This window comes from Meriones unguiculatus, chromosome 8 (genome assembly GCF_030254825.1).
Source record: "Meriones unguiculatus strain TT.TT164.6M chromosome 8, Bangor_MerUng_6.1, whole genome shotgun sequence".
NCBI classification, from domain to species: Eukaryota; Metazoa; Chordata; class Mammalia; order Rodentia; family Muridae; genus Meriones; species Meriones unguiculatus.
Window position 1 is genome coordinate 40468347 of NC_083356.1, and position 144179 is coordinate 40612525.

Consider the following 144179-nt stretch of genomic DNA (forward strand, 5'->3'; position numbering starts at 1 on the left):
GAAGGAAGTAGGTCATCAGAGGCAGGCTTTGAGACTTTATAGTTTTTTTCCCATTTCTAATTTGCTCTCTCTACTTTCTGCATATGGTTCAAAGTGAGTTTGAAATTGGACCCATGGACCAAAATAAACTCATCCCCAAGTCTTCTTTAGTCATGGTAGTTTATTGAAGCAATAAAGTGGAATTAATATGGTGGGTTTATCATATAGAATTCTCTGTGTTCTATATGGTGCACACTCTTTATAATTTTCTTTGTATCTTCAAAACGTGGTCTATCTTTGTGATCATGATGATTCTGATGTGAGAAATAATCTTTGTTAAACACACTGCAGAGCCTAACACCCATAAATCCATTCACGGAGAATGATACAATCCACAACAATTTAACCATCTTTGCTGAAAATTTGTATACAACAATGTTAAGCCTCAGTGGAAGAAAAATTGGAATGTCTTTGGCTAAAATAATAAAATTACAGTTGAAAAAGAAAAAAAAGTTTCCTGTGTGCTGTGTGTTTATTTTATTAATTTTAATCCTCACACCCAACTCAAGAAGCATTCGACTCTGCCCAGCTGGCCCCCGGCAGACCAGAAAAGAAAATCCTCCTGCCACATGATAATCAAAGTAGTAAGTATACAGAACAAAGAAAAAATACTAAAAGCTGCAAAAGGAAAAGGCCAAGTAACATATAATGGCAAACCCAACAGAATCACACCTGACTTCTCAACAGAGACTATAAAAGCCAGAAGGACCTGGATAGATATCATGCAGACCCTAAGAGAACACAGAAGTCATCCCAGGCTTCTATACCCAGCATAACTCTCAGTCCTCATAGACAGAGAAAACAATATATTCAACGACAAAAACAAATTTCAACAATACCTACACACAAATCCAGCATTACAGAAGATACTAGAAAGAAAAATACAACCCAAGAAAACTAACCACTTTCCAGAAAATACAGGAGATGCATAACCTCACTACAGGTAAACAAAAAGAAGTCAAGCACACAAACATAATACCACAGCCAACATCAATATCAAAAGATCTAACAGTCACTGGTCATTAATCTCTCTCAATGTCAATGGACTCAATTCTTCACTCCAATTAAAAGATACAGACTAACAGAATGTATGCATAAACAAGACCCAACAATCTGTTGAATACAAGAAACACACCTAAGTCACAAAGATAGACATTACCTGAGAGTAAAGGGCTGGAAGATGGTTTTCCAAGCAAATGTACGCAAGAAGCAAGCAGGAATAGCCATTCGAAATATCTAATAAATTAGACTTTCAACCAAAATTAATCAAAAGATATGGGGAAGGACACTTCATACTCATCAAAGGAAAATTCCACCAGGAAGACATCATAATCCTGAATATCTATGCCCCAAATACAAGGGCACCCACATTTATAAAAGAAACATTAATAAAACTTAAACCATACATAGATCCCCACACATTAATATTGGGAGACTTCAACACTCCACTCTCAACAAAGGACAAGTCAACAAAACAGAAATCAAACAAAGAAGCAATAACTCTAACAGAGGTCATGAATCAAATGGACCTAACAGACATCTACAGAACCTTTCACCCAAACACAAAAGAATTTACCTTCTTCTCAGCACCTCATGGACCTTCTCCAAAACAGACCATACAGCTGGTCACAAAGCAAACCTCAACAGTTACAAGAAGATTGAAATAATCCCTTTTGTCCTATCTGATCACCATGGACTAAAGCTGGACCTCAACAACAGAAATATCAAAAAACCCTACATACACATGGAAACTGAACAACTCTCTACACATAGACAGCTGGGTCAGGGAAGAAATAAAGAAAGAAATTAAAGTCTTTTGAGAATTCAATGAAAATGAAGGCACAACATACCCAAACTTATGGGACACAATGAAAACTGTGCTAAGAGGAAAATTAATAGCACTAAGTGTCTTCAAGGAGAAATTCGAAACATCTCATCCAAGCAACTTAATGGCTCACTTAAAAGCCCTAGAAAAAAAAGAAGCAGACACACCAAACAGGAGTAGGTGGCTGGAAATAATCAAATGCAGGGATGAAGTCAATCAACTAGAAACAAATAAAACAATTCAAAGAATCAATGAAACCAAGAGTTGGTTCTTTGAGAAAATCAACAAGATAGACAAAACTTTAGCCAAACTAACTAAAAGGCAGAAAGACACTATCCAAATCAACAAAATCAGAAACAAAAAGGGGGACATAACTACAGACACTGAGGAAATCCAAACAATATTAGGTCTTACTTCAAAAGCCTATATGCCACAATATTTGAAAATCTAAATGATATGAACAATTTTCTTGATCATTTCCACTTGCCAAAGCTGAATCAAGACCAGGTAAATAAATTAAATATTCCTATATCCCCTAAAGAAATAGAAGCGGTCATCAAAAGTCTCCCGTGTAAACAAAAGTCCAGGGCCAGATGGTTTCAGTGCAGAATTCTACCAGACCTTCAAGAAGAGCTAGCTCCAATACTCTTCAAATGATTCCACAAAAGAGAAACAGAAGGAACACTATCAAACTCATTCTCTGAAGCCACAGTCATCTTGGTACACAGACCCAACAAAGAAAGAGAATTTCAGCCCCATCTCCCTTATGAACATTGATGCAAAAAATACTCAACAAAATACTTGCAAACTGAATACAAGAACACATCAAAGATATCATCCTCTACGACCAAGTAGGCTTCATTCCAGGCATGCAGAAGTGTTTCAATATACAGAAACCCTCAATGTAATCCACCATATAAAAAAAACACAGAAAAAAAAAAACACGATAATCTTAGATATAGAAAAAACATTTGATAAAATCCAATGCTGCTTCACGTTTAAAGTCTTGGAGATACCAGGGATACAAGGCACATACCTAAACATAGTAAAGAAAATATACAGCAAGCCTATAGCCAATATCAACCTAAACAGAAAGAAACTGAAATCAGGGACACTGAAATCAGGGCAAGGCTGCCCACTCTCTCCATATCTCGTCAACATAGTTCTTGCTAGAGCAATAAGACAATTAAAGGAGATCAAGGGGATACAATTTGGAAAGGAAGAAGTATCACTATTTGCAGATGATATGATAGTATACCTGAGTAACCCCAAAAATTCTACCAGGAAACTCCTACAGCTCATAAACACCTTCACCAAAGTGGCTGGATACAAAATTAACTCAAAAAAATCACTAGCCCTCCTGTGTACATAAGACAAAAGGGCTGAGAAAGAAATTATTGAAACAACACCCCTCACAATAGCCACAAAGGACATAAAGTACCTTACTGTGACCCTAATCAAGCAAGTCAAAGACTTGTATGAAAAAAATTTCCAGTCTCTGAAGAAAGAATTAGAAGAAGATATCAGAAGATGGAAAGATCTCCCATGCTCAAGGCTTGGCAGGATTAACATAGTAAAAATGGCTATCTTACCAAAAGCAATCTATAGATTCAATGCAATTCCCATCAAATTACCAACACAATTCTTTACAGACCTGGAAAGAAAAATTCTCAACTTCATATGGAATAACAAGAAACCCAGAATTGCTAAAACAATCCTCTACAATAAAAGATCTTCTGGAGGCATCTCCATCCCTGATCTCAAGCTGTACTGTAGAACAACAGTAATAAAAACTGCATGGTACTGCATAGAAACAGAATGGTGGATCAATGGAATTGGATAGACGACCCTGAAATAAACCCACACACTTATGGACACCTGACTTTGACCAAGATGCCAAAACCATACAATGAAAAAAAGCTAGCATCTTCAACAAATGGTGCTGGTCTAACTGGCTATCTACATGTAGAAAAATGCAAATAGATCCATACTTATCACCCTGCAGAAAACTAAAGTCCAAGTGGATCAAAGACCTCAATATAAAACCAGACATACTAAACCTGTTAGAAGAAAAAGTGGGAAAGAGCCTGGTACTCATTGGTACAGGACACAATTTCCTGAACAGAACACCAACAGTACAGGCTCTAAGATCAACAATCAACAAATGGGACCTCATAAAACTAAAAAGCTTCTGTAAAGCAAAGGACACTCGTCAAAACACAATGACTGCCTACAGATTGGGAAAGGATCTTCACCAACCCTTTATCTGACAAAGGGGCAATGTCCAGAATATATAAAGAACTCAAGGAGTTAAACAGGAACAAATCAAGTAATGCAGTTTTCCTTTTTTAAACTTATGCTTTTGACATCATGAATATTTGCATGTTTTCTTCTGTCTGTGCTTAAATTTATATATTTGATTCATTTTGTATTGTGAATAAAAATTTAACTTTAATTTTTACCAACATCTACATATTTGTCCTAGAATCATTTCTATAAAAAGTGTTATTTTCTAATTACTAATCATGATAGCACTGTCAAAAATCAGTAGACTTTCTCCAATATAGATTGTAGATATCTTTGTCAAAAATGAGATGTAATTGCATAGGCTAATACCTAAGCCTTCTATTCTATTTTATTGATCTATTTGTCTGGTTCTATGCTAGTACTGTGTTATTTTAATCATCCTGACTCTTTACTATAACTTGATATTGGGTATAATACTACATCTACATTATCATCATTATCATCATCATTTACTTATAAATGCTTCACTTATTGGGATCTTTAGTGCTTCTATATTAATTTTGCTTATTGGAAATAGATTCTTCTCTTATACAATATATCCTGACCACAATTTCTCCTCCCTCCACTCCTCCCAGCATCCCTCTCCTCAAACTTCACTCCCTCTTCAAAAAGGAGCAGGCCTCCAAGAGGCAATAATCAAACATGACAAAATAAGGTAAACCATGTTATGAATGAATGCTTTCATATTAATTTTAAGGTTATGTTCTATTTCTTTGATTAATGGCAGGGAGATTTTTATTGGAATTATATTGAATCTATAAATTGCTTTTGGAAGAGTGACCATTAATGTAAAAATTAATTAAAAATTAATTTTTTCCAATCTGTGGCCATCAGTGATTTTCCAATTTTCAATTGTCTTCCCTGATTCAGTTCTCAGAATCTTAAAGTTTGCATTGAAGAGGTCCTTTGCCTCCCTAGTTGAGTTGCTATAAAGTCTTTTTATTTAATTTTGAAATTATTGAAAATAGTATTATTTCCCTGCTTTTCCTCAGTGTGTTGATACTGACATATAGAAAAGATACTGCTTTTTGTATGTTAGTTTGTTTTCCTCCCAGTTTGCTAAAAGTATTTATCATAATGTGTTTAGGGGTTACAGTAGGTTTTCTTTCTTTCTTTCTTTCTTTTTGTTATTGTTTGGTTTGGTTTTGGTTTTGGTTTTGGTTAGGGTTTGGGTTTGGATTTTGGTTTTGGTTTTCAAGACAGGGTTGTTCTGTGTAGCCCTGGCTGTCCTGGAACTTGCTCTGTAGTCCGGGCTTGCCTTGATCTCAGAGATCCATCTCCCTCTGCCTCCTCAGTGCTGAATTAAAGGTGTGTGCCACCTCTGGTCAGCTAAAGTTGAGTCTCTTATGTATTGAATTATTTTATCTCAAAACAGGTATGCTTTAACTTATTTTCCTATTTGTATTCCTTATCAGTTCCTTCCTTTTTTTTTTTTTTTTCTTCCTAGGACTTGGGCCACAAGATTGAATAGGAATGAATAGAATGAGCAACCCTGCCTCATTCTTGCCTTTGAATATTTCCAAAGTAGTCTACATTCAGTAGTGTATTGGCTATGAATTTGTCATATAAAATCTTTATTGAGTTGAGGTGTGTTCCCTCCAGCCCTATTCTCCTCAGGACTCGTTATAAATGGATGTTGGCTTTTCTTATAAACCTTTATTACATCTAACATTTTAAGATGTTAATGTGATTTATTTAAGTCAATATAATATCATTTATTTATTTGCATATTCTGAGCCATCCCAGTATCACTAGAATAAAGCTAATTTTGATGATGGTGTGAGCAGACCTTTTGGAATATTCCTGTATTCGGTTTCCAGGTATTTTAATAAGAATTTTTCCAAATATGTTCAACATGGATATCTGGTTTGGGTATTGATGTAATACAGTCTTTTCAAATGAATATTGGAAGTGTTTCTTTTATTTTAAATTTATTATGTATTTTGAAAAGCATTGGTTATAATAACATGCTTAAAACTCTGATAGAATTCTGCTATGAATCCAACTGGATATGAGCTATAATTTTTGGTAGAGGGATGGTATTTTAGTCAACTTTGCTTCAGTCTTCTTACTTGTTATATTTCTGTTCAAACTATTATCTCAGTTTAACTTTGATGGGTCAGATGCAACTATAAATTCACTTTTTTTTCTTTTGAGCTTTCCAACTTATTGTTATGCTGGTTTTTAAGTATGTTCTTATGTTTTTCTGAATTCATTTTATAATCTTTGCAATATTTCCTTTTCATCTATAATTTTATTGATACCCTCTCTTTTGGTTAATTTGGCAAAGAGTTCACCCAGATAGGCTATCTTTTCAAAGAACCAACTCCTTTTTTCACTGACTTTTTTTTTTGTATTTTTATTTGTTTTCATTTCATAACTTCTGCCTTTTATCATTTCTTTTAGTTCATTGCTTTGGAATTTGTGGTGTTGTTTTTTTATAGGTTTGAGGGATATCAGCCAGTGACTTATTACCACACCTGACAACCAAAGTTCAGTTCCTGAAAATCACATAGTGGAAGGAGAAAACTGGCTCTTACAAGTTGTCCTCTAACCTCCATACATGTACCCCAGTACTCATGCAATCAGAGCCCCCCTCCAACATACATACACATACACACACATTCATACACATAATAAATGAGTATAATAGCTGAACTTCAAAAAAAATGGTTGACCAAGGCCATTTACATAAAGTCAGGAGGAAACAGTGGACAAGAAGTCTTAACTAAAATTTTATAGCATAGGTGGCTAATATGAAATCTTTTCTTAACATGAATTAATAAATGTATTTCTTATGAATCAGTGTTTTCCTTGAACACAGAATTCAGAAAAAGTTCATATTATACTTTCTTTTAATATGAGTGAACTCAGTTGTTGCTGAGCAACTTAAAGACACTCATAAATCTCCTTCACAATATAAAAACAGTTCTAATAAATAGCCACTCTAATGAAAGCTGCTCCTACAAAATGAATCATCTGATGAGAGGTGATAGCAAAGGTCTCTTTTTAGAATTTTGAACAGATATAGGTGTCTTCGAAAATGCTGACGTGCAAAATAAATAGTAAGGTAAAAAAAAAATAATTGAGACAAATAGCCAGACATTGTATCCCGTTAACCACAAGCATAGGGAATTTCAAGAGGATGGTGGATGAAACCCACAGATGTTAAGAAGCATTGCTGTAGAATTATGTTCCCTAGCTAGATAACTTATTTGTATCTCTATTAATCTCTTCCAGATGGCAAATATATGGCCCATTGCTCTAAAAGTTATTAAATTCAAATTTTAAATTGCATAGTCCCTGTTCAACATACTAGAATAATTAATTTCTTCCAGGAAAATAGACAACTACTTAAGTCACAGGATTTGTTGAAGGTCACTTTACATATGGGCTCCAATGGAAACATTATCTACTATAATTCCTGTAGTCTTATTTGATGAGACTAGAAATGATGAAAGGTCTATAGAAAATTAAAAGAAATAGTAAGTAGGTTTTTAAAAAAACAAAATCAAACATAAAATTCTCAGTAGAACATTTTTAAAGAAAGCGCCTCACTTTCCAAAGTTATAAGTTGCTACAAAAGTCTTGGGTTAGCATTTACATTTAAAATAGCTCTATCTCCTGGCTCAAAGGTCCTCTAGTAGAAGGTCCCGATCACAGTAGTCTTCCAACTGCATAGAATTCTTATTTGCCCCAAGCATTGACTCACTGGAATTTTACTACTGGATTTATTGGTAACAGTTCTTAGTAAGGTCTCTTCCATCATATGAAATATTCTTGTTGAAGGTCATAAAAAGCTAGTTCACAGAAACTATGTAAACAGGTATACTTAACTCACCATGGTATGAGAAGAAACATTTTACAATATTTTGTCATGTCATGATGCAGTAAGACAGGGCAGCAGAAGAGGTGAATGTCAGGAATTATACTCACCTTGTTCCAACAGATGTCACCACACCTTGCCTATGCTGGCAGCACAAGGTGAACTTACTAAGTTTTAGAAAGATTATGTGGAATTAATATTGAATAACCAATCAGTATTTCTTCCCTGGGGAAGATTACTTCTCCAACTCTCAGAATTCTTTATTTTCTGGGTTTTTTGTGTAGAGTTGAGGCCTCATTGGCATTCCCTCATCCACTTTGGCATGTCTATTAGTGTCATCCTTGTTCAGCTCAGGTTTAGGCATTCATGCTGGTAATAGTCTGAAAGTGGAGCTTCTGACATTACTAAAAGACAGAATCTCACAGCAAACTCTCTGGTCCTCTGCCCCTTACAATCTTTTCACCTCTCCTATATAATATTTTCTGACGTTTTGGTGCAATAGTGTTTTGTAGATGTATCCTTGAGCTCAGCTCCACCATCTGAATTTTGACTGGTTGGTTTTTCTGCAGGGGTTTTCATCTGTTGCAAATCTGGTAGGGAAAGTGGTAGAAGGTATGACAGCAGTTGGATGGAAGAAAGATGGGACAGACTTGATCAAGACACATGTATGAAATTGTCCAACATTTCTTTAAGGTTAGGCTTTTAATACCTGCTTCTCAATGTGTAACCAAACCAATGTATCCTTGAGTGAGTTGACTGAAAAACTGTGGGGCTACTCGGAGCACTTTTGGCATATTAATCCCAAATGTCTTTGCAAGTTTTACTTACTTAGTGAAAAGATTGCATTGGTCTATCCAGAAGAATGTGGTTGATAAATATAATAGTTTTCTTTTTTTAATTTTTTTAAAATTTTATTTTATTTTAATAGTTTTCTTTTTAAGGAGTAATATTTTACAGCAATCTTTCATAGGTGTTTCTGCTATGTATGGTCTCATCACTTGGTACAAAATATAGGATGTCTAAATTTAAAAATAAAATAAAGCATCTAATTACAGTAACTCCAATACTTGCAGGAAAATGATACGTCAGGTCCTGATATACAATAATACATATTCAAAGCCTATGGATGTTGGAATCTGGATAAAATCTATCTGACGGCTTTCAAAGTGCCATTGAGAATTTTGATACCAGGCATGTACCACTTTTATAGTTTTCACAGAATTATGTTGTTGGCAGTTGACATGTGTCCTGAAAATAATCAGCTATCCTGTGGCAGTCGCTGCATTGGTGGCAATCCATTCCAGAAATACCTTTATGGACAAATTATATTAATACTTCTTTGAGATGATCTGGAATCACAAAAGGCTATCTTGATAGTACCAAGGCTTATGTCAGTAAAGCATAAAAACAAAAGGTTGTTTTCTTCATTTTCAATGTGTCACCATAATTAACCTTTGAGAGTTAAGATTACATCATGACCTTCATTGCAGCATCTTGTTTGGTTTTATGTCCTGCTCTAACTTTAAGTTTACTGTGGGAGAATCTCAAACTTTATGACAGCTGTCCTTTAAGGCAATAGGAAGGAAGCTGAAGTTTCTCAAGTTACCACCTTTTCTTTTTAGAGAGGTAAGAAATCCTCTCATTCAGTATGTGAAGGTTTAAAGCTGCTCCAAAACTATATCTGTTCTTAATATATATTCATTCTACATTATTTGGTTGGTTAGCAAACTGTAAGTTCAGTAGTGATGCTACCTGAACCAGTTTTTCTTAGTAAAGAATCATGTACTACTGACCTATTTTAACTGATAAGGGTATAGATCCCACTTCATAACCGCAGGTGTCAGTTTTGAGATCAGATCCATCAACACAATGTTAGGTCATGTTCCCCAGTGAGATTGCTAACCCATGTGAGTGAGGTATACAAAGTTCCTCACTCAAGTAAGACAGTCACACTGATGCTGGTATTTCAGGAGAGCACAGGATTCAGTGGATTGCTGTGAGAAGAGAATGTGCTGAGGTTAGGGGGATGGAAATTGTTATATGCCCTCATCTAATTAGTGCCTGATGAGAAACCGTGAGGTCTGGAAAAGAGTCTAGAATTTGATAAATATCAAGACATGTAGCTTCACTTATCTTTCGTGTCCAGGAAACTAAGGCTTTAGAATATGGTCAAGGTTGAGGTACAGTAAGCAACAAGTTTGTGATGGCTCTCAGGGAACTAAATTTAGACCCCCAAATGCATGTCCACAACACCCCTGCACAAATTGATAAAATGCTTGTTAATAATTAAGAATTCTTAGAGGCAAAGCATATTGAGATGAGAAGACTTCTTCAGAATATGGAAGTCCTGTTGAATTTGGTAAAAAAAAAAAAAATTAATTGAAACAAAAAAATAATTGAGACAACTAGCCAGACATTGTATCTTGGTAACCGCAAGCATAGGGAATTTTAAGAGGTTGGTGGATGAAACCCACAGATGTTAAGAAGCATTGCTGTAGAGACTCCAGAAACCGACTCTCATTTGATCAATCTAAAAAAGATATTAAGATCACAGAAAAATTGGTCTTCTTTGACTACAACATGCAAATATCCTAAGAAAAGTTTGATAAAATTTAAACCATCATAGATGAAGGGTAGTACAAACCAAATCTTGGTGTAATCTCCAAAAAAACTGCAAATAAATGAAGGTCATTAGACTATAAACAAATGCTATTTATAGTGATTGCTAAACAAAAGATTTACCCAGCATGCATCATGCAAGTTTTTCAGAAACTCCAATATAGAAAGTGTTGTGAAAGCTCTATTAGTGAAAGAAAGGATTTCACATAAATCTTAATTAAGATTATTAGAGACCAACAAAGCCAAAACTATATGGGCCCAGGAGGGCCTACAGAGACTGATGCATAAACCAAGGACCATGCATGGAGAGGACCTAGAACCCCTGCTCAGATGTAGACAGCTCAGTTTCCATGTGGGTTTTCTAGTAAGGAGAGCAGGATCAGTCTCTGGCATGAACTCAGTTGCCTGCGCTTTGATCACTTTCCCCTGTCAGGCTACCTAGCCAGCCCACAAAGGAAGAAGATCCAGACAGTCCCGATGAGACCTGATAGGCTAGCTAGGGTCAGATAGTAGGGGAGGAGGACTCCCCTATCAGTGGACTAGGGAAGAGGGGTTGGCGTAGGAGAGAAGGAGGATGGGACTGGGAGGAAGTGAGGGAGGGGCTGCAAAGTGAATAAGTTGTAAAAAAAACAATTATTATTATTATTAAAGACTATTAGTGTGGGAAAGTTAGACATAAGTCACGGCCATCTGAAAGAAAAGCTAGATTGAGAAATTGTCTAGATCAGATTGATTTGTGACAGTGTAGTATTTAGAAGATTATTTTGATTATTTATTGATGCAGAAAGGCCCAGACAATTGGATGATGGCCCTGGACTGTATAAGAAAGCCAGCTAAGCATAAACAAGGGGGAAAAGCCAGAAAACTGTGTTCCTCTGTGGTTTCTACCTTTGAGTTCTATCCCTGGCTTCCCTTAATGATAGACTATGACATAAAAGTGTAGGTCAAATAAGTTCTTTTTTTTTTTGACCTACTGAAATAGAAAGGAAATTAGAATATTAGCATTGAATATAGTTAGATAAGAGTACATTTTTTTGGGGGGCCATAAAATGAAAGTAAGGCAAAAACAGTGGAGTCTGGCAATAAAGTTCTGATGAATTTAGAATCCAAAATAAGAAACTTCTAGGTGTGCCTTTTGACTAATTATTACAAAAGTTTGTGATTAGAATTATATATGGACTGCCCATTGTCTCTTAGTCCATTTTTTAACACTGTACCAAAATATCAGATGCTTGCTAATATAAATAGTATAAAACTTGTAGTTTTGGTGTTCCAAGAGAATGAACCTGGCATCTGCCTGACTTTTGTGGTGGTCTTCTATCAATATCACAAATGATGGACAGCATCATAGTGGGATTATGTGCCAGAGAAAAAGGGAGAGCACATAGTGAGACAGCAAGCAAGATACATAGGCCAACGCAACAGAACTGCCTTAATAATAATTTGCTCAATCTGGGCACAGGGGTCTTTTCTGAGACTGATACTCCAACAAAGGACCATGCATGGAGATAACCTAGAACCCCTGCATAGATGTATCCCATGGCAGCTCAGTGGTCAAGTGGGTTCTCTAGTAAGGGGAACAGGGGCTGTCTCTGACATGAACTCAGTAGCTGGCTCTTTGATCAACTCCTTCTCAGAGGAGAACAGCCTTACCAAGCCACAGAGGAAGACAATGCAGCCAGTCCTAATGAGACCTGATAGGCTAGGATCAGATAGAGGATCTCCCCTAACAGTGGACTGGGGGTGGGGTATGGGAGGAGAAGAGGGAGATAGGGAAGAATTGGGAGGGGATGAGGGAGAGGGTTACAGCTGGGATACAAAGTGAATAAATTATAATTAATAAAAAATTTAGAAATAATAATCTGCTCAAGAACTGCTGTACTCATCAAATCTTGTCTTAATCTCTTCTGAAGATGGTATGCAAGACATATGCTTCTTCCATTAGAACACATCTTCTTAATGTTCTACCACCTCAGCCTACTAAAATGGGAGTACGCCATCAGCATATGAAACTTTGCTGCACGAGCTCAAAACATATACAAATCAAAATACTTTGCATAATTTATCTAATCATGCAGAGATTCTCTCTCTCTCTCTTTCTCTCTGTGTGTGTGTGTGTGTGTGTCTGTCTGTCTGTCTGTCTGTATGTATGTATGTATGTATGTATGTGTGTGGTGTTCATTAAGCCCACAGTGTTGGTTACTTCTTCAATAAGGAATGTGCAACCCAAAATTTTCACTAGATTTTCTTAGTGGTTCCAACAGCTGCCTCTCCATGTTGAGAGCAGTTGAAGACTAATCCAATGAGATGACATATCCTTATAGTCTTATAATAAGTCCTCAGCCTTGAGTTTATAGTAATCCATGAAACCCTTGAAGAAAAGACTACCCAGCAGGAAACTTAAGAGTTGCAATAACTGTCAATAGCAATGTTTAGTTCTTAGAAAATTAACAAGAGAAGAAAAATTAAATTTTAGCTTGTAAGTCTTTACTCTGTAGCCAGATATATAAGGAAACTAGAAAAATGAATAACCTAGTAAGACTCAACAACCTATGAAAGATGAAAGTCAATTTCGACCTTATTAAAGTCAAAGGAAGCACATGGGGGCTTGCATATCTAATAGCCACATGCAGTTTACAAAAGGTACAAATTGGTTCACACACAAGTGCACAGGAATAGAATCTGACATCATCTCTGCTGAAACACAAGTCTCATGCCTGCCTTCTCAAGTCTCAGGAACATTTTGATCAAAGACAATCTCAAGAAAGCTTATTCTTGGTCACTCAATCAGAGATCCAACTGAACTCATTACAATTTTCTGCCTATTCACACAAATGTAATGGGGTGGGGAGGGTCTTCTTACATTTTCTCTGCTGTAAGATACCACAGAGAATCTCAAACTGTTATACTACTGGGAATATATAGCCCATGGTATAAGACATGATCCTTCTCTGCCAGGCTTACCATCAATTCTTCCTTGTTGAAGATGTAGCTCTCCAGCCTGCAGCTTATTATAAGGGTGTCATGGAGCAACAAAGCAAAACAAACCAGCTGAAAAAACTTATCTACCCAACAAAATGAAACTATTAGTCACATGTTGACATTTTCATAAAGGGTGACCTGAACAGTTTTTAATCCAGCTGTCAGGCACATTTCGTTGTTCTAATGCCTTACAAAATAAAGTCTGACCAAAATAAAAGATTTATACAATATATTTATAAAAACAATGTTTAAAGCTTATTTCAAAAGTATACTTAGTGTATCTAATTTATGAAAATAAATATATATAATTATCACAAAGAAAGCACTTTAGACATAATACAAACTTTCTATGACAATACTCGTCATTTATACACACAATATCACTAAAATCTGTCCCCCAAATGTATCACCATTCCAAGGTAAATAGGTTCCTATATCAGGAGTAGGTTCTAAGCATCAATGTAATATCAAGACTTCAGAGATCAGGGGCATGAATCCTGAAGAGAAGACAACCAACCTAAGATGTACAAGGTTCAAGTTCAAAAATTAACCTACAACCATGCTAATGTTCAAAAGTAACTAAAATGACATAACGCTACACTGTCATAGAAAGAGAAAAAGCAGCACTAGGAGTCTGGTGCAGAAAGCTCTACCATGGGCACCAGAAACACTCACCATCATCTTCATCCTTCCCATGAAGAATAAAAAATTTAAAACATTCACATTATTAGCGTTTACTCATACAAGTGTGACATAGGGGAGCCTGTGAGCCTCTGGATTTGACATTACTTCCCGTGTGTCTCATTGTACCACTTCAAATAACTGGCATCATTCCTAACCCCCTTTCCAGTGAAAAGGGAAAAAAAAAAACACTTCATGGTTTTTCAGGGGCCTTTTCGAGATGTCACTAGTTTTAGGGGCTAGTGAAGCTAATCAAAATGTACTTGCCACATATCAGTTGGTTTGCTAAGGGTTCCTGACTCCCACCCCTCATCTCTTTGTGCCTTTCCCATGCTTTAAGTTGTTTGCCCAGCTAAAGTGAAGCTGCTTCCTGTGTGCTCTTAACCACAAACCAAGACTTCCTGCCCTTATGTTCCTGTGATCTCAGAATTAGATGGTGTTTGCTAGGCATTGAGAACTCCCTCAACTCCACCTCTCACTTCCCTACTTTACACAAACAAGAGTCTGCGTATAAAATTTTGCTCACCCATTCTTTCCATGAGACATTTGTGATTTAAGCTTTAAGAGTCTTTGTGTGATAACTCCCTCCTCTTCCTATTGCAATACCCTTCTTAATATAATGTTTCCATGTTCATGTCCAGACTGGATCTTTTTCTACAGCAATAATGATACCGTGACTTGAATAGAATTCTGACTGTGCCTCAGCTGTTGGTTTGTTTTTATTCTTTCTACAACATGCCAGGACTTGGACAGAAAATGTTGACTTCCATCCTGCTCTCACCCAAGTGACAAGGCCATCATTGAACTCATTCATCATCATTTGAACCCATTGAAACCTGTCGTGGAAAGCAGAGTCCACAACGGTGAGTCTCTACCCTCCCAGTTCCAATTTCCCAAAGTTACAGATGTTTTCATAGCTCTTCAAGTCTACTTTAGTTTTTCCTCAACTTTGTCTCTTTCTGTTGTTTCTCTAAATTTGCTACCTTTTTAAAAATATGATTAAACTTCATGAATCCTTCCTAAGAAACTATACCCCAGTTTCAGAAACAAGGCCTCTAGAACTGGCAGGCATTTCTTTCACTGTCAAGGTGGACTGTCAGTCATATAGTACCACTCACACCCCCAAACTATGGAATACATGCTCTTGAGAAAACTTGGAATCTTCCCAAACTGTCCCATTCTGTGAGGGGCTGTTTGATTTCATACCTCTGAGATACCATCCAAGTAGCACATAATCTTTCTCCATCTCCTTATTTGTTTTAGATAGAAACAAGTCCATTCAGTTTTTTTTTTTTCATTTTATGAATTAATTTATTTATTTACTTTATATCCCAATAGAAACTTCCCTTCCCTTCCCTCCTTTCCTCTCAGGCCTTCCATCTCCCTTAGCCCCGGACCCTTTCTTCTCAGAAAAGAGAGCTCTCTAAGGAGCAGCCAGGGATGGACCCAGGCCCCCCACACATATGTAACAGATCTACAGCTTCATTCTCATGTGGAACCTCTAACATCAGGAGCAGGGGCTGTCTCTTACTCTGTTGCCTGCCTTTGGATACCTTCCCCCTAACTAGGATGCCTTGTCTATACTCAATAAAAGAAGATATTTCCCAGTGTCTTTTATCATAAGACATTCTTATTACCTACTCCAACTTTGATCTTTCTACTTCCTCTGTCTTACAGGACTAGAGTCCTAGAATCTTCCCAACTTCTATACCTCTATTCACTCTGCTCCTTTGCCTGCCTCTACCAGACCTTAGTTTGTCCTCTAATTTCTTATGGTTTGTTGTGTTGTAAGTACCTCTGCCCTTACTGGTAGCTCTGTGCGAACTTAGGGACACCAACAGCAACAGTCTAAGGCTAAAAAATCTAGGTAAAAATGAAGTAACTGTTTATCTACAAGAGCAGGATTAAGAGACACCAGATGGCAGCCATTGTCTCTCCTCTCTCCCTCCTTGCATTAGCCCACAGCCTTCACAGTATTATACATCAGGTCAAAGAACAACATAAAGGTGAACTACACCAATAATGGTGAAGAAACTTCAGCTCTTAAATTAAGCTTGTTGCTCCAATTTGCCCATCTGCTAAAACCATAATCTTTGTAAAAATTTAAAAGGCAGGCAATGAGACTGCATTCTTTTCTATAAACAAATGAGCTTTAATTTCTGTGATAATGCCTCAAATGTGGCTACAATTTAAAGTTGGAAGATGTTAAGCTATTTATGTTTTTGACAGTATATATATGTATACATGCATGCATGTGTGTGCCTGTAAATCTGTGTTTGTGCAATATTTTCTTCCATCCAGATGGTATTACAACATTTGATTCTAAAATCCCTTAAAGGAGCTCATTTTGGTTTGGCTTTGAGCTAAATAAAAGCCTATAAAAATTAAGAAATTAAAATTTTCACATGACCAATGTAAAAGTAAGTGCTATTATAAAAACTCTATGAAAATGTCTTAAAAACTCAAGTTTATGTATTTTAGGTGAACCTTTGGCTAATTAGAGTAATTTGATATAATGACTTGATAAATACAAGGAAGCCTTCTGAATTGTCATCAAGGCAAGCACAGACATTTCATTTGGGTGTCTCTCCCTTTACAGAGATACTTAATATATTTGCCTGATATACATATTCTTGTTACATTCTAAATATGCACTTGATATTCATGACATGATCGCTCATGACTATTACATCTGAAATCTTTTTCTGTAAAAATTATGCTTATCTATTTCATAAGTTAGATGCCATATGCACTCCTCTTTGAAAATAGAATTAATCTTTTCATGTATGTATATTTAGCCTAAACCTTTTGAATTGACTTTAAGTGCCAGATAAATAATCAAATCCCCCTGTCAATTGCATTGTTTTGTAGTTAACTTTCATTAGGTCTTTCACTTTTCAAACTTTTGAAGTAATGTTAACCACAGCCATTTTAACTCCACCATCTACAGTGGATTGTGTTATACTGTGATATTTCCTTAGCTAATTAGCTACATCACTAGTGAATTAGCTACAGAGCTGAGAGCTTTATCAGCAACAAAACAGAACTATATCCACAGAAAAGAAACATGTCAGGTCCTCTCAGATAGAATCCTCTGATGGCACTTTGTAAATAATCATGGAGCCATATCAGAATACGAGTTGAGGTGAGGTTTCCATAACTCAACAGTTAAGAAGATATGGTGGGTCCATAACTGCTTATACAGGTTGAAGTAAAACAAGGATTAATTTACGTAGGACAGATTGACTGCAAGTTTTGAAGGTTGAAATAAAACAAGGATTAAGTTATGTAGGACAGATTGGCTGCAAGTTTTTCTGCAATGGTGTTCATGTTTCAATGCTCTACTTTCTGGGTGTAAGAAGTATCTTTTGCTTTAGCTATTTGTCACTCAAAATGTTTCCATAGACTGGACTCATATCTTATAAACAGAAATGAAAATTATATCTCTTCCTCCTCGACTCATCCTTGCGAAGTTCAGAAATTCTTACTGAGTTTTCTCATTTCCATGACTACGAAGTTGTTTGCACAGACTCAATAGAAGTGTGTCATGTCCTTGTTAAAAGGACACAGTTGGAAACACAGACAGTTTAACCAAATATTTGAGTATGAGTCTTAATTTGTAGCATTTTACTATATATCTTTAAGAACTGTGGTTGGCTATTTGGGGGAATCTTACATAGTTCTCAACTTCCAGGGTCTCCAGCCTTATATTCGAGGAAGGAATTGGCTTTCCATCAGGCTCTGAAATCAGAATCTCTTTGGAGTCGTGAGGAAAATAGAATCTCTGCCATATCAACATGGTCTGCAAGCCAAATATGGTAGTAAGCTTTTAACCTGGCTTCTTACTCACAAAGGCTTTGAGAAGTGCAATTTGAGATTCTATGTGGCTTCCAACAGAGTAAATGTGAGAAAAGCCACCTTAAAATTGCCATTCTTGCTATATCTGTGTAGATAGCCAAGACAAATCCAACAAGGTCAACCAGATCCCCTACGCAGTGGTCAAGAAAACGCATCCTTGTCTCTGATCAAAAAGTGAAAGAGACTTCAGGAAGACATTCATGTTTCAGAGGTGCAATGGCCCAGTCTTCTGAATTATCAGAGTCTAGTTCTGTGCATTGTGTCCAAGCTACTGTGTATCTCCTTTAAACTGCATATGACTGTTTGATGTGCATCTTCCCTTGTGGGCATGTTAATTTGGGCATCAAGTTACAAAATAGACCCAGTTCTTATGCCTTGTATGCATTGTCAGCCTTCCTCAAATTTTCTGTACCTTCACAAATTACCAGCCTTCAACCAAGTTTTCTCATCTCCTGATTTCTTTCTATACTTGATTATTTCTCAAAGAATCTCCGTATCTATAAATTAACCCTTTACTTTGTCTCTCTGCTCTTTACTGTGAGATTTGAACTTCTTTGTACAGATTTTTGTTGTAGTCCTGGGTTTTCTGCTTCTTTCTAGCACATAAATCTTAGTGTCTTGTTATGCATTTGTAAAGAATCTTTGCTGTTGCAGGCTATGACTGGGCGCTATTTTCTTCTAGACTTGCCACTGTTCTTACCACTAAACATATCCACTGAAGTGCTAAGTTACAAATATCTTTCTAGGAAAGGTTGCCCGGATACTTTAGAACATCACCAAGAGCATTAGAACACTAGCATTAGTACTAGCTGTGCTAGTACCCTGAAAGCAGAAAAGTCTATCCACCACACCTAGACTTCCCTGAAATGGACATTTTTGGTTTCAGCTTCTAATTCTTCAGTTACTACATCATTTTTCCTTAATATCTCCCTTTCTTTTCTTTTTTTTTTTTTTTTGTATGCAGTGACTAACAGGACACTTTCCTGATTTTGTCAGCATGCCAAGAAGTCCTTCTATAGTGAAAACTCTGAAACTGGAGACTATTCCATTCTCCCATAACCTAATTGAAAGTCTCCTCATCACTGTCCCAAAAAAGTGCACACCAGCTTATATTACCTTACTCCATCACTTTCCTAGTCACTTAGTCCAGGACTTTTGCTCACCAAAGTTTCTTTTACATTCTCCTTACCAGAAATCTCTGAATTAGACTTTGTCGATTTCTTACTACAGTAGTCTACTTTCATAGTATTTGCCTTACTCTACTTCAGATGTGCATTTATTTCCTTGGCAAAGCCAAGAGATCTCATTTGAGATTTGATTTGAGGAATTTAAAACTACATAAAGTTATCAGATAATGTGAACACAAATTGAATAAGACAGTATAGTGCTCCAAAACAAAGCTTCATTCCCTACTTAACCAAAATGGCATTAAAAGAGGTTTAAGGGCTAAAGATTAATTCAACAGCAGTGCTTGCTTACCATATGCAGAGTCCTTAGTTTAATTTCTCAAAGGGGACAGAGCAAAATCAAAGAAGGCATAGGTGATAACTCACTCGAGGAACTTTCCAGATATTTTAAGTGAAGATTTTTGTTTCCTTAATAATCAAGCACATGGTAAAAATGAAACATGGAAAACATGAAACTACTCTGATAAGAACCTGAATATTTAACTTCTTAAGTGATTACTCATCAGATAAAGGAAAGTCTTTTACAACATCTTAAAAACATGACTAAGAGAATGTCATTTCAGTAGAGAAAAACGAATAACAGTATTGCATCAACATAATATTTGAAACTAAAGTTTTATTTAAAATTTTATAGACAAACTCATTTATACTTTCTCTTTTCATATCTTAGAAAAAATATCATTTTACTGAATTTTTTTAAAAACTCTTTCTTTTCCTTAACAAACCTTAACAAACAATCCTTCATGATTTTCCACCAATTTTCTCTCTGCCACTATGTTTTTTCCTGTCTCACTGCACAGTTCGATTATAACCTCTTACTACATATATTTCTGCAGAAAAAAACTTCGTGGTTGAATAAAGAAAAGTTACAAATACGGCACTTGGTAACTTATGAGGCAGGTAGAAGAAGGAGATGAGAAGGTAAACAGAGACCAACGTCCAACAAAAAGCACACAGTTTGGGAATTATACAAAATGAGAGACAGAAAAATGCTGAGGAAGGGGAAACTGTGGTTGAGGTTTATGAGAAAAGAACCTGTTTCCAATAAAAATGTATAAAAGAAGAAAATGTCTCGTTAGATGTTACATCTTACAGCCACTAAGACAATTTTACTTTATATTTTGTTGTAAAGTAGAATTGGGTTTGTTTGTTTCTCTCTTCTTTCTGTATTTAATCACTTTATAGCCTGATCCCAGCGACCCCCCTCTCCCTGCTGTTCTGTCCTCAGTACCCCCTGTCCCCCTCCTTCTTCTCAGAGAAAGGGGTGCCCTAAGAGGTGCCAACCCACCTGGCACCTCAAGTCACAGCAAGACTAAGTGTATCCTCTTCCACTGAGGCCTGACAAGGCAGCCTTCCTCCATTCCTTCCACCTCCACCACTTCCCCTCTCGCTGAAATCCACTCCCCCTCCATTTCCCTTTAGAAAAAAAAAAAACATATCTCCAAAAGACAACAACCAAACACAACAAAATAAGATGCATACAATACAACAAGGCAAAAGCCTTCAATATCTAGACAGGACCAGGCAACCCAACAGAAGGAAAAACAGTCTCAAGAAAAGGGTAAGGTACAAACTGAGTCCCACAATTAGGAGCCCCACAAAAAAAAAAAAAGGAAAAGAAAAAGAAAAAGAAAAAAAAAAACAACAACACCAAACTAACAAGCGTAACATACCTGCACTGGTCCAGACCATGCAAGCACCATGCTTGCTGATTCAGTCTCTGTTAACCCACATGAGCCCTGCTTAATGGGCTCTGTTGTCCCAGTGTCCTCCATCCCCTCTGACCCCTACAGTCTTTTCTCCCCCTCTGCTGTGAGTTTCCCAGCGAAGCCATCCAATGCAGACAAGGTGCTTTGGACCAGCTTCCTGCCAGGTACAAATAAACAGAATACACTAGACCCGTGCTAATTGCTGCTAGCTTAGCTGTTTCTAACATACAAACTCTGTGAAGTCACCTCCCTACTCAGTCTAGAAGTTGAGTAGAAAATTACTAACAGTCAAGGTTATCTACAAGGTCATACATCTGATTAGCTTTAAGTAGAGTGTAGGAAGAAATGATTAACCCATATGTGGTTTTCATTGGGGAAAAGCCTAATGTAAGTAACAAGCAAGGGCAAAATCCAGATGGTTTATAAGATTGTGCCATCTAATTTCTCAGTAAGAAGAAAAGAAGGAAGGATCGTGACTTAGGGTTTATGAAGCGTTCCTTGTACTCAGGGCACACACCTGGCATTCTGACATCAGACTTTGCAAAATTATTATAAAATTTCACTTTTACCATCAAAAAAGGAAAAGGGAAATGCTGAGAGTAATTCGATCTATAGAGAAGGGATGAATTCCTGTTGACTTGGCTTAAAAAGTTGTTTGCTGAGAGAGAATTGGAACTGGGGGAGGGGAGCAATCTCTGGGGCAGAGGTAGAAACCTAAGACATGGAAACTCCCAGGAATCTCTGAGGGTGACCATAACTAAGGCTCCTAAGTGAGGGATATGGAAGCTGAAAATGTTGTCTCCAACAGCCAGGTGGGACTTATGGCAGAGAGATTGGGCACTAGGCCTGCCACAGTGCAATTTGTCCTGCCTGCGGGATGTGCCAGGGTGGAGGTGGAGGAGGGATTAGGGGAGCAGCTGGCTAGAGACTCGTGCCATAGGAGGGAGCCCACTCCTGACACTACTAATGATATGCGGCTGTACTTGCAGACAGGAGCCTAGCATAACTAGCATCCTTGAGACTTCACCCAGACACTAACGGGGGCCGAAGTAGAGACCCATAACCAAACATTAGGAGCTTGGTGAATTATGTTGAAGAGGGGGAGGAAGGATTGGGGGAGCCAGGGAAGTGAAAGACATCACAGGAAGACCTACAGAATCAACTAACCTGGGCTCCTAGGGGCTCACAGAGACTGAACCACCAACCAAAGAGCATGCATGGGATGGACCTGGGCCTGCCACACATATGTAACAATTGTGCAGCTGGGCCTGTATGTGGGACTCCTAACAGTGGGAACAGGGACAATCTCTGAGTCTATTGCCTGCCTTTGGATTCCTTTTCCCTAACTGGACTACCTTGCCTAGCCTCCACAGGAAGGATGCATCTGGTCCTACAGCAACTTGGTATGCCAAGACAGGTTGATACCCGTGGGAGGCCTCCCCTTTTCTGAGTAGAAGGAGAGAGAGGAGGGGGAGGACCTGGGAGGCTATGTGGGAGGGGAAGTTGCAATCAGTATGCAAAGTTAATTAATTAATTTAAAAAGTTGTTTACTAAGGGAATGCTGAAACCTAAATATCAGGGGAGGAGACTGAGGAGGCTAATAAAGCATCAAGATTCAAGAGTGGTTGTTTATCATGATCAGTGACTGTTTCAACTGGGTTCATTGCTAACACTGACTGGATAGAGCAAGGCTAAAGTCCAGTATGAAGAAGGCCCAAAAGAGGCTAATGGAAATTTGAAAGTTAGTCAAGATGAGATCCTTTTTGTTTGTTTGATAGTTCATTTATGTTTTTTTATTAAATAAATTAGTTCTTAGATAGCCCCCCACACACACACACAGGCCCTCCTCACCAGTCACTTTATGACATTTTGTTTATCATCCCCTTGGTTTAGTCAAAATATCTGCATGATAACTGAGTTAAGACTGTCCATGGGAATCTGATTAAATCACTAGAGGGTACAAACTGAAAGTAACAGCTGTTTCTCCCTGAATCAAGCTATAGAAAATAACTCAGTGGTGAGGGGTGAGGCCTTCTGAGTTCTCTCCTCCATTTTGTCTATTGTGGAAAGGTTAATTCCCAGGCAGATCAAGTACAGTCACTCTTATTTGTTGAGAGTTCTGATTGAAATGGCTGTATATGTTGTCCACAAGATTGAATTCTACAGCCCTTCTCCCTAACTTTGATTACTATGGTCTTTCTCCCTGTGATGCAATGTCACCAAAGCCTTGCAAGAGACAATGTAAGTGCTTTAATTTTGGCTGAGCACTCAACTACCACATTCTGGGAATCCGGTGTAGCCATAAGATCTTGCTTGAATCACTGTTCACTGGAAACAGAGTTTCCCTCCTTAAGGCTAGAGTGGCAATTGTCTTGCTGTCTTGCTTAGGCCGCCCTCAGGCTGTTAATTCTTGTGCCTCCCCCTCTTCACCGCTGGAACTACAGGTGTGCAACACTGTGCCTAGTTCAGGAGTAGGTAATTATCACCTCTCTTCCCTATATTACTATTTTGTAGAAAACCAGCAGAGTTTCTGAATATGTGTCTCACTTATAGCCATAAATATGATTTATATAGAGATTCTCATGATAGCAAAAATAAATCATATGGAAAAAAGCAAAGGTATATAAATAAATTATGTTTAGCAATTAATGCTCTGTTGTTTTATATAATTTAAATGTGATCTGGCTATCTAGTGAATATTAATTACTTCAATTGGGCAACATCGTAAAATCTTAAAGTTATCAAAAATCTAAAAAGCAGTCTTCAATCTAACATACTGCAGAGAGTGCTGCAGAAACTGATGCGCCAAGGACCACACATGGAGAAGACCTAAATCCCCTGCTCAGATGTAGCCCATAGCAGCTCAGATGCCATGTGGGTTCTCTAGCAAGGGGAGCAGGAGCTGTCTCTGACAAAGAGTCTGTTGCCTGCTCCTTGATCATTTCCCCCTGGTGATATTGCCTTTCTAGGCCACAGAGGAAGAGGATTCAGGTGGTCCTGATGAAACTTGATAGGCTGAGGTCAGTTGGTAGGGGATGAGGGCCCACCTTTCTCAGGACTAGGAGTAGAAAGAGAGAAGAGGGAGGGAGGGTGAGAACAGGAGGAGACTACAATCAGGATATAAAGTGAATAAATTATAAAAATAAGTAAAGACAGCCTGTATAAATTGAGCGAGATACTGCCAAATTACATAAAAACTACATGACTTTTTAATTCTTAATAATTATCACTGAGGACATACTCCTGTTTATAGTAAATCACCAATATTAAATGAGTTACACTTGACAAATTCTTAAAACATCTGAATTTGTATTTGCAAGGATACATTCTAGCATATGAAAATTAGAAGTTCAATTTTTTTTTTCATTTCTATGAATTTTTGGAATATTCCTTTTATACAAGGGCAATTTAAGGCCAATGATTTGGCTTAGCATGTAAAGGTATTTGCCCCCAAGCCTGATGAGTAGAATTTGGTCACTGGGACCCACCATGGTATAAGCAAAGAACTGATTCCTTTAAGTTTTCCTCTTGTTAACCTTGGTTAGGGTTGGGGTTGTTATAACAGTCTCCTATGCAGAAACAAACTGAAAATAAGGACTCACATAGTTTTACAAATGAAACACTGTAAGTTTATTCTGATTGAAGCAATGTTACAGGTTGGACAGTAATACACTGTTAAGACTGGCAGTGGGCCCAATAAACTGGGAGCAGTCAAGGAGTTGAACGCAAAGTAGGGCTGGATACACAGGGGAATATCCCGTGTGGCTCTGTATTTTGACTAATAGAGTAGGTCATATATTTATTTCTCTTACTGTACATGTCCCTTCCCATAAGGTATCTGATTATAATCACATGTGAGTTCAATTCCGCAAAGGTATTCTTCCTAAAAGTTCACTTGAAGGACACAGTTTGCCTTACCTGATTTGCCCTTCTATTCTTCATACCAGATACATTAAGGAATACACTCAAATAGAAACTGTCTAGATTTAATTGTGGTTATGAGTGAAGAAACTTATAATTTTGTTCAGAGAGGGTGTATCTGTAATCTCATGCAGGTTGGATATTAACAGGGACTGGGGTTGCTTTGTACATTGTTTGGGAAAAAAAATTGTGTGCATATATCATTCAGGTGAGGGAGCTAGGCTACCAAGGGTAAGAGATGGGTGTATAATCCAAAATCAAATAGGGTTCCAGGCTACTAACTTTTTCCCTGTTCTTGCCTGCCTCAACTTCCCTCTGAGAGACTTTCCCCCAATTCATCAGGGATGCTGAAGGCAGAAGGTCAGTCTTCTGTAACTTCTTCATGCTGAGTAGGGGTGTAGAGCTGAGTAGGGCAGAAATAGTCTCTCCTATTCTTTCCCTAAGGCTACTATATCTCCTGAGGCCCCAATTGGAAAGCATATACAAAATTTCTCAGCCAGTAAGCCTAAGGTCCAGCAGATGTACCCCTTAGCCATGGTCAGCCAATTTTCAACCAATGAAGCCCTAAAATAAGAGAATCAGAGAGAGAAATGCTCCCTATGGAATGAAAACAGCATTGTCATTACCAAGTGGGGTGGAAAGACCAATACAGTATGTAGGCTCTAAGTTGTATCTACTAGTCTGAAAAAAATTAGATATTTTGTCCTGGTTTCTTCATGGCAATTGCTTAAGGTTGGGTTCAATATGGTATCCAGTATTGGGCCAGGGTTCATACTTCCAGGTGGGGTTCTATAGGGCCACCCCTATACCTGCTGGATGATTAACCCTCGGTCTTCCTACAAGGAACTCTTAGGCCAATTCCCATCCGGGTACTTGAGCCATTTCATTTCATTGTGTAGGCAAAAAGGGAATTTAGTGGTTGAAGTCCAGGCTCAATGTGTGCATCAGGGCTTGGTCCTTGTGGTTTGCTTAGTTGTATCGCATCCCTTTTAGCTTTCCCTCATCCCTGTTGCTTATATCTTTCTATCCTGAGAAGGGGTGATGAGCAGCCAGTGCCAGTATAGGACTGGACATTGCCAGAAGCTTGTGTGCAAGGGAGAACACAGGTGCAGCCCTTCTAGAACTCAGCTAGCCGCTGGTAATCAGCCCAAGAGGAAGAACAGGAAGCATCCTTAGGATGAGGGTCCATCCCCACATCAACCCCCAAAGGTAACATCTTTCTTCCCACCAGTACCTTCCTCAGATGTCTGCTGCAGAAGGCCCACCTCTGGGGCCAATTAATCTACTAAAATCGTTTGCCCTCCAGCAAATACAATCACAAAGTTATTTTATCTATGATTGGATCTTTAAAAAAAGATACTTGATACTATCAAAGGTCAGACAATCAAATTCAGCCAAAATAACTCAGATTCCTCATTCTGATTGGTACTGATTTGATGCACAGAGGGTGGCCCTATAGAGCCCCACCTGGAGGTATGAACTCTGGCCTACTAACTGGATACTGTATTGAACCCAACCTTGAGTGGTTGTCAAGAAGAAACCACTGTGACCATGAAAGAGACTGCATAGGCTCAAATGCAAGCTCAAATAGAACCCTTGTAGGAGTGGTCCTCCAAAATAAGAGAATTTTCGACTGACTGAAGGACAAAAGGGATCTTGATCATAACTCCAGAATGGATGATCCTTTTATAAAATATATATAAAAAAAAGAAACCTGGAAAAATACACCAAAATGTCAAAATATTCTCAGAGTAGTGCATACAACTGAGAGCCTACATACCAGGTTTTCAACCCCGACTTGGTAAAGACAGTGCTGCTGGCATTCACTAGGGAGCATTTCTTTCTCTGATTCTCTTTGCTTAGTCCCATATATATATATGTGTGTGTGTGTGTGTGTGTGTGTGTGTGTGTGATGGAACAATTATTTCCTGTTTAATGAAGTTTTTATAGGAACAGAGTTTAAATTGGTAACATATACATATGTTACCTTTGGGATTGATGTGGGGATGGACCCTCATCCTAAGGATGCTTCCTGTTCTTCCTCTTGGGCTGATTGCCAGCGGCTAGCTGAGTTCTAGAAGGGCTGCACCTGTGTTCTCTCTTGCATACAAGCTTCTGGCAATGTCCAGTCCTATACTGGCACTGGCTGCTCATCACCCCTTCTCAGGATAGAAAGATATAAGCAACAGGGATGAGGGAAAGCTAAAAGGGATGCGATACAACTAAGCAAACCACAAGGACCAGGCCCTGATGCACACATTGAGCCTGGACTTCAACCACTAAATTCCCTTTTTGCCTACACAATGAAATGAAATGGCTCAAGTACCCGGATGGGAATTGGCCTAAGAGTTCCTTGTAGGAAGACCGAGGGTTAATCATCCAGCAGGTATTGCACTTAAAGACCTTCCACTGTGCCTTCGCATAAACTTTTCTCCTTTCCTTGGTACATGTTCCTATCACCCCTCTTCATTTGTCTAGCCATTTAAGCTCAGATGTCTGCTGCAGAAGGCCCACCTCTGGACCAGTTTGATCTCTATTCTTATAAAAACTACAGTAAACAGGAAGTAATTGCTCCCTGAAAAGCATCTCACAAGAGGCCTTTTCAGTATTGATTCTTGAGGTGTTTTGTACATTCGTCAAGGCAGGGAGGAGCATGGCTAGCCATTTTTCTAAAGTCTCTTGGGAAACACTGGCTAGCAAACATATTAAGGTTTGGTTGACTCGTTGGTCTCTTCTGGAGAGTTGAGTCATCTGGGCAGAATGTAAATGATATTTAATGCCTTAGACACTCCTTCCATTATTGTGAATTAAAAGTATCCAAGGGAAAATTCAGTAAAATCTTTGTTATTTCCATAGCTCTCTCTGTTCTGATGGGAAAGGCCTCTATCCATCCAATAAATGTGTTCATTAGAGCCTTAGAAGACTGCCATGTAAGTAAAACCTTCTTCTCTTAGAAATTCATGTTCATGTTCCTTGCAGTGCCTCTGTGCTGTTTGTTTAGAGCAGGTGGTTCTTTTATAAAAGAAGATTCCATTCTGGAGTTATCATCAAGATCCCTTTTGTCCTGCAGTAAGTCGAAAACTCTCTTCCTAATGCTGTGGATGACTCTTTAATATACTTCCTCATGTTGTGGTGACCCTGAGCCATAAAATTATTTTTATTGCTATTTTATAACTGTAATTCTGCTACTGTTATGAAGCATAATGTAAATATCTGCTAGGCATGATATCTGATATATGACTCCTGTGAAAGTGGTGTTTGAGTCCCCCAAAGGGGTTGCAACCCACAGGTTGAAAACCGCTGGCTTAGAGAGATTATGGCTTCTGCTTTGATCTTCCATTCCAGTCATAACTGTGGACCCATAGGATAGTTCATCCATGAATGTAGTTCATGTCCAAAGAAGAGTAATTTGCTTACTCGTAACATCCAGGGCTTCCTGTGATTCTTCAGTGGTGGTGATGATGTTTTCTGGTGGAAGCAATAAGGATCTCTCCAGGCTTGCCTAGTCTTCCATTTTCTAAGGCCATAAGTCTTAGATGTCCTTTGCCTCTTCTTGTGTTCTTGGAAGACACAAGAGGAGCACAATTAAGGTCTGTAGATGTCTTTTCCCAATGTCGAGGCCCTGTCTGAACTTTGGGTATTCGATCCATTATGGCTGTCATCATTTTGATTTGAGTTTTATCTCTAAATTAATTGTCTTTCCTCCATTTGGTTCTGATTTCTATAGACAGTGAAGGTCATGCTCACGAGCTGGTTTAGTCAATCTGGGGTCCTGTATGTAATTTTTGTAGTTCTTTTCTTATATCAGAGGCAGACTGGGTGACGAAATATTGATCCATTAAAGCTTTTTCCTCTAGAGTTAGAGGGTCAGGATTAGCATATTTACAGAAATAGTCTACTAGAAAATAGGAGAATTTCTATATTTCCTTTTTGGTGACTTTTTTTATTTTGTCATAAACAAGTGGAGTAATTATGCCCTTTTTCATTCACCCAATAAAAATATAAAGGAATTTTGCTTCCATCTGTATTTCTTTCTCTGTAGTATAATCCAGATCAAGTGAAGCAGTTTTAATTTGGATTTCTAGCAAACATCACCTGCCTCCTTTCTAGCTAATGATAGGATCCATTCTTTCTCTATAGTAGTGCAGAAAACAGCAAGAACAAATATTCCTCCCCTAGGACAAATCAACTGACAGGGTCAGAGTCTGAAACACACTAGAAAATCTATCTGCTCCTTCAAAATAAGCATTCAATTTCTCCTTCATTGCTAGATATCTACCCCTAAAGGGGGCACCTGCACTGTAGAAATTCCTCTGGGTCCAACTGCCTCCCTTACAAAAAGACATGTTCTTCTGCATTATATAGGGTTTCCTTGCAGATGTTAAAGACCAGTTGAAGTTCTGGTTACTGGATCTCAAAGGAAGCATCAGAAAGTGCAGGGGAAGACTAAGGGCTTTTTCCTTGTGGTACAGGACAGGCACTAGGAATTACTGCAAAGAGAGCAGAATTTTGATCACCCCTAAGAGACAAAAGGACATTGAAATAGAGGATTCTCCATTTCATCTAGATTTTCTTCATTTATCTTCACATTTCCTTTGCAGGAGTGGTTATGGTATAGAACCATAAAAGTGTGGACATGGGGCAACTCACACTGTTTCCCCTGTGTTCTAAAGTGATAATCAAGTTGGCATAGTTAAGGCTGCCATTTGAGTGCCACATTTTCCTACATCCCAGCTATTATTGTGACCTATGTATTATTATCTAGGTCGAACTTCTGCCCAAGGTTATTGCTACACCTTAACCTTGAGGGAAAGAGTATAGCAAAACAAAAAAAGAGTGTTTCCCATGAGAACTTGCAATGGAGAGGAGATGAGAAAAAGGATTGGGAGTGGAGAACTGCTAGTCTATTTCCCTGAAAAGGGAATCCACTTGAGAAGGAAAATGGGATGAGTATATGAGTTCCCAGGGTATTCTGCATGGAATCTGAACATTTTAGGGCCTTATCAATGCCTCTTTTGAATCTACTACATTAGAATTTTTTTTTCTTCAGTAAATTTTATCTGTGGCATCCCTCGATGCAAGCATAGCCATTTAGCCACTCTCCAGTTGAGGAACCTGGTCTCTTGTCAATGAGCCTCTTGGGAAAGGAACTGGATCATGTGTTGCGTTACTGCCTCAGTGAGGTTTGGAGAAGTTATAGATATAGTTAAGAATGGGAACTTATCATCATTATTAATCACAATTGGATCGTAGCAGGCCATATACCTGGTCAAGTAAGTTAAGAAAGTGCCATGATCTTTAACAGTTTGAAAGGGACATGACATAAGGTGTTTCAAGAGTTTGGCCCAAGTAAAGAATGACTCTTCCCTAATTAAAGAAGGAGGATTAGTCCAGCTTACATGAGAGAAAGGGCGCCATCTCTGACACTTTGAATCCAGAGACTCTTTTACTTGAGGACTGTGAAGACCCCAAAGTGTAGTAGTAAGATGTCACAAGAATTAAGTCACAGAAAAGGGGGCTAAACTCATCCATACTGGTGATAGCAGACAACAGATGGTTTAAAGCCAGGAGAAGCCATCAAGCAAGGGTAGCAGAAGGAAGTGTCCCCATTCCAGAAAAGAGCAGATTTCCTCAATGAATAAATGTTTGGCACTTTGTGTTTCTTTCCCTTTCAAGCATTTACTTGCCTTTGTAGGCAGACCTATATATAGGCTACTCAAGCAGTACCACAAAATGTGTTCCTAATGCTTGAATTTCAAGAATAGTAAAACTTGAAGAATCACTTCAGATTTGTGTAAGATCAAAAGAGAAAGCAGAAGAAAAGAAAGGGAGAGGGAAGAAAACATATTTATCATTTCTAACATGCTGCTAGAGTTTGGTTTTGCTCCAGAGAACAGGAATAATATTTCTGTGAGGAAGTTTACCTTGTTGTTGGTTGGGGAAAGCCACTGGTTGCTTCTCCTCCTTTCCTCTTCGGCATCTTCTCTGTCACTAGCAAAGGAGATGGCGGATACAGTTCAGCCGCAACCACCTGTATTTGAAAGCGCAGGAAGAACACAGGCTGATGGATCTCTTCAACCAAACTAACTACTTCAACTTGTCATCACAGTCGTAGATGTACAAATAAAAAGGAGGACCATAATGTAATGATGAAAGTATTTAGCAGTAATATAGTAGAGTTTATTTTCTCACCTCCTGGCTGGATCAGCAAATATCTTCCTACTGGTCAGGGTCACAGTTGCGTTCCAAGTTGTCAAACATTCCCAGCTTCTTGGCCTCTTATCCAAAGAATGAAAAAAATCAGGGATCACAGAGACTCATATATTAAACAATATAAATTTATTCTTAGGGAAGCAATGCTACAAATGCTTCAGGGAAACACTGTTAAAATTTACAGTGGGCCCAATAAGTAAGGATAGTCAAAGACCCTGGGGAACATCCAGAGTTCCCCCAGGATCTCTTCTAATGGAGTCTAGGCTGGTTACTAAGTAGCATATTTTGGGGTTCTCTTTTTTGATTGTAGATTAAGTCATATATCCATTTACCTACTGCACTTCTTCCTTCCCATAATGCATCTGATTTTAATCATATCTATGCAAAATTATGCAATGGCAAAGACAATAAACGTGTTTTTTTTTCCTCCTCCTAACAGTTCACTTGTAGCACTCAACTTACCTTACTGTGCAAACACCCAAAAACAGTTCAGGCTGGATTGGCACTTTTGTTTTCCATACCAAATACATTGAGGATATATCTGAATAGAAAATGTCTACATTTGATTGTTGTCAGAAGCAAAAAAGGGAGAGGGATGTATCATAGCCCAAGGCAGATTAAGGCTTAAAGGGGTTCTGGAGTTTCTCTGTGCATTGTTCAGAGAGAGAGAGAGAGAGAGAGGCTGCACATAGCACATGCAGTTAAGGGAACTGTACTACCAAGCCAATCATTAGGAGAGCAGAGTATGCACAACCGAACAAGGTTCCAAGCTGCTAAATTACTCCCTATACTTTCTTTCCCACACTCATGTATGTCATGTGCAAATATATATATATATATATATATATATATAATTTATCTATAAATCAAACAGAAATACAGAAACATTGGATTCACTTATTGGTATACACACACTATTTTCCTAGTAGCTACAAATTCCTCAAGTTGTGTTTAGAGAAAATTAGATAAATAAAAGAGTCACTTGTGCAACACATTGTCATTTTTCATCTAATAGAGACACAATATTTATAAATAGTTAATTCATTAGAAGATATTATTAAATGACTGTAAAAAAAAAAAAACAAACCCCATCACTGAAATCCAACTGAAAAATCAAAAAATGTACCAGTCAAAGCCTTACCTGCCACCATCAGAATAGAACTTGGAACACAGGCTCTTGACCTAAAGTCATCTGTTTTTGCCAGGGATTTTGGGTAGAAACAGGGCTTCCACACTCTGGGCAGACTTATTACCTGGTGAAAGACGAGAGTTTCTGAGGGCAAGGTCCATATCCTGACTTACAGCACCACCTGCTAAAATCAAACCAGATAAGCGAAGAGAGGAACATAACTCACGTTATTGCAGAAGGGAAAGCAGAAGAGAAACCCACTTCTGAGCTGGCGCTCACTGACTGACGGCCTGCCTTGATCTGCAGGAGCTTTTATAGGAGTGGGGCGTAGATCTGTGGCTGTCACCTCAAGCACGTGGCTTTTTTTCCAGGAAATGTTTTTATCACCAGATGTGGTTAGTGGGTACCGATGAACCGTAAACAAGAACAAGATGTTGATGAGAACGGAAGCTGTGGTGGCACAAGGTTTTCTCCCCACCCACTCCTATCTGACACCTGGCCTCAGGCTTACAGTGTAGGGCCAGGCTCGCTTTGAGTTTGTAGTGAGACGCCTCAGTATTGTGCCACTGCTTCTCAGTACTGTGATTACAGAAAGGCACATCATGCACAACTTTCCACATCTCCTAATTTGCCCTTCTCCAGGCCTAATTTGCATAAGACTTTGCTCTATAGAACTCCTATGTCCTCCTTAATGATCTCTTCCTTCTTTTTTTCTTTCCTTTCTTCCTTCCTTCTTTCCTTCCTCCCTCCCTTCCTTTCATTCTTCCTTTCTTTCGGAATTCAGTTTCTTCAGAACCACCAGAGGAATTAAAGTAAAAGTATTATTTTATTTTATTACCAAGCTCTCAAAAATGCTTTGGGCCACTGATAAGCAGGACTAGGGAAGGGGCATAGGAGGAAGAGAGAGAAGGATGGTGGGACTGGGAGGAGACGAGGGAGGGGGAGCTACAGCTGGGATACAAAGTGAATAAATTGTAATAAATGAAAATTAATTAATTAATTAATTCAAAATGCTTTGGGCCGGTGACATGGTTCAGTCAGTAAAATAACCTGCAACAAAGCCTGGCTTAAGTCTGATCACCAGGGCCCACATGGTGAAGGAGAGAACCAACTATTGCAAGTTGTCATCTTACCTTACACACACACACACACACACACACACACACACCGTGCACACACACTCCTAGGTAAACAAATGCAATGAATGTTAAGTAGTTGTATAGTTCCCCTCCATCTTTTGACTCACCTCTCTACTTTAGCCAGTCTCTGCGGCCCAGCTTTCAGTCTCTGCAGCCAGGAGCTCTCTCGCTCTGTGTTCCATCTCCCTATCCAGCCGTGACACGGGCCTCTCCTGCTGCTTCAAAGGCCCTACCTCCATCCTATGAAGTCCTGATGTCTGAATACAGGAGTTTCACTAGCACTACTGCCTTAGACCACCCCCACTGATAATAAAATACCTCAGCCTGGGCAACTTTATATGGAGCATAGGTCTGTTTTGGCCTCATGGAGCTGATGTCCAAGTCAGGAATCTGCAGCTTATGATGGTCTTTTTGCTGGTATAATCCATGGCAATACTGTGCATGATGGGAAACCTAGGTTTCCAATCTTGATTGAATGGAGAGATGCCTATGAAACTGAAATCACATGTCAAGGTTAGTGAAAGTACGGCTGTATTTATTGAAGAAAAGAATGTAGGCACCTCTGTCCTATTGTTTTTGGTCCCTGATAGATTAAAAAAATAAAAATAAAACAGGCAAAGAAAAAGAGAGAGAATGTACTAGCTTAGAAATGCTGCTCTGTGTTTCCTGTTGTCCATGGTAGGAGATGCTCTGCCATATCATCTCCACCATGTTGATCTGAAGCTATATTCATCCTGCTCCCATTCCCATTGTCTTCTTGATGCAAGATTTACTTAAACTCTTCTATTCTTTAGCTCTTCCTTATACAGCATGTACCATACCAATCTGCAATTATCTTCTTTTTTTTTCTTTATTCACTAGTCCAGAAATTTCTGGAACCATGTGCAATGTGTTTCTTTTTTATGACAAGAGGTAACAAAAGGTTGCAGGAGTGAACAGGCATTAACGCTTCTACGGGCAGTATCTGGTACACTACAAACATTCACTACACACTTGTGAAATTAGTAAGTGGTGAACTTACCTAATATTTAAAACTGAACAATATGCAGAGCTGGCAAAATATATCTCGCAGTCCTGATGTGAAAACAAGGCAAACTTTCATGAGGAATTAGAAGAAGTTAAAGATGTATGGGAGAGAGAATGAAATGGTGATTGGTTTTTAAATGAATCAGTTGCATTTCATACAGCCTAGTGAACATAAGCACCCGCTAGCCAGCCACCCTGAGTGGCCTGTACATGCATTTATTCCAAGATCACCTTTCTTTCCTCAAAACCACATAGCCTGCAATTATGGGGTTCCTCCATGGAGCTTGGTCCTGAGATGGCATCAGAGTAAGCCACGTACTGAAATCAGTATTGCTGCTTTCTAGTAATTAATTGGAATGCTCTCGTATTTCTAGGTCCATGAAAGAGAGTCCTCAAAGTCAAATGCATACACACAAGCAGTATGTATACACAATACACTGTGTATAACCAAGGTTCTGGTCTGTACTTGTTGAAGCAGAGGTTCATAGGAAAGCATTCCATTCCTTACAGAATGAGCATGAAGTCCCTCGAGATAAATCTTAATTTTGTTTTCTCCATGTGTGTTCTACTTGCAATACACTTGTGACTATTCAGAGAATAGTCACAATATTAGAAAACAAAATATGCATTTTTAATAATATTCATAAGTATAGTAGAGTGTGATTTTTCCCCCAGGACCATGCTCCAAACCTGTAGAACCGTATCATAGGCAGAGTGACTCTTGAAGACCCCAAATCTCATTAGAGGGCAGAAATGGGAGTGTGGAATGTCTTGGTGGAAGATGCAGGGCTTCATTTGGATTCCTCTAGAAAAAGAATCTGGTACAAGTATTATTGCAGGTTATTTGGAAGACAATCCCAGGAAATATCAGTAGTAAAACTGAAAACAGAGATAAGCAAGAAAAAGAACCAAAGGAAAGCCCTGTTGTAATATCAAGTGTTCAGGAGGTATTGCCAAACATGCCAGTGAGATGATTCAGTTGAACGACTGGAAAGCTGAATATGCTTAATGCATGGAGTCCCATAAGGGTTCTTTGAGAGATATTCTGGTGATAATCCCTCGATATTTTCAGCCTGCATGACCTCGGAGCTAACATGTTATGTGCCAGAAAAGTCCTTAGGTAGGAAATTTATGTTCTTCCTACAGGGAACCATTGAGTAGACAGGCCAGGAGAGTGTGGACAAGCTCAGTTCCTGTTCTTTGCATAATCCAGGTCTAAGTGGGAAGACATATTGTTAGAATATGACCTCTGTCATACTTTAGTTAAATCTACAGCTTGTCTTTAGGTTATCTCAGATGGTAGGCAGACAAAAACAAATTATGAATATATGTAGCTTCATTGGTTGACTGTGAAATGCGTTGTCTAATAATTGGGTTTCTAAACTCTCTTTCGGGATTTTCATCCATTGCTTTTGTAACTGTATCAGATTACTTAGCTCAAGCAAATCCATCGTGTCTTTTCTGGGCTTTAACCCTTCTTTCAATATCTTTTAAATATCCTTTTCTTATAAGGCAAAGATCAGAATCCTCTGCAAATATAAATGTAGGAAGTGTATCTACAAACCAGGACTAGAGGGTAGAAGCAGGGCATAAGGAAAGAAGCCAGCCCAGAGTGCGATGTCTCAAGAAGCCCCAAACTGCCACTTGGACACAAATTGCTTCCTGAGTGTGCTGCTAACTTAATGTGGAGAGTCTGGGCTGTGGCACTCCATAGTCTATCAGACTTTGGAATCACTGTATCCCACCCAGAGGTGGGACACAGAAAGTCCAATCCATAGATCACATAGTTGACCACTTGCAGATGGTCACAGTTCACGAGAGGAGACTTACAGGAGGGACCGTGCAGTTAGGGAGTCCTGTCTCCAACATTCTTTAGATTCTCCCTTGGACTTTGACTGATGTTTCTGCCAGTGCCAGATGCTGCTGAAACTGCCCTGCCTGAGGAGTCTTGGTCTCTACAAGTCATGTTAAATCAACCATAAGCATTCTGAGGCTTTCACCAGTTAGCTACTTAAGGACAGAACCTATTCCTGCCTATTCCTGTCCTACTGTGGTGTAGCAAAAACTGCTCAGTCCTTAGTTACTCTTCTTTTTCACATGGATTATTGGGCTATGATTCCGCTGAGTTTCAAACAAGATCTTACCTCCTCCATGAAACATCCTCTGATACTCAGTCTTTTCTTCCTATAACTTGGAGTACTTGTTTCTTATGACTTTTATCTGGCTTAGTCCTATTTTGATTCTTCATTTTGGTATGTTCTTTCCCATTAACCTTGGACCAAGTCATCTGGTCAGCTCTAAGTCATTTGGCCAGCTATAAGTCTCGTCTTTCCAATGGGAACTAAACAGGTTCAGTCTCACCTCTCTGAACTCTTTTCCTGCCTAACCAGACTGCTGTGCACTGCTGGCTTTGTGAACTTACATGGAATCAGTGATTTGAAGAGCTTAGCTGTACCAGAGGACTGAACTGTGATTTTCTGATCCTAAGTCAGCCGTCCTAGAATTCCCCATTTTATTTGCTTTTCAGTGACACTCACTCAGACCACTCTTTTGTTTAAAAATAAATAAATAACAGCTTTGAGAGATGTGAGCACTTCACATTTTAAAACCAGCTGAAAGCCTTAAAAGCATGTATTTTCAGAGAATTCATTACAAATTACTTGCAAACGAAGGCTATAACTTTATCTCACACAGAGAGATCTGGTTGTTTTTCTGGTGTTACTCAGACCTTGAAGCTAACAACTCCACTCTGTCTAAGGATGCAGGTGGTGGTGGGGAGGGCAGAAAAAAATCACTTGTGTTCCTCACATAAAAAGGCAATTCAGCTTACACTGGGCATTGTTCTGATGCCAGAAACAGCCCTAGCTGCTAAATACAGACTATGTTGTCTGGAGAATGTCACTAACTCTCTTTGTTTCTGAAGCTCTCTGGCTGAAGTGCTTTGACAAGTTAGAGCCTTTTTGTGTGAGCTTAGAAAAAAAGGAAAAAACTCAAGCTGCTTCATTTGTAATTAATTACTTCTTTGGGGAAGACTTTGCCTTGTAATTACAGTATTTATCTCTATGTATCTATTATTTCCGATTGTTTCTGTCTTATATGCTCTAGTTAGAAGCAAAAATTAGATGCAAAAAATAGAACCAATCTCAATTTTGTGACCCCAAGTATGCAATCTAGACTCCATAAGCAATATGGAGATGAGGTAGAATATTTATATAGCTATTAATAAAGGTTAAAATCCGTTGAATGCATGCTGTGAGCCAGGCACTCTGTGTGGCTCTTTACATGAATCAGCTCATTTAATTCTATAGCATTTTTTCCTAGACAGGTAATATCATTATCTCTGTTAAACAAACACAAAAGTTTAGACTCAAGAGAAGCCAAGTCAATTCGCACAGATCAGATAGCTAGCAGACAGAGAAGGCGAGCTGTGATGAACAAGGAGCCCTGGCTTTCTTCTTAGCTGGGACCAGCTAAGACCCAGTCTTGCTGGCCTGGAGATCAAAGGAAAACATAGTTCTCAGCTCTCAGTTTCCTGTACATTATAGCCACTGCACTTCATATCACTTAAGCATTCGTTCATTTGTTCATTTTAGATCACGTATTTTTTTTTTTTTTACTGTTTTATATTTTGCTTGTAAGAAACATTGGTAACTCTAAACTTTATTTCCCAGTTCTCAGGTCACTGTCTACATGCTTTAAATGCACTAACTCACTTAATGTGGACCAGACTGTGAAGCAGGTACTCTTCTGCATGTATGTCTTCCATATCCAAGGAGGTTATATAAGCCCAAAGAATTACACTTAACCATATCAGGTAGATTGGGACCTACGTAGTCGGAGCTCCAGGTTATATGCTTTTAATTGCTGTTATACAAGACAGTAATTTAATTTTCTTCTTAAATGCAGGTACTTCAGAATGATTTTTACGTAGATTCTTATTCTTCCTTGCTGCTTTTTCTTGTGGCTCTTGCTTTAAATTTTAAATTCTTAAAAAAAATCACAAATATTTTCTAATATTTTTAAATTTTATCAGCTTTATTATCAATATTTGGAAATAAAAACATCTAGGGATATGATTTTATTGCATATTGTTTTTAAAGCCCTAAATAGTAAATCAAATGCATACATTAATAATAGTTTACCATTGATTTCTTCTTCTCAGAACAATGTTGAAAGATAAAAATCTTCCTTTAATTTTCAACTTTTACCACTTTCAATGTGAAGGCTAGCAGAATTTGCTATCCCAAACATGCCAGTTTGTTATAATAATCATTTTGACCAAGAGTTAGCGAAGGTCTACACACACACACACACACACACACACACACACACACACACTATCTGCTCTCCATCTTACTGAAAACAGGAAATAAATGCATGAAGATACCTGTCCTTCTTTCTCACCAAGTTCCTCACCAAACACAACTTCAAACCCTTGCCAGCTTAAACCAGAACAAGAGGCACCTGCTTCATAGGCTTCACTCGCTAGGTTCATCTTCTATCAGAGTACCAACGTTTGACTTCCCAAGGTTTCTTTGCAGGGTCCCTACAAATCCTTATTTGCTGTCTTACACTTCTCTGAATTTGTAGGCTTCATTGGCTAAAATGCTGTGGGATTTCCAGTTCAAACCAAAGTTTTTGAGTCTCATCTCTGAGTCTCTCTCATTATGTGTAAGATATATGTATGTATTATGTTCAAAAACTTCAATTTACTTTTCTTTTGTTAATGTGTCTTTTGCCACAGAACCCCAGCTAAAACTCTGTAAAGAAAAAAGAAAATCTTTCCCCTTCTCTCTCTTTTCCTTTCTCTCTCTCCCCCTCTCTCTTTCTTCCCCCATTATGTCCTTCTCTCCCTGCTCTCCCTTCTCTCTCTCTCCATATCTACCTAATAAACCTCTTATATGTATATCTATATAAGAAAAAGAAAAAAAATTCCTCTGCAAATATAATATTATAATTCTACATAGACCCAGGAAGAAAGTTAGTAATATCAGTATTAATGATGCTTGTGTTATGCCTTTAAAAATTACATCAGGTGACAGATTTGAGGAAATCGACATAAAGACAGAACACCCAGAGAAATTATATGAGCAATAAGTCCCAGATTGGCTAACTTTACTTTGTATATGTCATAGAAACAGACTAAAGTCACAGGAGCTGAAAAAGACTGGTAAATAAGTCCTTCATCATCAAAAAGTAGAATAAATAATTCAAGAACAAACCTAGGGGGGATGTAATTTTAAAATAAATTCTATATTATTTTTTAAGGAGGGGCAAAACATGATGAAAGAGAGCCAGTGAGTCAGGAATTTCACTGCAAAACCACCGAGGTATAAACTAAAGCGTATCTAAAAGAATTTCTGACAATCGTATCACCCCCCCAAAGATTTACACCAACAAGTAAAGAAGACACGTCAAAAGTAAGCAGATTCTCTTTCTAGTGTGACTTCTACTATTTGCTTGAAAGTCTGCAGAAGCAGACGACTCAGCACTCAGAGCCAAGCTAAGCTTTCCCAAATTCCACACACAGAACAGTGAACTGCTGGAGAAAAGGGAGACACCTTCCCTGGCCAGCCTGCGCTCCATTCGTGTAAGAAGCTATTGTAGCCACAGTTAAACAAGTTAACAGGAGAAAACCTAAGAAAATAGCTTGGAAGTGTAAGATTTGAAAACAGGAACGTAATGTTATGCAAAGTAAAAATAAACGATGATGGTATAAAAATAAATATAGATGCATAAGGAAAATTGGTAGACCATAGACACTTATGAAGATATATAGACAGATATGTGTAAACATCTATACATATGATAGACAGAATCCACAGTATTCTGTGGAGATGTGAAGAAAGATTCAAGAAGCACATGCTTAATAGGTTTTATGCAATATTCTTTCAGAATACTAAGTCTAAGAGAATGATACTATATGACTGTCCAGACTAAAACACATCCATAAATTTTAGATTTTAGTCCCAAAATATAGGGCAAACCTACAAAAACTTTCTTAGCAGAAATTTTTCTTATATATTGAATCTAGTAAGTAAAATATTTATAGTTTATACATTTTTACAACTTTTCTACTTATTCCCTGTTATATTTTATAAAAGAGTAAAACTCTGTTGGGTTAGACTTTTTCACCTATAGGTTGAGACACATGCAAGGAAACTACATTTAGTCTTAGGGCAGCTATGACTTTTTCGCCTCTGTCGTTTTATAAACTTGCCTGTTTAATTAGCCTACCGTTTATCTTTCTGAGCATAGCTATGGCTACCACTCACTTTGAGAGACAATAAAGGGGGTAGGAAAGCTGATTTAAGGAAGGGATGAAAGCACCATCCTGCTTAATAGTAATAAGCAAGAGCTGTAAAATCCTACAGTCATGGGTAGCCAGTAATTTGCCTCTTTCCACCAACAGTTCTGAGATTATTTTTTCTCATATCTGCACATTGTTCCTCAGTACATTCTTAAGAGTTGTATCTAGTCGCTCACAGAGATTGCAAGATCCCTTCCCTCTTCACCTCTAGGCTGACGCTGCGTTTGAGGTGACAAAGCAGGGGCCATGCGGGGTCCCCTCTCCAGCTTTAGGGAATTAGGTGGAGTCTGTCAAGTGGCTCAGGCTCATCTTGCTTCAGCGGCATCCTTTTTCTCTAGCTGTGCAGGGCAAAGCTGGCGTCCAGTGGGATTTGCTTTTGCAGAAGGTACAAAGGCGTAACAGACTAAAAACATTTCTGCAAAGAAGAAAAAAAAAAAGCTGAAAGCCTCGAACACCCCACCCATGTTTACAGCTTATCTCCAGACCACAAAAAGAACATTCTTTTTCTGTATTTCACACATTCTGAGAAGAATCAATGGTTAAGTCAATGCATTCACTTGGCCACACCCTTCAATTTTCTTGAGAACGCATTACAAAGTCTTACAAAAAGTCTGCCTTAGCCCCCAGACCAAGTCCCTGTATCCATTTTCTCTTAGGCTAGCTCAGATCTGCAGGATTGCTAACCCCAAATCCCAGATGCCAGAGCCACCTTAGTTTTCTAGTCATTTGATAGTATTGAATAAAAGTGGTTCCCTGCCCCTCATCTCTGTATCTTTTAAACATCCATCTTATACCCATCAGAATGACTAAGATTAAAAAAAAAAAAAATCTCAAGTGACAACACATGCTGGAGATGATGTGGAGAAAGGGGAACCCTCCTCCCTTGCTTGTGGGAGTGCAAACTTGTAAAACCACTTTGGAAATCAATCTGGCACTATCTCAGAAAATTGGGACTAGTACTACCTCAAGATCCAGCTGCACCGCTCATGGGCATATATCCAAAAGATGCCTCACCATTTAATAACGACATTTGCTCAACTATGTTCATAGCAGCTTTATTTGTAATATCCAGAATCTGGAGGTTTTGTTTTTATCAGAACAGAGTGTATCAGACTTCTGAGTAGTTCCTTCTCCAAGGCCTCCTTCGTGTCTCCACAGGTTGGAGGGTTTAAGATGCACTAATGTGGTGTTCAATGTTAAAACATGTGTGTTAGTATGAACTTCGGTGCTACAACACATTGCACCTGTGCAGGAAAGGTGTTTGGAACAGAAGTGAATTGACTAATACATCCTTCATCCTCAGGATGGTGAGTAGCACTTCTGGAAGACAGAATCAGCGTGGTCCCTACATGCCTTTTCTGCTGATCTGTAGCCCACCTGGCCATTTCAACAGTACTCGTACAACTTGTACTCGTAAGCTGGCCTGCTAAAATAGGCATCTGCTAGTACAAGCTGAGGCCAGGAAGCTGCCTAGATCCCTGTTTCACATAGAAGTAGATTAATGGTTAAAACAAAAATAGAAGAGTCCTAAAACTTATCACTGTCTTAAACCATAAGAAAAGTTAGATGATCGACAGCTATTTTTTTCAAGTCCATTAAAACAGAAGGGGAAAAGTTTTAAAGCACCCATCACACACACACACACACACACACACACACACACACACACACCAGATACATGAATAGAGATAAATACAGTAAATGTACAGAATTAAGAGACAATGGGAAGTATGCCTATTATCACATTTATTGTGAACATCTTTTGTGACTTCTATTAAAATCGATATCTTCTGGGAATGAGAGGAGGACCTCTCCTATCTGTGGACTTGGGGAGGGGCATGGGAGGAGAAGAGGGAGGGAGGGTAGGATTGGAAGGGGACAAAGGAGGGGGCTATAGCTGGGATACAAAGTGAATAAACTGTAATTAATAAAAAAATAAATAAAAATTTAAAAATCTCTTAATTTCAAAATAAAATGTACTGCAAAGAGATCTAGTGATATATTTTATACAACAAAATGAAAACCCCTTAAAGTACAGTGCAGTGATACTGAATGAATAATTAGCCAGCAGGAATGTATTAATTCCCACTATTAGTATGATTAATGAAATACCTACCCCTTACAATATTCTTCATTTTTTGTGGGAAAATAATTTTTATTTATCTTTTTACAATTTATTCATTATATATTCATTATATATTCCAATTGGAGCCCCCTCCCTCAACTCCTCTGAGTCCCACCCTCTCTCCCTCTTTCCCCCATCCCCTTAGTCTACTGAAAAGAGAGTTCTCCCTCTCTGCCATCTGCCCATAGCTTATCAAGTCTCATCAGGACTGCCTGATTCTCTTCCTCTGTGGCCTGGAAAGGCTGCATTGCCAGGGGCAAGTAATCAAAGAGCAGGAAATTGAGTTCATGACAGAGGCAGCCCCTGCTCCCCTTACTCAGGAACCCACATGGAGACTGAGCTGCCAATTGGCTAAATAGTCCTTGGTTGGTGCATGATTCTCTGTAGAATCCCTTGGGCTCAGGTATTTTTGTTTTGTTTTGTTTAGGTTTGTTAGTCTCCCTATGGGCAGTGCACAAGGAGTCTTAAGGAAGAAGGGGGGATTGAAGGACACGAAGGGGACAGGAGCCTTGCAATATTCTTACCCCCACCTAAAACATGTAGCAAATAAGAAAATATTCAAAGGCATCAAAAGAGGGAAAATAATGAGACAAAACCATAAATACTAAAAAGATAATTACAAAGTAAATAACTTTTTCAAAAATTATAGCAACCATAAAAGTACTTGGGAAACAATTAGTAAACATTATACATTTTAATTTGGCCAGTTTATCTAACACTGAGATGCATGCCAATAAATAAAGTTCAGAAGTGAGGAACTTAGTGAGTTGCTGGCACCTGAATAGCGTTTACTGTTTTACTTTGTCCACGATGGTTTAAAGCAATGCCTCATTCGCCTGGGAGATGGAAAGCTGTGTGAAGATCATTGCTGCGTTGTGTTCATGGTTCAGTTACCCCCACAGTCAGTGCTGAGTTCATGTTATTAATGCGTGGGAATGCAAAACAAAAGAGGTCTCTAACTCACAGGACAGGAGGAAGGAACTTCAAACAAGGTGAAAGGGTGAAAAAGAAAGTAAAAGTGTTTGGCATGAATTATAACCTTTCCACTCATGATGAAGACCTCAAATCCAAAAAGAGAACACTTGGTTACTCTCACCAGAGACAGACTGTGCCACAGGTGGAAATATCTTTCCCATTGGACTTCTGATTAAGAGGTGTCACAGCGAAAATGGGTCTTGACCCTTCTTCTCCCCAGCAGTCCACTTAGCACCCTCTGGTGGTCTGAACGCTAGATAACATGGAGACAGTTCTCAGCTCAGTACCTATCTACTTACGCTTTATCCTTTAGCCAACATGTATATTGTCACCTGTAATAGCATGTTATCTTCTAATTCTAGTGAGCAGCCAAAAGGACTAAGACCTTGTACAGGGGCCTCCTGGGGCTCTCTGACCCACTCCTATGGAAGCATCTCATACCTGGGGCTAGAACTATATTCGGTAGCCCACAGTTTCTAGGAACAGCAACATCTATTCATGTTGGCGTGACTTCCTCCAAACTCCCTTCCATGTTTTCTGTTTCTGTTAGTGGATGAGGGTTACCTCATCCACTATAACTTCTCTCCTCCCATGCCTTTCCCTGTAAACTTCATAATTACATTTTTCTTTTGCAGCTAAATAAAAGTCCATTGCATATGTGTACCCCATTCTCATCCACTCATCAGTGGATGGGCTTCTTTCCTAGCTATCATGAGAGCAGAGTTGAAAACAAATGTTCAGGTATCCCTGTAATAGGATAGAGAGAGCCCTTCGGATATATGCTCAGGGGTGGAATAGCTGGGTCATGTGCTAGTTTTATTTTTATTATTTTTAGAAATCTCCAGTCAGGTTTCTAATTCTAAAGTGGCTACACTAGTTTTCACTCCTACTAATGTAAAATCCACATCTGCCTTTTTTTGTCACTTGTATTCCTAATGATGGCCATTCTCACTGGGGTGAGATGAAATCCCCTTTTTTTTCCCCTTGGAGAAATAGTCCTCACTATATAGCTCTATTGGCCTGGAACTCACTATGTTGATCAAGCTGGCCTCTGACCTACAAATATCCACCTGCCTCTGCCACTGAAGTACTGGTATTAAAGGCATGTGTGACCATGCCCAGCTGAAATGGAACCTTAGGACAGTTTTTCTCTGCCGAAGACATTGGACACTTTAAAACGTTTCCTAGACATTCATGTTTCTTTTTTGAGAACTCTTTGTTTAGTTCTGTGGTTAATTTGCTTTAAATTGAATTGTTTAGTTTCTTTGTGTTTGCTTTTTCTGAGTTCTTTTTATATTCTCATTGTTAATCCATTGGATGAATATCTAGAAAAGATTTTTCTCACATTCTGATAACTGCCTTTTCACTTAAGTGACAGTTTCCTTCATTATACAGAAACGTTTCAATTTCATGAAGCCTATTGTTTAGATCATTAGTCTCATTTCCTGTCCTGTAGAAACCCTAGTGGGAAACCGTTGGCAGCACCTATTTGTCGAAGCTTTCTTCCTCCCTTTTCCTCCAGCATTTTAGTGTCTGTTGAGTGTGTTGATGCACTTTGAGTTTCGTGGGAGGGAAGGAATAAAGAATTACCTTTGTTCCTGCTTGCTGATATTCATGTTTTGCAACACCATTTGTTGAAGATGTTTTCCTTTCTATGAAGTGTATTTTTTGGCATCTGTGTCAAAAAGTGGATTGTTGTATTTAAGTAGATTTATATTAGGGTCCTATATCCTATCCCATTGAGCTATTCCTGTTACTGTAAAGCTGGCTAACAACCCAGGTCTATGGAAGCTGTAGGTTCACACAAAAAATTCATTATTGATGTTTAACTAAATTGACAGAGCAGCAAACTGCCTCTAACTATCCGTACTTATATCCAGAGTTAAAAGCTGCTGCCAGACTTAATCAGAGAAGCTGATCCTTTCAAAGAACGGAGGAAAAAGCAGAGACTCATAGCTGAGCAAGATGCAGGAACTAAATAATTCTTGTTGGCCCAGCCCTTTTAACAATGCATTTATAGCATTCCCAATAAGACTGAGGGGACATTGTGTAAGATGGGTGGAAAGAAAGTAGGGACCTCGTAAGCCACACCCCATGCGGGAAGTCTGACTGGAGTCTTGTGTAGGTTCCTTCTGCTGCTGTGAATTCACAGGTACAATGGCCATATCATGTCTGGAAGACACTGTTTCATGGCCATCCTTCCCAGACTTTGGCTAACAATCTTTCCACATTCCCATAGACAAGTTTACTGAAGCTTGAAATAGGATCATGATATACATGCCCCACTTGAGTCTGGGCACTCTACCATCACCTACTTATTTTCTGCTCTTTCACAAATTGTCAATCTTAGTATTAACTGCCGTTCACTGCAGAAAAGAAATGTCACTGATGTGGGCTGAGAGCTACGCTAATCTACATGTATAAAGATAAGCATTTAGAATTAATTATGTGCATTTAGCAAATAATAGTAGTAGATTTTCTTTAGAGTTTATGACCAACCATTATTTTTTCTTCCTTTGAGAAATGTTTCTTCAGCTCAGTAGCTCATTTATCGATTAGATGATTTTTACTGTTTAATTGTTACAGTTCTTTATATAGTCTATCTAGACATTAATTTCCAGTCAGTTATAGTTGGCAAAGAATTCCCTCATTTTTTCTGACTCTCTCCTCATTCTGGTGACTTTTTAAATTTTTTTACCCCTAGTGACAATGCATTTTAACTCAATGTACCATGTACCAGTTTTCAGGGTTCTTTCGTATGCTTTGGCATCCTCTGCCAGAAGTCCTTCGTGCCACCTCTACCTTGAAGTGTTTTATCTGTATTTTCATAGAGTAGTTTCATCATTCCAGGGCTTACACTGCCTTTGAACAATTTTGAATTGATTTTGCGAAAGCTTAGAGAAGTGGACCTACTTTCATTTACTATGTTTATCTCCTTTTTTCTCAGCACTGGATCCTAAAGAGGTTGTCTTCTTCAATGTGTGTGTTTTTGTTTTTTTGTTTTTTACAGTTTCTTTTTTTTTTCTTTTTTTTTTCAATGTGTGTTTTTAACACTTTTATAAAAACCTAAGTTGCTACAGCTGCCTGAGCTTAGTTCTGGGCCCTCTCTTTTATCCCGTTGCTCTGTATGTCTATTTTTGAACTAGTGAAATGTATTGTGATGTCCATACACAAGTGCCTCTGCTAAGAATTGCTGTGATAATTTGGGGTGTTTTGTACTTTCCTTTAAGAGTCAGGGCTGATTTTTCTAGTGCTGTAAAGAATGTCATTGGCACTTTAATGGAGATTTGCTGAATCGGCAGACTTGATCAGTAATATAAGCACCTTCACAATATTAATTCCGACAAGCTATGAGAATGGAATGTCATCACATTATCTAGTATCTTCTGAAATTTCTTTAATGCACTGAAGGTGCATTAAATTTTTCACTATAGACATTGATGCTCTCCTTGAGTGTTTTTCTTTTCTTCTTTCTTTCTTCCTTCCTTTTTGCTTTGTTTCTTTTTTGTTTTGGCTTTTATCTTGTTTTATTTTTTTGTTGTTGTTTTGGTTTTGCTTAAAGCTATGGGAAACAGAATTGTTTCCTAATTTCTTTCTCAGGAAGTTAATTGTTGGCATATAAATACTGTTTTGTGTGTGTGTATTTGTTTCTATATATTGCTATCATGTTGAAAGTGTTATATAATTCAAGAAGTTTCTGCTACTTTATGATTCTTCAAGTACAGGACAACATTGTTTGCAAAGATAAATATTCTGATGTCTTCCTATTTATATGCTTTTATCAATTTACCTTGTTTCACTGGCCTAGTTTAGACTTTGAGAATAATATTGAATAAGAACAGAGAGAGTTGAAATCCTTATCTTGTTCCTGATTTTGGTGAAAATGCCTTCAGTCATTCCCTGTTTAGTAAAGTAACATCAGTGTATTTTTATATACAGTCTTTCTTATGTCAAAGTATGTTCCTTTTGTTCTCATGTTCTTTGGAACTTTGATCTTAAAGGAAAGTTGAGATTTCTCAAACACCTTGTGACCACTTACTCGGTTCTCAGTTTCTTGTCTCACAATCTATTTGTGTGCCCCTATTATGTTTAACATTTGCATATGCTCAAGCAGGCTGACAATTTGGAGAAGTGAGATGTACTTTTTCTCGGGGATTCTTGCCATTCTAGAAATAGGAGCTACAAGATCACATGTTTTTATAAGAGAGAGGCTTTGATACCTTCTGAAAAGTTCAAAGACAGCAAGGAGCAAGGCTATCCAGAGGAACTCTTTCATTTAAAAAGGCTACTACAGATTTCTAAATGTAAAGTAGTCCTGTCTATTCTTCAGAGAATGTGTTCCAAGAAATGCCTTGACAGCCTAAAATCAGTAATATGTTTACTGAATACAGTTAGATACCTCACATAAGTTGGATTAACTGAATATTTGTCCTTTGGTTACTGACTCCCTTCATTTAGGAACATGTCGAATTTCATCCATGTTTTCAGGTTTACTGTGTATATACACCTTCTTTTTCTCAGATTGCCATTTAGTGGCCTCTACTGCATGCCCCATGTGTTTCCTGTCCCAGACTTTTTCCAAATGATATTCATGATCATGAAGCTTTTCCAGATTTGTCTACATCTTTCTAAAGTAGGATCTTGATTCCTTGGTTACAGAATGCAGAGTCTTATCTTCTGCTACTTACCGAAGTAAAATGCTTTATAGGGTTTGGTTATAGTACAGTTTTAACAGTCTGTATTTGATTTTGTTTTGTTAGGTTAAGCATGTGTCTCTCATTACATTTCTATTCCTCATGAGACTTAGCACAATGTCTTAGACGTACAGTAAATACTGTCTAATTGGTTGAGTACTCATAAACTTCTTGGAGGAACATTTCATTTGGCTCACTGTCTCCAAGGCTTCTGAAGTACCTGGTGCATAGTAAATGCTTAATTGTATTGCTTGCAGGAACAAGAAAGATTAGCACGGGTGAGCTGAGATCACACTGCTGGATACAGAGGTCGGTTTCAGCCTGTGTCCTGCCTCTCACAAGTTCATTCCTCCTGTAAACACTTTTCTAAGGCTCCAGGTTCCCTCCTGTGTCCCTCATTGTTACTTCTCACCTACCTTATTGTCTCAAGACCTTTCTGCACTTCTACACCTTGGATGGCTGAAGAAGGGCCTTCTGCTACATTCTGGTCAGGAAAATACTGGTCCTCTTCTCTCCCGAGGATGCTTGCTTGCATAGGTGATCTCATTGATTCATAGATCTAAAAGCTCCGGGTGCTGGTGATTCTCTTGTTCATCTCTTCAATCCTGACACGTTCGCTAACTCCAAAACTGTATTGTCCTACAACCTAGTTGGTGTTTCCGCTGAGAATCCCACATACAATATCTGCTACCCCTAGCTTTTCCTTAAACCTACACCTCCCCATTATATACTTTGCTCCTTCTTATGAGATTTTCCCTTGTTCTTTGTCTTACCTAGGCAAACAAACACTCTACCACTGAGCTATAACCCCAGTTTCACATTTCAGTCTAGGTTCTTGAGTGATTGTAGCCTAGTATCAGCCAAATCTGTGGCTGTCTGAAGGCTCCTTCATTTTGATATTTAAGATGGCCCGCTCCTCAGTCTTACAGCTTATTCTGGACACTTAGCTGGAGCTGTGAACCAGAACTCACCAAGGGCTTCTCCACCTGTCTTTAGATTCTTAGAGCAGAGTGACTGCAAGATCCTTTATTCCGGGAGTCAGTATTCCAGGGGAAGTGTAACAAGGGAAGGAGGTAGAAGTTACCAGACCAAAGAACAGACTGGGCACAGCAATACTTATGCCACATTGTATTGGTTAAAGCAATCCTAAGACCTTGGAAGATTTGAATGCATGGAGAAATCAGTTCTAGTTTCTCATAAAGATACAGCAAGATAACATAGCAAAGGGCCAGATTAAATGGCAGATTTCACTGCAGAAAGCTTTGGAAAGGAGAATCCACTGTTTTACTTTTCAAGATATCAGTCTATCTCTGCCTCATTGCCTTATACTGGGCCTTTCCTCTTCCTGGGATGTTGTTCTTCTAAAAAAAAAAAAAAAAAAAAAACGTGTTTTGCTTCCTGGCAGCCTTGCAGCTTTCTCACATATTCACTTACTTGTATTGTGCCCTTCATTGATCGCCTTATTTGACAATACACAAAGAGCACTTACTTCCCCTTGTGCGCTTTGTATAAAATTGCTCTTATATACCCATTGAATTCTCGCTGGACCAAAAACTTAATCAGGCTCTTAAAACTTTACTTCCCTTAACTTTTAACGCAGGCTGAATCATTAAGGTCTAAAGCATCTTCCCTGAACAGTTTGTTCCGTGAGCAGACTAGCCAGCAAAGGGAAAACACTGAAACAACCCGGCTTTGCCACCTGCGCACTCTACTTGCATACCTTCCTCTCTTAAAAAAAAAGAAAAAGACTAATGCAGAGTCCTCCTTCTATGCAAGAAAACCCACTTTCTGCTTGATTTTTAGGTTCTTCAGACTTCTGAGAGCAAAACTCTCTCTCAACTACAGCCTTTAAGTTCTCATCTCAGTCTGTACATTTTGATTTGACATCTGGAACTCTTAATTTATTTTAACTTATATAAACGTATATATTACTTATGGCTTTCTAAGACTATAAATAGCATGCCTATTTAACTTCATGCATTTATTGAGTTATTCCCTTTTCTTATTAGAATCTAAAACACATGGCAAAACATGCTTTCCTGTTTTATCTGCTCATCTCCCATTACCTCCTTCACACATATCAGGTGCTCAGAGAACATGTGAGTTTAATAATAATAATAATAATGACTTTTCTGCAATTTGATGTACTAGGTGTGTTCAGCTACATCAAAATATAGAATAAAGAATTACTTGGTATTGCCTCTGCAGTAGAGGTCACATTCTCTACCCCATAGCTAACAAAAGTCTCTGACATACTCCTTAAGCTAGGTTCCTATTTCCATCATCTGATCCAAAAAGTGGCACTCTGTCTTATTTATTTGAGTCCTTTCTAAGTCCTTTTCCTCTCTTTGAGCCTTTGTTCAGAGACCAAAGCCAAGTTGCTTCCAGATTGTTCTCCATGATGTTAACCCCATGAATTTTCAGTCACCTCTTCTTAGTACATCCCTGTTGGAGTGTGTCAAATTCAGATTACACTGAATACAAGCCACTTCTGCAGCCCATCCTTGCAGCCTGTGCCCTGGCCCTCAGCTTTAGTGTTCTGCCTGCTGATTTAACCCTCCCTCCCTTCCTCACTGATCTGGATCTGTCCACCCATTTTTTTTCTGCCTCCTTGGTGGTATACCATTACTGTCTCTCTCACCCGCAGAGTTCCACATGATGTTTTACTTAAATAAGTTTTTGTTGTGTTGTTGTTGCTTGGTTTTTTTGAGATAGGGTTTCTTTGTGTAGCCCTGGCTGTCCTGGAACTCAGCTCTGTAGACCAGGCTGGCCTTAGACTCAGAGATCTCCCTATCAAGTGCTAAGATTAAAGTCATTCACCAGCACTGCTTGACACTAAAATAAGTTTCAATACCCACATCCAGAGATAGAAAAGGAAGAACTTTCTGAATTTTTTATAATCATTGGTTAAATATTTATAGGTTGAATTTTTGTCACTAAGGTCACAAACTTTATATCCCAGCATTTTTCCTTTCTCACACGTAGACAAAGAGAGGAAGAAGAAAGAGAAAAACCTAATGATTTGCAACCACAGTGATCTGCAGATAACAACCTGGGTATTTATCTTATTACATATCGCAGATCACCTCAGCGACATAAAAGGACCTTAAAATGAAGGGGAAGCCAGTGCTTCTGACTGTGGCCCAAGATTACTAACTATGGGGTCATGATCAAATATATTCAAAGCACACATGTTTCTTGGGTTCATAAAATCAAGCTGGGAACCACTTGAAAGAAATTTATAGGATTTCTGGGCTAGAAGATAGAGCAAAAAAAAAAGTTAAAAACTGAAAACTGTAGGGGAAAAAAATCCCTTACATTTGAAAAAAAAAAGAAAAAAACAACAACTTTTTCTTAATTCTCTTTACATGCCAATCGTAGTTCCCTCCCACCTCTTCTCCTGGTCTTGCCCTCCTTCCTTCTTCCCTATATTTCCCCTCCCCTCCCCTTCAGAAAAGGGGAGCCATCCCAGCACATCAAGACTTACCAGGACTGAGTGCATCCTCTACCACAGTAGCCTGGCAAGGCAGCCCCATCAGGGGAAAGTGATCAAAAAGCAAGCAACAGAGTTCTTGTTAGAGACAGCTCCCGCTCCCCTTACTAGGAAACCTACATGAATTCCAGCAGGTACTGTCCATCAGGTACATATGTCCACCAGGTACATACTGTCTATCAGGTACAACTGTCAATCAGGCACATATGTGTAGGTGCCTGGGATCCATCCATACATGATCCTTCAGTCTCTGCAAGCCCTGCTAGGCCCAGTTTACTTAGATCTGTTGGTCTTCTTGTGGAGCTCCTGTTGCTTCCAGGTCCTTCTTTCCTTACTCCCACTCCCTATACTCTACCCAGTGTTTGGCTGTGAGTCTCAACATCTGATTCAATCTCCTGCAGGGTGGGGCCTCTCAGAGGACAGCTATGCTCAGGCTCCTGTCATCAAGAATAGCAGAGTGTCCTTAATAAATAGTGTCAGGGATTGGCTCTTTCCACAATATGGTCAGGCATTGGTTGTCACCCAGTGAACCGCAAGGGTCAGTCCTTGGAAGCCTGGCTTATACCTTCAGAAAATAAAAGATCACATTCAATGAGACCCTGTATATATGATAGGATTTGTTTGATAGGTCTTTGACTATAAGCCCATTGCAGTCCTGGAAGCCCAGGTCCCATGGACAGCCCTGTATGGAAAGAAGCAATGACTGAAGTATAGGATGGGGACTCCTTAAAGATGTTGCCTACTGAGAAAAAGAAGCCACAGTAGCTCATGCACCAAACAGAAAAGAGATAGATGTCACACAAGACAACACCCTATTGTTTTTCAAGGAACCCCTACACAACACTGCCATGGGGTGCAAACCACAAGTTTAACATTTGTCAGTAGACAAATGCTACATGATCTTCCTTTGACAACAGTCTTTCTGGAAAACATCTCCCAGCCATCTCAACCAACACCTGTTTCATCTTTGAGTATTCATATTACCTTCCAATATTTTTTTCACAAAAGCTTCCCCTTTTTGGTGTCATTTAATTTTGCACATAATTCTGCTGGGGATTTCTACCAGGCAGTTGCTTCAGTTGCTTATTTTTATATCCTCCAGGGTATGAAGCATAATTTTCCCCAAAAGCCCTGCCATGAGTGATTTTAAATTATAGCTGGCAAATGAATCTACATAAGTCAACAGAAGTTGGAATAGTTCAGAATTCACTGCTCCAGCCTTATTTGCTTGAAATATGTAAAAGAACCAGTCGGTTAAAATAAATAAATAAACAAAAGCTATCAAACACCCGAAGCAAATGCTACTATTCAAATGGATATAAAAGACTAACAGGAAGAAAAACAACTACCATGTTTCCCTCTCTGGGTATTGGCTTAACACTAAATATGGTGTTGGTAACATCCGACTAGCAAAAACATTTTTTTTTTAAATTTAGCTAGGATAAAAAGTTGAATGTGTGGATAACAAAGGAGTTTAATGTAATTTGGGCGTGTGCTCTAGAAAAAGGAAAATCTCATAGGAAAAAAACAATCACTTTTGTAGACATGTATAACAGGCAGTAGAAACAAGGATGGCTAAACAAACACTGTACATAAAGACCCTTCCCTTGTGGGTGGACTCTTGGGAGCACGACTTTGAAAATTATCTTAAAGCACAGACACAGACTCATCCTGCATATAGACACAGACAAGTCCAAAATGGAAAATACTCAATCAGGCACGTCAAACTCATGTTTACTCCCATGAACCTCAGGCAGGTAACTGAACTGGAACACAGTACATTACCAGGGGACACACTATGTTGGAGAATAGAGGGTGGATGCATCGTTTGTTCCACAGAGTGGACCTCTGTCCTTCTGGCTGAACAGCCATGGTCATGAAGTCCTAGCAGGCGTGATTGCCCCACGAGACCTCAAAGGACTGAGCCTATTAACATTCCATTATAGAGGTGAGGAAGGCCTCACAGGGCAGTACAGCATCGGATGGCCCCACCCCTCCCCCAGGATACAGAAGAGATTAACAGTTGCTGTGGTGGAAACAACCCCTCTGTGATCTACCCATATGCTGCCCACACTCCTGTACGTTACTTCTGACCGTGCCCCTCCAAGCAACCCCAGTTATACCCACTGGTTTGCCAGCATGGACATTAGAGGAACCATTTCTCTGGTCTGTCTTAAGCTCCATGGGAAGGGATTGATATTCAGTTCAAGACACCCCAAGACCAAGTTCTCAGCACAAAAGAGATTTATTTGTCCCAGAGGATCAAAGTACAGGGAATGAGAAACAAAAACAGGAGCTAGAGGATGAGGGAGAGGGGAAAGGGAACAAGGGAGGTGCGGAGAGATATTTGTCCTGGAGGGACAAAGGACTGCCTCTGGATAGAGAGGAGAGAAATGTGTGGGCAAATGGTAGTTTATAAAAGCAAAAAAGGAAATAGTGTGTTAGGATAAGATGTTTAATTTTAATTGGGCTTATTAATCAGGCCAGCCACAAGGGGGCTTTTAATTGCTGGACTTCAATACTTTGATAACTGGACCTTAGTAGTCAGCCTTAGAAAGAGGAAGTGGTCAAATAAGGGAATGGACCTCAGTGGCTAGCTTTAGGAATGTAATCTAATGTTTTTTAGCAATGAAGAAGGCGTATGGGAAGGGAAAGGCCTGTGAGAGCCGTGTTTGCCATACTCAGGCTAGCTACAGTCCCTTCACACTGTCAAGGTGAATAGGCATTTGTCCATGTCTTCCCAGAAAAAGATGGTAAGATGATAACGTTGTACTTAAGTAAGCCAATTGGAAAAGCACTCATAGTTGCTATAAAGTTAAACATCTCTCGATTCTGGCTCTTTGCTTTAAACAGACTCAAGTGAAAGTCTTGTTAGAAAGCTTTTAGGCAGAATCACAGATGCAATCTCATTGCTCAGTGATGGGAACTTATACAAGGGGAAATAGATTAATAATACTTTTATCTTCCAAGTTCATAAACATGAAGAAATTATTATTAGACTTGAAAAGAAAAGTTAAAATTATAAAAACACCTCTGATAAAAATTAACTAAATGCATTCTGTTAAAGTAAAAAAAGTGTTTATTTTAAACTTAACTTCCAAAAGTATTTTTATTACTCTACTGATGCTCAAGACCATACTCCATCTCTCTACTAAGCCAGGGAAAACGAATGAAGCAAGTTGTGGAGTGGAGGGAGAGTACAGTATCAGGACAGAACTGTAATAATTAGAGAAACATATTTTCTTAACTTCCTTCCTGGAGGAATTTTCAAGGTTGTTGCCTGTCACAGGTAGGTGAAATCCAAGGAGGAAACTGGGCTTATCTAGTATAGATTAGAGTTGAGGGCTACTAATGTGCTTCATGGAATTTGCAGGGCATAGTAGCAAAGAGAAGTTCACAATGCATACAGAAATCCTCGGGATGTGAGAAGGAATTCCCTGTGGATCCTTGATCCAGGGATGAAGACATGGTGAGCACATCCCTTCTGTATCACCCAGTATCCCTTGGTAGTTACAGAGTATACTTATGATCACAAAGGAAAGACATTGTGATGTAATAAAGATGTATCTGTGTAAATATTTCAATTATCTAAAATATTTCTAAAAAGCTACTTGGATAGAAGAGGAAACCACAGGAATCATTAAAATATTTCAAGTAACGGACATACAACATTTCAAAGTTTTGCCAATACAGCTAAGGCAGCAATAGAGGATATATATATGTATTACCACTAGATACTTACATTTAGACAAAAAAAAAATGTTCAGGCCTCTATATAATTTTTCTTAAGAGTTAGAGAAAGATGAACACAATGAACTAAAAGTAAGTAGAAAAAAGGACATGATAAACATGAAAATGTGAACCAGCAAAGTCATATGCAAACATTTTTAGGAAATCAAAAAGCTAACAGTAGACTTTAAAAAAAAATGATTACCAAACATTCTCAGACTACCTGACATGACACACGCCAAGATTTATGCTACATGTTAATTACACAGTTGTTTCTATCCCCATGTTAGGTGCATCTAGGACTTCAGTGATGAGCTTCACAAAATTAATCTACTATAAAACACCTGAAGGTTCACTGTCTTACCTGAAATATTCCAGGAACACAAGATGTTTGGCAAGTGTATGAATGAAGTATAAAAATGATAACTAGCTTCATTTTGTTGTTGTTATTGTTTTTAATAAATTCATTTATTTATTTACTTGGGGGATCTTGTGAGAGATGGGAAGGAAGGATTGTAGGAGCCAGAGAGTACAAGGATTCCACAAGAAAACCTACAAAATCAACTAACCTGGGTTCATAGGGGCACACAGAGACTGAGCCACCAACCAGAGAGCATGCTAAACAATGATTACACACACACACACACACACACATATACACACACACGTGCAGAGGGCCTAAGTCAGCTGTGTAGCTTGGTCTTAAAGTGGGACTCCTAACAGCATGGTGGAGTGGGGCAGCATGGCCTGTCTCTGACTCTGTTGCCTGCCTTTGGGACCCTTTTCCCCCTTCTGGGATGCTTCTGCCTCATCGAGCCTTAACAGGAGAAAATATGCCTAGTTTTACTGCAACTTGATATGTCAAAGCTGGTTGATATCCATAGGAGGCCTCCCCTTTTCTGAAGAGAAACAAAGAAGGAATGGATAGGGCAGGGGGAACTACTGGGAGGAGAGGAGAGAGGGAAAACTGAGGTTGAGGTCTGGATGTAAAGTAAATACACGCATCTGTTTCCATCAGTTGAATCCTCTCTGATGGTGACTATGCTAGGCTCCTTTCACAAGTATAGCAGAATATCATTAACAGTGGCAGGGGTGGCTCCCTCTCATGGCGTGGGCCTCAAGCTAGACCAGTCATTGGTGGGCTGTTACTTCAGTTTCTGCTCCATCTTTACCCCTGCATATCTTGAAGGCAGGACAGATTGTACGTCAAAAGTTTTGTGGCAGGGTTGGTGGCCCAATCCCTCCACTGGAAGTCTTGTCTGGTTCCAGAATATGGCAGGTTCAGGCTCCACATCCCCCATTGCTAGGGGCCTTAGCTAGGGTCATCCTCCTAGATTCCGGAGAGTTTCTGTTGTCTTATGTTTCTTGCTCATCCCAGAGATGCTCCCACAGCTAGATTTATTTTAATTCACCTTATTTTTTAACTTGCAAGTAAAAAATATGTAATTAGCCATATTTTTATTTTTTTCATTGTTTGAGAATTTTTATATGCATATAATGTGTTTTAATCAAACCCAAACTCTCTCCTCTCAATCCTCCAAATTCTCTCCTCTCAATCCCTTCCCTATTCATCTGCCACTTTTCCTTGTGTGTGCTCTTTTTTTCAGTAGACATGCACTGCATCTGCCTTATAATCTGACAACCCCTCTTCTATGACATCCCTCAGATTTGGGGCGAGGGAGGTGTGCTATAGATGTCACATTTAGAACAGAGTACTCTGTAGTCTCTTATTCTCTGTACATTGACCAGTTGTAGGTCTCTGTATTAACTGTGATCTACTCCAAACAGAAGCTTCTCTGATGAGAGCTGAGAGATGCACCAATCTGTGGGTGTGAAGATAGAAACTTAGGTGGAGGTTTAGTACTATGTCCATTTAACAGAATAAGAGTGTTAGGTTCTCCACTAATGCCTGTAGCACAGCCAGCTGAGGATCAGGGGCCCAGCTAACTGTATCAGGCATGAGTTTCAGTTTGTGGAGCAGGCTTTAAATCCAAAAGCTGTTATTTACTCCCTTAACGTTCCGCCACCATTGAGTAAGCATATCTTGCAGGGCTGGTCATTACTGTACCTCACAGTATCTCATACCTGGGTAAGACTAGTCATTACCTTTCTCCCTCAGTAGAGTGGATAGAACCTTCTAGCACTAAGAAAGCTAGCCAGTAGGGAGGAAGGTTCTACATCAGCACTAGCTTGATTTATCCACATCTCAGGACTCAAGTGTGTGCTAATCTTTAGCAATAGGATCTTACCGTCAAGTTCTGGAGCACTGACAAGATCAATGGCAACAGTCTGTAATTTGGAGAGGATTTTTGGTATTGCACTGATCAACAACTTAAAAACATAAGCCAGGTACTGAGGCATTTCCTCTCTTATTTCAGAGTTACTCCACTTAAATGTTTATACGCATATGCCGATATCAGGAAGATTCTATAGTACTAGGTTTGTTTATGGCTTTTTGTTTTGTTTTTTTTATTTTGGACAGGGTTTCTCCATGTAGCCTTGGCTGTCCCGGACTTGCTTTGTAGACCAGGTTGGCCTCAAACTCACAGAGATGTGCCTGCCTCTGCCTTCCCGAGTGCTGGGAGTACAGGTGTGTACCACCCGGCTTCCTTATGGCATTTTCAAAAGTCTTCAGTGTTAGTAGCTTAACCCTTAGAGGGCCCTGGAAGCCCACCTTGGTGAGTCATTTCCTTAGCATTCCTGTTTGTGTAATGCCAGTTTTCTGGCCAAAGATTCAAGAAGAGATGAAAGGGAAATGATCATTTTGTTCAAAAACTCGTACTAGAACTACAGTCAGACTTATCACAGAGGAGTAAAGTATTTCTCTTACTAGAAAAAGCTACTTTTCTCAACTTTCTCACCTCCTGGCACTACTTCTTTTCACTGATTGAACCTATAAGTTTTCTTGGGACAAAGCTGAAGTATAATTAAGGTTACCGAACTATTTCCCACGGTTCAGAACTGGGCCTTTGCATTGAGAACCACAAAATTAAAAAAAATATATATCATAGGCTAAGTAAAGATCAGAAGTAAACATGTTTAGCTTAGAAAAGAGTTGCAAACCACAGTTATCAAAAATTAGCAGAGGCCACCCAGGAAGTGGTTTCAGGTGTTGGCACTTGAAAAGTTGCACTGTGCCCTAGCCCCAAAATAAGTTTAAAAAGAAACTACCGAAAGTACTTATGCGGAATGGGGAATATGTTATTCCCTATCAGCAAAAATACACTGTAACTTTGTTGTCCCTTTTAAAAATGGGAAAGTCCCAGTCAAAGACATGTTCTGTTCAACATACTAAATTATCAGAGCTAACTTGTGTTGGAATCGGGCTTTAGATTATACAATATATTTTAAAGCCATTGCTCTTACTACTGCCCAGCCCACACCAATATCAAAGGCACATTTACTGTGGACGTGAGCTCCTGGTCAAGTAGGCAGGCTGGCCTACAAAGCTCTCTAAGGAGTCGGAAGTCTGAAGAGAAGTATGCAGCCTGAAGCTTGAGCCTTGATGACAGTTAGGGCTGTATGATCCTACAGTATCATTCTTCACTTCCTCCACCCTAAAGTATGTGTGGCTCTGAGCTGAGCTAATTCCCTTCAAGAGAGTCATACCAGCATTGATTTAACAGCTGCCATAGACTAGCCACACACAGGGGAGAGTGGGCTTTGTAGAGGGTGAGGTGAAACTTCCACCACATGTGTCTGATCACAGACACCATATGAGCTCTTGTCGCTGCTCTTACAGAACTTACAGTCTCAAGAGAAAGTCAAATATCAGTCATTGAACCAAATGGTGAGTGTGTAGCTGCATGGCAATTGAAGTGCCCTGATGGAGAGGAGCAAGGTCTGTCTGTGTTGGTGATACACAGAGCCAGCTGGCCCTGGGGCAGTGACAGTGTCTGTCTTGAGAAAGAAATGCATGGAGATATATGATAAAAAAGAAAAAGATTGGGGTGGGTGACACAGGAGAAATGAGAGTTTTAGAGTTTTGAACAGAATTGACAGCGCTTTTTAAGGCAAAGAGCAAAGGCAAGGCCTGAAGTCTCCCACTGTGGCCAGCCCCAGGGCAGAGAACAGGTATGCGGTGAGTTGACAGAAAAAAAAAAAAAAAAAGTGGGTCAGGTGGCCTTTGATTGGGCCACAGACTCTGTACAAAGAGAATTGGGAAGTTATGAAAGGAAATACGCAAGCGAGTGGCCTAAGGAAGGGACCTCCAATGCTCCTGAGGTGTGATCAAATAATGAAGTTCAGATCCTTCTTCCGTCCACCAACCTCACTGCATTCTCAGCAGAGCTCTGCCTGCTGAGGCCCTCGCCAGCACCTGAGGCCTGGGAGAACTTTGACATCACATATACACAACCCCTTCCAGCAAAGCTTTCTCTGGCCATGTCTGAATGCCAATATTTTCCCAGTCTGTGGGAAATAACCATTGTAGGCTTGATTGCAAATGAAACTACCCCAGGAGCCTCTCTTTCTTCAAATGCACAAAAAAGATGGCGGTATTAACTTATGAGTAAGATAAGATGTGTACTGTGCGCAGCACAGTAAGTATCCACTTCTTGGTAAATAAGTAAGAAGTGACAACTTAATTTGTGTTCAGTCATCATTCATTGTGACCTCTGTTTTTCTCCAAATGCAGCAGAGTGAACATTCTAAGATCTCGATCCTGTGAAAAGACAGCTCATCATTACATCAGCCCCATAGTCCACTAAGGCATCCTGCATGTGAGAGCAGCCTGTAGACAAGCAGACAGTTTGAGGGTCATGAGCTTCTCCAAGGTAGATAGAGAACGAGCTGAAGGGAAGCAATGTTGACTCGTTTCCAGCATTAATTCACTGTTTGGTTTCTCAGCTGTAAATATTTCACATGGAAATAGTCATTTGCTAAAATTATTTCGATGTTTACAGATATTTTTTATTTATTCAATTTACGACTGCAGGATCATTCCATAATACGTGATCTGAATCAAAAGTAAATAAATAAAAATTTAGTGTCCCCCTTCAAGGACATAATAGTTACAAAAGAAAAAATGAAAGAAAACCTTTACGTTAAGAATAGAAGAATTGAAACAGAGGTACTGGCTAGGGATTTGAATTGGGGTTTGAAGTCTGTGCTCTGAATCCACCAACTAAGAGTGAAGACAAAGATGTACTAATAATAGCAGAATTGCCTGCTTGAAGCAGTACAACCCAAGAAGGGTATTTTCCCGCCTCTATACTGAAAAATACCCTATTCAACCTCTAAGGAAATAAATTAGACTAAGCAATGCACTGAACATTCTCTTTTTTCTTTATTATTATTATTTTATTTTTTTTTTTACAATTTATTGATTTTATATCCCGGTTGTAACGCCCTCCCTCAATTCCTCCTGGCCCCACCCTCCCTCCCTCTTTCCCCAACCAACTCTGAATTCCTAGCATTAACAGCATTGAGACCATCGTGGCATCATGGTTTTAAGTCTTCTGTGTTAAAGACGCAGGGCATAGGAAGAAGTCATTATGTGTGCACCGTACCTGTGATCTCACAAAAGCTGCACTTAATGATAACTGGCTACATGGGGAGATGCCTGAACACTCTGGGACTAAGTCACTCGATAGGAAGAAGCAAGCTTCTGGACCTGCAATAGCCAGCGGCTGTCTTTGATCTGGACTGAATTTGAGTATTTGGGAGCAGGATAGAAACTGGAATGTGGCAAACAAATGAGAAGGGGTGTGGGCATTGGGAGAATTACTTGAGAAGGTGTCTCATCTTCATTTCACAACATGTCCAACAGCTGTGAGCCTACCTCTTCCTGGAAGTAAAAGCTAATTCCGTGTTTTTCTGAGCTCAGCATGCTTGCACAGCTCTCCAGCTCAGGAGTATTTCCACATCTCTCTTGGTTTGTTAAGCATGTACACTTTTTCATAATTATAATATAGTTCTAACCCCCATTCTCAACTCATTTTGCCAATGAAAGGTCAGGCCAGTACACCAGCTAGCAGAAAGCTAAATTGTAGGCTTATCCTTCTAAGCCAGCATCCTTCCCAACTCTGCTCTCACTTTGAATCTGAAGAGGGAGGCTAGGGCTGGTTGTTCTTGCCTAGGAGAGATTACACAGACATTGAGAAGTCCAGCCTGAAAAACCAATTAAGAATAAGGAGATGGTTCAAGTGAGGTTCTTCTTTTCCCCAGAAGACAGTTGGAGGTTAGCCTTGTTATTCATAGACTGCTATGTAGCTACTGAGCTTCTCTGAGATTATGTGACTCAGAAGTGCCATCCTGGAAGTGTACGAGTTGATAATGATGCCCAGGAATGCTACATACAAGATTTGGGGTATCTTATGCTTGGACTTATAATCTTAAAGCTTTCCCATTATCCCTTTCTTTTGGAAATACTACTCAAATTTGGGATAGTAGAACAGGCTGTTGTTTTGAAATAATTCTCTGGTTTTAGATTCTGCAAAACATTCTTAACAATGTCAAGATTCAACACAAGCTTGTCAATAATCTATGTGCTCTGCTTGATTCTTAATCCCTAGCGAATACACATCTCTACAATCGATACTTGTGGAAGTGAAACAAAATTAGTATGTGGTACTCAAAAGGTATAGTTTGTGTTTCAGTATGTGGGGTTGTTTATAAGCAACAAAGTTTGGCTCATAGAAACTGCTTGATAATCAAGTGTTTGGCAATGGCTTTCTGCTGTTCTTCTCAAGTCACAAGTAGAGAATCAGCTAAGGATATGACTAGAAACACTGCTGCACATATACATGCAGACACAGACAGACAGACAGACAGGTAAATGCACAGAGAGAGAGGCCCTACAATTGCCATATGAGCTGAGACACTTAATTAATTCAGAGATTCTGGTTTGCCAACAGTAAAATTGAGATGATAATAATAGTAGCTGGGGGGGGGGGGACCCGATTCTGGTATAAGAGGTCATATTTTCTTTCACTGTCATTGTGGAGAGTTCAGCTGAGATTTCTTCCTACAGCTCAGAAACCTGTGTCATCTTGCAGCTAAGCACCTCCGCAAGAATCACTTTCTATTCCTGGCTTGCTAAGCAGTACATTCTTGTCCGAGAGACAATCCATAGGGGTTCGTAGTTTGGCTTGCTTTGTTCAATAAAGGACAGCTTGAGAGAACCATCCCAGCACCACAAATGCCAGCTGGATCAACTTCAGCTTGTTGAAACCCCTTTTCACTGTGGGGCAAGTGCTTTTCCAGAGATTCCAGCCAGTCCCAAAGTAAGCTTTCTACAAGACCATCTCTGATTTTGGGTCTTTTCCCTAGCATTGTAGTCGTTATATCGGATAGGTCTTCAGAGACCAAAGCGCCACACAGAGAGGTGGGCAAGGTAGGTTGGAAGCCTAACAAGCATACTATGGTTTCAAGTCTTGCCCATCCCCTTTGCCTTCTACCTGCATCACTGTGTCTCTGCACACGAGATAGAATGAAGGAAGTTACACCGCAATAGAATTTTGCACTTTATGATTATTAATACCAGTATTTTCTGGCCTTCACAGCAATGATTGTCAAAAAGACGAATATTCCACAAGAACATAATTTAGTATGGTTTTCCTACAAGAAGTTTCCCTGGGATTCAGCCATACATACTTAGCTTTCAGAAACCTTAAAATTCAATATATTATTGACTACTTACTGAACTAATAGTGAGTACAAGTTTGAGCAATAAGAACTTTAGAAAATGACCGCTTACACGAGCAAAGTTTCCTGTCATTTACTGACTCATTCCTTCTGTCCACCTAACCAAAAGGCATGTATTGTATGTGCTTAAAGTGCTAAGAACTTCCTGTATAGTCTCTATGATAATCTTCATATCAGCAACATGTAGCTCTAAAAGCACTAAATTTTGTACAAGATGACTTATATAGGACAAGGCAGAGGGAGAACTACACTCTAGCTGTTCCCAAATCCCGTGCTTTCAGTAGGCAACATATTACATGCCCCCCTCACCCCTGGAGCACAGAAAAAATGAAATTAAGCCCTGGAAAAGCTGTAGAATGTAATACCAAAGTCCAAGAGACAACATGCATTTAGATCCATGATCTTCTGAGACTTTTCAGAAAATGCACTAGTTGACATTTAGGTGATAAGACTCAGTTCTGAAGAGAAAGTTTGGAAATTTTGTTAAAGAGCCAGAGTAGAAAGGGCCCAGACTTGAATCTGGCAGATTTGAGTCTGACTCTTTTCTCTCCTTATTAATAACTGCGTGACCTTAGACATCTTATTTAACCTCTCTGTGCCTTCCTGTTGTTACTTGTGAAAGACCTCACTGACTTGCAGATTAAAAAAAGCGTGAAATACATTAAGTATTTCACTTAATAACCAACAGTGTAGCAGACACTTAACATATGATATGTGATTCGAGCTAACGAAAATATCTACATTAGAGTGAAAAAAAATGTGAAAAGGTTAATCAGACAGCTAAGCCCAGGCTGGGGAGATGGATCCGTGGGTAGCATGCTTCCTGTGGAATCACGAAGACCTGAATTTGGGCTTCAGGGACCGACATGAAAGCCAAGTAGAGGTCTGTACAACAACCCCAAGCATTCTGAAGGGAGCAGAGACAGGTAGATCCTAGGAACTCAATGGCCTGCAAACGCAACCAAGTGGGACAAACATAGTGAGCTCCAGGTTCACTGAGAGACCCTGGCTCAAAAAAATGAAGAGCAACGAAAGAAGGCTCCAGATACTGAGCTCTGCAAACACACAGGCACACAGGAGCACACACCCATGGGCAGGGTGGGAAAGTAGTCACTAAACCAAGCCAAACAAGGTCTGGGCTCTTTTCTTCATGTTTCGTTTGCACCCTGAAGGCCTACATGAGCATACACACAGTCAGGAGCCGCCGCCCACAGTTCTCAGAGGGCTTGGGTATGATAATAAGCTTTCACATGAAGTACAGCAGCACGGTTCTTAATTAAAATTTCTAAATAACTCTAGTTGCTGACAGTCTCGACACCCAAAGCCATGTTTACTTTGTTAATTATTCAAGTTGCAGTAGATAAAAAAAAAAAAAAACAATGCCCATGCTTTCAAAAATTAAACCAAGGAAATGGGCAATACACATCATTTGAACTAGTACAGATCCTAGGTAATTTCAAGAAACAGTAAAATAGCAAAGGACAAAGTACTTTGACAATGGCTAGTTAGTAACTCAGTGGACATTTTTAGGGGAGAAATAGCAATTACATGATGGATATACTTAGCCATCGTCATCAGAGGCCCTTTTACCAACCTAAGCTAATTAATCTCTCCTGAAGCACCCTGTCAAGCAGGCAGCAACTGGTCCCCATTTGAGAAAGGGAGTACAAGAGACCAAAACATGCAGTGGAAAATATATTTTTGTTCAGCATCACCAACAGTTTGGTGGTCTGCTTAAAGCACCCAGGAAGATCCCAGACCAGTGAAGACAGATTGTTTTCTTAAAGAGCACTTTGCCCAGATGATGTAGGTAGTCAGTACGGTGAATTTTTGGCTCCTCCTAACCTTCAACCTTGCCTCACATCATCCTACCTGTCCCAGAGAATTCCTCGCATTGAGTTGCTGCCCCAGGCATTTGCACATTCTTGAATTTATCAGCTCTTGTTCTTATATCCAGTGAGAGTGTTTTGACTTCAAACATACAAAACAAAAAGAAAGGCAGAGCAAACTCTGCCTCCTTCTGTAAAACCAAATTTATTATGTTAAACTGTGCTTCACAACTCTCAGCTTCAGTCTAACTATTAAATCAAAAATTACTTCAGGAGTATGCTAGATTCTATTTTGGTTAAGTACAAAAATATAAAAGAAAAGCGAATTATATCTTATATGATCTAACTTAATCCACATTAAAGTCTAAGACAAAATCTCATTTTCAGATAATGTGTTCTTTAACTAAAAGAGGGTCCAAAATTATACATATTCCAGACCTGAGACAGGCTGGACCTGCCTATATTTTGGGTTAACTCTGTGATTCAGAGTAAGAGCATATATTTCATGGGACCTCTGATGGTCTGATACCCCACTGAGACAGGCTCAGCTTCATCAGGCACAGGAGGCCTGCACTGTTTTTCTCATCCTAACTCTACTTGTTCAATAAAAGCCCTCTTTAGGAAGTTATACTAATAATGAAGAACAAAGGAGAATGAAATAAAAGAGAAGGAAAGATGAAGAGAAGGAAAAGGTAGGAGAATAAAACAGGGATAGAAGGAGAAGACACAATTGTATTAGTCACAAAGTTAAGGCTTTATGTGTGTCACATTCATTCATCATTATTTAAGATTCTTAAGGCAGAATAATTATCATATAATTTTATAAATGAAACTGGGGAAGTGTGAGCATTGGGAGTGCAAGTGACTTCTCCAAGTTCTCATAGTAAGCTGCATGGTAAACCAAGACCTCACCTCATCCCTATTCAAACATGATGTTTCAGACCTTCCCATCATGCTTCCTAAGGATGACTTTCTACGTCACCTCTAACTTTCCCTTTAAGCCCAATCTTCAGCCAATGGATAAGCATAAAAGATAGTTCAAGGTATTTCTAGGCAAACATGTTTTGTGACAACCAGTTTCAAGTCAAATCCAAATACAGTTTCATTAGGGTAGCATGTGCAAGTGCGTGAAAGGGAGCCATTTGTTCCTGTGGCATCACATGACAGGGAGAATGGTCATGTACAGGAGGTAGTAAGCTTGAGAATCTGTTGACCTAATTTCAAAGGTCTTCTGTTCCACCACTCATCAATAAAGCATGCCTAATAATAGTACCTATGCTGTGAGGCTGAGACAAGGATTAAAAGAGACAATATTTACATGCTTAATGATTTCAGGTCACATGAAAAGCATTCAGGAATTCTTAGCTATGTTTTAAACTTATTCAACCCCATGAAATTGCTCAAAGAATACTGAATTAACTGACTTTGGTGGTGCTGGAGTGACACAACCTAAACTTTAACCCTATGTCATCAACCTCGTGTGATGAAACACACCTGTAATCCCAGTACTCAAGAGGTAGAGGTAGGAAGATAAAGTTTGAGATGAGCCTAGGCTGTGTAGAGAGTAATAGTCTTCACTACGTAATTCTGCCTAAAAGAAGCAGACATATATGTAAACAAATCCTACATTGTCTACTTTCCGTGCTTTCTATTTTAAACCATCAGGGCTTTGCTTAGGTTCTGTGTGCCTCCATTTTCATAAAAATGAAAATGTTTGGTCTTTTAATAAGCTGGTCATAAAGGTTAAATGAGTTTGTGCGAAAAGAATTTGGACTGTTTTCTGCCTAATTATAAGAATTTGATAAATGTTAGCTATGTTAACTAGATTTCAGGTAGGCATATCCTGTGCAATGAAAAGACTTGTCCATTTTTTTTTTTTTTGAGACATACAACTAACAAAACTTGGAGCTCAAGAATCCAAATTCAACAAACATTTTTTGTGTGCCTGCTCTGTGGAAGGCAATACCCCATGGACCAGAGACTTACACATAAATAAACATAAATTTGTCAGATGAGGTAATAGTATATTCTGGCTTAGACAATGCACCCAAGAAGAGTGAAGGAAGTGTTATACATAGACTTACAGAGTCTCAGGAAAGCATGCTTTTTATTTTCTAAACAGTAAAGCTTCTTTGTACCAAACTCTTTAACAGTGTACAAATCACAACTCTTCTCTCATTAACTGGCAACCATTCTCAAATGATTCTGCAGACAACAGGCTTCACAAAGCTACTGTTGCTGCTCAGTAGTTCAAAAGTCTTTCTTCCTGTCAATTATTCTGAAGAAAGCATCTAGTGGCAGAGGAGACAACTAGGGCTGAGAGCTGGTATTCAGCACTTGGTACTCCACCTGTTTTTATGTAAAGTGTGTGTGTGTGTGTGTGTGTGTGTGTGTGTGTGTGTGTGTGTGTGAAGGTGTACTTGTACATACACACATTGAAGCCAGAGGTTGACTCCAGCTGTCATTTCTCAGTTTTTGTCTACCTTGCTCTTGAGATAGCATCTATGACTTGGCCTAGAACTCTGTGTAGGCAAAAAGTGAGCCCCAGGAATCTCTCAGCCTCTCCAGGGCTGAGGTTTTAGTCATATGCCTGTACAACCAGATCTTTTCAATGGATACTGAGGCTCAGACTCCGTCTTCACACTTTCTGACTAGGCTATCACCCCAGCTCCCTGCCTGATCTGTCTTCATCTCTGAGTCTCCTCCAGTCCTCTGGTCCTGCCCACATTTGTGAATTCTAAGCAACTCTGGCAGAGTCGTCTGTTTAGTCCTCATGGCAGGCTTGGCTCCTACTCAGTTCTCAGTCTCTAGACAAGAGAACTTCTACTTGACATATCTCTTGAGCATTCAAAGACTTCCTCACTAAGAAAGTGACTAAGGCAGGTATTTCAGGAGCCACTGTGACTCTTCAAAGCATTGCCTGTTAGGAAAGGGGAAGGGTTAGCCACATCTACATCACAGATCCTCTTCCATAAGTCAGCTCATTTCCAAACTCCCAGGAACACCTACCTACCAGTGATGGAGCTGGCCCAGAAATCAATGAATGACTCTACATGGAGCCTGTTCTGTCTTCCTCAGAGAGGAAAAGAAAAGTACATGAGAAGATCTTCATCTTAGTCCCACCCTTGGAACCCAACACTTCTCTTTCATCTTTTTTTTTCTGTACCCTCTATCATCTCCCCCCAAAACATGGCCACGCTGTGCAGATCTCACCTCAAGCACTGAAAAATGTCACTTTTTTATTTTTGTTCTACCTGGATTCCTCTGTACCAAAGACCTGCACAAAATTTATTTCCTACAAAGTTTTCTGATACTTCCTCTAGGTAAGATGACTCAGCCTTGATTTCATCTTTAGACTCAGAATATTTTGGGTCCTTTTATGAAATTATTCAAAAACTTTTTATAAGTTCCTGCTTGCTAAGGGAACAGCATGTAATCATCCCCCAAATCATATGAGGCAAGTATAATCATTTAAAATATTCTTTTTTAAAGCAAGAAAGCTGATTAGCATTCAGTATCCTTCCAAAATCAAATGGGATGTGGATGGTAGAATCATTTATGTCTCCAGTGTCTGCTCTGTCACCCACTGGTTCTGCTTCACACTGAAGACTCCCAAAGTGCTGGGAGGTCGGAAGAGAAACTTGTCACTGACAAGCTTCTCAAAAGCAAGCTCCCTTCACAGAGAAAGAAACAGTGTGACCTCCTAGAAGATGTTGGTAGACAAAGGTCAGGAGGTTGTGGCTACTGAACAGAGATCCCTAGTATCAAATGCATGAACTATCTGGAGTAGAGAAAGTTATACAGAGATCCCATTGGTAAGTGGGTATTTTAAAGTGAAATGATAAGAAATCTATGCCAAGGCAGTGAGATGAGACAGGTATGCACTTCCCATGAACAGGAAGGCTATTATAAAGAACTGTGTAAATAAGAATAAGAAGGCTTCAAAGGTGATAGATATCCTTCCTGCCAGAGAAGGATACTTCAGATCCTACACTAAAGAGTTAGAGATGTGGCATTATTGCAACCATCTTCTAGAAAAGCATATGTCATTGCTTCCTCTATCCATTCTCCACTTAGCCAACTCATGCCCTGTGCCCTGGTGCATACTGGGAAGCTAAGGAGCTCTTCTCCTCCTCCCACCCTTCTCTTACCCAAGTCCTCCACTTTAATTGTATATTAAAGGACTAATGTCTAACTCCATTGATGCTAGTAAAGTTAGGAAAAATTTCTCTTTGTAATTACTATGGCCTTATTAAATAAGGGTCCATAAGCCCTTTAAATATAATCTAAAACATCTCAGAAGTGACATATGCCCATATTGAGAGTAGTAGAAAGTATGCATCTCAATTATCAACTCTGGCTCACTACTAGTATTTACCTAGAAGGACATAGAAAGGGGTTCTGAAGTTAAATACAAGTCAATTCAATAAAAGGTACCATTGTACCATTGTTGATTATTAATAGCTACCAGAAAGGAAAGGGAAAGAAATGTATTGCAGCAGCACTATGTACTGGAGAGTAGCAGGGGCTTAGGGACGGCTTCCCTTGTAGATGAAATACTGGAGGGAGCAAGAAGCAATGGTGTTGGATGGACTGATAGCAGTAGAGAAGGGAAGCACCTAGTTTTCTGACGTAACATTCATGGAGGCTTAAAAATGTCATGAAGAAAAATGTATTTGGAAAACCTCCACTCTCTGAGCATGATTCAGATGTAAACGATGAGGGGTCAAGGTCAAGAAGAGGCCGAGAAGTAGAATAGAGCCAGGTTGTATGGGACATTTCTGTTTTATCTGGACACAACTGATTTGACATTGCAAATACAAAAATTAAAACATATGTTCATGGAATAAGACCAGTTGAAAATTTTGCTCACACACCTCCTGTTGGTCACACAAACATGGATAATTTTCTACCTCAATCAGCTGTTCTACCTTGTCTGATGGAGCCTAGCTCAATATAATAAACAGTCTCACAGACTTCAAAATATCAAATGTAGATTAAACAAACTCTCTCGAGATGGGTATCAAGAATAACTAACTAATCTCAGAAATATTCATCCAAGGTAACTTATTACCCAATTCAGGAATCCATCCTCCACATTCCTGATATAATCTTCCTGTGCAATTCTGAAAATAGGGAATTTGTAAAGAAGCAGCTTTCAGTCCTCAGCCATTTTAATGGTCTTCCATATCAGAGTGAGCTGAATGTGCTATTTTGTTACTTTCAGCCTTGGTCTGCCATTGTCATTGGAGCTAGACAGAACTGGCATAACTCTGCTTCCAGGAAGAGATGCCTGCTTATTTGAGGGCTTGTGTTCCTGTTTGTATTTCCAAGACTTTGTTCTTAAACTGCAGCCTAAAACTCTACAGTTCCTCAGTTCTCTTTTAAAGTATATGCCAGTTCTTTTCCAGAGAAAGTCTTTTGCTGGGGCATCTGGAGGTGTTAGTGTTCTTTCTTCCATGGCTGTAGTGCCTAAATCTGAACAATCCAGACAGTATATGCCTTCAGGGCAAGGCCTGGTATGTCCTTAGCCCAAGTTAAGGGTCTCTACATTAGAGTCCCCTGTGCAGTAGAAACACCATGGTTCATTGGACTAGCAGGAGCCTTGGGACACTTCGTTGTGCTTGCTGCCCTACACAAGGCTCATATTTTGGTGATTCACCAACATTCTCTTAAGAGCCAGCTCTCCAAGTCAACCATACAGTTAATTTTTTTTTTTTTGAGACAGTGTTTCTCTCTGTTGCCTTGTCTATCCTGCACTCTCTTTGTAGACCAGGCTGGTTTCGAATGCACAGCCATTTGCCTACCTGTGCCTCTCAAGTGCTGGAATTAAAGGTGCACACCACCATGCCTGGCACAGTTAATTCTTAAAACATGTTCATCATTAACTATCCTGTTCATTATTCCCCATTCATATGGCACTTTTAGCTTCAAACTCTATTAGATGACAGAATGGAGCCCTCTGAAAATGAGACTTGTCTGGCTCCTTTAATATACACTTCAACAGATTTCTAGTTCCCTAATTAAACCTCTCTGTGACTGACAGAAGCTGATAACGAGCACATCTGCCCACCAAATTAAATGTTTATCATTTCTCTCTTCAAAACAAAAAGCATCCACAGGGTCTTTGATTAGCATTTAGGTAGAAGTAGAGGACTGTGGTTTTAAAAGGCAAATGTTCTTAAATCCAGAAGCAGAAAAGACCTTGGGCTGACTGAAGAGGGTTTCTTCTACATGCATGTACAGAAATGGTCATCCTGTCACACTCCTCAAGAAAGAGAAAGCTCAGGAGAAATGCACAGATACATCCAGGGACAATCAGCCTCACTTCTGAAATCAAACAGATCATTCTCCCTTGATCTTTTTTTTTTAAGTATCTTTGTTGTGTTGTTTTGTTTTGTTTTGTTTTGTTTTGTTTTGTTTGAGACAGAGTTTCTTCTATAGCGTTGGCTGTCCTAGAACTTATTCTGTAAAGAAGGCTGGCCTTGAACTCAGAAATCCTCCTGCCTCTGCCTCCCAAGTGCCAAAATTAAAGGCATGTGCCACCTCTGTCTGGCTCTCCCCTGATCTTAATACCTAACTTAAAAGGGGCAGTAACCATGGAATCCATAGACCCGAGTATGACGCACTATGCTTCTCGTTCGTGCACCATGATGTTTCTTCTTTGAACTTCAGGTAATGCCATCTGGTTGCTCATCAGCCTGCACACTTACTGGGTAAGGAAAATGCCTTGTGTTACTGTGGAAAGCTGTTACAAAGTAAAGTACGAATAATACTACACACACATATGATAATTAGTTGTACATTTCACAGACTAGACTCCATAGAAGTCTCTGCCATCTCTTTTCCTCGGCCTCTACTGCAGAAGCTGTCCCATTAGTTGCTTAATAAATTTTTGCTGAGTCGACATCCATTGATTGGATAACTAATTGGCTAGATCCTCTAGGGGGCAACAATCTCCTTTTACACCAGCACTATTGCCTTGCTCATGGCTGACATGAGAAAGTATGTGGTAAATGAATGAATAAATTGAGAAGAACTAAAGAGATGGTTCTTAACCCTGAACACACTTTAGAATCACCTGGAGTACTTTAAGAAATTAATCTCTGGGACGCTGCCTCAGAGAGCCACTTAAGAGTTCCCCCAGGATATTCTAACGTACTTTTAAAGTTGAGAACCAGTGACTTTGAATAACAGAGAAGTTTCTTTGTTGTTGTTGTTGTTGTTGTTGTTTTTTGGTTCTTCAACCATATGGGGTTTTATCTTCTTGCATGCAAAGCGTTCTGAAAAGCCTGGCACTCTCAAACGGTAGTGTGACGTGGCTAGGGTTTTTAAACGCCATCAAAAAGTCCTTTCCTGCCCTGTTGGCTAATGGCCCTGTCTCCGTGGCCATCACCCTGGCAGACATTTTACCCCACTGTCTGCATGTAACTAAGCACCCTGGGTAAGATCAACCACCCGGTGGGCACCTAGACTGCCACCTTGTGGCCACTCTGCCGTGACAGATGCAGCAAGTCCTTAAAACAGGCTTCTCAGAATTTACGCAAAACCCGGGTATGTATTTTCTGATATTCAAGAAAAATGAATATCCTATAAATTAAAAAAAATGTCTGGGTGTTTCATGGTGAAGAGAATGCTGCAGGCATGAACACCAGGCTGCTGATTTATCTATCCCTGAAGAAAAACAAGTGACAAAGGTCAGGAAAAATACTACACTTAAAGAAAGTATAGATTGTGTCAAGTCCATCCCTAAATCTTCGGTTCCTTCAGGGAACGGCTGTCAGATCCATCACACCATGCACTGTATAACTCCCATATGGGAAGGTTGCAGTTATAGGGGCTGTTTGCCTTGGCTAAGGTAACTTTGACTAAAGTAGTATTGCTATAGCCAGGAAACTGAGGCAAGACGATTTCTGTGAGTTCAGATCTAGCCTGGGCAGCATCATGATTTCAAAGCCATAATAACACATTGTCTCAAAGAAGAAGGAAGAAGAGGGAGAAAGGAGGAGGGGGAGGAGGGAGAAAAGCAGCAGCAGTGAGGGGGACTGCATGGAAAGCAAGATACGGTGGTGAGCACCCACAGTCACAGCATTCAGGAGACTAAGGTAGGAGAACTGGGAGGCCAAAGCCAGGATCCACTCTACAGTGAGAGTCTCAAGAAAGAAAGAAAGAAAGAAAGAAAGAAAGAAAGAAAGAAAGAAAGAAAGAAAGAAAGAGAGAGAGAGAGAGAGAGAGAGAGAGAGAGAGAGAGAGAGAAAGAAAGAAAGAAAGAAAGAACTGGTAAGTTCAGTGTTTCTAACTTGTTACACACATATCTTCAAACAATGAAGTTCTTTTTTCCATCCTAAAGAAAAAAAAAATCAAGAACAAAAGTCATGTTTCAAGACATGATTTGCATGTATGCTTACGGTAAACAAAACACACGTGAACTTGATCAGGCAAGTTTCCACACACTTCACAATAAAACATATTTAGATGATAGAATCCTTATTTCTTCATGAAGAAAATAGGCTGTGATACTATCAATTTTTTTTCCCTCAGAGACAGGAACTAATATCTTCAGTCCCAACTCTTGGCCGATCTGCTGCGATGAATACTTAAGAGCCCTTGGTAAAGGAATGTTAAATATGAAGTGTGGGTTGCACACTTCACATCAGCCTGCTTTTTCGGGTTTTAAATGTGTAGAAAGTGGTGAGAGCTGTAAGTGCAGACAGACAGACAGACCCTGGCTCACATGTTAACTCCACCACCGTGAGCTGTGAAATGTTACCAAATGCGCTCCAACTCCCAAAGCCTCTGTTTCCTCATCTCTACGTGTGGATGACCTCACCTCCTGAGCATTTTATTCTGTGAATGGAGGGAAGTTACTCAGACAACGGCTGAAAGAGAGGACACCAGAATACTGAGTAAATGGACTTTCCTTTATCTACATGATAACGTTCATAAACTGATTTGATTCTACACCATGGGTATTAACAGAGTGCTAGAAACAAATTATCCACAATATCAGAAAAATATAGAAAGGGTTCATCAGGGAGCTGGAGAAGTGGGAAAGTTTCTGAATGGCCAACTGAATCCTAACAATAGGTAAAGCCTACATTGCCACACAGGTTTAAAAGGTATGGGTCTTCCCTGAGACTGATAGTCCACCCAAGTACCATGCATGGAGATAACCCAGAACCCCTGCACAGATGTAGCCCATGACAGTTCAGTCTCCTACTGGGTTCCATAGTAATGGGAACAGGGACTGTCTCTGACATGAACTGATTGGCCTGCTCTTTGATCACTCCCCCTGAGCAGGGAGCAGCCTTACCAGGCCACAGAGGAAGACAATGCAGCCACTCCTCATGAGTGGCTAACAAACTAGGGTCAGAAATAAGGAAAAGAAGACCTCCCCCACCAGTGGACTTGGGGAGGGGAATGTGTAGAGAAGGGGGAGGAAGGGAAGGATTGGGAGGGGAGGAGGATGGGAACTAGAGGGGGGATACAAAGTAAATAAAGTGCAATTAATAAAAAAATTTAAAAAGGTAAACTATTTAACCAACAGCAGCTTTTAATTAAAATTTCATAATTTCCCCCTTCTATTTTCTCCTTCCAATCCCTCTGATGTACTCACCTTGCTCCCTCTCAAAATCATAGCTTCTTAATTAGTTGTATTGCTACAAACACACACAGAGAAATACATAAATGTAAACTGCTTCGTCTATCCAGTATCATTCATATGTATGTGATTTGGGGGGCTGGCCACCTGGATAACCAATGAACTGGTTCCTCCCTGGAACAAACATGTATTCAGCGATGACAGACATATGGAAACAGAAAGTAAATAAATAAAAATAACCTCTGCCTTCCAGTTCCTACTGGCTTAGTGATGAACTCGCTGCTATCTAGAAAGCCGAATCATAAGCAACAGTGGGCGTCTACAGCTCTGGTCCAGTGTGACGCTCTTAGCCACCACTGGTGAAGGACATGACTCCAGGACCCGAGATTCCAAATCCTCCCAAAGCATAGTCTCCCAGCCAGACTCTAGACCAGATGACAGAGGTTTTCCAGAAAACATACAAGCTTCCCGGAGGGTTTCTTTAAGCTCTGTCTGTTTCTGCCTTTGTGCACTCAACCCCGTTTCTTATTTCATTTTGTCTCCCTCCAGCACCAGCTGATTGAAGGTGGTGGTGATTCGAGTGATGAATGAATCCAAGATATAAAAAAATAAAAAAAGTTTGCATTGCCCAATGGAACTCACACCCGTTGTGGTTGTCTGAAGAAGACCAAGCCAGCCACAATTCCAACAAAGATGGAAAGAAGCTCCTGAGGCCCCATCTCTAACTGAGAAGCTGTTGGCGGTTGATGTCTGCAGGGAAGAGGAGGAATTATTCATCTTTGGGGGTGTGGCCGCTGGGGTGCTGCCCATGCTCCATTGGACAGCCCCACTCCTGTGCATGTATAACACCATTAACTGGGCTTACTAAGTTATTGATAAGAAGAGACATGAATCTGGGAAGAATGTGTATTATCAAGGACACGGGGGAAATTAAAGTGGGGGACCATGGGTAGAGAGAATCATATTTCAGTGTATATGTGTATGAAATTCTCTATGAATACTTATTAAATTTTTCCAAAAAATATTGAAAGAAACTACGGTTATGACTGAGATCCATGTCGTCAGGATACCATGGGGACAGGGACACTAGAAACACGGAACAGAGCTTTTAAGAAACCGTGATCCTGCTTTAAGAGTCAAGTATAACCCGAAGCTCTGAAAGATGCTGGCACAAAATCTCTAAGAAGAAACCCACAGGAGTAAGTAGGCTGCAACTATTGGAGAAGCGGCAGTGTCAGTGGCACAGGCATGCTCAGTGAAGACTGCCTGAAGCTGTAATGAAGGGGACTCAGAAGAAGCACTTTGGAAGGAATGGGAAGACCACAGACTTCCTTAACACAAAGGGTTTTCTCTGCCCCAACTCTAAAACTCTAATACTTTTACCTGCTTTAAGACTGTCTCCACTATGGCCTGGTAAGGCTGCTCCCCCCTCAGGGGGAGGTGACAAAAGAGCAGGCCAATCAGTTCATGTCAGAGACAGTCCCTATCCCCATTTCTCTCGAACCCACTTGGACACTGAACTGCCATGGGCTACCTCCATGAAGGGGTTCCAGGCCATATCCATGAGTGGTCCTTGGCTGGAGTATCATTCTCAGAAAAGACCCCTGTGCACAGACTTTTTGGATCTATTGCTCTCCTTGTGGAGCTCCTGTCCTCTCCAGGGAAGACAATGCAGCCACTCCTGAAGAGATCTGATAGACTAAGATCAGAGGGAAGGGGGGACGACCTCCCCTATCAGTGGACTGGAGGAGGGGCACAGGTGGGAAAGAGGGAAGGTGGGTGGGATTCGGAGGGGAGGAAGAAGGGAGCTACGGGGGAGGATACAAATGAATAAACTGTAATTAATAAAAAAAGAGAAACAAACAAACAAAAAAAAAGACTGTCTCCAAATAGATTGCATTAAAAGGCATGTGACTGTGTTTTCTTTGAAGAACGACAGTGATTGTGTTGTCTGGTTGGGTTACTTTATTACACAGAGATGAAACGTGAAATAGGGTTGAGATGGTAGAAAGGAAAAAAGAAAAGAGCAGGAGTAAGAGAAGCAGGCTCCTTTCTTTTTATCTAGCCTGCCATCTTGTTCCGTACAGCAGACAGCCTCTACTCAGGAGTGGCTATGTAAATTTAAGTGAAATTAGGAATTGAGCTCCGCTAGCAGATTAGCCAGGTTTACAATGTCCCATAGGCATATGAAGTTTAATGTCCATCATGTTGATCACTGTTTCCATCACACTGGTATTGCAAAGCCCTATGAAATCAGTAACTCTAACTCAGCACTCCATCTTGTGCTTCAGAAGCAATGGGTTCCCAAAGGAGCTGAGCACGATATATTGTACCAGGGAGAAGGACAGGAGGGGGATAGAGAGACAGGGAGAGGGAAAAGGGGCCCATTCTAGTGTTTTGCAGCCTTTCCTAAAAAAAAAAAAAAACAGTCATGATTTTTGTTCTTTGGGTTTTTTGTTGTTGTTGTTGTTGTTGTTCATTTGTTTTGTTTTGTTTTTCACTAACAAATGTGGGAAAAGAGCAACATATAAAAATACTTAGACAGGAAAAGCCTCTTTCCTCCAAATATGAACAGTGGACACTCAGTGGAAGCTAAAGCAGTTGATCTTTTATTATGAATTACACATTGATAACAGACATTGTGTATACTGAAATTTTCATGGCAGAGTCCATTGGCTACTCACATACTTAATATTATCTTAATTGGCTCTTTGATTGGAATTCCATAATGAATGTAGTCTACTATAGTCCTGTCTCTCTCTCTCTCTCTCTCTCTCTCTCTGTGTGTGTGTGTGTGTGTGTGTGTGTGTGTGTGTGTGTGTGTGTCCATCTGTCTGTCGTGTCTTCAGGCTTGATGGAGTCTGTAGTTAAACTTTCCTAGAAGTCCTTTAACCCTTTGTTAGGTTTACATTTTCTAGGTTCTAGAATTTTATTATTATAGGTAGATATTCACTATCTGACCACAAAGATTGTATGAAAACAAGATGATAGAAGAATAGGGACTTCATAACAAAAGCAATCCACACTTGAACAAAGGTCTATATGCCACATGGGGCTAGAGTCTCACAATATACTCTTTCATCTCTGTAACGAATAAAGAATATTGTGAGTGAATTATCATAAACTTTAATTGGAAAACTGATACCAAGTATGTGTTTTTATTACGTTTTGAGAGCATGAATAATATGCATAATCATCCAAAGGCTGAGCTGTTCACGTGGCTTTATTATTCACACATAAACAAAAGCGCAGTGCGCTGTGTTATCAATTAGTGTCCAGCTTCTTTGGAAGAGCAATGGGGGAAAACAGTTGGACCTCAGCTGGCAATTTAGACTCTCAAACATCTTTATTCACAAGCTGTAAAAGCAAGCTGGTAACAGTCGCCAAAGTGGTTGCCAAGACAACTTATCTGTGGATTTAGTATTGCTGCTTCAGGAGGGAGGCCTATGAGGAATTTAATTAGCTAACGCCTCATCCTCCTTAGCCAAAAAAGGATGGATTTTCTTTCAAGTTAACGTTTCTATGGAATAAGAAGTCAATAGAATCGGGGTAGACACAGACACAGATGGACGCCATGCTTCCGCCGGGCTGGGTAATTGCAGCATCACGTACAGCTTATATGCACTCTGCCTCAGTTGTTCAGGAGTGTGAATCAAGATGCAGCCAGGATGCGGCAGATACGTATCTTGTGAATAAATAAGTAAACATGTTGACACATATATCCATCGAATTACGGATGGATGCATACATTTCTTTTCCTTCTTCCCTCTTCTCAAAAGTAAATGGGAAGTTTACTAGAAAGTTAATTTTAAAACCAACAAGGAGCATCAGAGGAAAGCTAAGTCAGATATAAAACTGATGGAGATTTCAGAGTTGTTAGAACTGTGCTTCACGATTGGTTCTGAGCCTCCAGGTAACCATGGCAATATTGGAAACGATACAAACTACACGGCTTAAATTATTCCCAACATAAGGGAACACTTTTCTGTAGTGTAAAGGAAAGCGTTGTTGTGAATAGAATTGGTTTTGTTCGGAGGGGGGTCTTGAAACCCATGTATCATTTTCACTAACATTATAAGTGTCTTAATGTAAGTGTCACACTACAAACCTCATAGTATGAGCATAGTTTTGTTTTTCTCCCAAGTACCTACAAAGCTAAGAGAAATTACAGGTTAAGAACATTAACCACAGTGCCAGCAAGATGAAAGCCAGCCTTTACTCAGTGGGGAGAGGCACTTGCCTGGCAAACCTCTGGGCCCATGGAAAGGTGGAAGGAGAGAACTGACTCCACAGAGGTCTTCTCTGACTTGCACATGAACACTACAGCAACACCTACACATGTACACACACTGATAATAATCAAGTAATTTGAAACACAAAATGAGAGTATTAATTGCTAGTTAATTGGAGTATGTCTTTGTCTTCCATACATGCTGCTCTCCTCTTGTAATAGTCAACCCCAAACTCAGGATCGCAAGCTTTCATTCTGCAAATGAGCTTCCTTGGGCACACTTCTTTTCTTGAGAATTGGTAATATTTCCATAAGTTTTCTATTTTTGAAGACTTCTTAATATACACTGATATATTTTATCCATATGAAATATAGATTATAGGTAGATAGCCAGAAAATTACAGATGATAGAGATAGATTATAAATAAATAGAAGTTATATAGATAATAGATTGACTGATAAAAGATAGATAGATAGATAGATAGATAGATAGATAGATAGATAGATAGATATGGTAGACAGACAGATAGATCATATAATATGTGTTTGTATTTCCATGCTAACAATTTAAAAATTGGATAGGCTTTTCCCTCTAAAGAATACTTACATACATTTATTCCTTACAATGAATAAAGATAAGCTGGTAAACAGTAACTATATATTTGTGAGTATTAAGAAATTGGGGTTCTAATGAGAAGAAGATGACCCAGTGTGTAAAATCATGCCCTGTGCAAGCATGAAAGCTTGAGTTCGAATCACCAGCATGAGTGTAAAATGTCAGTAATGGTTGTATGTGCCTATGACCTCAGCGCTGGGAAGCAAACACTGGTGGCCCTGGGAGCTTGCTAGTCCTGATCTTAAGAACAAATAATCCTCTCTATATACTTGGCTGTAAGTTTTCCATAGATGTCTTACATCACATTCAGAGTCCCCCACCTTTTTTTTTCTAGTTTTCTGGATATTTTTATCATTAGAAGCTTCATGTCCCTAACCTCTGCACATTATTTCACAAGTATTCACAGAATAGAACTTAGCCCAGGACCAGAGATGGGACCCTCTGCAGTTCTAAAGGTTCTTTTCAAGTACTGCTTTCTCTAATCCAGTACTTACTCCTATCAGTCCTGGCTGTTTTGAGTTCCTTAGATTCTCAAGGCCATTTCCCCAATGTTCAGAGAGCTCAAAGCTCAGTGCACATTGGTGGCGGCAATAACACAGTGTTCATAGTGTGCTGGTTCAGTAGAAGACACATCTCATTTCTTGTCTTTTTTTTTTTTAAACCCGGTGTTCAATGCTTTCAAAATCATTGCATTGTATGTTTTCTTTAGTGTCTAGGTTTTATGTGAGGGAACTTAATATAATCTTGGTTATTCCATATTGGTTGGAAGCAGCAATCTGTACCACCGAATTTTGTTTGGATTTGGTTTTTGTTTCCTCTCTCTCTCTCTCTCTCTCTCTCTCTCTCTCTCTCTCTCTCTGTGTGTGTGTGTGTGTGTGTGTGTTGTTGTTGTTGTTGTTGTTTTCCTGTTTCTTACACACGAGTGTATGTGTTAAGCATGAATTTGTGACTATGTGCACACGTATCAGGTGTTTTCCTCAGTGCTTCTCTATCTTTTGCGTTAAAACAGAATCTGTCACTAAACTACATTCCATCTCCGCTGGCTTGCCAAGCAGCTCCCAGGATCCTCATGACTCTGCCCTCAAATGCTGGAGATCTTGGCATGAACGCTTTTTATGTGGATTCTTGGAATTCAATAAAAAGTTTCCTTTTTTCTTTTTCTTTTTCTTTTTTATATTAATTACAGTTTATTCAATTTGTGCCTCAGAGACCTTCTGTGGTAGGTTCCTATCTTGTTTCCTCTTACTCACTGAACCATATCCCCAACTCTTTTGTTACACAATTCTTATGCAGCTACATTTTTTATTTATTTGTTTGTTTGTTTGTTTGTTTGTTTGTTTGTTTTACATCTCATTTGTAGCACTTTTTCTCCTCTCCTCCTGGTCCCACTCTCCCTCCCTTATTTCTCAGATAAGGAGAGCTCCCCTTCCCAACCATCCACCCCAGCTCATTAAGTTCCATGAAGACTGAGCACAACATTTTCCCTTGGGGCTTGGCTAGGCAGCCCCACCAGGGACAGGAGGGATAGGGTGATCAGAAAGCAGGCAACAAAGTCCATATCAGAGATAGACCCCTGCTTTCCTGGTCCTTGGTCCATGCATAGACTGCAAGCCTTTTGACTCCTGGTTAGTTGGCTCTGTTAGCCTTCTTGTGGAGAGCTCCTGGCACCTCCAGGTCCTTCTTTGCTTCCTCCTGCTTTTCCACAAGACTCCCTACTCTTCAGACAATGGTTGGCTGTGAGTCTCAGCATCTGTTTAAATCCACTGCTTGAGAGCATCTCAGAATACAGTTATGCTAGGCTACTGTCTTGTTCCCCCTCTTCAGCCTCTTCTTCTATTCTATTTTAATTTCTGAGTGAGATTTAAGTATCTTGCCTTGGGTCCTTCTTGTTACTTATGTTCGTTGGTTCTATGAATTGTAGTATGGTTATACTGTACTATATGGCTAAAGTCCACTTATAAGTGAGTACATACTAAGTGTGTCTTTCTAGGTTTGGGTTACTCAGGATGATCTTTTCTAGTTCCACTTATTTGTATGCAAACTTCATGATTTCCTTGTTTTTAATTGCTGAGTAGTATTCCATTGTGTAAATGTACCACAGTTCCTTTATCCATTCTTCTGTTGAGGAAAATCTAAGTGATTTCCAGATTTTGACTGTTATGAATAAAGCTTCTGTCAAGCAAAAGTCCTTGTTGTACGGTAGAGCATCTTTTGGCTATAAGCCCAAGAGTGATTTACCTTGATCTTGAGGTAGAGCTATGCAATTTTCTGAGAAAGTGCCAGATTGATTTCCAAAATGATTGTACAAATTTGCACTCCTGCCAGCAGTGAAAGAGTCTTCCCCTTTCTCCATGTCCTTGCCAGCATGTGTTATCACTTGAGTTTTTGATCTTAGCCACTCTGACAGGTATAAATTGACATTTCAGAGTTGTTTTGATTTGCATTTCCCTGATGACTAAGAACATTGAACATTTCTTTAAGTGTTTCTTGGCCACTTGATATTCTGCTGTTGAGAATTCTCTGTTTAGCTCTGTACCCCATTTTGGTTTGTTGATGTTTAATTTTTTTAGTTCTTTATATATGTTGTATACTAGCCTTCTTTGAAATGTAGGGTTGGGGAATGTCTTTTTCCAGTCTGTCGGCTATCATTTTGTTCTGTTGACAGTGTCCTTTGCCTTACAAGAGCTTTTTAGTTTCTTGAGCTCCAATTTATTTATTGTTGATCTTAGAGCCTAAACTTTTGGTATTCTGTTCAGGAAGTTATTTCCTGTGCCAATGAGTTCAAAACTGTTCCCCACTTTCTCTTCTAATAGATATAGTATAACTGGTTTTATGTTGAGGTCTTTGATCCACTTGAGTTTTGTGCAGGGTGATAAATATGGGTCTATTTGCATTTTTCTACATGTAGACATCCAGTTAGACCAGCACCATTTGTTGAATATTTTTTCTTTGTTTTCATTGTATGGTTTTGGCTCCTTTGTCAAAATTCAGGTGTCCGTAGGTGTGTGGGTTTATTTCTGGGTCTTTGATTCAATTCCATTGATCAACCATTCTATTTCTATGCCAGAACCATTTAGTTTTTATTACTGTTGCTCTGTAGTATAGATTGAAGTCAGGGATGGAAATACTTTCAGAAGTTCTTTTATTGTATAGAATTATTTTTGCTATTCTGTTTAGTTGTTGCTGTTTGTTTTTTCATATGAAGTTAATAATTGTTCTTTCAAGCTCTGTAAAAAAATGTGTTGGTATTTTGATGGGAATTGCACTGAATCTGTAGATTATTTTTGGTAAGATGGCCATTTTAATATGTTAATTCTACTGATCCATGAGTATAGGACATCTTTCCATCTTCTGATATCTTCTTTAATTTCTTTCTTCAGAGACTTGAAATTCTTGTCATATCAGTGTTTGTTAAAAGGCTTGGAAAGATCAGGGATACAATGTACATACCTAAACACAATAAAAGCAACTATAGCAAGCTTATAGCCAACATTAAATTAAATAAAGAGAAACTTATTGCAATCGCACTGAAGTCAGGGACAAAACAAAACTGCCCACGCTCTCCATATCTCTTCTATATAGTACTTGAAATACTAGCTAGAACAATAAAACAACTAAAGGAGAACAAAGCAATACAAATTGGAAACATCACTATTTGCAGATGATATGATAGTATACATAAGTGACCCTAAAAATTCCACCAGAGAAATACTACAACTGATAAACACCATCAGCAAAGTGGCTGAATATAAGAGTAGTTCAAAAAAATCAGTAGACCTCCTGTATACAAACAACAGACAGGCTAAGAAAGAAACTAGGGAAACGGCACCCTTCACAACGGCCACAAATAATATAAAGTATCTAGCTGTAACTCTAACCAAGCAGCCACATTCTTAGTACTTACTTTATACATAAAATATTGCCTAGTCTGAAGACCAAATACTTTCAAAACTCTCCACTGCAATTAATAGTAATCTTGGTTTTTAAAAATATGTAATTCTCCTTATTTTGTATCTAATTAAACCTGAAATCTGTGGAATATTTCACAGTGTCACAAAAGCCCAGGTTCAATGATGCACTACCCTTGGCTTCCTCTGTCTTATCTTCCACATGAATAACAGTGCCAGTGTCTCCCATAGGCTGTTTGGGGAACTGTAATTCAATTCCATATACAGTTTAATGATGCTTCATTATCTAAACATTAAAGGTTTAAAAGAAGTAGGGATGCTCAATAGAAACTGGATACTTCTTGCCCAACTGTAATAATGTGTGCTTGTTCAGATAAGGAAGGAAAACAATGGTTCCATTTCAGGTGTCAGATATGAGTATCTTCTCGAAAAGGGAAGATGCCCAAATCCTGGTGTTGCTTGTCCTTTGAGTGCTACCGGGTAGGTACCTTTCACAGCTCCCCACCTCAGGAAATGTTTCTTGGCTGGATACTCATATCATCTGTGATACCTCCTTGCAAACTGTGTCCCAATCTTAATTACTCCCACTCCTAAATGCCCACAGCACTGTTTCAGCTTTTGTGGGGTCCTGAGAACTTAGTTTGTATGACACCGCATCAGAACCTTTTCATGTAGGCTTCCCCAGGTAGCTCAAGTTATAGAAATTAGTGAGTTGGTGTATCCATTCATTTTCTTCAGTTACTCTACAAATATTCAGAAAGCTAAAATATATAACATATTACATCGTATGAATATGTAATCGTGAATAAAATTATGATTATATAATTTAAATATATATGTTGTGGTGGATTTTTTTTTCTTCTTTGGTATTCTGCCTGGGAATATCTGAGAAACAGATACTGAGCTATACTGAGTTTAATTAATATTAAATAGCATTAGGTTGGCAAGTCCTTGTCTTTTCTTCTGCCAGGTTTCTGATCTCATAAAAATCTAAACTGGCTCTCAATGAGTGACATTGGGGGAGCTAGTCTCCAAGCCCTGACACTGCAGCTAATTCTTCAGGATTGTCCACCTAACCTTTAACAACACCAAATTTTAAAAACTCAGAGCAAACCACTCTTGACAGGAGCTAATCCCTCCACACAAGTATTCATCTCTAATGAAACTTTATCCTTTTGTCCTTCAAATTATCCTCTAAATGATTCATTCACTGTTAGACTTAATGCACAAACAAAGTGGTCGAACTTTGATAGTTTAATGCTAGACCCAATGCCGTGTTTCATTTTGGACTGAAACAGATAGGAGATCACTGTCTACATGGGTGACCAAAGTTAGGAATGTCTCACCAGGCTCAGAAGGGACTCTGATCACATATGTTAAGCAGATGATGAACGTAACCTTCTCAAACTGACTTATGTATTTTATCTGAAAGGAATTAAGAATCATTTAATGCTATAATTCTCAAATTAGTAAGAGGAGAGGAGACAGTGGCAATCAGAATTAGTAGAGGTAATGAGAAGGAAAAGCTTCCTGAGCATATATAAGTATGACAAGATGCTCAAAGACATTTTTACAACTTCCCACAAGTTGCAAATCACTGATGCAGCAATGCCTGACAACCATGACTACCATCCAAGGAGCTTTCAAAAATCCTTACTCACAGGTCACGTTACAGACAAGATTAGAACCTCAAATTGGATGCATCACCAACACTTTATGAAAGTACTTAGGCGTTGGTTGGCTCAGTGGTTAAGAGTGTTCACTGTTCCTTCAGATGAGCAAAGTTCAGTCCCTAGTACCCACATCGCATGGCTTACAACCCTCTATAATGGGAGCTTCAGGGAATCTGCAACCCACTTCTAGCTTTCCTGGATGTACACACACACCCACCACGTAAATTTAAAAAATAAAATATTTTAAAAGGTAAATAACAGTTCAATGAACGTATAAAACATTTCTTTTTCTAGCCATCCATCCATCAATGGGCATGAGTTAGTTACTTCTACCTTCTAGCTATTGTAAATCATAGTGCAACAAACATGGGAATGCATACGCCCTTTCAAGATCCTGCTTTACATTTATTGTGTATACCCAAAGTGTGCTTGCCATATCATCTGGCAATTCTCTTTGGTTTTTTGACGAGCCTTCATACTTATTTACATAGCATTGCACCATTTTACATTTCAATTAATGGTGTAAAAGGTTTCTCAAATTATGTATTGCTTACAGTATCTCCATGTCATCTTTGCATAGGGGCCATGCTAATCTTCTCTGTGTGGTTCCAATTTTAGTAAATGTGCTGCCAAAACAAGCATTAATTAAATGAATGGTGATCCAATTTCCAGAAATTCTTATTAACAAATCCCATGAGGTTGGCAGACAGACTCTCCCAGATCTTTTAAAATATGCATATTTGAATAATTCATCTCATTTTTAAGGTTAGTCAGATAGATGGTCAAGGAAAGGTTACTAGCAGGCTCTTCAACAGCAGCAGCCTTCATCCATGAACATGAAGATGTCAGAGTCCACCCCAGACCCACTGGTTTTATTTTAATTCTGTGGGTGGGTCTCAAAGCTGTTTGGAAAGCCTTCCAGAGTTACTGATACATGCTGAAGTTTGAACCACTTTCTGTGATATGATTTTATTTGTTTTAAGAATTTTCTAACACTCACGCTTCTGTTACATGTTCATTTGACCCAAATGTCAACAAACAAATTTTTTTTAAAAAATTTATTTTTTTAACTTTTTCTAAATTTTATTTAATTTTATTAATTACACTTTAAACACTTTGTATCACCCCCATAAGTCCCTCCCTCCTCCCCTCCCAGTCCCACCCTCCCTCCTCCTTTTTCACACATGCCTCTCCCCAAGTCCACTGATAGGGGAGGTCCTCCTCTCCTTCCTTCTGATCTTAGTCTATCAGATCACATCAGTAGTGGCTGCATTGTCATCTTCTGTGGCCTGGTAAGGTTGCTCTCCCCTCAGGGGGAGGTGATCAAAGAGCAGGCCAATCAGATTATGTCAGAGGCAGTCCCTCTTCCCATTACTATGTAACCCACTTGGACACTAAACTGCCATGGGCTACATCTGTGCAGAGGTTCTAGGTTATCTCCATGCCTGGTACTTGGTTGGAGGATGAGTCTCTGGGAAGATCCCTGTGTTCAAATTTTCTGGTTCTGTTGCTCTCCTTGTGGAGTTCCTGTCCTCTCCAGATCTTACTATTTTCCACTTCTTACATAAGATTCCATGCACTCTGCCCAACAGTTGGCCATAAGTCTCAGCATCTGCTTTGATAGTCTGCAGGGCAGAACCTTTCAGAGGCCCTCTGTGGCTGGTTCCTAGGTTGTTTCATGTTTTCTTCTTCTTCTGATGTCCATCCTCTTTGCCTTTCGAGATGGGGATTGAGCATTTTAATTAGGGTCCTCTTGATTAGTTTCTTTATATGTGCAGATTTTAGTAGGTTTGTCCTATGTTATATGTCTATATGAGTGAGTATATACCATGTGTGTTTTTCTGCTTCTGAGACAGCTCACTCAGGATGATCCTTTCCAGGTCCTACCATTTACCTGCAAATTTCATGATTTCCTTATTTTTCATTGCTGAGTAATACTCCATTGTATAGATGTACCACAGTTTCTGCATCCATTCTTCAGTTGAGGGGCATCTGGGCTGTTTCCAGCTTCTGGCTATTACAAATAAAGCTGCTACAAACATGGTTGAGCAAATGTCCTTATTGTGTACTTGAGTCTCTTTTGGATATATGCCTAGGAGTGGTACGGCTGGATCTTGAGGAAGTGCTATTCCTAGTTGTCTGAGAAAGCGCCAGATTGCTTTCCAGAGTGGTTGTACAAGTGTACATTCCCACCAGCAGTGGAGGAGGGTTCCCCTTTCTCCACAACCTCTCCATTATGCGCTGTCACTTGAGTTTTTGACCTTGGCCATTCTCATGGGTGTAAGGTGAAATCTCAGGATCATTTTGATTTGCATTTCCCTAATGGCTAATGACGCTAAGCATTCCTTTAAGTGTTTCTCTGCCATTCAATATTCCTCTACAGAGAGTTCTCTGTTTAGCTCTGTTCCTCATTTTTTAATTGGATTATTTGGTTTGCTGCTTTTCAGCTTCTTTAGTTCTTTATTTATACTGGATATGAGTCCTCTGTCAGATAAAGGGTTGGTGAAGATTCTTTCCCAATCTGTAGGCAGTCATTTTGTTTTGATGACAGTGTCCTTTGCTTTACAGAAGCTTTTCAGTTTCATGAGGTCCCATTTATTGATTGTTCTCTTAGAGCCTGTGCTCTTGGTGTTCTGTTCAGGAAGTTGTCTCCTGTACCAACGAGTTCTAGGGTCTTCCCCACTTTTTCTTCTAACCCATTTAATGTGGATCAAAGACCTCAACATAAAAATTTATTTTTAATTTATGTATTTACTTTACATTCTGATCATAGCCCCCCTCCTTCCCCTCCTCTCCATCCCTCCCTCTCACCCTCTTCACCCTCATCTCTCTCCCCTTTACTCAGAAAAGGAGGTTCCACCCACCAACCCACCCCAGCACATCAAATCACATCAAGACTGAGTTTCTCCTCATCCACTACAATCAGGCAAGGCAGCCCAGCTTCAGCAAAGTCAGCAACAGAGTCCACATCATAGACGGTACTCGCTCAGCTTACAGGGGAACCCACATGAAGATCAAACTGCCCATCAGTTACATATGTGTATGCGGCCTAGGTCCAGTCTACATGCTCTTGGGTTGGTACTTCCATCTCTGCAAGCTGCCATGGGTCTTGTTTGGCTCGGTTGATCTTCTTGTAGTGTTGTTGTCCCTTCCAGGTTCTTCTATCCTCCCCTCTCTCTCTTCCACAAGACTTCCTGAGCTCTGCCTGATGCGTGGCTGTGACTCTCAGAATCTGATTCTGTCAGCGGCAAGGGGGTGTCAGAGGTTGGCTCTCAGAGAACGGTTAAGTTAGGCTCCTTTCTGTAAACATAGCAGAGTATCATTAATGGTGTCAAGAACTGGCTCTTTCCCATGGGGTGGGTATCAGTTTGGGCCAGGCATTGGTCAATCATCCTGTCAGTCTTTATCACTGCTCATCTTGTAGGGGGGTTAAATTTTTGTTCGAAGGTTTTGTAGGTGGATTGGTGTTTCCCTCCGACCACTATAGGTCCTACCTAGCTTGAAGGTGGGCTCCTCAACTCTCATATCCTCGGCTGCGAGGAGGCTCAGCTAGGAACATCCCTATATCCTCCTTGTAGCCTATCATCACAGGCCTCCAGCTTGTCTCAGTGATGCCCCACCTTTGGTTTCCCTTTTCTCTCCAGGCCCTCAAACCTCCCCTCCCCACTCTCCTTACATCTGTTCCTCTTCCCCCCCTCACCCCCCAGCTCCCCTTCCCACAACCTCTTCTGTCCAGTTCCCTCTCTACTTCCTCTTCCACTGTCTATTCTATTTCCATGTCTAAGTAAGTTTCAAGGAGGGTCTCCCTTATGCCCTCCTTGTTACTTAGCTTCTTTGAGTCTGTGATTAGTAGTACAGTTATCCTGTAATATACAGGTAATATCTGCTTATAAGTGAGTACATACCATATGCATTAGCGTACTTTTAAAAAACTCTTATTTACATTTTTTAATATTTTTCTTCCAACACCCCAACACCAGGTAGGAGAGAGAAAGGGTTAGTGGGTTAGTGGGGTTAGCAGTTCTCTTCGCTGATTCCCGCTAGTTAGGGTGGTCGAGTTTCTTGGAGAGGGTCCAACCCTCTTTTCAGGAGATCTTCAACTTGTCTCACTGCAACAGCAACAACCAGGATCCACAGGAGAGAAGCAGCAGCAGCCTTGTTCTTTCTTAGAGCTCTTACACACTCCCTAGGCTCTGGCATTTATTCTCTCTCCAGAGTCCTCAAATTTAAACTCATCTGCAGCTGGCAAAGAGCTCCTCTCAGAGCCCACAGGAGGCAAATATTTTGCTGCTGTGGATTATGTGACTCAGTCCCACATCCCACACCTGGGATCAAAACAGAAACATGTTTATATCCACAACACATGTGTGTCTTTCTGGGTCTGGGTTGCCTTGCTCAGGATGATCCTTTCTCGTCCCATCAATTTTCCTGCAAATTTCATGATCTCCTTGTAACAAATATATTTCTTCTTACATTTCCTTTTCAGTAGTCGAGTGGTTGGTTGGTTGCTGTTTTCCACTATGAAATTTTTCTTGTCCTAAGAATCAGGAAATTGAAGATCAAAAGCAGGTTTTGGGGGAATAATTGACCCCAGAATAATAACTATAATAACTCTTAATATTGGTTTTCTATAACATTGGAAGATATAAAAGAATGAAGATGATAAAATATCTGCCTCAGTCTTCACCACCACTTCTCCAGATCCCAAGGTTGATATTCAGACCAAGACATGCCAAGCATCCTACTCTGGGAAGACACATAAATCTTTCCCCACACAGCCCTATGAGAAACTTAAAATTAGACCATTATTCTAAACCCATTGTCCATGGCTTTCCAGACAGTACATTATCCTCCATATCTATCTTTCTCAAACACTGTGAATTATAAACTCTATCAATCTACAGGATTCTTTAGTACTACTAAGTATTCCGTGAGCTTAGCTTTCTCATCCACAAAATGTTACTGATGTTGCCACATTCGTGCAGTGCTTATGACACTTAAATTAACATAGTTTCTCAGCTAGATCACTGTGAGTCTCCATGTTTTTTAAATGTCAGAAGTCTTGGTCTCTTCATTCTTCACCTTTCTTTACACAAATTATCAGCACTCATTTTAACCTAGGTCAGAGAGTATAGATGATCCTGCTTAGCGCTGTTCTGACAGGTGCCCTTAGTGTTACCTGGGAAATTTAATTTCTTAGCCTGAGCTTCTGTTGTATTTTCTTCATGAGCTTCACATCGTTAACAGTAGCTGTTATGTGAAGATGGAGGTTACTTTCACATGATGCTTAACTTATTCTCACAGCATCAATTTTCAAATAACCATCTTCCCCAGACTCAAACCAAATTCTGCAGACATATGACCCACATTTTAATCCTAACCTAATAAGATGCTAATGGAGAGGCTTCTCTATTGTAGATGCAAGGAAGTTAAGATGTATTAAAGAATATGTTTGCTCAAAAGCTTACTAGAGACTATGCCATTGTTATCTTGTGTATTCTAACTCAGAACACACTGAGGTATGCACAACTTTATTGTTTCTGATTTGCAGATAAGAAAACTGAAATTCGAAGAAGTTGAAGCAACCAAAATCATAAGCTTATATGTATGGTTTCTTATATGGTCCATACATTGTAAGGAATTCCACACCCAGACTGGTGGCTCATGCCTGTAATCTCATTTTCCCCAGAGACTGAGAAGGAAGATTGCAAGCTCAATGCCTGATATTCTATAAATAAAGTTCAGGTCAGCCTGCACAACATAGCTAGATCATGTCTCCAAAAGAAATCAAAGTATAGGAATATACAGCTCAGTGGAAGAGAGCTTGGTAAGCATGCACAAGACCCTAGATTCACAGATCCTCTGAAGATGCACCCTAGATTTAAGCCCACAAAACCTGCCCTACTTGTATCAGAATAGCAAACTGGCTCATTTTTCTATTTTATCACATATAAGAACCTACTTAACACGTATGCCTTAAATGTCTGGCTTTAAGAGAGGATGCAAGGCAAAAAGGAGCAAGAGAGACCCCTCCCAAAGACAACTCAAGCAACTCCCTGGGTTCTGACAAAGGAGACAACACCACCACCACAACCCAGGGGAGGAAACACTGACGCTGGGCCAGAGGGAGCAGGTTCAAATCCTACCTTGGAAACATTTACCTGTATGGCCTTCAGCAAGCCATCTAACCTGTCTGTGTTTCTGATACCTCAACCCACAAAATGAGGGTAAATTTTCTTCCTTAATTCATATATTCAGTTACTACCTGGACAATAACACAGAAATGCATGCAGTAGCCAATGAGTTTCTGAGAATATAGGCAATAAAGGTAACTAAAGACACAGGTCCACCTCCCCTAATCTCCTTACAACCTCTCACAGACTGTGTATGTCTCTGTTGATTAAAATAGGTACTGAGAGGCCCATAAAGCAAAAAGGAAATCGAAACACATCAAATAATGTGATTTTGGTGGTTGAACTATAGGATGGTCTAGTGAAGATTCCATGAAGGGCTGACTAATTACTCAGCAAGCCTTATTCACCGGTGTGGTAATTCATCCTTAATATTAACAATGACAATCTGTGAAGAAGGAGACCAGCGAGAAGGTAAAATAGGAGCAAAAAGAAGAAGGAAAGACAGGAGACTGAATGTTTCTGAGACTCCAACTTGCAAAATGCTGGGGGTTTTGTTTTTGTTTGTTTGTTTGTTTGTTTGTTGGCTTTCTTTTCTTTCCTCTCATGAATACTCTTGATAACCACAGAACTGCTCTCTTAGCCTTGATCACATTGATCATCTTCGCTCACATTGAGAGGAGTTCGTACTGGACACCCAATGCCCTGGACCAACCTGCTCTCTTAAGATGTCACTGTCATTATTGGTAGACAGCAACCCACATGCGTCAACATTCATCATCTGCAGTGATGGCCAAGGACACAGCCACATCACTGATTTCAAAGGCAGGCATATAGCAGGAAAGAGATGGTTCAATGGGTGAAGATGCTTGCTGCCATGTCTGGCAACCTGAAATTGACCCCCAGAACTAAGGTAAAGATGGAAAAAAAGAAGTGACTCCAACAAATTGTCATCTGTATTCCAAACAGTAGTTGTGGCACACACACACACAAGAGGAAAAAAAGAAAAAGAAAAAGGAGGAGGAGAAGGAGAAGGAGGAAGAGAACTTTTTAAATGAATGGAAGGTATACTGTTCCAGGATATAAACTTCCTTCCTTAATATAACTTCTATGGTCACATGAGATGGGTGGTTTTGAGACTAATGCCACAGTCCAAACTCTCATAACTGACATCCTTACACATGAACACACATTAAAAGAGACGTATTAGAGACTCATTAACAGGAAATTTGCCAAGATTAAAAAAAAAAAAAAAAAAAAAAAAAAAGGATTCTTGCTCAGGTTGGGATTCTAACATTAGCAACACCATGTATCCAGAACCAGATATTTTCTAAGATGATATGCAGTGCGCTCGCATAACTATACTTTCCTTTCAATTCAGAAATGGTTCTTTCATTCTAATATTTTCTACCAAAAAAAAAAAGGTAAGATCATTCTCTAAGAAGCTTTAGGCTCCACTATACTGTGACAGCTATTGTCACTGATGCTGTTAAATATGGTCATGCTTTTCCATGCCTGTCTCCACAAGACCAGAGTATTGAATGCATCTGCTTTTGTTCCCTCTACCTCCTCAACCTCCTCCTGAATAATATCCAGCATCTACACTCTTACATTGCCCTCTCTGGTTGCTAAGTCTCCTTCCCCCCTTTGATGAGTCATTACTCTTCCCGTAAGTCATTACTGAGCACCTTATGTTTGCTAGGCACTGTTTTAAGTCTGAGACTAGGAACTCTTTCCATTCTTCACAGAGCTCACGTTCTAATCCCACGTTGTACCTCATTCTCTGACTTGATTGTTGGCAGCTCAAAAGAACACCCACTCTATTTTTCTCCAATGCTTCCTCTCAAATAACCTCCAACATAGAACAGCATGATTTGGTGTATTTTTAGGGCCTAGGCTGCTTGGAGTTAATTATAATCAATATATAAAATGCCAAAAAGTGAAGGAAACAATAGGCTTAGCATGGCAAGAAAAAGTTCCATTTTGGAACCTAAGAGTTAAGATACAGCAAAATGCTTTTACGTTGCTGTAGAAACTGTTCCTTGAACCAATTACAAATGAGCCTCTACAGCTGGCTAAATAAAAAGGAGGAGAGGGGTAAAATACCCCAAAGGAAGATAAAGCCTTCACAGTGGATTTAATTTATTGGTAGAATTGAGTGATAATATCCACAGATTCACTCTCTTGCTCTTTATCCCACAATCACTCCAAAAGTACCAGCAAGGTTTTGGATGAATGGAATGATCATTTTGAGATAAATTAAAGTGCCTTTAAGAAAAAGGATAAAGCTTTGGCATCCAAAGCCAAGTGTCCCCCACATAGAGGAGCTCCAGCTTTGGTGTGGTCAGAAGCCTACAAGGCCTTAAAGTCAGGAACTTAACAGGGGAAGGGCAGCATGGGGAGAAATTGTGATCTGAGCAGTGATGGGAGTGAAAATGCAGGGATTCCCAGAAGCACAAGAAGTCTTAGGTTGACATGAGCTCATGAGCAAACACTCCCTGCACCCCTTCCACCATGAAGCATTCAGAGGACCGGTGAAAGAAAGCAAGAGGAAAGGTGAGCTGAACTCAATAGATATGCAGATTGTGGTCAGAGCCTAAGATATAATTTTGAAATTAAAGTATGAGTTTACCACTGTGAGAGAGTTCAGATGATATTCGTGAAGCCACAATTACTCCATAGATTAAAAGGCTTTCTGCCTCTGTCACTGTACTGGAACCGAATCATTAACAGGGGCTGATTTTAACAGGCATCTTTATTATCCTGCCCACCAAGTCTCTGCATGGTGTTCTAGTTGGTGACTATGAATAACAGAATAATCTAAAATTCTGTTGCTTCCAAACAGAATTATAAGCCAGTCTTTCATGACATTGCCATTTTAAGACAAGTGTTGAGAAATGTTTGATTTTTATCTGATGGAAAATTATAGTGCTAACAAGAAGCAAAACGTTCTTACTATTAGTGAGGAGTCTTGCTGGTAAAGCAGAGGACCTCAAGATGTCTGCCCCTGTTTGGTGTGTGTGCACATGCTTCTGTGTGCGTGCGTGCATGCATGCATGCCTAAGCCAAAGATCAGCATGAGTGTCTACCTCAGTCATTGCCTACCTCATTTTTTGAGAGAAGGTCTTTCACTGAACATAGATCTCACCAATTAATAGAGGCTAATTTGAGTGAGTCAAGAGAGCAGTGTTCCTCTACCTCCCCTGTGCTGGAATTATAAGCAAATGCCAACATAGCCAGCTTTTTACACAGGTTCTAGAACATTAAATCCAGGCCCTCATGCATGCATGGCAAGTTCTTTTCTGACTGAGCCATCTCACTAGCTTTATTTTGAGCCTATTTTTGAAAACATTACTCTTTATACTTATCGCTGACTCATATTGCTAATGGCGAGACTGAACCAAGAAAGCAGCTCAGTTTCCCACCAGCTATATGACCCTGTTCTAATCATCTTTGCAGGATCTCAATTTTCAAGAAAATAATAATTATTCTCAGGATCAACATAAAGATCAAAGGAAATAATACAAGTGCAAAGATCTGGCAGACTCTGTTCTATTCTGCTCAAAAAATATTTATTAGTGGCAAATGCATAAACAGGAAAAATAATAAATAAGCTAAACAATGAATGTTTCATTTCTTTTCTTATACTCTAGAGTGACCTAAGATATAAATACAAAAAATAAAAATTATATTTATTCTTATATGGGAATTTATAGCTTATAAAATGAGACATTATCTCATTCAATCTTCATAAAATTCCTTGAGAAGCAGCCCAGACACGGGTTGCCATTATATGTTATAAGAAATTATAGTAAGTCTAGGAACAATGATTTTAATTATTTAATTCCACATACTAAAGAATGGATAAAGGATCTGGAGAGACTGCTTATCAGTTAAGAACACTTAATGCTTTTGCTGAGAACCTAGGTTCCTTTCTCAGTATCTCTATCAAGCAGCTCAAACCAGCTAAAACCCCATTTCTAATGGATCTGACACCTTCTTCTGGTCCCTATGGTACCTGCACATACATGATAATCATATAGACATGCAGGTACACATATATACATAAATGAAATAATGTTATATATTATATTATATTTTTATATCATATATCACTTATCACATATCATGTATGCCATATGTCATATACCACATAAATTATTTCAGCATATAGATATATTCAAATAAAAGGGACCATGAGCTTGAGGGGTATTAAGGGGTTCATGGGAGAGGGAGAAAATTAAAAAGAGATATAATTTAATTAAAATAAAAGAAGTTTTGGCTTTTCAAAAAAAGGATTAAGGAAAGAGGGAGAGAAAGGGAAAAGGGAAGGATTAAGGGATGGGGCATAGCAGGAGGAATGGAGAAAGAATCTCTCTCATAACTCTAACTCCAAGTTCTTTCTGTTTTAGAAAGTCTCTACCCAAATACTGTCACACATGAAAGTGGCTCTGCCACAGTCAGGGGATAAGACAGTCACACAATCAAAGTAGACATGTTTTCACTAAATAAATCTGATTAATGGCTAACTCTGTCTGTAGTGTGATTCCTGAAAAACTCAAAAGAGTCTTTTTCATAAAAGGCTGTCAGAAGAAGTTCTGCCTCTGGAGAAGCAATCTTTTAATCATCTTCCATTGCACTGTCTCCAAGATGGCTTCAAGTGAAGTGACAATTAAGAACCACATTACTTCAGAAGTGTCATTTTCAGTGTTCTGATCTGCCGGTTCAAATTCACAATGATCTTTTATATAGCCAAGGACAGAATAAGATGAAGGAGAAGTCCAAGGTTTTACACCAAGGAGGTGGAATCATTCCAAAATTCCATAAGCAGTTAGCAACCTAAACAGAATAACATCTTAAAGTCGAGTAGGAAGTAATAGTGGAGAGATGTATGACTACGTCTCATTAATGTGTTTGAAACTGGACGGACAGCCCCGAATGTATTCACACAGCAGCCAGTGCAATTCCCCATACACCTAGGAGGAGGATGGTTGCATCCTTGTCAGACAAAAAGAGGCTCTTCAGCTCATAGAACTTGGGTAATTTTTCTACAGTCAGCGACGGAGTTTCATTTAAATTCTGGTTTGTCTAAACCTAAAGTTCAAGTCTTATCTCCTGACCATGAGGCCTCCACAAAGATGGAAAGATTATCAATGGGCATGGCTCAAGCCAATATTCTGCTCTGTATTCAGAATGGAGCCTGTGATTTTGTATTTTTGTTTCCTGGGTTAATATGAGACAGCTATGTATGAAAGTTTTATACCTTGTTGTCATAGTATTGTCAGTCTAAGGAACATCACATAGTACTTACTGCTGTTTATTTAAGACCAGTAAAAAACTGTGTGAATTAATTTCCCATATCCGAGGATGGACCACATCGTCGAAGCAACAGGAAACAAAACAGGTTTGAATGCTTGCATTCTGCTAGATGAGATTCTACTAGCCTGCCTTCTCATGTTGTTCATACACTTTGGTGCAAAATGAGATTATGACTTAAATGGATGCTACATAATGAACGGAATGTGGTCCCTTCTCTACAGAAATTTCACAGTCTTTTTGTGAGGTGGAATAAACAAAACATAACCATGAATTGTGACACACTGGGATTCAGTTTTGTTGTTTATAATTCATTGTTCCATGCATTCTCTGAACCTCACTTCTCAACATTGGTCAAAAGCATAAAATTAAATAAAAAAAGGTCATTCTTTGTGACTATCAAAATAAAGGGTAGAAAGATACTTTGAAAAATAAAATGTTCTGCTAATGTGTACAGTGTAGAGACAAATGCACTTAAAGAAGTTTGAAGAAGGGAAGATTTAAAGAAAAGTTGGAAATTGCTGGCAAGAAGAGGTGGAGCAAGTTAAAGCAGAGCTATAGGGAATTGCAAGGTTTGAGCAAAACCATCCAAGCGATAGACAGCAGGGGTCAGGATGATCAGAGTTCATATGAGTTGCAATAAAACATAAAACTAAAAAACACAGGTGACAAATATGGTTCCTCAAAATGTATAATATGACTCCACATTACAGCCCACTCAGGATTTACTCTGAGTAGGAAATGTTGACTTGGCTCTCAAACAGCATTTTACATCATCACACCAGCATCAGAAAGGAGAAAAGTAATCCATGGGATTATTTTAATTTAAAATGAAAAGGATTTGGACAAAATTTAATGTCATTTCATGATAAAGAAAAGTTTTTCTCTAAAACAGATGGAAGCGTATGCAAGGTGACACACATCTAACAAGCCATCATAAATTACAGCAAACATCATTGACGCTGAGAAAATTAAGTTAATTTTCTCTGCAATAGATGAAGTATAACCTTCTCTCATCACTTTCCTCTTTTATGTAGAGTCTCATGTAGTCGTCCAGGCTGGCTTCCAATATACAGTTATGCTTATTCCAATTATCCCAGCAGCTAGGATTTCGGGCATATGTCACCGTGCCTGCCATGTCACTTCTAACAAATATTGTTTTAGAGGATATATAATAAAGAGAAAAAAGGAGAAATTATATTCTTATCGGAAAGAAATTAATAAAGCCAGGATTATCCACAGAAATCATGTTTGTTCATGTAGAAAATATTCGACCCAAATATCGTCCTCAAATTACTAAGTTATTATATAAAAACTACAGTATGGTAGGTTAATATTTTTTAAATGGAGTTACTTTCCTGTATACCTTCAATAATTAACTCTAAATTTTAAAATAAAATAATTACTAAGATCATTTACAGGTAATACACACATATTAAATACATACACGTTAAAGACCATAAGGCTCAAAACACTGTATCTAAACATTATACTCTACTTGATATAGTTGTCCCTGTGGGCATATTATTAACAATACAAAAATATGGTATACGCTAAAAGTATTGTACACCTAAGAAAACTAATGACAGGTCATGGGTAAGAAGAGACATTTCTAATTGTTGTAATAAGATACACAAGGTAGACAGTTTAGAATAATCTAAAGGGTGATGGGAGCAGAATTGGAGATGTGACTGACTTCATGTTTAGATGAATACAAATACAGTTTTCTCACACAGGAACATTTAAAGTGTGCACACATACCAGTTAGTAGACACTAACATCTTTGTTCTATCAGGTGAGGAGGAAGAAATGTCACCTCCACACCAACATCTCAATAGCAATGAGAGTAAAGCAACACAGAAGCCAAAAGAATGAATTCCTTTCAGAGGACATTTATGGTAGGCTCCCATCCTGCTCCCTCTTTTCAACCCCTTCCAGTGTCTATTCTATTTGCCCTTCTGCATGAGAATTAAGCATCCCCTCTATTTTTTCTTTAGCTTCTTTAGGTGTGTGGATTGTAGTATGATTATCTGGTATTGTATGGCTAATATTTCCTTATAAGTGAGTATATTTCATGCATGTCTTTCTGGTTCTGGGTTACCTCATTCAGGATGATCTTCAAAGCAGATGGTAAGACTCACAGCCAAACTTTGGGCTGAGCAAAGGGAGTCATAGTAAAGAGTGAAAGTTTAGAAGGACCCAGAGCAGACCAGCACTCCATAAAAAGATCAACAGAGTCAACAAATCTGGGCCCAGGGGGTCCTGCAGAAACTGATGCACCAACCAAGGATCATGCATGGAGAGACCTGGACCCCCTACTCAGATGTTGCCGATAGGCAGCTCAGTCTGGGTTCCCTAGTAAAGGGAGCAGGGGATGTCTCTGACATGGACTCTGTTACCTTCTCTTTGATCACTTCCCCCTGGTAGTGGGTTGGGCATTGCCAGACCACAGAGGAAGAGGATGCAAGCAGTCCCAATGAGACTTGATAGGCTGGGGTCAGATGGTAGGGAAAAAGGGCTCCCTCTTTCTGAGGGAGCATAAGGGGGAAGAGGGAGAGAATACGGGACAGAGAGGAGATGAGGGTGGGGCTAAAATAGGGATGTAAAATGAATAAATTATAAAAAAAGAGGTAAACTAAAATAAAATTGTCTTGGAAAAAAGAATGAATTGATAATGGTCACAGTTGGAAATGCTTAAGTAATAGAGTATGATAGTATTTATCTATAACTCAAATATCAAATAAATATCCACAAGTAGTGTATTTAATGATAAAGACACCCTTAGTGGTTTTTTTTATTATTATTGTGATAAAACATCATGGTCAAGGCAACTTATATAAGGGGGTGTTTGTTTTGAACTTACATTTTCAGAGAGATTAGTCTGTAACCATCCCACCGGAGAAGCATGACAGCAAGCACCAGGCATGATGGCCAGAACAACGAGAGATCACATCTCCAACCACGAGCAGAAAACAAAGAGAACAACCTTGAAATGAGGCAAGTCTTTAAGCTCTCCAAACCTTCCCCTAGTGGCATTCTTCCTCCAACCTCATAAGTCCCCAAACAGAGCCACCAACCAGGGACCTAATATGCAAATACTAGAGAATATGGAGGAAATACCATTCAAGCCACCACACTAAGTAAAGCAGATCCACAGTACAGATCCACACTACACACGAATTCTGAATAAGATTTGAAGGCCTTACCTTCAAGGAAGGTGCCTGCTTAAGGGGGGGGGGGTGAGCAAAGGAACTACGTTGTGACTTCCTTCCCAAAGATATTGTCATAGAAAGCAGAGGGAAAGAGTAACTTTCTGAAGTTCTCTTGGAAAACAATTAGGTCGGCATTAGACATGCAGAGGTGTGTTTAGAGTACGAAGTCTAAATATGATTTGATAAGCTTGACATCACCTCCATGCTTCCCTCACACTCCTAGACCCACTCTAGTCAGCATCAGACAAATCCCAGTTGAGAGGCATGCAGCAGGGTACCTGGCCAGGATTTATCAAAGCTGTCAGGGTCATTAAAAATAAAGGAAGGCTGACAGAGTGTCAAACCAAGAGAAGCCTGAGAGATGACAGCTAAGTGTAATATAGAATCTGGAAAGGGATCCTGGAACAGGAAAAGGGCATTGGGTCAAAACCATGGAAATATGAAGAAACTGGGGTGTTGGTGAATGGAAATGCATCAGGATTGACTTACCACTTGCTAAAAATGTACCTGGTTGAGGAACTGGATGAGGGGTGAGCAGAAAACTTGTATGCTATCTTCAACTTTTTTCTCAAACTTGCTTTCTTTTTCTCTAAGCTATTTTTAAATAAATACAATAAATTTCTTCCCCGGGGTATAATACCTTGCACATTCTATCACTAACCACATTGCAGGTTAGAGAGAGAGAGAGAGAGAGAGAGAGAGAGAGAGAGTGAGAGAGAGAGAGAGAGAGAGATTAAGAAGAGATAAAATGGAATCCAAGATGGTGGCGACCAGCACGCACTGTATCTGAGGCGCAGAGGATCTGAAACTCCGAAACTAGTGAGTGGAGGGACAGCTGAACCCAGAACAACAACATCTGGGGAGAAAGAGGACAAACCCTGAACTGAGACTAATAGGATACAGATCAACCATGGACTTTTCCACGGACATCTCCTGGGGACTCAATTCCCAGGCACTTCCCCTTTAACTGGCACAGGCAGTACAGGCGGTCTGCAGTGCATGCAGCTTGCTGGCTGCTCCTGACACAGACCCCAGCTTGAGATTTGAGACAGAGAATTTTCAATCCCCTGTCATTTTCCCACAAAAGGCCTTCCATTTCCCTCCTTGGCAGAGGCCGAGGCTGCAGAGGTGGCCCACAGCCTCCACCACAGAGCACAGTGCCTGGACCGTATTGCCCACGACCCCTGGCACAGAGCACAGTGTCAACAGCTCCACCAGGCCAACCAGACCTGCGGCTCCCCAGGGCCTACCAGGAAGCATCTGTGCCAGCAGCCTCCTAGTAGTTCTACCATGGTGGCTGGACTGCCAGTGGGCGGCAACACTGGCCCCCAAGTTCTGCAGCAACATAGTGATTCTTGGGACAGCATTATCAACATTGAAGCCCCTGCTCTGTGGGTCTACAGTGAAGTCCAGGCAATCAACTCCTGGAGCCCAGATGGATCTGAATACCAAAACGACAGTATAACAGGACTGTAGACCACTGAGGTATTCAGGAAATCAGCACAGGCACATTGCACCCATAAAATGTGACTGTGAACAGCACTAGCATCCGCACCCGCTCCTGCACCTGCATCCCCCACAGTCTAAGCATCTACACTCTCTAGAACTCTTTCCTTCAAGAAACACTTCCATACACATGAGCACACTTGCTCTCCCACAATTATGATTTTGCGACAGCAGCTCATCCTCCCTTAGGTACAGCTGAAACACCAATGCACACTCTCAAACAAGTAGACCTCACTCATCTTTCTGACGAATACTCCAGACACCAGAGAAAGACGGACCCAGTCTGAAATACAGACTCCAGGGACAAACAGTGAAGGTTACAGATAAGCAGATGGCCAGAGGTCGATCGGCGAAAGAACACACTCCACAAAAATCAGGACATCATGTCCCCACCAGCAACTCCCAAAATCAATAGATATTTCAATTCATTGGAAAAACAGGAAAATGATTATAAAGCTATGCTTATCCAGTTATTAGAGGCACATGAAGAGGAAACAAATCTCTCGAAGAAATAGTGACATAAATGGAGGCAAATAAAGAGGAAATGAACAAAGCTCTCAAAGAAATGAACAAAGCTCTCTATATTCTTTGGCAAATGTAGCCAAAGAAATAGAGGAACAAGTAGAGGCACAATTAGTGGCATATAGAGAGGAAACAAACAAACAAAAAAAAAATAGAGACCATTATAGAGAGACAGCAATCCACATCCAAACAGATGAAGGAAATGGTGCAAGGCTGAAAACAGAATTAGAAGCAATAAAGAAAACACAAACTGAAAAAACCCTGGAGCTGAAGAACTTAGAGAAAAGATCAGGAACTACAAAGACAAGCATCACCAATAGAATATAAGAGATGGAAGAGAGAATCTCAAGTGCTGAAGATACATTTGCTGAAATTGATACCTCTCTCTAAGAAAAAGTAAAATCAGAAAAGTCCCAACAGGAAACATCCAAGAAATCAAGGACGCCAAGAAAAGACAAAGCCTAAGAATAATAAGAATAGATGAAAAAGAAGATTCCAGGCTCCAAGGTTCAGAAGTTATTTTTAAGAAAATCATAGAAGAAAATTTCTCAACTTAAAGAAAGAGATGTACATAAACATACAAGAAGCCTACAGAACACAAAATAGACTAGACCAGAAAAGAAACTCTTCATGTCACTTCATAGTGAAAACATTAAACCTACAAAACAAAGAAAAAATATTAAAGACAGCAAGGGAAAAAGGCCAAGTAACATAAGAAGGTAGACCTATCAGAATCACACCAGACTTCTCATCAGAAACTATGAAAGCTAGAAGGGCCTGGGCAGATACCAGGCAGGCTTTAAGGGACCATAGATGCCAACCCAGACTACTCTACCCAGCATAGATGGAGAAAACAAAATATTCCATGACAAAACTAAATTTAAGTAATATCTACACAGCAAACCAGCCCCACAGAAAAAGGAAAACTCCAAACCAACAAAAACTACTCCCAAGAAAACATAGGATTCAGATAATTTCCCCCCAAAAAATTAAAAGAAAACAAGCAAAGAATCACAGTAACACCACCAACTCCACAATAAAAGGAATTAACATTCATTGGTCACTATTAGCTATCAACATCAATGGATTCAACTCTCCAATAAAAAGACATAGAATAACAGAATGGTTGTGGAAACAGGATCCAACATTCTGCTGCATCCAAGAAACACACCTCTGCAACAAATATAAACACTTCCTCAGATAAAGGGCTGGAAAATGTTTTTCAAGCAAATGGACCCAGAAAACAAGCTGGGATAGCTATCCTAATATCTAATAAAATAGACTTTCAACAAAAATTAATCAAAAAAATGAGGAGGGATACTTCATTTTCATCAAAGGACAAATCCACGAGGAAGACATTACAATTCTGAACATCCATGCCCCAAATACAAGAACACCTACATTTGTAAATGAAACATTATTAAAGCTTAAATCGCACATCGATCCCAACACCTTAATAATGGGGGACTTCAACACTCCACACTCATCAAGACAGAAGCTAAATAGGAAAATAAAGGCACTCACAGGAGTCCTAAATCATATGGGCCTGATAGATGTCTACAGAACTTTTCACCCAAATTCAAAAGAGTGTACATTTGTTCCAGCACCTCATGGAACATTCTCCAAAATAGACCATAGAGTTGGTCACAAAGCAAGCCTCAGCAGATACAAGAAGATTGAAATAATCCTTTGTATTCTATCTGACCACCATGGACTAAAGCTGGACCTCAACAACAGAAATAGCAAAAAGCCTACACACACATGGGAACTGAACAATTCCCTACTCAATGACAGCTGGGTTAGGAAAGAAAGAAAGAAAGAAAGAAAGAAAGAAGGAAGGAAGGAAGGAAGGAAGGAAGGAAGGAAGGAAGGAAGGAAGGAAGGAAGGAAGGAAGGAAAGAAATTAAAGACTTCCTAGAATGAAAATGAAGACTCAAAATACCCAAACTTATGGGACACAATGAAAGTAGTGCTAAGAGGAGAGTTCATAGCACTAAGTGCATTCAAGAACAAATTTGAAAAATCTCATACAAGAAAGTTAATGGCCTAACTCAAAGTCCTAGGAAAAAAAGAAGACACACCCAAGAGGAGTAGATGGCTGGAAATAATCAAACTCAGGGCTGAAATATAAATTAGAATAAAATAATACTATCCAAAGAACCAATGACACCAAAAACTGGTTCTTTGAGAAAATCAACAAGATAGACAAACCCTTAGCCAAACTAAAAGGCAGAGAGAAACTATCCAAATCAGCAAAATCAGAAATGAAAAGAGGGACAAAACAACAGACTATGGGGAAATCCAAACAATCATTAGGTCTTACTACAAAAGCCACAAAATTTGAAAATCTAATGGAAATGGATAATTTTCTCGATAGATTCCATTTACCAAAATTAAATCAAGATCAGGTAGAAAGATTGAATAGTCCTATATCCCCCAAGGATATAGAAGCAGTCATCAAAAGTCTCCCTTCCAAAAAAAAGCCCAGGGCCAGATGGTTTCTGCACAGATTTCTACCAGACCTTAAAAGAAATGCTAACTCCAATTCTCTTCAAATTATTCCACAAAATAAAAACAGGAAAAACATTACCAAACTCATTCTATGAAGCCACAGTCACCTTGATACCTAAACCTGACAAGACCCAACCAAAAAAGAAAACTTCAAACCTATCTCTCTTTTTTAGAGGATAGTCTTGTTAATGATTTATTTATTTTATACTTTGCAAAAATTATCTGTTTATAACTTTCATCTTGCCTAAATAGTTATTTTTTATTAATTATTATTTTTATATTAATCACAGGTTATTTACTTTGTATCCCAGCCATAGCCACCTCCCTCATTCTCTCCAAATCCCACCCTCCCTCCTTCATCTCCTCCCTGCCCCTTTCCAAGTCCACTGCTAAGGGAGCTCCTCCTCCTCTTCCATCTGACCCTAGCTTATCAGGTATCTTCAGGACTGGCTGCCATGTCCTCCTCTGTGGCCTAGCAAGGCTGTTCCTCCCTCGTGGGGGAGGAGAGAAAAGGAGCCAACAGAACAGTGGATACAGAAATTGTGGTACATCTACGCAATGAAATATTACTCAGCAATAAAAAATAAGGAAATCATGAAATTTGCAGGTAAATGGTGGGATCTGGAAAAGATCATCCTCAGTGAGCTATCCCAGAAGCAGAAAGATACACATGGTATACTCTCTCATATAGACATATAATATAGGATAAACCTACTAAAATCTGTACACCTAAAGAAACTAATCTTGCTAAAATGCTCAATTCCTATCCAGAAAGGCGAAGGGGAAACAGTAAGATCAGGAGAGGACACGGGAGAGGACAGGAACTCCACAAGGAGAGCAACAGAACCAAAAATTCTGAGCATAGGGGTCTTTCCTGAGACTGATACTCCAACCAAGGACTATTCATGGAGATAACCTAGAACCCCTGCACAGATGTAGCCCATGGCAGTTCAGTATCCAAGTGGGTTCCATTGTGATAGGAACAGGGACTGTCTCTGACATGAACTGATTGGCTTGCTCTTTAATTACCTCCCCCTGAGGGGGAAGAAGCCTTACCAGGCCACAGAAGAAGACAATGCAGCCACTCCTGATGAGACTTAATTGACTATGATCAGAAGGAAGGAAAAGAAGACCTCCCCTATCAGTGGACTTGGGGAGGGGCATGCATGCAGAGGGTGGAGGAAAGGAGGGATTGGGACGGGAGGAGGGAGGAAACCACATGCGGGGGGATACAAAGTGAATAAAGTGTAATTAATAAAGAATTTTTAAAAAAAGAAGTATAAAAAACGGGGTACAGAGCTAAACAGAGAATTCCCTGTAGAAGAATATAGACTGGCAGAGAAACACTTAAAGAAATGCTCAACATCCTTAGCCATTAGAGAGATGCAAATCAAAACGACCCTTATATTTCACCTTACACCCATCAGAATGACCAAGATGAAAAACTCAAGTGACAACACATGCTGGAGAGTTTGTGGAGAAAGGTGAACCCTCCTCCATTGCTGGTGGGAATGTAAACTTGTACAACTACTTTGGAAATCAATCAGGCGCTTTCTCAGACAATTAGGAATAGTGCTTCCTCAAGATCCAGCTATTCCACTCCTAGGCATGTATCCAAAATATGTTCAAGTACACAACAAAGACATTTGTTCAACCATGTTTGTAGCATTATTCATAAAAGCCAGAACCTAGAAACAATACAGATGCCCCTCAATGGAGGAAGGGATACAGAAATTGTGGCACATTTACACAATGGAATACTACTCAGCAAATTGTGGGAATTAGAAAAGATCATCCTGAGTGAGGTATCCCAGAAGCAGAAAGACACAGATGGAATATACTCACTTATAAGTGGATACTAGACGTATAACATAGAATAAGCCTACAATAGTCTGTACACCTAAAAAGGTAAGCTAGAAGGAGGACCCTGGGTAAAATGATCAATCCTCAATCAGAAAGGCAAATGAGATGGACACTGGAAGAAGGAGAAAACAGGAAATGGGACAGGAGCCTACTACAGAGGGCCTCTGAAAGACTCTACCTAGCATTATATCAAAGCAGATACTGAGACTCATAAACAAACTTTGGGCAGAGTGCAGGGAATCTTAGAAAAGAAGGGGAGATAGTAACACATGGAGAGGACAGGAGCTCCACAAGGATAGCAACAGAATCAAAAAATCTGGGCCCAGGGTCTTTTCTGAGACTGATATTCCAACCAAGGACCATTCGTGGATATAGCCTAGAACCCCTGCTCAGATGTTGCCCATGGCAGCTCAGTATCCAAGTGGGTACCCTAATAAGGGGAACAAGGACTGTCTCTGACATGAATTCAGTGGCTAGCTCTTTGACCGCCTCCCCCAGATGAGGAAGCAGCCTTGCCAGGTCACAGAGGAGGAAAAAGCCAGTTCTGATGAGACCAGATAAGCTAGAGTCAGATGGAAGGGAAGGAGGACCTCCCCTATCCATAGACTTGGAGAGGGGCATAGGAGGAGATGAGGATACAAAGTGAATAAACTGTAATTAATTTAAAAAATAAAATTTAATTAAAAAAGAAGAGATAAAACCAAATGATTAGAGGCTATTGACTACAGAAGAAAGAGGTGTCTGTCCAAGACTCATAGAAACAGTTATGGCAGAGTTAGAATCAGAACTGAAAGCTGATAAACTGTATTCACTAAAGCAGTGCCATGAGGAAAACAAAAAATCACAATAGACAAAATAGATGTATCGTCCAGGTTCCAACACAGAGCCCAGTTTACCCACCTTTGTGATTTCCAGGCAACGCTAACAAAGCCCAGATAACAACAGTGTGCTAACAACTGATGGTGGTGCCAACAGGAAGTGTCTGAAACAAGTCCTTTCTTCACTTTACATGGGTTTTCATGAGCTGGCTTGAGATACATTAAACATTCCTCCCTCAACTCCTATGGAAAACAGTTACATCACAGCTATGAAATGTCTGTCCTTTGCAATCCTGAAATGTTCCAAGATTTATGAAGAACGATGAGTTCACCAAGTGCTTCACTTGCTGCTTCTAACTGAAGTCCTGATGATAGCGCCTACGTGCTGGGCCTATGTTAAATCAGAGCCAGAGTAATGTGATGAAGCCAAAAGCATCACACTTTGTTTTTAAAATTGGGAAAGTAGAGACAGACATGGAAGTACAGGGCAGTAAAATTAGCATTCAGAGATCAGAGGCAGGAAGATGGCAAGTTTGAAATCACCCTGGGTACACAGAACAAACTTGTCACAACAAAAAAAAAAAAAAAAAGAAAAGAAAAAGAAAAAGAAAAGGAAGAAAGGAAGGAAGAAGGAACGAAGGAACGAAGGAACGAAGGAAGAAAGGGAGAAAAAAGAAAAGAAAATGACCAAAGTATATTTCTAAGATGTACATAAGTCTCCCTAAATCATATAATTTGATACCAGGTTAAAACTCACATGTTTATGCAGAAATATCATACTATCTTCCCAACTCTCTGACCTAAAATAAATTATTATGTTTATTTCCAATGACCTCATTGTGCTCTCGTGGGCTAGGCGTAATGTCTTTTACTTTCTAAATACTATTTAACACTTGTGACTACACATTAGACAGCTGTTACTAATGACACTATTTTGGAACTATAAGAACTGACTTCATCTCTAACTCTGAAACTTTTATTAAATATTTTCTCAGCATTCTACTGCAGTTCTGGCTATCATCAGTGCTCTCGTGAGCAGTTTGTGTATCCAGAGTCTAGTTTCCTGACTCGATGTGTCTAAGACAAGGCCGTTTTGAGGTGGGTAAAATCCCTTGATATGGCAGTCACAAGACTCAGCCTGAAATTAAAGGACAAAAGAACATCAAACTGCATTTTTCTTGGAAAAAAAATCTTTGGCAAACAGAAATGATATCAGCCAACATGTGTGCAAGTTGCTTATTAAATATGTATTTGTTTGAGAAGCACTTGGGCAAATAACTGAGTAAAGGGCTCCCAAAGGCTTCTTTTAGTCTGGGTGACTTCTGGTTGAATCTCAGTTATCCTGTACTGGGAAACTCATGCAAGAATTCCTGTTGTGGATTTAAGCAAGGCTAAGAGATAGAAATAAATGTGTTTCTCACTAAGCTTGGAAAGGAAGACACGGTTACTCAATCTATTGATTAATGATCGTGAGAACCCGCTGCTATCCAGGCAGACAGATCTGCAGATTACCAAAATTAGTCAGGTTAATCAGGAAGAGGGATGGCCACAGAGGGGCCTGGGACATCCATGAGATGAGCAGTACTGAACAGGTGATGCTCACCACAGCAATAGGAGCATCAGATGACTCCGATTGTCAGTGATAACATAAACAGCAGGTGCAGTCTGCATTTGAAAGAGCTTGTGATTCTGCTCGTGCAGTCTAAAGGAACCCTTGAGATAATTAAAATGTCTCAAAAACAAGTGCGTGAGGTGTTGAGGCAGATAACTCAATAGATATGTCAGCTTTCTGGATGACAGCCGTCAAAACGATGATGAAGATTTAGGACTAGAATAAATTGCTCATCCCTTGGCCAATTGCTGGGATGACAGTGACTTCTTACTCATGAGTTTTCAACCAAGCTTTGAGGAGAGTGAGGGTGAGTGCATATGAAGATCTATCCCTGCAGAGTCTGCCTTGAACTGTTGAACTAGTTTTATCTTTCCTTCCTTTCTAGAATTAACTTTCAAAAATGCAGAAGTAATTGATTGAAATGTTTCAGAGAGATTGCATTTCAGGGGCTGCATAGCTCTTAGTGATTTAAACTATCCCTAAATTTCAATTCTGAGATGTGTAATAGTTTTTAGGGAGGCTCGCGAACAAAACTAAACTGCTCTCTCATCCCCACTTTCAGCCCATATCTGTCTTAGTCCATTTCCTGTTGCTCTACAGAATGTTTGAGCCTGTAGAGCCTTTAACTGATAGAACTTCTAAGATATAAAGTCCAGTCAAAGATTGTAGGCTGCTGGGAATGTGCCATGGAAAGACATGATTAAGATCTAGCCCCTTCATCTCGATCTTAGTTTGTTCCCAGCCATAATATGAAGCCCTCATCCACAATAATGAATCATTTAGTGTGTTCAAAGTCAGCTTGCATTCTGCCCAAAGTTTGGCTATGAGTCTCAGCCTCTTCTGAATGAGGATTGGGCATCTTCCCTGGGGTCTTCCTTGTTGTTTAGCTTCTTTAGGAGTATAGCTATTAGTATATTTATCCTATATTGTATGTCTAATAATGACTTATGAGTGAGTATATACTGTGTGTGTCTTTCCGCTTCTGGGTTATCTCACTCAAGATGATATATATATATGAAAATATCACAGTGAAAACCACTACATTTTTACAATTAATAATAACTAAAATAGTATACAATTTTAGTAATTTTAGATCTAGAAAATGCCCCCTAAAGACACATGTCTGAGACGTGGTCATCAGCTTAGTTCTACTAGTAGGTGGTATACCCTGTGAAAGGCAGTCTATGTGGAGGTCTCAGATCTCTGAGACGATGGCCCGGATGTATATAGCTGGGATCTAGCCCCATCTTCTCTTTCTTTCTTTGTTTCTAGTCATCTTCTACCACACACTCTTGTCCTGATGCACTGCCTCAGTACTGACAGAAAAGATGGACAACTGACAAAGGACTGAACAAAAACTGAACCAAAGTAAATGATTTGAAGAAGATGAAAAACAACAGTGACATGTTCAATAGAAAAAAAATATATTCCTTAAGAAAATTCACTATCAATATTTTAATAATAAACAATTCCATTTTTCTTGAAAAAAGATTTTTCTTGCCCACCTTACTCTGCTCTTCCTTACTCATTAGTAACATGGCTAAGCTAGAGACTGCGACTTCTTCAGTATCCCTATCATTTTCATAAAGAATTTCAAATTCTGCAAGTAAATAGATGGAACTAGAAAAGGTCACAATGAGATAAGCAGACTCAGGAAGAGAAATGTCTCATGTTCTCTTTCATCAGAGGTTTCTACTCCAAATCTTAAGTATAATCTTCACCCATTATCAAGGAAATTCTCCTTACAACAGAAAAAGATCATTAGAGAAAACAACAACCAATCTAAATACGAAGTTATGGAGTCTAGTCCCAAGGAAACATCTCCAAAAAAAAAAAAAAAAAAAAAAAACTACTCCTAAAATTCAGAAAACATAGTGAAAGAGAGAGTAGAAAGATTGTAAGATCCAGATAATTGGGGAGTTTGATGTGAAACTGCGTCTCCTAGAATGTCAGAAAGGTACACTCATGAAGCCTCACCACCACAGCTACCTAAACATGATCGCAACATGGACAACAGCAGTAAATGTGCCAAAGTCAATGGGGTAAAAACTGAGACCTCAACCCTCAACCCTTCCAAAAAAAAACTACAGACAACTAAGGAATGCTGAGAGTAGGAGAAGCAGTCTTCTCTAGAGAAAGCACACAAAATAGTTATCCAATACCAAGTCATGAATTTGAAAAAGAGTAAGGTGGGGTATATGAGAGACTGTAGAAGGAGGAAAAGGAAGTGATGTAATTAAATCACAATCTCAAAATAAAATAATCAGAAAGGAATTGCAAGTCTACAGAGTAGTGAAATTGGCCTATAGTTAGTAAACACTTGGTCTTGGGACCTTCAATCAATGATGGGATTCCATGTGGTTAACTAAACCAAATGAAAAATCATCTTTCACCCTCAAGATTCCATTTCCGAAGCCCAAGCAGTGTTTGTCACTCTTCTGTCTTCTATTTTGCATGTATCTCTATCTAGTAACATGTTTTCCTACCTCCAGCAACAATTTCTTCAGAAGTTCTCAGAGATAGAAAATGTGTTTAATTTGTCTCCACACCAGCATGTCACCAGCAGCAAGCCTGGCACCCTGGTGAGAATTGCTTAATCAATTAGTTACTAATGAGATAAACTGGAGGGCCCATTTATGCTGTTTTAAGTATAATCTACTTGTCCCTGAGCTCCAAGATCTGTGTTAGTATATTTATAGCTTTTCATAACTAAATCATGCATTGTAAGTTTCCCAATCCACGTTGCTTTTCCTTTCAAACTTCTAAGCAATTCAAGGACAGAAACTTCAAATTACTCACCTTTTGGTTCTAGATCATGGATGAACTTGGAGAACATTTTGCAAAGAGAATAACCCACTCACAGAAGGGTTTGAACTCATTTCTATAAGGAATATAAAACAGTCAACACAGGAACAAAATTGTAGAGTAGTACTTACCAGTACTTGTGGAAAAAGAAAATAGGAAAATGATAGTTTCTAACAGGAACTCAATGACTGGCTCTTTGGTCTCCCCACCCCCGAAGGGAGGAGCAGTCCTGTTAGGCCACAGAGGAGGGCTTTGCAGCCAGTCCTGAAGATACCTGATAAAACAGGATCAGATGAATGGGGAGGAGGTCCCCCCTATCAGTGGACTTGGAAAGGGGCACGGTGGAGATGAGGGATCGGGACACGGCTGGGATACAGAGTTAATAAAATGTAACTGATAAAAAAAATAATAATAAAATCAAAAGAATAAAATAAAATAAAATAAAAATAAAAAAATAAAAAAAGGATGCAGAATTTCAATTGCAGAAGATAAAATTTACATTATAGTATAGTATGCACAGGTTAGCAGTATTCTATTGCTCGCTATATATTTTAAATTTTGTTAAGAAGATAGATCATATGTTATGTCAAATTTCCAGGCACAAAAAAATATTACTAAAGTGGGCAGAGAAATGGAAGTAATTGATATGTTTCCAGCATTGATGATGGGGATGGTTTCACAGTAACATACTATCTCCAGACTCAAGTCATGTATATTTAATACACAGAGATTCTTAGCACACACAGCTGTATCTCTATACTAAGATGGTTTAAAAAAAACTAGTCATTTCTCCAATCTCTACAAAAAAAAAAAAATCCTGATCAAACTGAAAGTCAATGAATTTTGTCATTGCCATCTGAATAGTTTAAGTGGCTACATGTTAAAGCTTAAAACACACAAGTGCAAAAATCACTGACTAAAAAAAGTAAAATAAACACATATAGACCACTCAATTAAACCCAGAGAAGACAGAACAAGAAGTTAAGATTCAGGATAAAACAAGTGAAGAGCTCTCTAATATGAAAGTAAAAGTGAATAGAGCAGTAGTGGCCCACACCTTTAATCCCAGCACTTGGGAGGTAGAGGCAGGCAGATCTCTGAGTTTGAGGACAGCCTGGCCTACAGATTGAGTTCCAGGACAGCCAGGGCTACACAGATAAACCATGTCTCAAAAAAACAAAGAAGAAGGAGAAAAGAAGAACAGGAAGAAGAAGAAGTGACTACCATTTGTTAAGCTAAATTCTGCCAAGAATTAAGCATGTGTGTACATTATGTAATATTATCTACACACAATTATATATCTACACACAACTTGTGTGTATTATATACACACAAGTATAATGTTAAGAGAGAGAGAGAGTCCCAATATGGGTTATCCTTATTCAGAAAAAACAATGAGAATGAAGATGAAAAACTGAAGCTTAGGAAGTAGAAGGAACTTGCCTGGAGTCCTATACTTAGCACATGGGAAAGCTGGATTCAAATTCTAAAAGCTGTGGGGTTTTGTTGTTTTTGGTGTTTGTTTTTGTTTTTGTTTTGTTTTGCTTTATCAAGCTATTGTTTTCCAGGCATCACAATGGCTCCAAATAACATATTTGTAAAAGAAGGAAAGAAAAGTATAGGTTTAAATAAGTATAAGTTTCATGATTTCCTTGTTTTGTATTGCTGAGTAATATTCCATTGTGTAGATATATCACAATTTGTGCATCCATTCCTCAACTGAGGGGCATCTGGGCTGTTTACAGCTTCTGACTATTACAAATAAAGCTGCTATAAACACGGTTGAGCAAATGTCCTTATTGTATAATTGAGCATCTTTTGGATATATGCCTAGAAGTGGTATAGTTGCATCTTGAGGAAGCGCTATTCCTAATTGTTGGAGAAAGCACCAGATTGATTTCCAAAGTGGTTGTACAAGTTTACATTCTCACCAGCAGTGGAGTAGGTTCCCCTCTCTCCACATCCTCTACAGCATGTGTTGTCACTTGAGTTTTTGATCTTAGCAATTCTGATGGGCGTAAGGTGAAATGAAAGGCTCTACCCTGCAGGGTATCAGAGCAGATGCTGAGACTTATAGCCAAACTTTGGGTGGAGTTCAGGGAATCTTATGAAAGAAGAGGGAAATAGTAAGACCTGGAGAGGGCAGGAGCTCCACAAGGACAGCAACAGAACCAAACTATCTGGGCACAGGGGTCTTTTCTGAGACTAATACTCCAACCAAGGACCATTCATGGAGATAACCTAGAACCCCTACACAGATGTTGCCCATGCCACTTCAGTGTCCAAGTGGGTTCCATAGTAATGGGAACAGGGCCTGTCTCTGACAGGAACTGATTGGCCTGCTCTTTGATCACCTCCTTCTGAGGGGGTAGCAGCCTTACCAGGCCACAGAGGAAGACAATGCAGCCAGTCCTGATGAGACCTGATAGACTAGGATCAGAAGGAAGGGGAGGAGGACTTCCCCCATCAGTGGACTTGGGGAGGGACATGGGTGGAGAAAGGGAAGGGAGAATGGGATTGCGAAGGAGGGAGGGAGCTACAGGGGTATACAAAGTGAATAAACTGTAATTAATAAAAAAACAATTAAAAATAAATAAAATAAATAAGTATAAAACTGACATCACCTCCAAGACATGCGATAGAACCAGATTTATCTCTAACCTCCCCCTACTCTGCCATTCACTCCTCTGTTGCCCTAGCCGGTGTATCTTAGTGGATACATGAATGAAGTTCCATAGTCTCACTGGCTTCTGAGCTCTCATGTTTCTGTATAGTTGGCCTTTGTGACAGGCAACACCTGAAGTAAAACCTGCACCTAATCATTGTTCATTTTTCATTTAAGCCATAGGTATTAAGCATTTATTAGCATGTATCTATTAAGCATTTATTAAGATGTAAATACAGATGAGTAATGAATTACAGTTATCATTTTAATAAATCCTTACAGCTGTAAAGTGCTCTGCTCTTAACAGAGGACTCTTGCATGCATCATCACACTTAATCTTCACACACCAGGGAGACGTGATCATGCTTGCTTTACTTAAGGAGCATACACACACCATTCACACAGTCAGTGCTTTGCACAACTGAGATTTGTATATAACCTAGGAACCTACCACAGAGGGCCTCTGAAAGCCTCTGCCATGCAGACTGTGAAAGCAGATACTGAGCCTGATGGCCAACTGACGGGCAGAGTGAATAGAATTTTATGTAAGAAGTGGGAAATAGTAAGAGCTGGAGATGACAGGAACTCCACAAGGAGAGCAACAGAACAAGAAAATTTGAACACAGGGAACCTCCCAGAGACTCATACTCCAACCAAGGATTATTCATGGAGATAACCTAGAACCCTGACAATGTAGCCACTTCTGATGAGAACTGATAGACTAAGATCAGAAAAAAGGAGAGGAGGACCTCCCCTATCAGTGGACTTGGGGAGGGGTATGCATGCAGAAAGGGGGGAGAGGGTGGGACCGGGAAGGGAGGAGGGAGGGGCTTATGGGAGGATACAAAATGAATAAAGTGTAATTAATAAAAGTTAAATAAAAAAAGAAAAAAAAAATGCCTTTCTCTAGTTTCCAAGGAGGTGGCATTCAATTAAAAAAAAAAAAAAGAAAGGAAAAGAAAAGAAAGAAAAATAGCTTGAATGTAGGGGAGAAGTGGTTTCAAAAAGGAACAGTCTTACAGAAGACAAAGTACATGATAGCTGAATTTAAGAAGGTCCAATACTAGGTGCTTTCCTCCCTCCCTGTTCCAAACTTCTAGTGGCCTTGCATAATAAACACCGAAGCCCAGAGAAAAACCAAGACTTCTCTATAGGAGACACAAACACTGATCCAGTGTTAAGTACAAGTGATGTAGCTCATGGGGAACTTGAAAGAACCATAAAGAGCATCTTAGACTGGGAAGACCTGAGAAGTAGATCTATGTATCAGGACCTCCCAATAAAATAGAAGGGCAAATCTTTGCTGTTCAAAACTGGTTCCTGTGATGGCCATAGATCAAGTGTTCATTGGCATTGGAAAAATTAATATACTCATGAGATACAAGTTGGTATAAGGTCCACCCAGGCCTTGATAGGGGAGTAGCCATATATCAACAATGTTGACTCTGTTCTGAACAGATCTCTGTATACCACTGGGTCTATGTGTGCTGCCTTTGCACCTGATGGCTATGGGAAACAAGATGGTAGGAATAAAAGGCAAAAACTAGATCTCTTTATAGGTGGTTGTAAGCCACCATGTGGTTGCTGGGAACTGAACTCATGACCTCTGGAAGAGCAGCCATCGCTCTTGACCACTGCACCATCTCTGAGCTATCCCAGAAGCAGAGGGATGCACACGGTATATACTCACTCATATAGACATATAATATAGGATAAACCTACTAAAATCTGTACACCTAAAGAAACTAATCAAGAGAGAGGACTCTTGCTAAAATGCTCAATTCCTATCCAGAAAGGCAAAGAGGATAGACATCAGAAGAAGGAGAAAAGAGGGAACAAGTCAGGAGCCTGACACAGAGGACCTCTGAAAAGCTCTGCCCTGTAGACTATCAATGCAGATGCTGAGACTTATGGGCAACCTTTGGGCAGAGTGCAGGGAATCTTAGGAAAGAAGTGGGAAACAGTAAGATCAGGAGAGGACAGGAACTCCACAAGGAGAGCAACAGAACCAAAAATTCTGAGCACAGGGGTCTTTCCTGAGACTGCTATTCCAACCAAGGACTATGCATGTAGATAACCTAAGACCCCTGCACAGATGTAGCCCATGGCAGTTCAGTATCCAAATGGGTTCCATTGTGATAGGAACAGGGACTGTCTCTGACATGAACTGATTGGCTTGCTCTTTAATTACCTCCCCCTGAGGGGGAAGCAGCCTTACCAGGCCACAGAAGAAGACAATGCAGCCACTCCTGATGAGACCTAATTGACTAGGATCACAAGGAAGGAAAAGAAGACCTCCTCTATCAGTGGACTTGGGGAGGGGCATGCATACAGAGGGTTGAGGAAGGGAGGGATTGGGATGGGAGGAGGGAGGGAACCATGGGGGGGGGAGATACAAAGTGAGTAAAGTGTAATTAATAAAGAAAAATAAAATTTAAAAAATTTAAAAAAAGGCGAAAACATTCCCCACTCAATTTCAGCTCTCTTCCTCTTTGCACTTCTGCATCTGAGGGTAGATTGCTTTCTGTATTTTTCAGTTTGACTGTACTGAGTGTCAAGGGGCAAGAGCCTTTGATACTATGACACCGAATACACTACTTGATATAAAATCAATATCCCCTCTAATTGATTCTGGCTTATCTATTTATCATTCTGAATTATAATGCTAATCCAAGATCCAAAAATTACAAATTATTCTGGTGGGTTTGCAAGGCTCCTTATCCACCTTACCTCATAGACTGCAAATAGTAGACTGAAGTAGTAGTAATGGAATCCATTTGATTAACAGTAGCAAGTGTCAGGAACAGGGGCATAAGGTGAACTCAACTCCCCATCTTTTGTCAGCAATACTTTTCCTTGTCAGGGGACCCTTGACTTCCCTCTTCCACCTGTCTCTACATTTGGACCTTAACCAACTACAATGTAATGACTTCTAAAACTTTTTGCCAAAGACACCAAAAAGTTGTATGTTCTTCCAACAGTGAGCATTATAAAGAAAGGGTAGACAAGAAAAACAGGCCATTGTTCTTTGCCACACCAATGATGCTTATGCCCATTTTCCTCTATATAGGACAGTGGTTCTCAACCTGTGGGGACCTTTTGGGGGGTCACAGATCAGACACTGTGAATATCACATATTTATATTATGATTCATAGCAGTAGCAAAATTACAGTTATGAGTAGTAATGAAATAATTTTCTGATTGGGGCACACTATAACATGAGAAACTGTATTAAGGAGTGACAGCATTAGGAAGGCTGAGAAACAATGATATAAAGCCAACCTCTGCCCTCTCAGAGCTGTTTTCAAATTCTGACTATTCATTGAGACTTATCACATAGTCTGCCCCATATCTGAAGCCTTCTTTAATTGTTTCATCACCACAAACATCTATCTGTGCAAAAGTGAACAGCAAAAGTACAGCTAGTGCTTAAAGCTATGAATAGGACTGCCTGATTAGTGCCAAAGGTCTTTTTCCTATTGTTAATATTAGATAAACTTGAGTCAGAGATTGTGTGATATGAAAAAGGAGTATGACAAAATGGAGGTAATAACAATTAGAAGTAAAGGCACATGAGTCTGAGTCAGTTGTCTACCACTTAGTAGCAACGCCAGTTAAGAGTTGATTGAGAAGAACAATAGAGCCGTGCTAACAGAAAGACTGATTTTTCTCATAGAACCAAGAGCCGTGCACTGCTACAGTTGTTCACAGACATCATTAGGACCCTAGACTCCTTTATTCTAGCTGTTCTTCCTGAATATGTCTGCCATCCATCCTTATGTCTGTAGCCTGAAGGTTGCAAGGTACCAGCTGAACTTGTTTGTATTATCTTCAGTCCTGAGCACAAAAGAGCAGACAAGAAAATGGTAAAGTGGTAATTAAGAATAATAGGCTGTTCCAGCTGTTGTGGTATGTTTTTAATCAAAAGAGGGGAAGGAGAAAGAGGAGGAGGAGAAACTTTTTCCACCAGCCACACCAGCTGGCTTCCAATTGCATTTCTGCTGTTGACCAGACCTGTGTTTAATGACTCCATTAGCTGGAAGAGAGCAAAGGAAAAGAGGGTGGAGAAAGTTAATTAACCTCATTTAAACCTCAACTTCATATCTTTAAGACAAGAGAAACAATGTCTACCTTGTAGAGGAGAATTAGTGACTCTCTCACAGCAAGCAGCACATAGCAGGTACTCATCCAGCTATTCAGAAAAGAATTGAAGGAGTAGTCACCAACTCCTTCAATTATCCCATCACACACACCTTTGCAGTGTTTACTCTGAACTAAACCTTAATGGAAGAATAATTAAAACTTGATTGTTGTAATCAAAAAAAATAACAGTCAGGAGGAAAACCACATGAGAAGACACATAAGTTGAATGAGACACAACAATTTGCTGGAAAGACTAATGTGCAAAGAAAAATTGGAGTACAGAGGAAAAAAAGAAAGATGAAGAGTACCTGTTGGACTTAAGGGAAGATTGGTGGAAACAGTGATAAACCACAAGAACACAAAGACATTGTAATAAAAAATAGAGACAAGCATATAAAATTAGGGATCAGGGCAAGTAAAACAGATCAACAGGACAGGGCCTCTGCTACCAAGTCTGATGACCTGAGTTCCATCTCCAGGATGCACATGGTGGAAGGAGAAAACCAAGTCTGCCATTGTCCTCTGATCCACGTGTGTGCTATGGATATGTGTGTCTATACACACATACAGTAAATATATAAATGTTGTTTTTAAAAAATAAGTGGGGATCAGCATATACAAAGAGCAAGGTACAAAAAAATGCTAATTGAGTTTCTTACAAAGTACAACTGAAGAGAGCTGGCAGAGATGAAATAGAGTATGTACCTGACGTTCATTAAGTTATCAAGATACAATCTGTGTTGTAGTGAGCAACTTTGTACAATGATTCACAGCTCCCAAAGTTTACCTTGTTATATAAGCCTTCTATTTTATTAAATGGATCAAAATGCTTCCTTCTGATGAGAGAATACAGGAAAAATTTATAGAAGACCACAATGACAATGTGGAAAGAGAGGGGATTCTGAGAAGATGTAGGTAGGAGAAAAGGTTGTTTTCCATTGGGGCCTTTTTTTCTCTCTCATGTTATAAAATGGAAGAACCTAGCTCAAAGCAAGAAGCTGATGGTGACAGGAAAGGACAGCACAGCAAAGTAAGGGTGACTTCTCTCCTGTTAATATTTGCTTTTATATATCATTCCAGAGAGCAGATTAAAGTGTATTTATTCTCCATGACTTTACCGTGATATATACAAAAGAAAAGTGTGTCTTCTTCATTCAGAGCTGTATAAATCACGTAATTAGCTGTTGGTAATAGAACTAAGCATTTAAAATTGAAAGCTCTGGGCTGGTGGGATGACTTAGCCTGGAAAAGTGCTTGGCATACACCTCTGAGTATCTAAATTCACATCCCCGGAACCCACATAAAATATGACTCTTCACATCTGTAATCCCAATGTTGGTGAGAAGCAATGCTTGGAACATTGAGCAGCCTACATAAACAAACCAGTGAGCTCCAGACTCACGGAGGAATTTTGTCTCCAAAACATATAGCACAGAGCCATTTGCAAAGAAACCTGATGTCTACACTTGACCTCAACAGGCATACACACCCACACACACGCAAGAACATGTAGATGCACCGCACATAGACAACAAAAGAATAAACCATGAAAAGTCATTAGACACTTAAATATTACTTTGTGCTTATATAGACATGTATATTTTTATGGAAACAATAGCATTTTCTACATGCTGGGCAAATGCAGCTTTTTCCTGGTGTGGAGCAGGAAAAAGGCACAGATGTTTCCCGGGTAATTATATTAGATAATTAACAGATCCAGATCTAAGGGGCCCCAGGAGCTTGTCAACTCATTACATAAATTTAAAAAACCCAAATTGATACAGCCACAGCCTGAAAGTTTACATATAGGATGCAAGTCTGAGACATTCCAAGTTGTAAAGTCTCATTTTTTAAGTGTCTTTTTTTTTTCTCCTTTGAAGTGTCTGCTACAGAAGATGATTAACACATATCATATTGGATTTAGAACTAAATAAATCAATATCGTTTTCTTTAAACCCAGACAACTCTCAAGGAACAGTTTTTTTCACAAGATGTATTTATCTTTAATAATCTTCAATGGATAGATTTTTACAGTTGATCCATCCAGGGTCAGGGGATAGTGGGGAAACTTGCTTTGTGGTTAACCTTCATGGGTTATTATTAGTTGTCAGGATTTTGTGTTGTCTCCTCTGTGGCCAAAATGGAAAGCAGCATTACCAGCAAGAGCTATCTGTGGCTTTCACGTTCAGAGCACCAGAGGAATGCAAACCAAGGCGTATTAACAGAAGAACATCATTGCAAATTCTTGTAATTCTCCATAGATGCATCTAATCCAGTCTGGCCTGTGATAAAAGAATACTGATTGCTAAAGAGAATCTTTCATAGGAGACTCTGCAGTGTTCACCCTTTAGAGAATTTTGTAATTATGTAAGTCTCTGATTCTGCACAGCAACAAAATACCAAGTCGGCTGTTTTGCTATGCATATTAGACCTTTCATGCTCACTCTCCTAAAAAGGAAATATTGTGAGGGAAAAATTGTAGTGTATTTTGGGAACTTAGGGCTGTATCAGTCAAATCAAAATAAAACATAAAGCTTATGTATTCCAACGGTTGGGACTCCCGAACCTTCTTCAAGGTTGCTGCAAACAGAAAAAAGACAGTCAGCAGGCTGTCCCATTTTGTTATGGGCACATTAGGATTTACATGAGAAACCACACATTTATTCCACCAAAGTTGCCATGACTGTGGAATTTTTTTTATTTTTTTATTTTTATTATTAGTTACATTTTATTAACTCTGTATCCCAGCTGTATCCCACTCCCTCATTCCCTCCTAATCCCACCCTCCCTCCCTCATCTCCTCCCTGCCCCTTTCCAAGTCCACTGATTGGGGAGAATCTCCTCCTCTTTCATCTGACCCTGTTTTACCAGGTATCTTCAGGACTGGCTGCAAAGTCCTCCTTTGTGGCCTAGCAGGACTGCTCCTCTCTTGGGGGATAGGGAGGTCAAAGAGCCTGCCATTGAGTTCCTGTCAGAAATAGTTCCTGTTCCACTTACTATGGGAAACCAATTGGTTACTGAGCTACCACGGGCTACATCCAAGCAGAGGTTCTAGGTTATATCCATACATGGTCCTTGGTGGAGTAGCAGTCCCGGAAAAGACCCCTGTGCCCAGATATATTTAGTCCTTGTGGAGCTCCTATCCTTTCCACATCATACTAACTCCCCTTCTTTCATATGATTCCCTGCACTCTGCACTCATAAGGTTTGGTTATGAGTCTTAGTATCTGCTTTGATACACTGCTAAGTAGAGTCTTTCAGAGGCCCTCTATGGTAGGCTCCTGTCCTGTTGCTTGTTTTCTCCTACGTCCAACGCTCATCCCATTTGTCTTTCTAAGTGAAGATTGAACATCTTACCCTGGGTCTTCTTTCTTGTTTATCTTCTTTAGGTGTATAGCTTTTATTATGTTTATCATATCTTGTAGGTCTATATAAGTGAGTATATTCCATGTGTGTCTTTCTCCTGGGATACCTCACTCACAATGATCTTTTCCTGATCCCACCATTTGCCTGCAAATTTCATGATTCCCTAGTTTTTGATTGCTGAGTAGTATTCCATTGTGTAAAAATACCACAATTTCTGTATCCATTCCTCCATTGATCTGGGTTGTTTCCAGGTTCTGGCTATTACAAATAAAGCTGCTACAAACTGTGGACATTTTGGATGCTTGCTTTGTATCTTTTTTTAAGTGTGAGTCATATTCACTTGTATAGGTTCAGAGAGATGGCTTCCTATATTCTGAAAAATGAACTTTTGTTTTCTGTGGTTATTCAACTTTGTGAAATTGTCAAAACCACTCAGAAATGAGTCTGAGCCAAACTTGGTGAACAAGGAGGGTCACCCGTAGTCTGCCATCAATTTTGTGATGAAGTGCTGGTGATCTCTAGCAGAAAAGATAACATAAACAGTATAGAAACAACTTTCACGAGGAGAAATTAAGCAAAGCAAATACGTCTTCGCCAATACATCTTCTCTACTTTGGAAGAGGAAGAATAAATATAAATTCAAGCAAGCCTGCTGCTGTCATCTGGTCTAATTTTTCATAAACTCAGCAACCTGTCTAAAGGACAATGATGAACTGACTCTTCAATCAGGGCCTAAGGACTGTGGTTGAATCCATAGTAGAAGAGACACAGCACAAGGAATCATGAGCAAAGTCAAAGTAGACTTTGACGTGGTATCTTTGAAAGAGAGAGAGAAGATAGCTAGACCCTTCTATCTACTCTCTCCTTAGGCATTTTTCCCCTAATTATTTGAATCTGTGTCCTTCCACCATAATATAGTACTATCAGGAGTAAAATGTTTTTCTTGACTCCTTTTAGTTCTTTCTGGCATTCATCACGCAAGAATATGATCTTCGGGAGTCTCAACATGACAAGGTGCCCTTCCTTCAGTCTAAAATGCTTTCTGCATCTAAATCATTCTAGAACCCATTGTACAATGTATGAGATGAAACATTAGCTGGATGTCAACTTATGCAATTGTTTCATGATGGAGCACTCTTTCTATAATCCAGACTCTCCTTCATTTTCTGCTTCTCCTAGCTTGCATATGGCTAGGACTGGCATACACCCCCAACACCGATTTGCTGAAATAAAGTGAATTGTTTGGTTGCCCATTAGGGAGTCAGCATGGGGAAAAGCAAATGTGGTTCTTGCAGCCAATCAACTAAATATATTTAGGACAAATAAAGCAAGACTTTCACCTTGATACAGGAGATAAACAATATGAGAGCTAAAGGATCAAGGGGATTAAGCGTATATGAAAAGGGATCATCTGCCTATAACAGACACAGAGAAAATAAATAGGAAACCTGTTTTCAAGATTACATAAAGATTATATTGGAAATTGAAGGATGAAAGAAGAGATAAGAAGGAAGTAGTATGTCAGTAAGCTAGGTCCCTGGAGAAATGATTCTAAGCTGGTGTGGGGAAGGCCCTATTGTTAAAGATGAATAGAGCTAAGAGAGAGACAGTGAAGGGAAGCATGACAAACATGGTCTGTCCTGAGGCCTGGCACGACTGTGGTGTTCTTGAATGTGTTGAGGCAGTAAAAGCAATAGAACTGATGGTTAGAGTAGAAAGAAGAAAGGGCCTCTCTGGTAAGGTCACACTCTAGTGAGGTCAGGCCTTAACAATGCAGATAGATGCACAGGCTGAGAGAAGGCATTCCTTTACCTGAATATAGTGTGTGAGTCTCACAGAGCTCCCGTGGGTATATCCAACTCGGCCCATCTGAGATTGACTCCAGATGTTAAGGATCTAAATGAACAGCACTTCCATTTCCTGACGAAGGGCCTTACTCTAACCAAGCATCTATGCCTTGTCTCCATTCAATTGTCTCAATTTAATAGGAGCTAAACTAATTAACAACATCACTTGTGTCTAGTACCTAGTGTCTAGTACCTAGGGAACAGATACTGTCAGTGTCCAGAATGAACTCTTAGGCCTACCCACATGCCTGTAGTCGGTTTACATCATCCTTTAGACTGAGTGTTTTCCCAGAAAGCAACGCATATGGGGAAGACCAGAGGTTTAGTAGAGTTAATTCCTAAGAACAATGTTTAATCATAGAGGGTTTAAGTTGATAGACAAACAGCCTAACCTTCTTGAACCCTCAATGAAGCAAGTCTGGTGTGGATGCCCTGTAGTTTGTCAATGGGTTTCCAGGAAGTGGTATTGAATTCCAGTTGCCCATAATGACAACCCATGCAAAAGTGGAAAGTGGTGATGCTGTTTCTCTCTCTCTCTCTCTCTCTCTCTCTCTCTCTCTCTCTCTCCCTACTACATCTTATTCTGCATTCCCTTCCCTCTGAGCGCCTTCAGAAAACATAATACAAGTTAAGACAGACCATATCAGGCACTAAAGGAAAGAAAGAAAGAAAGAAAGAAAGAAAGAAAGAAAGAAAGAAAGAAAGAGAATATATTTCCCTAACAAAGGATTTATTGTATTTAATCCATAGAGCATCCTATTGAGGTAGAGACTGTTAATACCCATATTTTATGCATGAAGAAGATGATGCTCTGAGAAATAAAATAAAATAAAATAAAATAACTTGGCTTAGACAGTGGCAATTCTAGGGGTAAAATGTAGGTCCACCCAATTCCAAACCACTTCTCCATCTACTGAAACACATCTCTAACTAGGTGTGTCTTGGCAGAAATAGACTGACCATTGAATACAGGTTGAATGGGCAAAAAAGACATCAGAGGACAGAGACCGATTCCATAGCTGCTTCCATAAGCCACCAGGAGAGGACTTGGAAACAATGTTGGTCGTGTCATGGAAGTGTCCAGAAAAGAAGTAAACACAAGGCTGGCAAGCGGGGAGTATCAAAATCAGGTGGAAAAGTAACCCACATCCAAAACGCTTTCATCTCTTAAGAAGATGTCAGAGCACTGTCCACACATGGGGCCCATCTGCATGCTGCCATTCTGAGTAACCCAGGACCCACTAAGCACAGGATTAAGATGAGCAAGGAAACAGCACTGTCAGCCCCCATGACTGCCTGCTCTTTGGTTGGCATCTCTAAGGAAATCCTGAACAAAGCAGGAAAAGAGACAGGGAATCCAGGGCTAAAATTAGGAAACTGAAGTATCAGTGACTCCAATCTGAGATTTGATTTCAAGCCCTCCACTTGCTCTTCAGAATTAATTGAGTCAATGTCAAGAGTCTTGCGTTCTCTGTTGCAAAATGATAATATAGAGAATGGCACCAGCTTGCCCAGCAAACCCTCATAAATCTTGAACTCTCGGAATGTTGACAAGGGGCCAGGATTCCATACCTGAGGGCCATGCCATACTGAAATTAGTTCACATTAGTACTCAAATGAGATCTCAAAGTTCTTGCAAACATGCAGTGTTGCCCTGGCTCTGTGAAGAATGAGCTGTGGAACCTCAGCAGACCCACACCTGCTTCTTCATCTTTGAAATGAATGTGGGTTAAATCATATGATCTTAAAGGTCTCCATTAAATACCAGCTGCTATGCCAGGAAAGCAGTCTCTCAGAGAGCAATTAATTAAACAATAGCGATAAGATTAAAAGCAAAGAACTGTGCTATTCATTACACAACCACCCTAGAGAAACCTATTTCCAACTAGAGCAGCCCAGGTTTCGCTCAACAATAAGGTGCAAAGCTCTCTGTGCAAGACAACTTAGGTATAAGATAACATACAGTAGTCACATCACAGTTGTCTCAGGAAGTCCTCAATGGTGACCTTTCAGACTGTCTTGGATAATGTGCAGAACGTGGTACAGTGAGGAACTGAGGGTGAAGAGGAATCAGTTATGGAAAGCAGTTGTGGCCACATTCTACTAAGTAGTTTAGCTCTCACTGTGGATCTGTGAAGGTTCTTGTTGCCTGCTCTTCGATCACTCGCCCCTGGTGGTGTGGCCTTAACAGGCCATGAAGGAAGAGGATCCAGACAGTCCAGATGAGACTTTAAAAGCTACAGGCAGATGGAAATGGTAGAGAACTCCCCTTTCAGTGGACTAGGGGAAGAGGATAGAGGGGAAGAGGGAGGGCGGGTGGCACTGGGGGAGTTGAGGGAGGAGGCTTCAATCAGGATATATAATGAAGTATAAATAAAAAAATTTAAATGTTGATTTAAAAAAAAAAGAAATCCAACTGGCATCCAGTTTATAGCCTTTTACAAAATTTAAAACCATGTGTCAGCGCTCCAAAAACCTCCATAGCAGAACTTGCTGGGATGCTGTTAGCAGTCAACAGCTGGCACTTCAGAGCAGATCTGAAAAAAAAAAAAAATCTGGCCAGATGCAGGCCCATCTTGGTGAAAGAGGGAAGTCACTTGATCAATATGTGTGTTTCAACTACCCAAACATAGTTTCAAGTCAGTTATTATAATATAAGCATCAAGGCACTGAAAATATGGCTCAGTAGATAAGGGAATTAGTTACTCATTCAGAGGACCAAAATTTTATTACTACCGCCTGTGATTCCGGGGGCTCTAACAACTTCTGAGTTATACAAGCACCCATGCATGTATAAACATACACACATGTGCATGCACATGGAGAGAGACAGACAGACAGAGAAAAAGACATGAATGTAGGATTATAATTTTAACCAGCTGACATGCCAGTGTAAATGGAGAAAATGCCATATGGCCCTGTCTCTAGATAAAGGCTGCAGGCAGGAAATAACTGACAGAAACAGAATCAGTCTTCCTAGAGGCAAACTCCCTGATAGGTTATCAAAACCCAAGTATTTGGCTCTAAGCACAAACAAATATGAGCAATGCTGATTAGACTCAGCAGGTTATATATGTGTGTATATAATATATATATATATTACATATATGTACATTTGTAACAATAATTAACAAAGAAGTCATGAATTTGAGAAATAGTAGGGGAACATGGAAGTTGGTGGGGGAGAAAGGTGAATATAGTATTCATGTAAGAAAATATCAAAAAACGGGGCTGGAGAGATGGTTCAGAGGTTAAGAGCACTGGCTGTTCTTCCACAGGTCCTGAGTTCAATTCCCAGTAACATGGTGGCTCATAACCATATCTAATGATACCTGGTGCCCTCTTCTGACATGTAGGCACACATGCAGGCAGAATACTAGATAGATAGATAGATAGATAGATAGATAGATAGATAGATAGATAGATAGATAGATAGATGATAAATCGTTTTTAAAAAGAAAATATCAAAAAACATTTTTAATTTTTATATTAAACCTTTCTAAAGAGATAGCTGGTTCAATGAATAAGATTCAGATGTAACTGTCCATTGGAAATAGTGTAGTTGGATGGCTGACTACGCTTGGATAATGTCTCAATTATAGTACAAGATCCCAGCTAGTGTCGAAGCCACTGAGGGAATGTGACAAGGCTTATGTAGGCAAGACATCAATAGTTTTGTTGTGTGTGGCAGTGGAAAGGAAGGGGATCCAATCCCAGCAGTGTGACTGGGGTGAAAGCCAAGACTCTGGGCTTTGCAAATGCAGCAAATGAGGAATGACAAGTAGAAGAGTGCTCTCAAGTCAGAATCACAGCAGCAAAATAATTGCTGTTGACCCTGCTGATGCCTTGCCAGCTCCATGGGTACATATGGTTAAAATGGAATGCACTGTTGCTCAGTAATTTTTATGTGAGATTGAAAATGAGGCTAAATAGTTCAGTTATGGCTTACTTCTGCATTCGGGATACATAATCATCTCTTAGCTACTATGAACTCTATTAGATATTTAACTTATAGCACTTCAGCTATCACAGAATTATAGTGACTACAATATATTCAGTGGGTATCATATCCTGGATGCTTCCAAGTATCCTACTGTCTTTTGTAAATCTTGAAATAAAGCTATAAAGGTGAAAATGTTTGTTCCTATAGGTCAGTTTCAGAAGTTGTGGTCTATGGTCATGAGTTCTGCTCACTCTGGGTCTATAGTGAGGCAAAGATCAAGACAGGGTAATATGGTAGAGCATACTGTTCTCATGGAAGTCAGGAAGCAAGAAAAAATATTCCACAAACCCACTCAAGGTATGCTCCATTGGTCTAAGACCTACTCCTAGGTCCCACTTCTTAAAGGTCCTACCTCCTTCCAGTAATGGCAAACTGAGAACCAAACGTTCAACACAAGGGCCTTTAAGAGACATTCCAGTTGAAAACTGTAACAAAAGACATTCGCATTGTGTATGTTACAAACACACACACACACACAGAGAGAGAGAGAGAGAGAGAGAGAGATGGAACGAGAGGGAGAGGGAAAGGGAGAGAGAGAGAGAGAGAGACCTGGGTTGTATGAATGTCGTTTATCATCTTAAATAAAATAAGCACCAGGAGTTAAGATCACTTGTTGCTCTTGCAGAGAACTTGTGTTCAGTTCTCAGGACCCACATGGCAACTCACAACAACTCCAGTCACAGGAGATCCAATGCCCTCTTCTGATCTCTGAGGGCACCAGAGATCACACACGCATGTTGTGCACTTAGAAACACATGCATGTAAGCCAAACATTCACACATAAAATAAACTTAAAAAGAATACCTAATTAAATAAATAACTGTATATGAATCAAACTACACTCCTTTTACTATAGGACACTTTTATCTACCATTATTTTACTACATTCTATAGTTAACATTCTGAAAATAATACAAATGAATGAAGGTCTATTAATCAACTACATTTGTGATATTCTTCTGAAAATAAAAAACATGTGCCATCCATTTGGGGGATTAGTAATTTTAGTATATAAATAGTCCACTGCCAGTAAAGGGAAGGAGCTTTGAAAAATGCAAGCAGAACTTCTCAATCACAGTCCTGCCTTAAGCCTTTCATTGGCCAAAATCAATGTGATCTGATTGGAATGGACAATAAGAAATATGGAAAGGGTTTAATGTGGTATGTAAGTGGACAGGAAACAGTTCATTCTGAATCTGTACTTTACTTCAAAGAACAAATTGTCAATCAGAGTCCAATTCCAGAACCGTGAAAGGAAGCTGAAATGCCATCTCTACAAATCTACAGAAAGTGACATGTCCTTTTGAGAACAATCATCACAGCACAAATCCCACAAGATCTAAGAGCCCAGAAATGTAAATCTGAATGTCACAGGGACATTCACACTCTGTAAAAGTCAACTCTAAAAAAACCGGTCCCAGATGACAGGAAGATACTTGAAAAAGGTGAAGGTCAAACTTCAACTCTCCATAAACGGTATTTCCAAGACACGGAAGGTGAAAGTTGAGTAGGACACAGAAGCTGCAGGAAAGGGACTAGAGTTCCCTCCGGATCTATTTGTTCTTAAACCAGTTCTCAGCTTGTGTTTCTTGACCTCCACGGGGGTTGCACAGCAGATATTTACATTACAATTTATAAGAGTAGCAAAATTATAATTATGAAGTACCAATGAAATAATTTTATGGCTGGAGGTTGCCACAATATGAGAAACTGTATGAAAGTGCCTCAGCATTAGAAATGTCATGAACTGACAAAGCTCAGGGTGAAGAGAACCCTGGGAATTTACTAGGACTTTAGATTAAAACAAAGCTTTAAACCAGAAAGTTCCTTACTGTCCCAACAGGCTCCAATGACCAGTATTTCTGAACTATTGATGCCAAGAAGTAAAAATAAAAACAGAAGATATGGCTTTAATCTACACATGAGGTTCTGGCAATGAAGATTCGGACTATGGTATCATTACTTTCAAACCTATAGGATATAGGGACTATTTATCCTCTCTACTTGGTTCTTCAATCTTTAAAATGCAAAGGTTGCCAAGAATCATAAATCTTCATGAAGGTGATATGAAATACAGTATGTGAAAGAACTCTGTAAAATAGCATTCCTCTCAGATGAGACTCTATTAGTATCTCCTTTCTCCCTTAAGAACTAACAGTTGAGCAGAGGAGACAGCTCAGTCAGTACTGTGGTTGCAAGGCTAGTGTGAGGAGCGGTGTTTAATTTCCAGCACCCATGTCAAAAAGCATTTGGGCATGATGGCATGCACGTGTAATCCCAGCACTGAGACGGCAAAGGCCTGTGGAGCTGTGTGGTCTCACCAGCCCTTGAGCCTACCCTACTTGACAAGTTCCAGACCAGTAGGAGACTGTAACTCAAAAAGGGGAGTGGGGACTGAAACCCGAAGTTGACTTTACACAGGAGTATGGACATCGACATCAAAATGGGGCGAATTCAAACAGTTGAAATGATGCAACTTCCTAGAAAAGAGACTGGAATCTCACAGGGGTGGCTAAGGATCATTCTGCTTTACTATCACCGTTCAGTACCATCAAGAGTGTGTGTGTGTGTGTGTGTGTGTGTGTGTGTGTGTGTGTAATTCATATCTTCCAACCAAGTTAGCTATTCACAAAAAGAAAAGCATCAATTCTTATCACCCCAATCTCCCTCTTTTCTCTAGACACTCATGACTTTGCAAAGGCTAAATGTATTTACACTATTCTGAGCATTGGTGACTGTATGTTATTCCTCTTTTAAAGATTCAGCAACCAGGAAGTTAATAAAAGGAAAGGTATATAAGCATCCCAGACATGGAGAGCAAATGTCTGAGTCTAGGAATATGTATTACAGACTTGACATTGAGTAGAGAATTAAATGCCAAAAGCATTATAATCCCCAAGATATTAAGGAGAATTCTACACAATCGTGAGCAGAAATCCCCAAAAGTTACAACTTTTTCCAGTCTGGGTTCACCTGTAGAAGAGTGTATATTGAATCCTTCTGAAAGTATTAAACTGCTTGTACACATTTTCTCATGTGCATAACAATAACAGATAAATTGAGGAACCATTGATAGCCTCAGTTCTGGCTTTTCCCATCACTGTCCACTTACTTTCTGATATGAGGAGGAACATCCATTGAACTCTATGTGCTTAAAATCCATTAGCCTTCTCTCTTCAGCCACTATGCTGGGATTTGGGGAACACAGCCAGAGCGTAGAGATGTTTCATTAGTATTTGTGAATTTGCTCAGAATTATGTGTATGTATGCCTGTAAGTGTGTGTGTGTGTGTGTGTGTGTGTGTTTTCTTGAGATAGGATTTTTCTGTATAGCCCTGGCTGTCCTGAAATTCACTCTGTAGGTGAGGCTGGTCTCAAACTCCAAGAACCACCTCTGCCTCTTCCTCCCCAATGTTGTGACTGAAAGCATGTGCCAGCACTACCCAGCTCAGTTGTTTTGTTGTTGTTGTTTTGTTTTGTTTTTTATCAGCTATGATCTTGGCAAATATATACATGTAATCCTCAGCTTTTCCAGTCAGATCAACTCTGTATTTTCAGAACCAGTTTCAGATATTTTACAAGGTGGCACTTGTTTGTGCCAACGGCTTTTTGTACCCACACTTGCCTTCAATGCTCCCTCCTGCATAGACTAACCTACCTGGTTTCACAATTAATAAAGCAAGTCTTTGGTATAGCTACTCTGCTATTTTCAAACATCCGCTGCATCCAAACCAAAAATCTCCATGCTTTACATATTAAAATGTGTCACTCATTTTTCCTGGATTCTTGTTTCTTTATGTCAACATAAAACATCAATAACTTGTCTCTGTGTTTCACAAAGTTGTATGTAGTGGAGACTTGCATACACCATTCTTCGATAAAACACCACAGGCATCCATGCCACTAATGTTTTTCCTAGCATGCTCCTAGTAATTCAGTTTTCACTCTTCAATAATTTTATAATTGAAACACTGAATTTTATTTCTCTTTATAAAATTCATACTATCTCGATGTGTACCTCCTACATTGACTTTCTGTGCCCCGTCTTGTCCCTCTCAGTAATTTCTCTGGCATCCTCTTTCTCTCTTCTCTCTCTGCATGTGTCTTTCTATCTTTATCTCTCCCACATTATCTCTGTCTATGTCTCTGTTTCACTAACTCTCCTGTCTCTCCCTGCTTCCTTGCCTCACACACACACATACATGCAAACACATACACAAATTCTTTCCTTTTCTTTATTTTTATAATCTTCAGTCCCAGCTTTCCTATATTTCTCTGGCCTTCTTCATGTGAATCTGATTTACTTTTTCGATCTGATAGCTAGCTCAGTCTCTTGATACAAATGAAAATCCTAGACTTGATCTGTCTTTATACAGTAGCCTTCTTTTCCCTGAATTGTGTCTGTTTCTTTGGGAATAATGTTTTGTTTTGTTTTGTTTTTCTTTTCTCTCCTGAGGTTCTATCAAGTATTCAGGGTCCTTCATGGCTCTCAGTTTGCAGTGAAGGTTGAGAAAATATAACAGCTACCTGGCACCTTCATGTCCACTGAGTTAGGAATCTACCCTACTGGACTGTTAAGTGTCAGAACATAACGATGCCAAGGATACGGTGTCTCTAGAGGTTCATGTTTGTTTGCTTGGGTTTTGTTTATTTGTTTATTTCTTTTTACTGAACAGTAAATGCATAGCTGTGACAGTCCTTCCTCGGAAAAGGGTCTGTAGCGAGGGCAACTGTTTTACACAGGAATTTCCTCTGAAGCACCCACCCACAGCCACAGGCCTCTCCCACTCTTTTACTTGCTTTCTCAGATCGGCATCTTTCTTGCTTGGCCAGAGCCGACCTTTCTGACCACTTTTCCATTGACTTCTCTCAAGAAGAAATCTGTTCAAAATCTCTGTCAGCTAATGTACCCTTTCCTGCTCTCTTTATTTTAAGCTCCTATATCTCTCCTCTTCCTTTCTCTCTTTAAAAAAATTCTTATGAGAGAAAGTTAGATACAAGAATAGTTTACCATTCAACCAACAGGTTTGCTTTCTGAGTTTTAAACTGTGTGTACATTAAGGAAGGGAAAAGATTAAACTACATAAAATATCCTAAAATGTGTAGTTAATTGTACAGTCATTAACTGTATAGATCTTTTCTTCCCAAAATAACTTTGTGAATTTACCTGCAGACCTGCAGCACAGTCCTGCCTCTGTTTCTTATAGGTTCTGTAGCAGTGATCACAATCCCCTTTGAGGACTGAACAACCCTTTCATGGGGGTCACATTTTAAATATCCTGCATATCATATATTCATATTACTATCCATAACAATAGCAAAATTGCAGTTATGAAGTAGCAACAAAAATATGGCTGGGTCACTACAATAGGAGGAACTGTAGCAAAGGGTGGCAGCATTAAGGAAGTTTGAGAACCACTGCTCTAGAGCTTGACCTGGAGTTTATTAATATTTCACATTTGCCACGGGGAACTCATCTTGCTGTAGGAGACAGGGTCCTCGACTCTGTATGCAAGAATACAGATGAGGCTTCACCTGATCTACGATTCCCAAGCAGGGGTTAGCCCTGACCAAAGCGGAGACACTAGGCACTCTCTGAATTAAAGAAGCAGGTTTGTGGGGGCAGTCATCATCTTGCTTGAAGGACTTTAGATGGGTTTAGCCACTGAAATAACACAAGGATAAGGTTTGGGGAGATGGTGGAGTCTGTATCAACTTTGCCTGATAATCCAAGCTCCAGCCCAGCACCTGTATAAAAGCCAAGTGTCATGGCACACCAGAAATCCTAGCACTGTGAGAAGAAAAACAAGTGGATCCCTGGAGCTAGCTGTCAACCAGCCCAGTCTAATTAGTGAGTTGCAACTAAAGGAAGAAACAGTCTCAAAAACCACTCTGGATGACACTCATAACGAATGAGGAGCCAACCCCTGACACTACTAATGATATGTCGGTAGCTTGCAGACAGGAGCTTCACATAGCTGTCCTCTGAGAGGATCCCACCCAGCAGCAGATCAAAACAGATGCTGAGACTCACAGCCAAACATTGGGTGAAGCATAGGGAATCTTGTGGAAGAGTGGAGGGAAGGATAGAAGGACCTGGAAGGGACAAGAGCTCCACAAGAAGACCATCAGAGCCAACTAACCTGGGCCCAGAGGGGCTTGTGAAGACTGAAGCACCAACCAAGAACCACACATGCATTGGACCTAGGCCCCCTACACAGATGTAACCGATGGGCATCTCAGGCTTCATGTGGTTCCCTATTAAGGAGAGCAGGGATTGTCTCTGACATGGATACTCTTGCCTGTTTTTTGATCACTTCCTTCTGGCAGGGCTGCCTCACCAGGCCACAGGAGAAGAGGATGTGCTCAGTCCTAATGTGACTTTTGCTGTGCTGGGTTGATATGGGGGGGTCCTCCTATTTTCTGGGGAGCAGAGTAGGGGAAAGAGGGAAACAGGGTTAAGACCTGGAGGAGAGCAGGAAGGGGGCTACATTTGGGATGTAAAATGAATTAATTAAATTAACTAAAGAAAAAAAAGAAGGAGGGCAGAGGTTGATCTCTATCCTTCACTTGCACATTCGCATGCACATGTGTGTACCACATGAACACAGGCAAAGGGTGGGATCTAGAGAAGCTCATCTTCAATGAGGCATCCCAGAAGCAGAAAGACACACAGGGTCTACACTCACTTACAAGTGGATATTAGACATATAATATAAGATAAACATACTAAAATCTGTACACCTAAAGAAGCTAATCAAGGAGGAGGACCCTGGTAAGATGCTCAGTCTTCATTCAGAAAAGCAAATAAGATGGACATCAGAAGAGGGAGAAAACAGGGAACAGGACAGGAGCCCACCACAGAGGGCCTCTGAAAGTCTTCACCCAGCAGGGTATCAGAACATATGCTGGGATTCATGGCCAAACTTTTTGCAGAGTACAGGGAATCTAATGAAAGAAGGGGAGATAGAAAGACCTGGAAGGGACAGGAGCTCCACAAGGGAAGCAACAGAACCAAAATATCTGGGCACAGGGGTCTTTTCTGAGACTGATACTCCAAACAAGTACCATGCATGGAGATAACTTAGAACCCCTGCACAGATGTAGCCCATAATAGCTCAGTGTCCACGGGGGTTCCCCAATAATAGGAACAGGCACCATCTCTGACATGAACTCATGGGCTGACTGATACAAAATATGGAGTTGACTAGTAGTCTTGAGCTACATCATGTTCACAGCTTTCTTTGGTTTTGGAGCCAATACCAATCTGCCCTTGATCGATAACTATGTGATAGAAATATCAGGTCATTTCTGTGAAGTGAGACTCCTCTGATGAGCAGTCTTTGTCCTTGACACAATGTCAGCCATGTATCAGAGTCTAAGGCTCCACCTGCCTGAATCTGTTGTCATCCCCCCTTTCTTTCTCAGACTTTTTATCTACGTGACAATCTGAAGGCTTTCCTACATACTCCTGTTTCCAAACCCTTTCATTTTACATAGTCATTGCCTCCTTCCTGCTATGCCATAAGCTGTTTCTGTTTTAGCATCTACACCCCCAAGGATTCCATGGATTTCACAGTATCTCTTGATCCATATTATATAAGATAATGAAATTTATCTCCTTACACTTCATTCTAACTCACTTCCTCCTGAGTCTCTCCCATCGCTTTTGATTTCCATCTAAAGCACAATTATTTCCATATTGGCAGTGCTTTATCTGTAGTCATCTCCAAAAAAGTATATTTAAATTTTTTCTTTTAATTCTATAAATATATCTTACATACATATTCTAAAAACTGAATAATAATAAGCAGCTTTTGCAAACTTATGATTATGTAGTGATGTGTATTTTTAAAGTAATGCCATGGTTTATCTTTAAGCAACCAATCTGCTCTTAGCTTGCCATCCTATAAATATCACCAATTATTTAATAATAAATCCCAGTGGTTACAATCAAATGGATCCTCTTGATGTGAACATCACATAGGAAATACACACCACATTGGTGAACCATATCTCCCTGCATACTAGTTCAATTCATTGGGAGCCTTGCCTTGCTTGCACAGGGCTCTGTTTTGATTGAAATTTCTCCTGTTGCTTCTTTTTTTCTTATTTCCAAAATGATCACTCCTTGCCATTAAGATAATACAATTTGGACTAACCTGAGCTACTTTCTAAACCTTCCATAGTGCTAAAATCCAGCTATTTCTTTGCATTATACTGTTGAACTCGGAAATTCCTTGCATTTTGTTTCCTGTAGCATTCCTTTTTTGGTGTTGTATGCACATGAGTGTCTTTGGTTGTTCCAAAATAAATTTTTGGAGCAAAGACTTTTTAATGAATATATTTTTATAAATACACTGGAGAACCATGCAATTCTGCCTGCATTGGATGCAGTCCTGGACCACAAGTCTGCACGCTCCTTTCAAACTGAACCTGTAATAGTGGAAACTTTAACTCACTTTTATTGCTTACTATGACTCCTGCAATATCTTCAAACTAAAGAAACACTCTATCTCTTCTTTGATATGACTTTCATTGTCAAATTACCAGTACTGGATAGACCTTTTCCTTTAGTTGTGTTTTGCCTTTCTTAATTGTGGCCATCACCCTGTCACCCACACCAGCAGCAGGACGTCTGTTCAGCCTTTCCTTGACTCCCTTCACAGAAATTATATACAGATTTTTGGCTCCTGTTCTATGAGCACAGTTGATCACAGCTCCTACAGGAAGAGCCAAGGGACTCTGGAATTTCACTCCAGAGAACCCACCCCATCCTCCATCCTCACTTTAACATCTTGAGCATCCAGAAAGAGTCAGAAGGGAAAAGGGATAAATTTTAATGATATGTTCAAAGATTTTTTCTATTTTCAATATCATGAACATCTGAATTATCTTCTCATTACTCTCGTAATTTAGCTGGACAGAATATGTATTTAGAGAACATAATTTAACCATCCTACCTCAATTCTACCATCTTAAAGGGGCATGTGCTATTAATAATATTATGTATTTTAAGAAAATGTAGAATCCAGTCATGGTGGTACATGAACCTGAGATGCTGAGGCAGGAGGATCTCAGGATAGAGGCCAGATAGGCTACATAGTGAGATGTTGTCTCCAAAAAAGTGAAGGGGAAAGTTTGATTGTTGGAAAGATTGAATGATTTACCTAAAACTTTTAGAACATTGCCTAGCTCTGACATTGAATACTCAATGTACTGATGTTACTAATATGCACTGGCATTTCCTCTCAGAACTTCAAAGTTTCCCTGTTCTGTTTCCTAGCACCTAAATGTTGCTATGGGTTTTGATCCTTTCTAGGAGGTATCTTTATTTTATCCCTGAAACCTCTCAGGCTATCTTTATCCTTGGGTCTGTGAAAATTTGCAAGGGCTTATCTAGGTACTGGTTTCTGTTGCATGATATTTGGTCACACTGTGAACCCGAGATTGTGTACTGAAACAAACAAACAAACAAAAAAACTGTTTTTAATTGTGGTGTGGTTCAGCCCTAGCACACACCTTTAATCCAAAAACTTTCTGTTTATTGTAAACAAGTACTTGTGATGTGGTTCAGCCCTAGCACACACCTTTAAGCAAGAGCTTTCTGTAAACAAAATTAAATAAACTTAACCTTAGGTTAAGAGTGGAGTAAGCAACCAGTTAACAGGAAGTGAACTTGGGAAAAAAACATGGAGAGTGAGAGGAAGCCTAGAGGGCAGATAGAGAGACACACAGGAAGTAGAAAGGAGGAACATCCAGTTTGAAGGATTTTTAAGACAGAGTGGAGAAGGAGAAGGGGCTTTGTCCTTCTGGGATATCAGCAGAGTAGGGAGGTCGTCTGGGTGCTTGGTCTGCCTCTCTGAGCTAGCAAATTTTCACACCAGCATCTGGTTACTGAGCCTTCATTAGTAAAATTGAAGGATTGAGATTTTGCTTTAAAATAACAGGTTTCTTTGTAGTCTTTCAGTGTGGCATTTGTGATTGCTTTAGTTTTAGGATTCATTAATCTAACTTTTTTTCAGGTAATTTCCATTCTCTCCTCTTGGTGTATTTTGAACTCCTACTAATCAGATATCCGGTAAGTGCTAGAACTTATACGTCTCTTAGTTATTAATATTTTCCTCACTCTTTTGTTTTACTCTTGGTCCTTGGGAGATTTTCTCAACATTCCAGCCCTCCCACCGAATATTTTAGTTTGAAAATTAGATTTTAACTTTCTAAGATTTTTTTTTTTTTGTCTCAGAATGTTCAGATTTCCCAGAAGCATATTCTTATTTTATGAAAGCAATATCTTCTAGACCCTCCCTACAAATCGCATTTGGAATCTTTTTAGTTGTAATTGCTCCCTCCTGTATGAGTCAACTCAAGCTTGCATAAAAGCCTAGCACAAGCCAGGTAGCTTGAACAGCAGCAATCTATTTTCTCTCAGTTCTGAGAGAATATTTTGAATATTTTGAGTCTTTCCTCTTTCCATTCTGGTTCTCTGCTATTGCCTGTATATTTTATATTCTTTCTCATCCTTTGAAACTCCTCTAATGAAATGGGGGATGATATTACACCATATCTCTGCATGCCACCCTGAACAGAAACCCTGGCCTTTTCATCAGTTGTTCACATGTGTCTCTTCTACAATCTGAAGATTTTCAGTTCTAGTGCTCCCAACAAAAGTCCTCAGCTGTTTTCTTACTCAAAACTTTAATGTTTCACAACCCACAAGCACATCAGGTGGTTATGTCATCCCGAGCAACAAAGATTAACTCACAGACATGAAGTTAGAGTTACACAAGCTATTCAGTGGGTCCCAACTCTGCTAGGAGTCAATTATTAAGATGAAGAAACTTTTCCACCTCTGTTGGAGTTTAATTTATGTAAGGCATTGTGTTTTCTTTGGCTTTGTTTTATATCTGTCTAAAATTGCCACACAGTTACTTCAAACTCATCCTTATATTCCAGTTGAATCAGACTGTCCAGAAAGTAGTGATCAGAAACATGTGGAGGAGATGGGAGTCAACACATAATTAACTGTTTACTGACAGCTGAGACAGTAAAGCCCTTGTTTTCAAATAGTCTTTCAACAGCATATGACCTGAGTCCATGATCCTTCCTGACAGTCATATACTGTGGATTAAATTCATTTTTCCTGGATGTGTTCAACCTGAACATCTCTTCATTTTCCTATAAACTTTATCTCATTGCTGTTAATATAATTAAGACCACTTCCATGTTTTCTCTTAAAGTGTATTTTATCTGTAAGCCTTTCTTTATGTACTGCTTTATTTTTTTTTTGTAATAGTCCTTTTTAAAGGATATAATATTTTCTGCAGAAAAATGACAGACTATGAGATTCAGGCTTTAATGATAAAGAGATTTATATAGTCGAGAATATATTGTTCTTTGCCTTGAGATTTTGACTTGCTTTATTCCCTTCATGTCTCCATTGTTCTATTAGATCTATACTAACCTTGGTCAGAGAAAAAATGGGATTATTTCAGTTTTCTCAATTTGTTAAGATTTTTTTTGTGTGTGTTCTAGTATACAATTTATTTTAAAGTAGCTCCTATGGATTCCTGAGTTGAATGTATATTCTTCGGTGTTTTGGTGGCTCTCTGTAGAAGTATGTTAGGTCCATTTGATACAAGATGTCTTTGATAGTTTTTTTGTCCAGATAACTTATCTAATGGAGAAGTACCCAAGACATAAGATTAAATTTAGATCTAATCTGAAATCCTTGTTTCTGTACTCTTGCTTTCATAGTACCAGAAAGTACTATATAATCTAAAGAGAAAAGTAATCAACCAATAGCCCTACTGTGCTGTGATACTTAACCTTGCCATAACAATGACCATCATGGAAAGATATCCCTAAGAGTGTAATAATAGCATTCATCTTTTGGTGGTAACCAGCAGCTCTCTATAAGGCCCACTCAGTAGGAGCTAAATCATACTTGGTACCAGAAACCTAGGCAACTACCTTGGGTTGTCAGGTTGTAGATCTTCAAAAAGAACCTAAAACTGCCGCTTGACTAGACCAGCATTTCTGTGTTCTAAAATTTATCCTTATACTCACTTCTTACCAAAAAATAAATAAACAAGTGTTCTCTTTATGGCAAAGAGAGACCATTACAGAAAACCACAACTGACCATAGTGTTGAAACCAATGGATAATGGGGAGCCATACCTCCTCTCTACAACTCCTGCACCTAAGGCTCAGGAAACGCCTCTGAAGAAGTGTGACTAGATTGTAAGAGCCAGAGGATCAGGGAGGTTGCTGTGAGATTGAGTCCCCTAGAATGACAAAAAGTTTCACCCATTATACCTCAATAATCCGACTACCTAAACAAGACATAAACAATGACAATAGCAAGACATATGATAACATGGAAGGGGCAAACCTCTCAGAGACCCCACTTCTAAAAACATAACAACAAGCAACCAATAGTTGCTGAAAGGAGGAAGATTAGCCTCTCCTAGGGATGAGTTCTCTGATTGGTTATCCAATACAATTTGGTCAGCCCTGAAATCATATACATACAACTGTAATAAAGGAACTCAGAGGTTTGTATGTATATGTTTATGCGCATATATGTAATAATAATAATCAAAGCAAAAGAGGCCATTAATTTAAGATGGAATGAAGAGGGAAACATGGGAAAAGTTGGAAGTAGGGGACATGAGAGAGATTACAGGGAGGGAAGGGAAGGGAGAAGTAATATGGTTCTATTTTAATTTTTAAAAATTTAAATTAAAAATATATGATATTAAATAATACATAACAAAAACCAATGCTTTTTTTAATAAATAATATAGTAATAGAAATGCATAGTAACATTATGGTTTAGAAATATTCAACTATAATATAAAGTCAATTTCAAGTGAAATGTCTCAAAAACTGTCTGAGTTTTTGTGTGATTTATACCCAGTGATTCTGACTCAGCATGATAGACTGAACCTACTGGCCTGACAGCCAACAATAAAATGGTGATAGAGAAATGAAACAAAATAGTAACCAAGAAAAAAAGAAACTTACTTATCAAAGGACAAGAAAATAGATACTTCACCACAGGCTGAAAATAATTCTGGACACTGAAAAGAAGGAGTGTGGAGATGGCTGAAGGCCCCCAAAGGGCTACAACCTGGGAATACCTGGAGAGGCCTTCCCTGCCCCCTGGCAGTGGTGTCTTACTACTAAGAAAGATCTAGACGAGACAGTTCCCAACAATACAATCAAAGTAGAGCTAGGAATTTTGCCTAAAACAAGGGCGACTGTGTAAATACCCATTTGTGGAGCAATCAACCACATGGTTTTCCCTCTGTAAAAGTCTGATGTCTCACCTGTGGGCACAATACAAGGTGGAATAGAATAGACAGACCACTGAGACTAGTACAGACTTCTGGAGGTCTTCAGATGAGACTCCAAAAGTGGGCAACTGCACAATGCATTTGGAAAATAAAGGTTATGAGCACCAGCATTCTCAAGCACATAAAATGTCTAATGTCTGTGCTATGTGATCCCTCAGCGAGAGTGACATCCTTAGAAGTCTCTTCCTACGTTAAGATTATTTGAACTCTTACACAACTCTGGGATGGAGAAAGGAAAACCTGATAAAGACTGTGAGTAAATTTACTGCCAACAAACCTAGTAAAAAGCATAGATTTGGATTTAATGTTTTTTTAAGGAAGAAGTCTGTGCATTCTAGTATTAAAGAACTGTTTAGAAATATCATGCCGTAGTTAGTAGGGGGTTATAGGAATACTGAGTTGATTTTAATAACATTAAAATAAGTATTGACCATGATCTCTCATGTTAACAACAAAACAACCATACAATGTTGTTCTCTAGTTAAGAAGGTTTTTTGTTTGTTGTTTGTTTGTTTTTTACAAAAGCTTGTTTAGCAGGTTTGAAAGTGCTTATTTGTATTCTGATATTGAAAAAATAAGTTTATCTAGTATAGATGATAAGAGTCATGTTTCTTACAGTTGAGGAAAGGAGTTATAAATGAGTAAAGGTTAGCCTCAATCCTGTGGTGTTGGACTAGAAATAGAAACATCATTCTAAGTTCACACTCTCAAATGAACACGCAGATATGTGGGTATGTAAATATATTTAAGTCTTTCCAGTGAGAGGATTGGAGAGTGACACCCTAATACCAAAGAGAAGCACTTGGTTTCCAAATGCCATTCTGCATGTCTTTTGGGAATAGTTGAGGTCTAGGACAGGGAAATCTGCAAGATGAGGCTGGAGTAGCTTGCGTTTCCACAAAGCAAGAAACTGTTCAAAAATGACCAGAAAAACAAACAAACAAAAAACAATTTTTTAATTAACTAATTCAATTTTCACCTCAGTCATAGGTCTCTCCCTCTTCTCCCAGTCCCACCCTGCCTCCCACATCCTCTCTCCCCTATTCCTCAGATAAGGGAGGCCCCCAACACAGACACCCTAGCTCATCTATTCACATGAGGGCTGAGTTTGTCTTCCTCCCCTGGTAGGGCAGTCACATCAGGGGGAAGTGATCATAAAGCAGGCAACCTAGTCCATGTCAGAGATGTCCCACACTCCCCTAACTAATGGGTCCACATGAAGCCTAAGATACCCATCAGACTTATCTTCCTGGTGTCTGTAAATTTTTCCTACTACTCTTAGGCATCAACTTTCCATAGTGTCCCTGATTTCTTGGATACTTTGTGTCAGAAAATTTTTAGATTTAACATTTTTTTGACTAATGTATCAATTTCTTCAATTGTATCTTCAACATCTGAGATTCTCGTCTCCATCTTTTATATTCTGTTGGTGATACTTATTCCCTGTGGCTCCTGATCTCTTCTCCAAGTTCTCCATCTCTGGGGTTTTCTCGGTTTGTGTTTTCTTTATTGATCCTAATTCCATTTTCAGGTCTTGAACTGTTTTATTCATTTCCTTCACCTGTTTGATTGTGGTTTCGTGTCTGTCCTTGATGACCTCACTTTGTTTGGATGTATTTTCCTGAATTTCTTTGAAAGATTTCTTTGTTTCCTCTTTATAAGGCTCTAGTAACTGCATAAGCATAGATTTAAGCTCATTTCCCTGTGTTTCAGCTGCATTAGTATATCCGTTGTACTTTGGTGGAGACATGATGTGATGGGTTTTGTTAACTGTGTTCTTACTCCAGCCTTTAGCCATCTGTTTGTTCACAGCCTTGGCTGTTTGTTCCTTGTACCTGCTCAGAAGACTGTATCCTCCTGTCTCTGGAGTCTGGAGTAGTCTTGAGGATGATGATAGAGATCCAGGGAACAGGAATGTGTGCTGGTGTTTCATATTCAGCCCTGCTGGGGAATGTGTTTTAGAAAGCAGGGCACAGGCGCCTTAAGGGCTGGCAAGGGACTTCAGAGAATGAAATGTGGAGCAGGCGCTTTGAAGGGCAGAGGTGCAGGCGCAGGAATCTTGAAGGTCAAGGGGCATGAGCATCTCAGGTGGTAGCTGAGGATGCACAGGTGCTTCAGCAGGGGATCTGGTACCCCAGAAGGCAGCTGAGCTGCGACATACAGTCCTACCAAGACACTGCGCACCTGGGTCTCAGATTCGTCTGGGCTCTGCCTACTTGGATCTGGATTCCATCTGATTTTGTTGTCTACCTGGTCTCCACAGGGGTGGAGGAGGGAGGGTCAGTAGGATGGTGCTTTGGAGGTTGGGATGCTGTCCCAAGAACCCAGGTGCTTCCTCATCGGAGCCAGAGGGATCCAATATCTGGCTTCTAGAGCGGAGGGTCCCTGTACCTGGGGGTCTGTACTCTCTCAACCATGCTAGAAGGCCAGGGGCCTCACAGTTCGAGAGATGGCCATGGAGTGGGGGGCTGGACCTGATAGACTCCAACTCCCCAGATGTCCCCTCCAGTCCGGGATGTACCAAAGTCGGTGTTTTGGATCCATCCACATGTTTACTCACCAGTTTCACAGTCTCTGATCTTCTGCCCCTTAGATAAGGTACACAGAGGTTGCCTCTATCTTGAAAGGCCCCAGAAAGCAAATTTAATGGGACTCCTTATAACCAAATCGTAGATATCCTAAGATACTCTTAGATATGGTACACACTGGTCGTTCCCATCTTGAAAGCCCCAAGAAACCAGATTTAATAGAACTCCTTGTAACCAAATTATAGATACCCTAAGAGTCAAAATACACTTTAGTTTGAAGGATTCAGTTTAACAAAAACAGTAAGCCATCAGCCCATGACAAGACAGGGATTTTTTCAAAGATGCGGGTGTTTTCTCACTAGGTGTTAAGGGTCTCAACCATATAAAATTGCAATCAAGATTCAGAAGAATGTAGTTCAGTTCATGAGGGTATGTAGAACCCTGTTGCGTTTCTACCCGCTATGCTAGTCACAAGCAAGAAACAGAGACTGAAGACAATGAACTCCATGAACTTATCACAACATGATGAAGTATGGCCATAGTCTATGGCAGCACTCAGAAGATTAAGACAGTGAAATGTGACTTCTCTGGAACCTTCAAACTGCCTCTGCCTCTGCCCTGACCTGCATTCTCCCTGCCCCCTGCCCCCTGCCCTCTGCCCTCTGCCCTCTCTGCCTT

At 39.5% G+C, this 144179-nt stretch overlaps 1 long non-coding RNA gene, 1 other non-coding gene and 1 pseudogene across 2 annotated transcripts; 1 reads left to right on the forward strand and 2 right to left on the reverse strand.

Moving 5' to 3' along the window:
- The first annotated feature begins 14776 nt into the window (after window positions 1-14776).
- On the forward strand, window positions 14777-76971 carry LOC132655822 (uncharacterized). The gene is made up of 3 exons (XR_009593698.1): window positions 14777-15142; window positions 27811-27884; window positions 75414-76971. It is a non-coding gene; the product is annotated as an uncharacterized LOC132655822 (long non-coding RNA).
- Window positions 76972-85827: 8856 nt separating this feature from the next.
- On the reverse strand, window positions 85828-85934 carry LOC132656190 (U6 spliceosomal RNA). The gene has a single exon (XR_009594113.1). It is a non-coding gene; the product is annotated as a U6 spliceosomal RNA (small nuclear RNA).
- Window positions 85935-92190: 6256 nt separating this feature from the next.
- Window positions 92191-144179, reverse strand: part of LOC110559366 (large ribosomal subunit protein uL14-like) — a 54016-nt pseudogene continuing 2027 nt past the window's right edge.